A 112,908-nucleotide genomic window follows, 5' to 3' on the forward strand; every position below is an offset into this window, starting at 1 on the left:
GGCACTTGGAAGCAGCTGCCTTCCTCCATCCTCTTTCCCTGCATTGCTGGGTACAGCAGGACCTTCGCCTGGCAGTTGCTTGGTGAAGATGCATCCTGAGGTCTCCAAGCCTGGGCTGCCCCTACCAGCATCCTGCTCATGCCCTGGCCAGAGAGCAGCCTCAGCTCCCGATCTGCCCTCTCCCTGCATGACCTGAATTCAGTCAGGAGGTGTTTAAACTGGGCACGGCTTCCCATAGCACAGGGCCTGCCCCAGCACGCTCAGCACATCACCTGCAGACACAAGTAGTACTCACTGCAGAAGGATGGCAAGTGATGCTGTGGATCCTGCTTGGTTTGCAGGGTGAAGCAGGATACCCCTGCTGCCTATGGCTGCAGTGATGTGAGGGGCTGCTTGGCAGCTCTGCCTGCCCTGCTCACCTGAATGAGCCATGAAGACTCACACCTCATCCTCATCTTCATCCTGGTCCTCCATGTTATCAGTTCACACCAGATAAAGTAAGGCAGAGACGGGCAGTGATTTGATCTGACAATGTTAGCTCTGAGTGGCTGTGCTCTGTCTCAGCAGCATCCCTTCACTTGGCAGTGAGGAGCAGGCAGTAAGAGGTTAACTCAGCCTCAGTCCCTGCTCCTGTGTGTGCACAGAATAATGAATGCAGAGGAGAGCATTTGGGAGATGCAATGCGAGGCAGCATCGCCCCAGTGCTGGCTTCTCGCAGCTTGGCACCAAGGGGATGAAATACCTCCTGCCCATCCTATGTGTGGGCACTAAGAATCTGATTTTCACATAGAAGAAGAAGTCTTTTAAGTGCTGATAGTTTCAATCTCTTACCCCCGCTTTGTTTTCCCCCTTTGCCCATGCTAATGACAACAGCAGCAGCTGCATTAACTGTTCTGGATAAAACTCAACACAAAAGCCTCCATCTCCCTAAGAGTCTGCCCCAATCAATCCTGCCTTTAACTATGGAATGGGTTTAGGGGAATGTGGAAACACAAGCTGTGAGGGCTTGTTCCCTCCCTGCCAGCCTGTGGGCATCCCAGCCCTGTAGCATCGCTGGGTACCACGCAGACCCTTTGTCACAGTGCAGTGAAGAGGAGCTGGGCAGCATCTCCAGCAGCTTTGCAGGGGTTGCCAAGGGCCTGCTAAGCAAGTGCTAAAACCTTGGCTCCTCAAAAAAGAGGGGTAAAGGAAAAAGCCAGATCCCTGCATGCCCTGAATCTTAATCTGTTCTCTTTCAGCTCGAGCCCTGCTTCCCAGCACCAGCAATGTTTCCCATTAAAGCTGACTGTCTTTGTGGTGTCTGCCAGCTCCAGTGCTGGGGATGCTGGCTGGAGACTGCAGGACGGCTGCTGCTGCAGCCCTCAGCACTGAGGGTTATCCTCCTGCACCCAGGAGCAGCATCATGCACAGGCCAAGGGATGTGATCCATAGGAACTGGGACTGCGCAGTGGGAGCACTGGGATTCTTATTGTTTTAAAGAGCTTCTTGCAGGAGGAAAATGGGATATTTCTCTTGGACAAGTGAAAGCACAGAGCTGGGTTATTAGTGTTGTGCATTGTGTGTGATCCTTGCAATCAGGGTTGAGCCAAGTTTGATATGAAGAGAGCTCTGATCTCAAAGACAGGAACACCCTTTGAGTTGCCTTGGTGTAGGGTGGTTATGTGTAGGAAACCAGGTCTTGCTAGCTAGGAAATCTAAACTGAAATAGCTGTCCCAGAACCTAAGGACACACTGGGGGAATCCATGGAAGCTGTGGTAGGAAGTGGGCCAGATGAGAGCACTGAACGGGTATGTCCACTTTCAGCTGGGTAAGAACTGCAGCATCCCTTCTGTATGAGCATGTGTGGAGTAGAACCTGGTCTTTAAAGCCCGAAAAGCTCTTTGTGTTTCACTTGGACTCTTCACCAGTGACTTTAGTGATAGGACAAGGGGTGATGAATTCAAACTGAAACAGGGGAAGCTCAGGTTGGAGATAAGGAAGAAATGAGGGTGCTGAGGCACTGGAATGGGTTGCCCAGGGAGGTTGTGAATGCTCCATCCCTGGCAGTGTTCAAGGCCAGGTTGGACAGAGCCTTGGGTGCCATGGTTTAGTGTGGGGTGTCCCTGCCCATGGCAGCGATTGGAACTGGATGAGCTTCAGGTCCTTACCAACCCAAACCATTCCATGATTCTGTTATCCTTCAGCCCCTCACTGCTGTATCTGTGGCCCCCAGGTCAAAGCCTGCCCCATAGCTCCTACAAAGCACCATGCTGATGCTGTGGGGTAACCAGCATCCACGGGACCGGGCGCTGCCTCTTCATCCCCACCTGAGCATTGGCAAGCTGAAGTCTCTGCTTTATGATAATGCTAAAGAAATGCTTTGGTTGCACTTTCTCGCCAGCTAATCCAATTTGTCTCCTTACTGCTTCCAAATGCCTTTTAAAGATCCCTAGCAATGTATTAGAGAAATCCATTTGGTGAGCTACAGCAGAGAGGGGCACTTTTCTTTCCCAGTTATTAGCGAGTGACAAGGGAAGGAACTTGGGAAGATTGATCACCCAACGAAGCATTTTTACTTTCCCAATTAATCCTGGCATGATTGTAATAAATCCAGGAGTGGGAGTAATTAGATGTGAATGGACCTCACTTCCTTCTGCTGCTGCGTGTCAGGGGTAATGGAGAGAGACATCTTTCTCTTGGAAGTGGCCTAAGGAGATGGTTGGTTAGATGGGATTTCTGGATGGAAAGATAGATGTCAGGGGCCAGCGCTGGCTTTTCTCTCAATGGAGAGCAGATTTATGCTATCAATCCACATTAAGAAGACTTCGTGGCTACATAGAAATCCAGCCAGAGTAATTCAATTAGCCCCGTGCACTTTTGAAGATGGGGTTTGATAATGGAGGGTCATTTGCCCTCAAGTTCACGCTGAATTTTCTTTCTCTTTTCCTCCTTTTTTCCCCTTTTTTGATTAAAAGAGTCATTGTGGTTCACTGGATGCTTTTGCCTCCAAGCTGAGGGGTTGCTAGGTTAAATTGGAAACCATGCTGGAGGTTCATGGCCATTGAAAACACAGTGAGATGGCACCTGTATGTGCACGAGTGCTCTGTGCTGATGCCTGGTCCCTCTTCAAGTGCTAAGCTGAGCTTGAAGGCTGCCCCTTGTACTGAGCACATACAGGGGCTGACAAGGGGGGCTTTGGACAAGGGCCTGTAGGGACAGGACATGGGGTATGGCTTTAACCCTTCAACCCAACTGCTCTGTGAGTGTCTTGTGTCCCCCATTACTACAGGGACAGCATCTCTGTGATTGCCCTTGTGATGCTGCAGTGCCCATTGAGGCCAATGGGGCACGAAGCCCCTCTCCTGTGTGTCCATTGACAGGGAGCTGCTCCCCAGCCCTGCTCCCACTGAGATCTCATTAATAGATTTACCTATTTGAAAGCCATTATAGAGGCAGACAGGCTCATAGATGCAGCATCCCAGGGGCAACTTGTTAGCAGCTGCTCTGCAGCTACATCAAGAGGTTCTCTGACAGTACACAAAAGCCATTTGACAATGTCAGGAACCACTGAAAGGGATTAACTTAAAGGAGGAAAGGAAGGGGGGGGGGAATAACCCACATTAAGACATGATCTCGGAGCTCATCAGAGAGCCTTGGGGCAGAGAACATCAGGCAATGGGGTGGAGAGAGAACCAAGCCCAAGCAATGGGGATGCTGTTTCTCCCCCCTGGTTAATACTGGGGCTGTTCTGGTTTTCACCCACGTCTTTTATTTGCTTTGAAGGCTTGGCCTAAAATCTTGTTTCCTGCTATGACGTGGGTGCCACAGCAATGGGAAGGGCTCTGCCCTCAGCCCCCCGCTGTGCCCAGGGTGAGGATTTACTGATCCTGTGGCTGCTTTCCCATCCCAGACATCACACACCTTAAAGGATGTGCTCGGAGCAAGCACTGAGCCTGTGGCACCAGAGCCCCACCAGGCTGGAGAATGAAGGTCTGACCCTTGCGATAGCCTCAGCTAAGAGCTCTGATAATGAATATCTTGAACGGGAAGTGCTTTGGGGTCAAGCAACAGAGAGATGCTGGCACCGAAGTGCTGAGTGCTGCAGGAGTGCCTGTACAGTCACGCTGAGGAGCAATAACACGCAATAAATGAGAGACCTTTGCAGGGCTGCTCAGCTCAGCCTAAAAGAGGCTCATCTCCCTGTGTCATGAGCTGTTAACATTGGGAAAGGAGTCTTCAAAGGACATGGGAAGAGCTATGGTCCTGTCCAAAACACCACAGCAGCTACTGCCGGAGGGAAGAGACTGCATAGGGCAAAGCTTACCCAGGCACTCGGCTTCAGATGCGGAAGGGATGGCACGGATATGGGTGAAGGCTGAGAGTTAAATGGGTGCCTGAAGGTCAGCTCAGCCATGCAGCAATGGTAGCACATCACCGGGGACTCAGCAGGCCCATGGCACAGTGACAGCCTCATTGGGAATAACACAGTTCTCTCCTTTTCTCTTCTCTTTTCCCTTTTCTCTTCCCTTTTCTCTTCCCTTTTCTCTTTTCCCTTTTCTCTTCCCTTTTCTCTTCCCTCTTCCCTCTCCTCTCCTCTCCTTTCCTCCTCAACACTTCAGGCCCCTCCATCAAGCCCATCCCAGGAATGCCATCCGAAGGTGTGCAGTGTCAGGAAGCAACCACCCAATCAGTCCTTGTCACGTTTCCAAGACCTCTTGATTTCTCTGAACCTGACTGAGCTGCTTCATTGTCAGCTTCGGCCCAGGTTTACAATAGCTGTCTTGTGGAGAGCCTGGACCAGTCCCAGGGACTGATGTGTGTGGGGCAGTTAACACCGCTTATTTATCATCTGCACTGGTTTGCCAAATAGTTTGTTTCACTTTTCCCACCATCAGTTTCTTGGCTGCTTTTTCCTCTTGTCAGCGTGAGGCTTTAGCATGGAGCAGAGTGGGAATGTGCTGCTCCGTGATGCTTCCCAATGCATCTTGTCCCTAAAAGGGTGCTTGGGGTGACTGTGCTCCTTCTTTGGGTGCTGTCCTTTGGAGAAGCCATGTGCATGATGGAGTTCAACAGGGCTCTGCGTGTGGGACCAAGCGCAGGTACAGGCTGGGCAGAAAATGGATGGAGCAGTTGGTGTTGGTCAGTGAGGAGCTCCCCATGACCCAGCTCCAGCCTGCGCTCGAGCACAACACCCCTGTGCTGAGACCCCCCTGCATCCTGCATCCAGCTCTGGGGCAGCAGCACCAGAGGGATGTGGAGCTGATGGAGCGAGGCCAGAGGAGGCCATGGGGATGTTGTGAGGGCTGGAGCAGCTCTGCTCTGGAGAGAGCTGGGCTGGGGCAGCCTGGACAAGAGAAGGCTCCTGAAGGGGAGACCTGAGAGCAGCTCCAGTGCCTAAAGGGGCTGCAGGAAACCTGGAGAGGGGCTTGGGACAAGGGGTGTAGGGACAGGCCAAGGGGAATGGCTTGAACCTGCCCGAGGGGAGACTGAGCTGAGCTCTGAGGCACAAGCTCTTCCCTGTGAGGGTGCTGAGGCACTGGGGCTTGGAGCAGCTGCTCCAGTGGATGGTGTCCCTGCCCATGGGATGGGAACTGGGTGAGCTTTAAGGCCCCTTCATCCCAAACCATTCCATGACTCTATGATTCTTTATTAACTTTATTATGGTCTTTATGAAAGCTGCACATGGAGAGCAGGACCCCGGGGTTTGTGCAGGCTTTCAGCCTACAAGGCCAAATAAATTCACATGAAGAGCTGCCCAAACAGGGGCAAAGCCATCAGACAAGCCTGTGAAACCCATTTTCTCTCTTCACAGCTTTGAAAGCAGATGGTGGGGTGGGGCCAGGAGGAGAGAACTAACAGATAATACAGCCCCAGCATCAATCATTCCTCCCCTCTCCTCTCTGCAGCAGTGTTGGGAGCACAATGTCACAGCTGGCTCCTTCCACCTTGAGCCCAGGCTGTTTCTGAGGTTTGCAATGGAGCAGGGCTCGAGGATGACAATAAGAATTAATGGAAATAGCAAAAGCAACGTGCCAGGCACTGCAATATTTTTAGCTGGTTGCTGGAGTTTCTAATAGCAGCAGTGAAATAATGGAGCCCTTTGTGCTAAACCTCCTCTGTGTAACAGCGATGACTTCAGAGCCTGGACTCTGCTGTGCTCGTGGCTTGGGATGGAGTCTTCCCACTGCCCCTCAAGCAGAAAACACATGTGTCAGTGATGGGGTTGGGTTAGCACAGGGAAACCTGGCATTGCCTGTCCTTTGGCCTGTGGCACCATCTCAGCATCCCTGCATCCCTCCCTGGGGTTTTCATGTCAGTGGTCCAGAGCAGGGTTTGAAGAGTTAAGCCCCATCAGATGGATGCAGGTTTCCTGTGTATGCTGTGGGCCACTTCCTGCTGAAAACCTTATCTTTGAAGGTCTCACAGAGGTGATTAAATACCCCATGCTTTTGAATAACAGCCTTCCTTTGGGATTGAAGTGGGAACTGAGTTTTATGGGATAGAAGTGGAAGGGGACCTATGAGACGATGCTGGGTTACACAAACAGCCCCAGTGTTGAGACCAGAGTCTCTGTGGAGGTGCCAAGCACATGGTATAAGACAGTGTCTGTACAATCTGCCTTCCCTCTAAAACCCATGGCAATTGTGCTGTCTCCAGGCAGATTTAGGCCATGTGAAGAGGATGAGATCCCAGAGATGGGCAGCATTTTGAACACTCGGTAAGATTCATTTATTCCTATTCTGGCACTTAATTCCTGTTTATGTTCCAGTGGGGGGAGAGAAGTGATTGACACACACATTATCACAGGGGCAAACAGCCCAAACAGCTCAAAACTCCAGGGATGGACAGGGTGGATGGGCATCTGCTGAGCCTTATGGTGCAGGATGCTGCTGTGCATGGAAGCAGAGCAGGAGATGGGGGCACGTCAACGGGGTGGTTAAACTTCACCTTGGGTCACAAACACGAATGTTTGAGGCCATCAAGTAAAACAGGCTTGTAAAATGCCTCTGGGAGGGGGGTTAATTTATGGAGGGCAGAAACACTATCCCTCCCCTGGTGCCACTTAACTTGGAGCTTTATATCTGCAGTAATTGCACGTGACATCTGGAAACAGTGTGGTCCAGCCCCTGTGGGAAGCCAGGGCAGGAGGTCACAGTGCTCCAGGGGCAGGCAGTGGTGCTGCTGTGGATCAGGGAGCCCTGGGTGCCTCCTCACCCTATGGCAACTGAGGACACGGTGATGGGCGTGGGGGTGACCTGGTCTGTCTGGGGATGTGGAAGGGGTGCTTGGGGTGGCAGGGAGGGAGGGAGGGGGTCATAGATGATGGGGTCACACATGATGGGGGTTACACATGACTAGGGTCAAACATGATGGGAACACATATGATGGGGTGACACATGATGGTGTTACACATGATGGGGTCTCATACGGTGAGGGTCACACATGATGGGATCACATATGCTGGGCTGACACGTAAAGGGGGTCACACATGGTGGGGTCACATATGATGGATCACACATGATGGGATCACACATAATGGGGATCACACATGATGGGATCACACATGATGGGTTCACACATGATGGGGATCACACATGATGGGGATCACACATGACAGGATCACACATAATGGGGATCACACATGATGGGGATCACACATGACGGGATCACACATAATGGGGATCACACATGGTGGGGTCACACATGATGGGGTCACACCCCCTCCCCCCCCCACTGGGTGCGGTGCCCAAGGGATGCTGGTGCCCGTGCTGCGGGACCCCTGTGCAGAGCCCACACGGGCTGGATCCGCAGCGGGTGCAGGAGCCGCTCCTACACCTTTAAAAGTCTCCTCACGTTGCGGCGCTGATTATCCATTAACCTGATGCGAGCTCCCTTTCCTGGGGGTGGCGTCCGCGGCAGCGCCGCCCGAGGAGCCGGCAGCAGGGCCGGCTGCTTCCCTCCCTCCATTCCCCCCCTTCTAACCCGCTCCTTCCTTATCAGCAATTCAGATTGCATGCAAATCTCCGCGCTTTCTTACAGGGGCAAAGCGGAGGACCCAGCGCTTGGCCGCGGCTTCAGGGGAGAGAGATATCTCCTCCTCCTCTTCCTCCTCCTCCTCCTCCTCCTCTTGGGATTTTCTTCCTTCTCCCCTCCCCTGCTCTCCCCTCCCCTCCTTCCCTCCCTCTCTTTCTTTCCTCCTTTTCACCTCCCCGAACAAAAGTAGCCCTTCTCTGGGCTCCAGCCCTGCTTGCGAGCGGCTTCGCTTTGTCTCCCCGCTCCGTCGGGGGGCCGGGGGCCGGGAGCGGGGCCCGCTGGCCATGGCGGGGCGGGCAGCGGCGGCTTCCCAGCTGCTCCCGGTATTCCCGGTGCTCCTGGTGCTGCTGGCTGCCGGCGGATGGGCGACGTGCCCCGAACGGGAGCTGGAGCGGAGAGAGGAGGAAGCCAACGTGGTGTTGACGGGGACGGTGGAGGAGATCATGAACGTGGATCCCGTTCATCACACCTATTCCTGCAAGGTAACCGGTTGGGAATGGGAATGCGGGGGGGGGCTGCAGGGAAACTTTCGGCCCCGGGCAGGCGCTCGCTCGGGCGGCCGCATGTGGTTCTTATTGTACGCTTTGGTGTGTAATTAGGTATTTTTAGCCTGCGGAGGCTCTTCCCCGCCGGGGCTCCAGCCGCTGTGCCCAAGGGAATCTCTCAAGGTTGCTTTTTATGGGCATTTCTCCCCTCCGTGCCCGGGATGAGGAGCGGGATCCCAACTTTTCTCCCCCGGCAGGGCGGTGGGAGCCGCTCCTGGCTCTATCCCTGTTGACTTTAGCAGCATCTTGAGTTCCTCCAGCTCAAGCTATTGTTTAACTACGAATCTGGCCTCTGGCGATGTTTTTTCTCCCCTCTCCCCCCTCCTTCTCTAAGCCGAAAGACTCTTAAAGTACTGAGCAACCTGAAATACCATCCGCCTGGTTGTCAGAAAACGTGCTCTATGGCTTAACCCTTCCCGGGGCAGGAATCTCACTTGTGAGGACTTGCTGCTCCATTGCCTTTCCCTCTTCTTCCCTCCCAATCCCCTTTTTCTGCTCATCTCTAAAAAGTGCTGCGGTTCCTGCCTGTGGTTAGTGCTGAGCAGGGCCTGGGGGTGATGCACAGCAGTGGTGCAGGGGTGGATTAACTTTACACCATGGCTTTACCCTCTTGCTCTGGAGCATCTCGCCTTGCTAAAGTAGTTGAAGAGCTTCTGCCTGTCCAGCTGGTGCCCGCTGCTTCACGCTTTGCTCCCATTGCTCTTCCTGTCGTGATACAACACGGTACAATCTGTCCCCTTGTCAATGAGATCCCAGACCCTCCAGGCTAGAGCAGGGACCGTATGTTTGCAAAGTGTCTGGCACATCCTGGGTGCTAGGTGGAAAACTAATAAGCTGCTGCGAGCAGCCGGTGTCCTGCAGCAGCTTGGGGCACATATGGTTGCATGGATGCAGGCCACCTGATGCCAGGGCAGGGGTTGCCGTGTAGGAGGTGGTCCAGTGAGGTTAGTGATGGGTTAGAAATGCTTAGCTAAGAAATAGGGCTCTTTCCTCCCTCTGTGGACAAGCAGCGTGGTGCCTGGCTTCAGCTTGCTGCATCAGAGCAAGGCTTTAGGTCAGGAAAAGCAGTTTCCTGGTGATGGAGAACCTGCTTGCTCAGCAGCTCTGCGTTTGGAAGGGCGCAATCAAGTCTAAGAGCAATGGGGAAGAGCCTGGCTTTATTTGAAGCACAGTTTGCATTGCCCAGGTTGGGAACAGAGTCTTTTGCCCACTGTTCCCTGAGCCATCCCAGGGAATGCAGTGGAGAAGATTCATGCTACTCACTTAAAGAATCATGGAATGGTTTGGGTTGGAAAGGACCTTGAAAGCATCCAGTCCTAACCCACTGCCATGGGCAGGGACACAAAGAGGCACGATACAACAGACACAGGACTCCAGAGTTGGTGACTGCTGTCACAGCAGCACCTGAAGGCCAGAACATGCTCCCAAGGTACCTTGGTAGTCCTATGAAAGAAAGGGAAGGGAGGAAAAGCTTCCACCTTGGTTGGAAGTGCCTGTCCCATCTCACTATGGCAGTGCTGCTGCTCTCCTGCTCCTGCTGTGACACTCAACAGCTTCTTAGCACAGCAGATTTTCAGTGCTTCGCCTCCACATCCAGTCCTCTCTGTGTAGCTCTTAATGGTACATTCCTAGTGTTTATTCCCTATATTCCTAGGGAAAAGGCTTTGAAATGGGGCTTGGGGGTGTTTTAAGGACCTGGGAGCAGATAAATCTCTCCTGGCTGTGATTTAGTGCGTAAGTCACAGTGCCAATGGCTTGTTTCATCCTAAGATCTCACCTTTGAAGGTCCCCTTCTAACCCCAACTATTCTATGATTGTATGTTTCTGCCTCAAAGTATTGATACTGCTGTGATTCTGCTGGTGCAGGGATGGACATGCCTGCGTTCTGGGTTGGTTTGGGTGTGTTTTACCAAACCCCTCCATCCCAAAAGGGCAGTTTGGGCATTAAACCTGACCCCTGGCTCCTGGTGCTCTGTGGAGCTGGATTAAACCCAGGTGCAGAAAGGATATTGCTGGTGGGAAGACACAGGTCCACTTCCTCGCTGTTGTAACTGTGCTTAGCCCCTGGGGTTGCCTCCAAATACCACAGTTATCTCTTGTCAGCTCTTTATCTGAAGGGCAAAGGCAAGGGCCAAGTGTGTGGTGGGAGTTCCCTAGAGCCCACACCCAAAACAGTGTTATTGGGAGGTCTGGGAGGGAGCACTGGTGTCTTCTTGGCCCCAGTTAAACCCTAAGCCCTCGGAGCTGAAGCCTTTGATAGGTGAAGATAAGCACATTGCAGCTGAGAAGCAAAGTGAAGTTCATGTTAGATGAATGCCTGTAAAGAGCCATCAGCCATTCCTTTGCTGTTAGAGGAGATGGATAGTAAGGAAGAAGAGGCTCTTCCCATTGAAACTGGTTTATGTCCCACTGAGGGATGTGACATGGGGACCTGGGCTCTGTGCTGGCTCCTGGCTTGATCTTCCCAAGCTTTTGGTTCTGCTGTTCATCCCATTTGCAGCCTATGTGCTAGCATTGCCCTGCTTTGAGCCCTCTGAGGGGCCTTATTCTGCTCTGACCTGGTATTTATGAAGGGAGCTCCTATTTATAGGACAAATACAGGTTCTATAGGAAGTGTTGCCAAGGATGTGGATCCTGTTCCAAACAATAGAGCCTGTATTTTGGGGGGTAACAGCGGCTGTCTCCAGCCAGGGTTGGATGTGGAAGTTGCTGGGGGAGGTGGGTTTGATTCCCCTTGCTCCTAAGGGAAGAGCTGCTGCCTTCTGACAGGGAAAGGCACAGAGGGACAAGCAAGGGGAGAGGGATGACAAGGGGAGGGTTTGACAGAGCTGAGTGTGAAGCTGTAAGTGATGCTGGTACTAATGAACTGATGCTAATAGCAGTGGTGACCCTACATCTGCTCAGAGTGACAGCTCTCTTTCTATGAGGCTATGCTCCAACTCCTCACCTTTCTTTACAAGCGTCTTCCTGGCAGGAATGCTTTAGCACTACACATGCCTGTACAGGTGGTCCCATTCCCTCCTGTGGAATGGGACCCACATCCCATTGGGAAACCCTTTGACTTCGCACTTGAAATACACCCTTGCAAGGCTCTGCTTAAATAAAGTTCTCACTCTGCCTCCCTGTTGCTGCCAGGAGCCTTGTAAACCAGCCCTAATGCAGTGTTTTATGTGCTCGCTGGCAAGGAGTGAGTTAGTCTGCTCTAGGGAAGGCACCTCTTGGAACTAGGTTCCAGCCCAATTCTTTCTCTCTGCCTCTTCTTCCCCCATCCTTGATGTAGCCGGTGAGTCACCCCTGACAGAGCCTTAATTGCCTGTGATGATGAATGGGATGCCCTACAGGTAATTGCTCGGTCTTTGGTGCCTTCCCATCCATTCATTATAAGGGGAATAAGGGTGGGGAGAAAGCTGGTGGACTCTGCTGTTGCTTGCGAGCGCTGTGGCCTGGCTCTGAGCTGCATGACTACTACAGCCATGCCAATTAAACCCCATCACCATCTGCTCCAGAGCAAGGGGCAGGCATTCCCCTTCCGTAGACCTACCTGTGAAATGCCCCACTGCTGTCTGCCATCAGGAGCCCCAGGCTGTGCTCTCTGCCTGCTCCCTATGTGCATTCCCCCCTTCTCCCTTTTGTCTCCTTTGTGTTGCTGGGTTCTTGCCCTGGTTGCTTTGTGCACCTCACTGCTCGCAGCCAGCGCCTGCCCTGCGGCTGCTGCTGCTGCTGGAGGAAGAGGAGGTGGAGCAGGAAGGTGTCTGGGCTTGACTGTGGGCAGAGCACGACCGCAGGGAGCTGCGCTGCTGATGGGGAGGCAGGAGGATGGTGCTTGAACACCATTGGAGGTGCTGTGCTTGCTGGTGGCCACAGCCTGGCCCTTTGAAGGGGGCTGCCTCCCGTGGCATCGCCTGCATGTGGTGGAGCAGATGTCTGTGTGGATGCTGGGATTCCATGGATGATCGGAGGGGAGGGAAGCTGCCTGTCACAGCTCCCCTGCCTTGCCATCTGAAGCTCCCTCTGCTTGCTGGTTCATTGCCATCTCTCTCAAGCGGAGAGCTCACGCTGACAGGGCTGGGTACCACCGAGCAGCTCTTCAATGGGGCTTCTGGGGCTGAAAGAAGCTGTACAAATGGCTTTGAATTCATGGCTTCAGATCCCCTTTTCTCCCCTGCCCAACAGCTTGGGAGGGCTGGTACCCTGCATGTAAGTTACTGCTTGCCCTCTGGTTGCTGGGGCATTGCTTAGCCCTGGCCCCCAGGGTGCTGCCCCCATGCTGGAGGGCAAATGAATGTGGAAGCACATGGGTATGGTGTCTCCAGATGACCTGGAGCAGCTATGGCATGTACAGCTTCCACACAGGAGCTGTCACAGAGGTGTTGATGCCTGGGATGGGTTTTGCTCTCTGGTATGCAGGAGAACAAGGCTCACACCATTGATACACACAGGACCTGCTGGGCTGGGTGGGAACTGAGATCCATCAAGCCCAGATTCCTTTTGCAAGGTGAGCAAATATCACACCTTAAGGAGAAGGTGACAGAAGCAGGAGGACAGGAGAATAAATCACACTCCTAAGCTTTGTCTTACCTTCAGATGCACCCAGAGAGCACAAGCAACACTCAATTTGATCCCTTTCTATGCTTGACAGGAGGATCTTGTGCTGAGCAGGAGGCTCTCACCCCAGCCTGCTTGCTCCTATGGGAATGGTCCTGTTTGCTTGCCCCAGCATCCCAGCTGCCTGCTCCTTGTTGTGGCAGGGACAATGTGTTGGAGTCAGGCTCAAGAGCATTGTGGACCTTGAAGCAGTTGATCTTGAACATCAGGACTGAGCTTGCACCCCTGAAGTTCTGGATTTAGGGCTTCAAACAAGGGCAAGATCGATTAAAGGCCATGAGAGCTGCATGGTTTTAGCTTCTTACTTGAACTTTGCACATCAGGTCACTGTGTGTGTCTTGTGTAGTCACTGAGTAATGGGATGGAAGTGGTTGGTACGGAGTAAGAGGCTGTCTAAACAGCCTCAAGCCAACACAATGCATTTGAAGGGCTGTGCAGGGCAGCTGACAGTGATTTGCACTTAAAATGAGCCATGTTTATAGTTACATGTGAGTGGGATAATGTCTGCTCTATGCTCTCCTCTCAGCTATGTAACAATCCCCTCACCTAAACCCCAATGCCAAGCATAGAAGTCATCCTATCCCTCCCTGCCCCTGTCAAAGGCCCTTCTCCAGGCTTCTTGTCAGCCCCTTTAGACACTGGGAGCTGCTCTGATGTCTCCCTGGAGCCTTCTCCATGCTGAACAAGCCCAGCTCTCAGCCTCAACACATGAGCATCCTTTCTCTGCCCCTTGCATTCCCCTTGGAGCTGAACTCAAGTACATGCGTGCGTGCCTGCTTCAGAGAGGGGATCAAGAGCCCCTTGTCTCTGAGCTGCCACCTCCTTGGCTGCCTCGGTGCTTGGCACAGAGTGCTCCAGTGCTCTTTGGGCTGTGTAGACAGCCAGAGAATGCAGGTGAATGGGCTCTTGAGCTGTCCTAGGAGGGGAGAAGCAGGCAGGGAGTGTGATAAGCAGGGCCAGGGATGCCTGTGGTCACAGTAATGCCCATGCACTGCAGCAGCCACCCTTGCTCCAAGCTGAACCCTCAGGCTGCTCTCTGATGAGATGCTATTACACGCAACTCACCGACTCAGCCTTGTGTTGTCCCTGCTATAGAACTGCAGTAGGAGGGTTTCTGCCCTCTCTGGTGTCCCACACGCACTAAAGATCCATTTTAGTTTGCCATAGGGAAGCTGCTTTGCTGTCGTGTCCAGATCTTGCTGTTTTGGGCAGGGGGATGAGCCAGTGAGGAAGTCCAAGGAGACTGTTCTAGAGCTGCTGGCAGCTCCAGTGGCCAGGACTTATTTTAGCTCCTGAAGTTTGGATGAGTGAAGAGAACAGGCTCCTCCTGCCAAACCCTCTGTGTTTTAGCAAATCCAGCTTGCTAAGGCAAAGGTTTGCTTTCCTTGTTCAGAAGTTGAACAAATAAAGGAACTTGAGCATAAGTTGCTTTTGACATTTCTACATGGCATGTTATCTGCTCTGCCTTTTGTCTCCCTTCTCAGAGCCAGAAGACCCCTCCTTTCATTCACCCAACCCATCTGCCTCCTCCTACCCCTGTTTTAAGGCTCCAAGCCTCCCCCAGGGATGCTCTGTAGCATTCCCTGGTTGGGAGCTTCCAGTCATTGAATGTTCCCATCAAAGCTGTTTTCTTGTTCAGGAGTGTGTTATTCTCCCTTGATATATTTCACCACTGAGACTTTGGTGTGGATCAGGGTGAACTGTACAGGCTGGAGACAGTCACCTCCAATGATGCTGCTGACACCAGCATCCTGCCCTTGGTAGGGCTTGAACCATGTCCCTGTGCTCTGTGAATGATGGATCACAGCATCTTTACATGGAAAGGGTCAGGGTAGGTGTGTTGGATCTAACTTCTAATCCAAGAGTGGATCTCTTGCTATCCATTTGGATTCTTTCTTAGTAATAGGCACAGCTTTGGCAGAAAAGCTTTAGCCTTTGCTGTCCATGTTTGTGCCTTTAGAGGGATGTTCCATGAAATCAGCTCTGTTGGAAGCCCAGAACACACCTGTGACAGTGGGATAGGAATTATCCAGGGCCAGCGAGTGCTACCTGTGTGTGCAATGGCCTCACGTGCTCCTTCTCTCTCTCATTCCAGGTGCGAGTGTGGCGCTACCTGAAAGGCAAAGACATCGTCACTCACGAGATCCTCTTGGATGGTGGGAACAAGGTGGTGATCGGTGGCTTTGGGGACCCTCTGATCTGCGACAACCAGGTCTCAACGGGGGACACCAGGATATTCTTCGTCAACCCTGCCCCGCAGTACATGTGGCCGGCGCACCGCAATGAGCTGATGCTCAACTCCAGCCTCATGCGCATCACCCTGCGCAACCTGGAGGAGGTGGAGCACTGTGTGGAAGGTGAGGCTGGGATGTGGCTGCAGTGGTTCCATTGGGAATCGTGTGCTCTTGGCTGGTAAATGGTTGATTTCCCTGCCTGTGCCAGGGGTTAGAATTGGGTGATCATAAGCTCCTTTCCAACTCAAACCACTGTCATTGGCAAGTGGTCTCGCTGGGCATGAAGTGGAGCAGTTCTATGTGTGACCAGGGTCGTGCTGCTCTATGTATTTTGCTGTCACAGGCATTGACCTTGTTGTTAGAGGCAGTGCTTGCAACCAAGGTACAGCCAAACAAGGCTGCTTTATGTTGTTTTTACCCCAGATCTGATGTAGGCTCTCTCTGCCATGACCCCGATGTGGCTGGGAGCATCCCCACTGCAAGTCCTAACACAAGTGTGTTGCAGGCACTTAGAAGGGAATTTGGGTTCCTCACACCTGAGTTAGATTTTCCTATAGGTTTAGAGATAAAAAGTCAATGGGTTAATCGTGTGGTGAAGGCCTGGTAGTTACTCCTTGCTTTCCAAGTCAGCCCTGTGGACTCCTGCAGGGATCCAAGAAGCCAACTAAGTTCTGCTTATGGGTAAAGCTTGCCTCTCCAAGGTGTAACTGAGAACCAAGCCAAGCAGCTAAGTGATTGGGGTGGGTATGAGGTGTGCTTCTGTATGTGGTGAAGCCCTTTATCCCTTGCATGTTAATCACTGGCTCCTTTGCTCCCAAAAGCTCTCTGATGAGGCAGGTTGGAATGCTGTGTGCTGCTCATGGGGTACATGAGCATCATGTTGACGTGAGGGTGGCTGAGTTACTGGTGCTGCTGTGGGTGTAACAACATAGCTGAGGGGGAGAGAGCCCATATGTGCTCTTTAATAGTGTCTTAGACATTCAGGTGTGGAGATGTGCCTCTACGGAGAGCAGATCTGCATGCCCCACCACCTTAACCGTCCTCCTGTAATAACCCATTCTCTGGCTTCTCTCTTCCCCCTTATGTGTCCCAGCAAGAGCTCCAAGCTCATGGGGAAATGTGGTGCCCCCAAAGCCCTTTGCTAGGGTCTGAGCATGTCCTGAAAGCAGATAAGTAAATAAGGGAAGGAATGCAGGAATTCTGCACAGACAACAAATAAACATGCAGATTGGCTCCCTCCTCCCCTTGGATGTGCAAAGGAGAGGCCATAACCTCTTTTTCCAACTGGGAATGTTGACAGAGGTAAATGACCGAGCTCATGGCCTGGGAGGCTGGGAAAGGGCTGGTTCAGCAAAGCGGCTCTCAAGAGGCACTGTCTTGAGTGGTGTTTGCAAGTGGGAGGGATACTATATGCATATATATATGTTTATCTTTCTATATATATGTATATCTCTCCCTATATATGTATATCTATCTATATATATGTTTCTCCCATGTATTGAAAGGTATCAGTTCTGCTCCATCCTTGCACCTACTAGAGAGGGATGGAGGGGAAAGAAGAGTGTGTGGATTTGTTAACCCTGAGCAAGCACTTGGAAGAATTCTGCCTTCACTGCTTTGCTGTGTTCTTTGTTATCCTCCTTTTGCACTCACTGGATGTGAGCTGGAGTGGCTGAACCAGTTGGGTCCTGTTTGTGGTGAAGGACATTGTCCCTAAAGGCCCCTGGAATATAAGAGGGGTATAGTTTTCCTCCTCATGCAATAGATTCCATGTAGAATGCTATGGACAGGGACATCTTCCACTGGAGCAGTTGCTCCAAGCCCCATCCAACCTGGCCTTGAACACTGCCAGGGATGGGGCAGCCACAGCTGCTCTGGGCCCCATCCTGGCCATATGCTATCCATGTGCTAACAGGTTTGCTATAGGGCACAGAGCAAACTGACCACCAAAACCATGGTTTCCCTCAAGCCCTACTCAAGGCTCAGGCCTCTCCTTAGGTCTGTAGAAGTCCCTTTCAGCTCACCCATGCAAACCATGGAAACCCGTGCAGAACTGGGCATGATAACCTGCTCCTGCCATGCTGGGAACCATTTCTGAGCTCCTGAGTGTGAGAATTCAGCTCCAGGACTTGTTTCCCATCAGCTCCTCAAAGCAAAGCTGCCCAGAGCATTGCTCCGTGCTGTGCTTTGGGCTGGAGAACAAACTGTGGAGTGCTTCTGCAGAAAGAATGGGAAGAATGGTGCAGCTGAGTGCAGAAACATGGATGTTTGGAGTGTCTTCACCTCCTGTCCTTGGAAACATCCCAACCCATCACAATCTTGCCTAAGAGGAGAGTTCAAACAAGGGCATCTCTGTGAAACAGCTCAGGTTAGAGTGGAACCGGTGCCTTTGGGTTACACTTGGTTGTGGTCATAATGCTTTGAGCAGCTGTAGTCCAAATGCTTCAGCTGAGCTCCACAACTGCCTTTAGCACTGAGGGTGCCTGGAGGGAAGGTTTGGTGCTGAGCAACACTGGGATGGGTGTGGGATGCTGGGACACGGGCTTGGACTGGGTCCATGGATGAAGGAGGATGTTCTGGTGCCTCTGTGTGGGAATGCATGGAAAAGGGGATGGCTCCCAGCAGCACTCAGTGCTGTGTAGCATCAGGAGTGGATTTCCTCTTGTTCAGGATATCTGGATGAGGCGTCCAGGGAAAGAAAGAGGGGAAGGTCAGGTTGGATGTAAGGAGGCAGTTCTTTACTGTGAGTGTGATGAGGCACTGGAACAGGGTGCTCAAAGCAGTGGTGAATCTCTGGCAGGGATCAAGGCCAGGTTGGATGGGACATGGAGCAAGCTGCTCTAATGGAAGGTGTCCCTGTCCATAGCAAGGGGTTGGAACTGGATGAGCTTCAGGTCCTTTCCAACCCAAACCGTTCTGTGATCCTATGATAAGTGCAGGGCTTGCTCTGTTTGTGCCTTGAATGGTGGCTCCTGCATTAGGTGCAGGTCTAAGGCGCAGCAGGAGCAGGTTCCATGGTAGGAGCATCGCTGTCCTCGCCTTGCTCTGCCCTGACAGAGCCATCAAGCACGGTCCTGTGGAGCCCAACAGGTGACTAATCCCTGCGAGATCCTTCCCTGCATGTGTGTGGCTCACATTTCCCTTTCATCCCAACTGCACTTGAGGAAAACAGGGGCTTTTTGTGTGTGGTGTGGGAGCAGTGGCGTTGGCTTCACGCTGAGCTGGCTGGGAGGAAGGAAGTGCCCATTGAACCTGTGTTAGAGCCTTGGTTAATGAGAACCCAGGGCTCCTCTTCAGGAGCACCTCACTTGTGCCATGGTTTACATGAGCACTGGGGCGATTGCCCTGGTTGAAGCTGCCTTGGTGGCTTTGGAGATGTGTTTGGTGTCTGATGTTTGTGCTCCTATGGCATTCAATGGCTTCTTGGCCACCTCCTCCAGCTTCGGGGCTGCTCCCTCTGTGTGGGCAGCAAAGTGGGTGCATGTTGTGTTGGAGTGGTCACCTTTGGGTGCTGCGTCACCCAGCCTAGGATATAGAGGGGACAGAAGGGTGTCTTGGAGTGCTGCTGTGTGGATAGAGCCCTTGGAACTCATTCCCATATCAATGTCCATGATAAAGCGAGCTGCTCTGGCTGGTGTTCAGCATGCAGCGCGCTGCAGATGCTCCATATGTTCAAAATGTCACTTGGCTCCTATTGGGATTCTTATTCAGCCAGTCCAGAACTCTCCTCTGACTCTTCATCTTTGTGGCACTTGGGAAGAGCTGCATCCTGTCCTACAGCCTCAGTTCTCCTTGTGACTACTTGAGAGCAGGGCTGCTTTGCAAGCATCTCCCTTTAAGTTACACTGTCCATCCTGCTTTGTCTATTCTCTGCTCACTTCCATTCTGTCCTCTCTTTCTCTTTTAGGTCTGTGCCTCCATAGAACTGAGACGTTTTGTTCTTGTAAACCAGCCCATGCAAAATCATCTTTTCAGGCTCCTTACACAGGCACTAAGGCACGCACAGTAGGCTCCTCTCAGCAGGGAAATGGCTGGCATGGGGCTGTGTTAGGTGATGTGGGCTGTGGTCACTTCCCATGCTCTGGTCTCTTTGCAGCCCTTCTCCACCCCTGCAACTGTTCCCTTTGAATCCATCATTGTGCTTCGGAAGAGGCGAGGGAGGGGGCTGGAAGAGGGTTAGTGTGTGGGTTTCTTCTTAAAGGAGGTTTTTTCTTCCCTTCCCTCCTCTTCTTGGCTCTGTTTTGCATTGGAGATAATGAGAACAGCATCAACACCTCGGGAGGGTGGCTGAGTTAGCCAGCAGCTGTAAAATGTAGTGAGAGGAGAGAATCCAGCACTGAACACTCCTGGGGCCCTTCCTGCTTCCCCATCCGCAGCTTGGGATGCGGTGGTGGCTGGACCAGGGCTCCTCTGCTGCTGTATCCCAGTGGCACTGGGGAGAGCAGGGACTGCTTGTGGATGGATGGAGCCAGATCCCATCCCTAAACCTAACTAGATCCCATCCCATCCTATTCTGATGCTGCAGAAGCCTGCCCCATTCACAGCCCTGGCCCTGTGCACCCAAGGGATGTTCTTGCTGTTATCATGGGAGGCTCTGTACATGCTCCTAGCTGAAGGGTCTGTTTCCTTCCCTCCGTTGCATGGTAGTAACACAAAACATCCCACGGGTTTATGGCAGTAGCTGAGAGTCCATTTGTTTAGCAAATTCCTATGGAATTTTAATCTGGTGTGGGAGGCTACTGGTCTGGGAAGGCTCCTTTGGCCTCGCTTCCCACTCTGGCACATCCTGCTGCATTCTGTGTGGGATCAGCTCCGTGCTCCACAGCACAGGCTCTGTATCTCTTGGCCCTGCAGCCCTGACAAGTGCTGGGCCCTGGCCATGTGCTCTTGGGTCTGTTTTCCCTCTGTTTGCTCCCATAATAAGCTGGGACACACACGGTGCTACAGGGGCTCTGTGCATCCTTCTGTCATGTGTGTGATGCTATTGAGCTGCCGGGTGTTGGCTGGGGCTCGTACATCACATCCTGATGGGGGGAATGCGCAAGGAAGCGGCATCATCCCTTTTCCATCCTTTTTGTAAAGACATGGAATAGAACGGATGTGGAGGGGAAAAGGTTCTGTGAGTTCCCATAGGTGACCTGTCTATAGCATTCCCACTTCCCACCCGTAATCCCTGCAGCCTCCTTTTGCTGCTTCCTACTGCAGGAAGCTTGCACAGCATCAGCCTTGCTCAGGGGACTTGTCAAGAGACAGGGAGCTCCTCCATGGGCACGTGAAGCCTTTGGTGGTGGCTTTGTGTAGGAGAAGAAATCCCTCTGCGGGGGTGGCTGATCCCATGGGATGGCCAGGAACGGGTGCAGGGGGAGGAACGCTTCCAACTGGCAGCATTGCAAGGCTGGCTCTGAATCTCTGCCTCTGAGCATCCCCCAAGCTGCCTGCCTGTGTATTTGGGACCCTGGCATCACCTTCATCCTCTCTGCACCCCCTGCTTTGCAGAACTGCTTTTTGGGCTCCTTGGTAACCAGGCAGGGCTCAGGGGCAGCTCTTCTTATGTCATTGCCTCTCCCTGACACCTTGTCCCCATCCTGCAGCCACCATGTGAAACAGGGAGCTGCATCCCTCCCTTCTCCAGCAGGATGAGACCCACGCTGCTTTAGCGCATGTGCTAGGGGTCAGCCCTACCGATGCTGTGCAGACAGCCTCTGTGTGTGAGCATTTAACACACGGGTTTATGGTCATGGTGTCATAATATGTAACTTTAAAGGTGTTGCCATGCTCTAACTGCTTCTATCCAAATCTGCCTGCTCCCTACCTGCTTTGCACAGCATCAAACAGGGGTGGGAGCAGTCAGCGCTGTCACACCGGATCTACCACAGGTGTAAATGAAGTGTGCAGGCATGGCTGCTTGCAGAATGCACCAGACACTCACGTGCATGGATCTAAATGCTGCAACCCACTTGCAGCTACGGATAGCATCCTTCTGGCATGGGGAGAAGTCAGCTCTGTTTCTGCTGCAAATGGCTGGCTCCTGGTGTTTGAGGTGGGCAGAGCTGTCCCTTTGGTGGCCAAGAGCTGGGGTACAGGATGCATGGCTCATCCCAGGTATCCATAGAAGCTGTGCTTGCAGAAAGGATGTGAGGTAAATGTCTCATCTGGTTTCCAAATGAAGCCTGGGAGCTGGGCTCTGCTGATGGAGAGGACAGAGCTGACCTGTCCCAGCCTTCAGGCTGCCCATGGTGGGGCAATGAGCAGCTCCAGTCCAGCCTTTATCCATCGGGAGTTGCTCAGGCTTGCTCCATGCTAATTCTTACCCAGCAGTGGGACCTGGGTCTGTTTATCTTATGAAACACTTTGCAAAGAGCCTGCATTCCTTTGGGATGACTTCCAGGAGCAGGAAGAGAGTGCTTTGATGTGCTGTGTGGCCAGGGGGAGGACAGATCTCCTCCCCTGTGATGGGCTGTGGGTTGGAGGAGGTGAATGATGCTCTGCAAGCTGCCCCCTCCTTACAAAAGCCATTCTAGCTGTGCCTTGTTCTTTCTTTCCTTGCAAAGCTGCTGCTCTTCCTGCATTTCTCAGCTCCCTGGAATCCTTTGATTAGCAAAGGAAATGGGACTCTAGTGCCTTCAATAATTCATACCCAATTTGGCTAATTCCAGTCTGGCTGCAGCACAGACTACAAAGCGAATGAGAATGTGTGAGCTTTCAAACTGCTCTCGCTTGTTTGCTTCCCATGTTGACTCCCCCAGCTCTCCCTGTGTCCACATCAGCCCCTGTTCATCCTCCTCCCAAACCATGGCAAGCTGAGCACTGTGAATTGTTGGCCTTGGCCACTTTCTTTTGTTGCTTGGTTGCTTTATGAACCATCTCCATCACTGCTGCATCCAAGCCTTGAGCTGATCCTTGTCCCTGTGTAAGTGCTTGAGGACTGGCACCACCGACTGCTTCTTATCCTCTTTCTTTCCCTGCATAGTAGTGGCTGTTGGGAAAGAGCTGCAGGCTCCCAGAGGATGTTGTGTCATCCTGATGGGCTGTAAGTGCATCTTCTGTCTAATATTAGACCACTGTGCGCTCTCTGTCTTGCAGGGATGCCAAGTAGCTTAAGTGAGCTGGAGGACCGGCTCTGCCTTCAGATACACAGGAGTGCTTTGGGGTTGGAATTGGTCTCATCCAAACTGGGAAGAGAGGGAAGTGCAGACCCTCAGAACTGGTTGGAGAACAGTGTGAAGCAGTTCTCATTCCTTTAAGGGCTTTAAAGCCATTTGGCTGCATTAACAAGCCATCTGATTCCCCTGGGTATGGTAAGTAAAACAGCAGTATGATCCCAGTTTGCAGAGCGAGTCTGTAATGAAGCAGGGAATGGGACCCAGGAGTCCTAGCTCTGTAAGCTGTTCATGGTGTTAGAAGGAAAAAGCTTGGGATAATGGTGATCTTGACTCTGAATGGATGGGGACCAGCATCACTTGATGCTGCAGGCAGAGTACCAGTGCAGAATACCCCATGGAGGGGGTTGGAACTGGATGAGCCTTAAGGTCCCTTCCAACCCAACCCATTCCATGATTTGTGGGCTCCTTGGGACTCCCCTGGATGCACTGGCAATGTCCATGTATTATGGGTTTCTTCCTGCCAGCTTTTCCTTAGGGCCTTATCAGCCTGTTCCTGAGCCCATCTACAGCAACAGGGAGCACAGGGATGCTCAGGGTTTATGTGCATCCCTTGCCACTGCTGTGTGTTGAGCTAAAGCCCTCATCAGAGGCTACATTCATGTTCTCCAAACTCGTCTTTAACCTTCTCCCCAGCCTCTTGTGCTGTGTCAGTGCCTGTTGCAGGAGCAGGGCTCTAACCAAAGCCTTTAGGCTGGTTGGGTGCATGTTATCTCCTATCGAAACAGAAACTGCTGCCTGCTCAGCTTTGGTAACCAAAGGGTTGAGCAAGTTGTGGCACTTGCAGTGCTTCTGAACCCCAAACTGCAGGAGAGAAGTCACTTGAGGGTGGTGGTGATGGAATCAACCAATACCTCGCTTGCCAACCCTAATTCAGCTGCCAAACTGTGATTGTCTTGGCTCTGAAGCTGTTCTCCTTGTCCAAGAAGAGCCCTATCTCTGATTCGGGGGAAAGAAAACAACGCTCCAGGGCTTGAGGTTGGTTCAGGCCTTCAAGTGCTGTAAAATCAAGGAACACAAGGAAGTATCAGCCTCAAAGAAGTGATGGGGAGGTGCTGAAGTGGTCTGAATGAATCCTCTGATTGAGGAATGCTGGATCCTGGCTTCCCACCTCAGACAGAATAACCACGGCTTTCCTGGTTTGCCTGGTATGGGAAGCAGATGGCAGTGATGGGCATGGACATGGAAAACCGAATGGGCCGGTTGGAGATGTGTGCTCCGTTTTCATGTGATGGGATTCCCGGTTCTTGTGCAAGGCAGAAATCAGTGGAACTTGGGAAGAAAGGCATGGAAAAGAGGTTAGAGCATCTTCTGGGTGCTGTGCCTGGTACCTGGAGCTCCCTTTATCAGCACTGAGGGTTCCTCTGGTGCCTTTGCAGCAGTGCCAAGACCTCCAGGGCCCTGCCTGGGGTCTGCAGCAGCCTCCTTAGGATAAGGGCAGGATGGGGCTCACCTTGGTGTCATCCCATGGGTAATGTGACCCTTGGGCAACGTTTCCCATGGATCCCATCAGAAACTGAATGGGAAACCACTTGGGAGTGAGCAAAGTGCCTGTGTATGGTGTGAGGTGTGTGTCACACCCCTGATAGCAGGGGTGGGTGGTATGGGGACCCCTTCCTTGGGTTTCTCTATGCTGGAGGCCATTCCCTGTGTGTCCATGCAGTGATCCCTGGAGACAGGAGCTTCCTTGTGCTGGGCTGGGCAATGCCTCAATGCAATACAGGGCCCTCCGCCTCGCACCTCTCTGCTGATAAACCCTAATCCCCTCCTGTGCTAACGGGCAGCCCCGGGCGGGCAGCCAAGGGCAGCATTCCAGTCATAGCTCAGCCAGGTAGGCTGGCAGGAGAGGCTCAGCTCCATGGATCCATGGAGCGAGGTGTGGGAGGCACAGCCCAAAGGAAAGGAGTGCTGTGGGGTGCAGGGTGTGATGGGCCATAGCAGTGTGGCACTGAGCACACCGGGTGGCATCCTGCTGGTGGCTGTATCCTCTCTGTGTCCCTGCTCCTGCGACTCTACATGGACCAGTTGTGTTTCCCTTGGCTGTTATAGGAGCATGGAATGGTTTGGGTTGAAGGCACCTTAAGGATAATCCCATTCCAACCCAGTTCCATGGGCAGAGACCCCTTCCACTGGAGCAGCTCCTGTGTCCAACCTGGCCTTGAGCACTGCCAGGGATGGGGCAGCCACAGCTTCTCTGGGCACCCTGTGCCAGTGCCTCAGCACCCTCACAGGGAACAGCTTCTGCCTCAGAGCTCAGCTCAGTCTCCCCTCAGGCAGGTTTAAGCCATTCCCCTTGGCCTGTCCCTACAGGCCCTTTTGGCTGGGCTGCAGGAGCCATCCGTGTGCCTTGGGATTGGCAGGAGCTTGGCTTGGGCTAGGCTGTAGCTTCATTTGCCATAGTTGTGCTCATGGGGAGCCAGCCTTGGAGTATACAGGTTCTTTGTCAGCTTTATTTGTCCATGCCCTGCTTACAGCCAGTTTCCCTCTCAGCTTTCCTGGTTCCAGTGGGCTGCCTGTTTATGCAGTGAGCAAATCCCTGAGCAAATTGCTTTAACTGATGCTGTTTATCTAAGAGATAAACCGGGATCAGTGGAAACTCCTGGCAGAGCATGGGGAAACACTGTCACGAGGAGCCATCTGAGCTCTGTTAGGGGAGCCCTTCTTTCAGCACAGTTGTTGTCTTTAACTTGTCCCACATGAAGCACAGGCACCAAAACTTGATGAAATCCCCTATTTCTCACTGCTTTTGTCTTGTGGTTGGAATATGAGTGCAGCAGAGGCGCGCTGATGGATGCTGATGGATGCATGGGGGCCTGGGGGTGCAGTGGCTGTGTCTCAAATGGTCTGTGCCCCTGGAGCTTCCTTTCCCCTTTCCCTACCCCTGCTTCTCTGCAGGGAACAACCTGCTCTTCAGTTTTAATGGATTAGGAAAGCCTGGGAGCTGCTTTCCTTAGCAGGAAGCCATAAAGCTCAGGTAGTTCTTACAGAGCATCTCTGCAGGAAGCAGAGCATCAGTGTGGTCTTTGGATGTCTGTAACCGAGTGGATTGGATACAAGGTGGGTTAAGGCATGGGGAGCTTCAGGCCCTGGCTGTGTGCAGATGTGGCTCCTGCATCAGTGCATGCTCTGCATGGGCACCTGGAGCAGCTGTTGTGGTGTTCCCAGGTCCCTTGTGGCTCTGTTGATTGGATGTGCCCAGGAGGGAGCCCTGGTGTGCAGGGAGCATTTCCCACCCCCTGTCTCCCTGCCCCCATGGCTGCTGCATTCCTGGGCAGTGAGGTTGCCTCCAAACAATGGTGCTGGGATGCAATTCCCTGTGTGTGACTGATGACTAACCCTGGAGAGGGATGGACCCTTCTCTATGGGCTGCCCTTTGCCTTTGCAGTTAAATCCCCATCTTCCTGCATCCCCACAAGCTTGGGAGAGGGGTTTTGGAGCAAGCTGCTCCAGTGGAAGGTGTCCCTGCCCATGGCAGGAGATTGGAGCTGTATGAGATTTAAGCTCCCTTCCAACCCATTCCATGGCTCTATGGAGCAGCAGTGAGGCAGCGTGTCCCATCTGCAGGCACAGGGAAGGGGATGCAAAGCCAGGCTCTCCTATGGGAGCTGCCAAGGCTTCAGTCCCACAGTGGTCCCTCCTGGGTGCCCCAGCCTGTGTGTGCATGTTTGGGTGCTCTGTTTGCAGGGCGGGCGTGTGGCTTCCTTGGGCAGGTCCTTGTGCTGCAGGGACTTGCCTAGGAAACTGCCTCCTTCTCCAGTCCCCTCCTGGCCTGTTTCCCTCTGGATCTGCCGGTCCCCTTGTGTCAGTGGTCCAGAAGGGTGCGGATTTGGGGGTGCATGGTTGCCCCATGGGCAGCGCTCCATCCTCTGTACCTTCCCTTGGGAGGAAGGAAGGGGATGCAGCAGTGGGATGCTGCTCTTAGAGCTTAGATCTAGAGCTCTCGGAGCTGTTCCTCTCCCTCCATGGAACATGTGGGATGGGGAGCTGGGGCTGCTGAGTGCCTGTGGAGCTCCAGCTGGGAAAAGCAGGGCAGTCCCACTGGGGAAGAGATGGGCTCTGCTCTGCAAGGGCTTTGAGCTCATGCTCAAAGGGCAGGAGCGTGATGTCTTGTGTGCATATGCATTTGACCGTGTGTCCTGGCCTGCAATGTGGCAATGTTGGCAGAGCAGCCTGCTCCATTGCTGCCCATGGGGCAATTGGCAGGGCAATGAGACTGGGTTGGATCTCTTCTTCATCCCTCTGTTGTGCACAGAAAGGACAGACCTGTTTCGTCCTGGCTTACCAAGGGTGATGAGCTGGAATGGGCAGTGTGCTCTGCTGGAAGGGTTTGGCTTGAGGACCCTTAAATGTAGGGAAGATACTGCTCCTTCTCCACTCTTTTCCCCCTTTCCCTGCCCACAGCTGCTCTCCTTTAGCATGTGTGTGCTCTGTTTGCATAACCTGTTCTGGCATGTGCCCTGGTCAGGTGGATTATGTGTGGAAAAGCTCTGCCAGCCTGGAATGCCAGCTATGCATCCCCTGAGCGCCCCTGGATGCAGAGGCAGGCATCCCTTCCAACGCTTCCAATAGCTTTCCTATAGGATGGGTGCCTCTTGGAGAGCAATGCCAGAGCTTGTCCAAGGATGCAATGGGAATGCTGGGGAGGCAGCACCTCTGCCTGGCTGGGGAATGCGCCCGACTGGTGCAAAGCTGGGTCTGGTGATTGGAAAAGCACTTGGATCCCTGCCTTGCTTGGGGGCTTCTTGTATGAACTTGCCCAGTGCTGGGAGCTATTCCAGCTCTCAGAGCTATTCCTCTCCCTGCATGGAACATGTGGGATGGGGAGCTGGGGCTGCAGAGTGCCTGTGGAGCTCCAGCTGGGAAAAATCAGGGCAGTCCCACTGGAGAAGAGTTGGGCTCTGCTTTGCGGGAGCTTAGCAGCTCATGCTTAAAGAGTAGGACCGTGATGTCCTGTGTGCACATGCATCCCATGCATCCCCCTTCCCTCCCTCAGCACTTGTTGCTCATGTGAAAAAGGGATTTAATCTCTTTATAGCAAGAACTGGTTATTTTCCACTGCCACCCAGGCGGGACCACACCAGGCACAGCTCTGCTCTGTTCCTGCAGGAAGCTGAGCCTGGAGCTTCTAATCCCATAGGAAACAAGAGCAGTTTTCCATGTGAGGCAATGCAGAGCTGGTCTGCAAGTCCTGTGTCCTGCCCCAGAGCTGTGCGTTCCTGGCTCCTGTGGGGTACCATGGGTGCTGCGGGAAGGAGGGAGCTCATTCCCGTGATGCTCTCCTAGGCAGTGCAGTTATTCTGGGTAAATCCCATGTTGTTATCAGGGTTCCTGCATTGCCTGGATTTGTCAGGAAGCCCGAGGGACTCAGGCATATATTTAGCTCTTGGAATAGTATCATAGAATCATGGAATGGGTTGGGTTGGAAGGGACCTTAAAGCTCATTTAGTTCCACACTAGGACCCCTTCCACTGGAGCAGGTTACTGAATTCTGTCCTGCTTGGTGATGTCTGCTCACTGGCTGGGGCTGAGCTCCACTGCTTGGACCGGATCCTTTGGGTTAGGTGGTTCCAATGGAGATCCTGCTCCTCCTTCTGCTAGTAGGGAGAGAACGTAAGAACCCCTTCCTTGTGCTGAGCAGGCGCTGCAATGCTGATACATGGTGCATCTACCATGATGCCATGCCATGGGACATGGTACTCCTTGGACCAGGGCTGTGTAATGCAGGCATCCACGTTGTGTGCAGCCTTCTCTGTACAGGTGACCTAGAGCAGTGACTAGCACACACATGGGATGGAGGGATCCTGCTTCATGGGCAAGCAGCCCTGATGCTCATAGTGATGTGCTGTGGTCCCTCTCTTGTTTCAGCCCACCATGGCAAGGCCCAAAGCTCCTCCAGGGAACCTCCCCATATGACAGCTCCTCATTCAGCTTGGTAAAAACCTCCTTTTCTGCCAGTTTTAGGTGTTTATTACACAGATGTGGTGGTGAAGAGCTCTGCTTTCAGCTTAGATAATGGAGGTGGCTCTGCCAGGCTGCAAATGAGCCTTGTTGCTCATGATTCCATTCTCCTGCTGCCTTAAGCTGGGCTTTGCAGCAGCAAAGCCCCATGTGCTGGGCTCATCTGTGTCACTGTTGAGCTCTGGGGCTCTTTCCAGGGGGCAGAGGATGGGGAGAGGAAGCAAGAGAGGGTGGCTGGGGGCCTAATGGAGCTTTGTGAGGCTGCTCCATCAACCCAGAAAGAGCCCAGCTGGAGCATGGAGTTGATGCAGGCACCTTCCCCTTTGCTGGGCTGCTTGGGGGGTGCCATGGACTGGGCTGCTGGGAGATGGAGCCAAACCTGTGATGTTTTTTAATGGCTATAAAGAGCATTAAAGGTGGGGAAATGGCTACAGGAATAGGATGGGAGCTTCTGTTCTGGAATGGTCTGAGTCAATGGTAGCATCAATGCTCTTGTACAGAGCACCTCAACCCTGATGCAGGGACCAGTCTGCTCCCTTCGTTGCTTAGCTGCTTATGGACTGCAAGCGGTTGCTCACCTCTCAGGAGGCAGCCACAATCTCTCGCTTGGTTTGTGCTATTCTGGCTTCCAGGACCAAAATCCATAGCAATGGACTGGTTCTGTTATTCACATGGTGTTTCCATCCTGCTTGCTTGTGTCGGGTGGCCATGGGAATGATAAACTGGGGAACATTCGGTTGCAGGTACCTGGGAAAGGCTTTTGCTCCCTGTGCAGGCTGAGATAAGGCTGTGGGAAGCTGCTGCCTTGGCCAGAACTACCTGCTGAGCATGCATGCAGGGGGTGTTTCTGTTGGGATAGCTTTTCCTATGCTCCAACGTGGGTTTGGAGCATTCCCTACCACCCAGTGCTCTGCTGGTGTGATGCTGTGATTCCATGATGCCTGTAGCAAGCAGCGTGTGCTGGGAGTGGAAAACAGGACCGCATGCTGCCTGCCTTCCATGGAGATGGAATTCTTTCCCACTTTATCTGCCGGATGTATCCTGGTGTGCAGTTTGTTTGGTGTGCTTTATCTCCCATAGTCCATCTTTGTTTTGGAGCCGTGCTAGGGAACATCAAAGGCTGGGTTTTCCCACCCAGCTTCTTGGGGAAGTACATGGCTGGCTGAGCCCAGGGGCAGCTGCTTGGTGGTAGAACCATAGATAGGATCAATGGGGTTGGAAAAGCCCTTTAAGCTCATCAAGTGCACTATTTACCCTGGATTAACCATCCTCTGGAGAAAGGCAAGGTCTGGGAAGAGCCAAGAAGCAAGAATCATGGAGTGGTTTGTGTTGGAAGGGACCTTAAAGCTCCTCCAGCTCCAACCCCTGCATGGGCAGGGACCCCTTCCACTGGAGCAGCTGCTCCAAGCCCCATCCAACCTGGCCTTAGGAGGCAGCTTGGTTCCCAGGGGCTGTCCTGCATCAGGAGTGGGCAGCAAACCACGAGGCTTTCCAGCTGATACTGCACTGGTTAGGAGCCTTCACCTCCAGTTAAAGCCCAGCTGCTGCCGGCTTGCTCGCAGGATGCTCTATAGGAGCTGTCTGATGTGGTGTATGTATTACCCAACATTGGGTTTCTTTCCAGATGAACTTTGGTTTTCTTTCTCTCCCCAAGTACGCCTGGTTCTCATCCCATGGGAAAGCACTTGCTTCCTCCTCCTTCCCTGCAGCATCCTGCCTCAAGTTCTGCTCTCACTGGGGCTTTCACAGCTCTCTGGTTTGCAGTGTGCTGCTCTCCTTTGGCAGGGCAGTTCCAGCCTTTCTTTGCTGCAAGAGGGGTCTCTGAGCTGCCCCGATGGGAGGAAGGGAATCACTGCACATCTTGAGCTGTTGCTTCAAAGCTCCCGTTCCTTTTGCCAGTGTCATTGCCACTCAGTGTGCTGCAGACAGGCCCAGGTACCTGCTCTACCTCCCCAAGGTAACACCTTGTTTGCTAAGGGGAGAGAAACAGCAGCTTCCTCGGGGCTTGGTTGTGCTGCTGTGCTCACAACAGAGGATGCGCAGACCTCGAGTGCTCTTTGGAGTAAAGCATGAGGAGCCTGCGTGTTGCCAGCAGGGTTTCATAGCAGCATCAGCAAACTGGTTTGGACACAACATGACCCTTCCCTTTGCGGGTGAAAGTGAAGCTGATGATGGTTGGAAATAGCTGTGGGGTGTGTTAGTGGGAGAAACTTTGGTTGCCTGGGAGAAATGTCTGCTTTGGATCCAAGCTTGGGGCAGGGGGGAGCTCCTAACCCTGCCTCCAGCCCAGGCTTCCTACTGCCACCAGCTGATTCCCTTCATGCTCCCCTGGCTCATGAGAACCCTTCCCTCTGAGCTCAGAGCCGCTGGCTGGGACCCAGTTCCCAGGCACCGAAGCAGGAGGGAATCTATGGAAACCCAGCCTGGAATTGTTTTGCTAGGGTGGTAATTCCTCCCAGACAGCTCAGTTCCAGCTGCACTTGCACTTTCTTTGCCCAAGGGAGTCTTCCCTTGACTCCCTGTGGAAGTGCAGCCTGCCTCCGTTAGGGCTGCGAGTGATGCTCTGCTTGGGGCATCTGGGTTTAAATGCCATGGAGCCAGAAGGGACTGGGGGAAGAAGCTGGCTGTGTATGGATGGTGATGGACAGCCTTCCAAAAGCTGGGAGCATCCTCTGCTCGGGGATACAGTTCTGGGAACAGCCTTGCCAGTGGTACTGTGGGGTGTGCACTGTTGCCTTTGCATTAAGTGTGGCTCTGAACTCAACTTTGTGTGCATCCTTGTGCTACTGTCATGCACAGTCTAATGCAGGGGCTACAGCTCCGTCTGGATTTAGCCTCTCTTCTTATACTTGTTTTCCATGGAGCGTTGCCTTGGTGCTTCAGGCTGGGCTTTTACAACTCTTTTAAAACAGGAGAGCGACCAGAAGAGTGAAGGAAATGAAAGAGATGCTTTAAGATAGCAACTGGATCACTGTCTATATCCCCATCCTGCCTGCCTGTTTATGGCTGTGCTGCTTATCCTCCCACCCAGAGGTGCAATGGCCATGGTGGATGTCACCTTGATGCTCTCTCACTCCTGGTCCTGCCCTCTGGGAGCATCACACTTGGTAAGGAGCAGCACTGGGAGCACTGGGCTGCCTGCAGGCACTGTGTGTGCTGGACACTATCTCCTCTGCAGGAAGAGGAGTGTGATAAGTGCCTTCTGCTTCCCCAGAGGAGGATGCTGGACATCCAACCGAAGCGTGGGAACCCTTTGGTGAAGCCCTGCCCCGGATGTCAGCCCCTTGGAGCTGGTTGGTGTCTTTCTTGTGCAGGGAGAAGGGAAGCAGCAGTGTGGGTTGGAGCCCCTGTGAACCCAGCCAGTGAGCCCCTAGGGACCCTGTGGTCATTGCATCTCTCATGATAACAGCACAGTGCTCCAGGCCTTGTGTTTGCTGAAGTCCAGTGGCTGGCTGGCTCCTCCACACATATTCCATGCCTTTGGTCTGCTTTCCATCAGGGACTCTTCCTCCCCACCACAGAGGTCTGTGCCCTGACCCTTGTGCATGCAGCTCTGTAAGGGCTTGGATGCAGAGCTCTGCTTCCCATTACTTTTCCTGTGCTCCAAGAGTGTGGATCTGGCCACCTTTGCCTGGTGAGGCAGTGGCAAATGTCACAGGGATGGAGGGCATTGGGAGCTTGCTGCTGGGAGAAGAGGAAGGATGCTGCAGCAGCAATAGGAGGGCACTGGGATGCACAGAACATTGATGGGACCTGTGTTGTTTCTGCCTGAACAGGAGGGGTGCATGAGGACACCCTGCAAAAGGGCCTTGGATGCTCCCCAGCATGGTCAGGACTCTGCATAGGGAATGCTGGCTTGTCAGGCATTTCTCTTCCTCCCTCTGGCTGCCCTGCCCTGTGGCTTCTGTGCCATGTTCCATGGGGCATAATGGGATTCATAATTGGGCTGGGTCAGCCTGGACAAGAGAAGGCTCCTGGAGGGGAGACCTGAGAGCAGCTCCAGTGCCTAAAGGGGCTGCAGGAAACCTGGAGAGGGGCTTGGGACAAGGGATGTAGGGACAGGCCAAGGGGAATGGCTAGAACCTGCCCGAGGGGATGAGCTCTTAGCATATGCATTTGTACCCTTCTGGCTCCAGCCTGATGCTCAGCAGCCCCACAGCAGTTAGTGGGGTTCAGATCTATGCTACCGTGTCCCATCAGCACTGCCCTTGCTGCTGAGGGACAGCTGCTCTTCCACCAGCATGGCCATGTCTATGTGAGAGCAGGGTTGAAAGGAGCTGGCGCTTGCTTGGAGCCTGCCTCAGATTAAAGGCTTTGCTTTCACAGCAGATCTTGCATGGCTTACATCTGAATGGGTTGTGTTCTCTGCCCTGGAGCAGGGCTGGAAACCAGCCACCGGAACACTGACCTGGTACAGGAATCACAACGTGGGAGATCTGCGTGTCCTGCTGGATGCTGCTCCCAAGCCATTGGCTTCGCTATGTGGGTGTCTTGGTCGGTGCAATGGGCCAAATCCCAGCTTGGACTGTGGGGTCTGCGCTTAATACCCATAGAGGACAGAGAACTGGCTCTGCTGATCGATTTTAACTGCATCTGATGTTGTTATGTGTGTTTGGAGGGGTTGGTGGTTGTTTCCAGCTAAGCCGAGTGGCATCTGCAGCTGAGCACCAGCTAACAGCCTCCCTGTTCAGACAGATGGTCTTGGCTGCGCTATGGGGGTGTCAAAATACAGGAATAATTGTTTACAGGCGGAAAACTGCCTACGTGGGAATCAACACCCAGAATGGGGTGGAATTTGTTCAGGAGGAGTGCATGGCCTCGGTCAAGACAGGGTTTGTGCAGCTACTGGAGACGGGAGAGTCATAGGATCATGGGATGGGTTGGGTTGGAAGGGACCTTGAAGCTCACTTAGATCCACAGGCAGCTCCTCTGGGCACCCTGTGCCAGCACCGTGGCACCCACCTAGGAAGAGCTTCATCCTTCTATCCACCCTAAATCTCCCCATGTCAGTTTAAAGCCCTTCTCCCTTGTCTATCATGTGCTATGGGGCAAGCAGGGTGCCCTATGGCTGCTCCTTCTGCCCTGCAGCATCTCCCTGCCCTGCTGCACAGCATGGGCCTTGCTCCTGCCTGTGCTGGGGATGGTCCCATGCTGGGCACTGCAGGCTCGGAGAGCAGCGGGCGCATTCCTCTGCCCTGACTTCAAAGGTTGTTGCTGCATACACAGAGCCCAGCAGCCTTGGCAACCCTCACTGCTAGAGCCTTGGCAGCAGCTGTTTGCTGCTGCTGCTCCTGCCCTGCCGGGCGCTCAGTGCCCTTTTGGCATTCCTGCTTTGGGAGAGATGCCCACTCCCTTGCTGCGGAGCCAGGGTATGCACCGTGGGTATGCACCGTGGGTATGCACCGTGGGTATGCACCATGGGTATGCACCATGGGTATGTGGCTGCTCCCAAACCCCTTCATGTCGGTGCTGTTTGTGCCTGCTCTCTGTACTGCCCACCATGTGGATCTGAAAGGAGTTTTGGAGCACCCCTAACTTGTGTTTGTATTAGCTGAGACAATGACACCATCAGCTTAGAACCTTATGATAACATAAATCAACCCACAAGTGTGCTAGGATGGGATTCTGCTCCTCGTCTAGAGCATCCTCATGCCACGCCATGGCCCAGAGAGACTGGCTGGGCGATGTACGGCTGGGATGGTACCCAAGGGCACGTAAGGGAGCTTCTACTGGTGTCTTGTGCTCAAGACCAGGTTGGACGGGGCTTGGAGCAAGCTGCTCTAGTGGAAGGTGTCCCTGCCTATGGCAGGGGTTGGAGCTGGATGAGGTTTAAGGTCCCTTCTAATCCAAACCATTCCATGATTCTTGCTTCTTGGCTATTCCCAGCTCTTGCCTTTCTCCAGAGGATGGTTAATTCAGTCTGTCCTGCTCCTGGATGGGGGGAGGATGAGCTTCCTGGAAGCAGGCTAGCAAGGGGACTTATCGGGGCTCATAACTGTGTTATCAGGGCTGGGGCAGGATCAGTAGGCACAGCTCCTCCTCCATTGTCACTCCTCTGCATGCACACAAGAGCTGGGTTTGTTCCTGTTGCTTTGTGGGGCAGCACTGGGTGGGGAGGGGGAATTGTTGGGGTGTCCTGATAAGATAAGAGGGAGCAGCTTTAAACTGAGAGAGGGTGCACTGAGATTAGGTATCAGGCAGCTCTTCCCTGTGAGGGTGCTGAGGCACAGGGTGCCCAGAGAAGCTGTGGCTGCCCCATCCCTGGCAGTGCTCAAGGCCAGGTTGGACACAGGGGCTTGGAGCAGCTGCTCCAGTGGAAGGGGTCCCTGTTCATGGCAATGGGTTGGAGCTGGAGGAGCTTCAGGTCCTTTCCAACCCAAACCATTCCATGGTCCAGAGGCTGCTCTCTTCACGCAGGAGGAATCCTTTCTCATGCCTCCCATGAATCATGCCTCCCAGTTTCTCCATGGGTTTCAGCAGAGCAATACCTCTCTATCTGCAGGGGAGGTTGGGGTGTCCGCAGTGCTGCTGGACGTGCTGGGGCTTTTCCAGCCCTGGCTTTTGGCCCAGCTTTGGTGATTTCAGCTTCCTAACCCAGCCCCTGTGCTGGGAGCATCACTGCAGCTCAATTAGCAGATGAAAACCTGCTGCTAGGAGATGATGCAGCTTCTCCAGCTGGAAGTGGTTCACTGGCTCCCTCAGCTCTCCTGAGGTTTGTCCTTCTGATGCCATGTTAAGGGAGGGGACTGCAGAATAGGAGTTATGAGTTGTGTGTTCTCCCCATGGAGCATTCCAGGTATATCCTTTGTGCCAGAGGGGGCTGTGTTGTATAGAACAGACACTGCAGGGATGCTGTACTGGAAGAGGTGATAACGGAATTGCCAGCAGCAGCCTTTTGGAGGTGCTGCTAACCTTTGCCTTTGCTGTATGAGCTCTGTGTCTGTGGTGGCACAAGCCAGATGGACCTGGGTTTTAGTGGGCATCTTTCTCCTTGTCTGGGTGGCTCCAGCACTGCTCGGGCATCTCCCCTTTGTGGGGAAAGGCAAGTGCTGTTCTGCCATCCAATGTGATGCTTTCCTCTGTATTGGGTTGGGTTTTGCTGTAGCACACAGAAGAGATGTGGGCAACCCCAGGACTGAGGATGCTGCCTGAGGCAGCAGGGTCAGACCCATTCCCTAAACTACTTGTCAACAGCATGACAGGAACCAGGGACTCCACTGTCCCCTGTGCCACTGATAAGGCTTATCTGCCTTCTGCTGGAGCCCCTTGCTTTGGTTTCTCCCTTGCTTTGATCCAGGCTGCTCTTCCTGGGGCTTTGATCCACACTATTTCAAGGGCTTGGAGTCGGGATGGGTGCGGGATGATGCTCTGCATATCCATTGGGGTGACCAAGAGGGATGGGGAACCCCTTGTGTAGGGAGTGAGGAACCAGATCCAAGGTGGCTGAGCACTGTAAAGCATCCCTTGCCCCTGCTCCAGCAAGCTCTTCCCTATGGACAGCAGAAGCAGCCTGTGCTGCCCATGGAGGAGTGAACAGAGCTGCATGGCAAGTCTGATGTTACTGTGGTCTAACCAAGTGGTTTTGCTCTGTTTTCTTCGCATGTGCTGTCCTCTCTCCCCCGTGGCTTCTGGATTATTCATCACTAGGTAAGAACAGCATTTATCTGCTCTCTCGGCTGGAAAGTGGGACAGGGGGAGGCTGGGATGTATTTGGAACTGACACACAAGGATACCTCATGTGATGGGAACTTAGCATCTTCCAGGGAGCAGAGTGTGTGTGTGTGAGAGACTGATTGCTTGGATAGAAGTCCCATGTTGCAGCAGTGGGATGGGCTGTGCCTGAGCATCAGTTGCTTCATCAGTGAGCATCACATGCTTGATCAATGCATCAGTGGCTGGGGAGGGATCACAAGGATGGAGATAAGGATACCTGGAATGCTTTAAACTGGGGCTGTCTTTCTGCTGTGTCTCTGCCACCAACCAGAGTTGATAGTGATGCTTTCCATCCCAGGAAAGGTGATGGAGTTGGCTTCTCTTGATGCTCCCACTGCATGACCAGGACCCGCACCAGTCATCCTCATAGATGAATTGAATCTTCTCTATTTGGTTTTAAATCTGCCATTATAAATGAAAGTGTCAATCCTGGCTTTCCCAGCCTCCATTAACTCTGTGCTATCACAGACAACCCCCCAGCTTGTCTTCTTGGCCCTCCTGCAGGCACAAATGGTGCAGAGCCTTTCCACTTCAGAAGAGCATCTATGGGGCAGGCAGGAGGAAAGGCCAAGAGATGCAGGACTCAGCAGCAGAAGGAAGCTGATGCAGTTGGATGCTGTCAGGCATCTGCTTTGTACCACCAGCGATGCTGGCTGAGAGAAGCAGTGCAGGAGGCAGTTCTGAATGAGGTTTATCTTGGTTTACCCCTATGGCTCTGGAGCAGGCAGCAACAAATCCTTTAGGGACCTTACTGCCAGCTTTGCTGGTCCAAGACTGGTGTGCTTGGAGTGAATGGCTGCTGCCTCTCCAATGCTGCTTTACCTGGCTGTGGGCTTTAGTGCCATGCTGTATCCCAGCCCGTTTCCTTTTGAGCTCTTGACCTTGTGTAATTGCCCTGTTGGCTTGCAGTGTTTTGCTCTGCATCCTGGCATCTCTCTTTTGGACGGTACATGATGTACCTGGAGAGGGCTATAAATCTCTCATGCCTTGCCACCCCTGGTCCAGAGGACTTTGTGGTAGTGAGATATCCTGCTGGTGTTCTCCTCTCAGCTGCTTGTGTGCTGGACCTGACCTGTATCCGTGGATCAGGGAGGGAATGCTGCATCCTATCAGAGAGCCACAGCCTGGTTTGGGTTGAAGGGACCTTAAAGCTCCTCCAGTTCCAACCCCTGCCACGGGCAGGGACCCCTTCCACTGGAGCAGCTGCTCCAAGCCCTGTGTCCAACCTGGCCTTGAGCACTGCCAGGGATGGGGCAGCCACAGCTTCCCTGGGCACCCTGTGTCTCCTCACCCTCGCAATGTCTTTGCCTTGTGTTCTGCCTCTTGCCTGGTTCCTGATGCTGTGTCCTCGGTTCTAGCTGCTGGGCACAATGGCTGTAATCTGTTCCTTGTTACATCCCCTTGGAAGAGGGAATGCTCCAGCCCTGGGAGCAAAGGCAGCCCTGCCTCTTTGCAGCTGGGGAGGCACCGACATTCCCTGTAAGGCTTATACAAGTATAAGGACGTGGAGAGAGGAACCCTCTGTGTTCATGTTGCTACTGGGACCTTAGTGGGTGTCTGTCTGTCCCCAGGTACCAGCTCACTCCTTTACCAAGAGCAGAGAGGGGTCAGTGTCTATTGACAAGCAAAGGGAGGTTAATGGTTAAAGACCTATAGAATTTATAGAGGCTCTCCAGGGTCACTTGGTCAAGTGGGGCAAATTGGGAGAGCTTTGCCAAAGGTTGTAACACTTAATTGGGAACAGTGCCCCGAGTGTGGTGCTGTGATTTAAGGGGGAACCTGATGCTCTCTGTGGTATTAGAGCAGGGGCCTGGGAGCTGCAGCTGCTGGGGGTGCTGGTAAACAGAATAAGCCCATTAGGGCTGGATACCTCAGCATCATTTGAAGAGCACTAACATGAGCTCTGTTTTGCATGGTCTCTGCTGTTTTCCTTGTGTGCATCGGATAATGTGATGGCCCAAACATTGCAGATGCTCCAGGGAAGCACATTTTGGCCTTTTAGAGACAACTTGGGAGTGCTGCAACTTAAAAACATGGATTTCTATCAAAACCAGTGCCATTTGTCTCAGGTTTCCTGGTCTAGGGCTGCCTTCTTCATGAGAAACTGAACTGGATTGCTAGGAAGGAGATGGTGTTAGCAGCCTTTCCCTGCTCTGGGAATGGGCTGCTTGTGGGTACAGAAACCCCTTTGTAATGCCCCACAAATCCCTTTCTCCCCTCACTGCTGCTCTGGAACTGGCTTTGCTCCTGTATTCCCACCGGAGCCATGGCTTGGAGCACAATGCATTGGAAAGGACCATGGATGGCCACCAGCATCCTGAAGAGACCATGCTGGTGGTGCATGGAGCTTAAATGGGTTGAAGGAGGTAGGGTAAAAGCAGGAATCAGGTGTGAGTGGGATTAGGCTGGTGATGGGGAGCAGTGAAGGGTGTTATTCCAGGGTCTCTATTAAACAATTAAAAGGGAATGTTGTTTAGGCAGAGAGAATGGAGTTGGATGCTGGGATCGGAGGCAGCTGCTTGTGCTGGCTGCCATACACAGGTTCTGGCAATGACAATTCTCCAAAGGGAAAGAGAATGAATTTTAATGAAATCTTGAAAGTCTTTAAATTTTCATGTTAACGTCAATTATTCAGGGCAGTCAAAAATCAGCTTTAAAGCTCTGCAGAAAGAAAGGGGAAGAAGGGGCCAGTTTGATCTGATTTGATTTCATTAGAGTAATTGATTTGCATTTTGTTCCACTGCAGGAGGGCTCAGATCTCAAAGGATGGCACAGGGATGCCCAGAGAAGCTGTGGCTGCCCCATCCCTGGCAGTGCTCAAGGCCAGGTTGGACACAGGGGCTTGGAGCAGCTGCTCCAGTGGAAGGGGGTCCTAAATGAGCTTTAAGGTCCCTTCCAACCCAAACCATTCTATGATGTGATGCTGCACTTGCTGCTTAACCCCCTGCCTCAATAGGGAGCCAAGGGTACCTCTGTTATCCATCCGATGCTGCAGGCATTCATTCAGTGCTGTGATGTGGAGGAGCTGATCCCTTGGGCCCATGTGCTCAGGCTTGGCAGTGGTGAGTGTGAAGAAAGGGCTGGCAAGAGCCAGGGCCCCGAGCCCGCTCTGCTGCAGTGGGGATCCCTATGGCTCCTGCATAGACAGACACTGCTGACATGCAGCTTGGTCATGGTGGGGCTGCAGTCCCATACATCACTGTAAGGGAGACACTGAGGGGCTGCAGCGGTGCCAGAGAAGGGAATGGAGCTGGTGCATGGCCTGGGGCACAAGAGATGGGGAAGGGCTGAGGGACCTGGGGGGTTCAGATGGAGAAGAGAAGGCTCAGGAGGGACCTGATGACTCCCTGAGGGGAGGATGGAGCCAGGAGGGGCTGGGCTCTGCTCCCAAGGGATGGGACAAGAGGAACCAGCCTCAAGCTGCACCAGGGCAGGTTTAGATGGAGCTGAGGAACCATTCCTGACCCACAGGCTGCTCAGGCATTGGAACAGGCTGCAGTTACCAGCCCTGACGAGGCCTCAGTGCCATGGGGCAGTGCTGGGGTAAGGGTTGGACTGGGTGAGCTTGAAGGTCTTTTCCACCTTCATTGATTCTATGACTGTGACCATGCCACTGTTTGAAGTGATTCCAGTGCCCAGAGCATCCTCAATTCCCACCATCCTGATGCACTGCAGCCTTGGCTGAGAGCTCTCTCAGACAGGGGATGCTGTGTGTCTGCCTGTGCCCAAGAGCCTGGCCTGCTGCTGCTTGCCTCAATGAACAAGGCACTTGCTTCTTCTCAGTCCTGTGGCCTTTCTCAGTCCCCTCTCACCGAGCCCAGGGCATCTGTCTGCGTCTCTGTTCCGCATCCCCAGCAGGCTGATGCCTTGCCTCCCTTTGAGGGTGCCCCACTGATGCAGAGGGGCTCCGTAGCACAAACACAGCCTTTATTCCCTGCTGCTGAGAGCTGCCAGCCCTGGCTCCCTTCCCAGAAAGCAGAGCTGGTTTAGAACATAAGCATCTATTGTCTTAGCCCTGGAGACTGTGATCTGAGCTCCGCTGGTGCTGAGGAGGGGGGGACAGAAGGGGATGCCGTGTGCTAAAGGGACTTGAGAAGGGAGCCCAAGGAAGAGGGTGGATTTGCAGCCTCTCCATTGTGCTTGTCTCACCAAAAGCAATGCGGGTGCTCACTCCTCCTTTGAGACTCGAATCGCTCTTCCACCCTGTCCCTGGGGTGGCTCTTACAGTGGTTTGTGTCTAGCAAAAGACTGGGGCTTTTGTCTTGTGGGGATGGAGAAGGAAGTGAGGGGAGAGTGGTCCTGCAGGAAGGGTGGCTTATAGGACTGTATCCCAGTGGGATGCGCTACCCTGGTTGTAGTGACTGGCACCTAGGACAGGGAGATTGCTTAAGGGATGGATGCCCAACTGTAGCAGGGTGACAAAGGAACTGGTGAGCATCTCGTTGTGTGTGGCACAACGTTCTCCCATTCAGCTTTATCGCTATGGCTTGTTCCAATCAGTTAGGGATGCAGGGTGAGGGCTTAGAGCACAGGGTGCTGCTTACCTTGGATAATAAACCACAATTGGGGTGCAATCATGGCCTGTGGTGTGTGGCAGACCTGTGATGATAACGTACTCTGAATTGGAGATTCTGCCTGTGTTTTTACTTGAAGAAGTTGAAATTCAGCACAAGAACAAAGGGATGAGTTGGTAAAATGAACGGGTGGGAAGCTGTTATCATATGTGGGAAACGTGCATGGCATGGACAATACAGTGGCTCCATAGGGGCACAAAGGGTCTCATCCAGTCCTGAGGTGCCTCGTGGCTCTCCTGCCTTGTTTTAGGTCTCCCTTTTCAGGGCAACAAGGACAGCTCTGCAGTTCCTTGCTGGGACCTGCTTGACTTGTTCTTGTTTGTGTCTTTGGCTTTGATTTGGTCTGGGTTCAGCCCTGTCATCCAAAGGGAAATCACTGCACAGGTAGAATGACAGGCGGGGATGGCTGGGGAAGGAAGCCTGGACTCCCTGCCAGCTCCTCTGCTCAGCCTGGAGCTGTGGGGAAGGAGCTCCTGGAGTGTCCTGTGCCTGTTTTCCCTTTGGGAAAGCAAGGATGCTGCTCCTGGGGCTGTATCCCAACTCACTTGGCCCTGATGAGCCACACTCAAGGCAGAGGGGTCGGGATGCTGTTTTCTGCTGATGCCTGCATCCAGCCTGCTCTGAACCCAGGCACCTTGGCTTCCATCAAAGCCTCACTGTAACAGCAGCTCAGCCCTGTGGGTTTCTTCCTCCCCTCCACCAGCGCATCCTGGTACCCAACCCACAGCAGCAGCTTAACGGGGTGTTTGGTGGTGGCACAGAGGGGAAACCTCAAATCCTCGCAAAGCAATTACAGCTAATGGGACACTTCCTACACATCTGGTTCCAATCGGGGCTGTGTTTCGGGCACTGCTGCAGAGCTCGGGAGGGGAGGAAGGTGAGAAAACCTCTTCAGCATCACCCTCCTCCCGAGGTGCCACTTGGGCTGCTCCTGAGCTCCCGTCTCCTGCCAAGCCTAAACAATTAACACATGGAATCACACCTCTCCAGGGAGGTGGAATTGCAGCAGCAGCAATTATTGGATGCTGATGGCACGCCGATTGATACGGGGTTGAGAGGAGTGTAATGCGTTTAATGAGTGTGTGATTTACAAGGGGAGGGATGTGTGGATGCCCCAGTCTGCAGCAAATCTCTGAATCAAATGCCAACAGCAAGGAAAATAGAGAGATTTTCTTTGTTTAGTGTGTGTTTGGGTTGCACATCTTTCTGTATGGATTCAGTATAAAATTGATGGAATCTGGCTATCCAGACCTTCTCCTGCCCCTCTTCTTAGTCACTTTGGGGACTGCATCCCACTGTGGATGGGAAGCGGGTACCTGGATACCTCTGACTTTCAATAGCACCTTGGTACCCAGGCTGTGAGCGCTTCCAGACACCACACACTGCATTAGGTATGAGCCACAGGGTTCATCTCCAGTTTGGGACCATTGAGACGAGGTCTTTGTTTGAATGTGGGTTTGTGTGGATCCTGGGCCCCTCTGGCTGCTGGTTTTGGCAGCAAGTGCCTTGTTATCTCAGTACAGAGGGTGGCCTTGGAGCAGGATGCAGGGAACAGTAGGGAGGGTCATGGAGAGAGGGATTTCAGGAAGTCTGTGTTGCCTTTGTGCACCGAGCAGTGGGAAGGTGGCGTGGGAACCCTTGGCTTGTTTCCTTGGGAATGAGGCAGCACAACCTGGATCTCGCTCACTGTCAGGCTTATCAGGGGCATTGGAGTGAAGGCAAAGGAAACACGGTGGTCCTGGGATCCATCAGGATGTGGCTTCATCCCTTGGTGCATGAGCTCTGACTGGGGGGTGCAGGTGAGCAATACCCACTCCTTGTCCCTTCACTGGCATGAATCCCTGCAAGCCAATCCTGATTGGGACTCCATGCTTCCCTTATCCAGCCACATCCCTGCTTCTAATTACACCCATGGAGTGATTTTTCCTTGCATTAAAGGGCTGATTCCAGGACAAAAGTCTTTGGAGGAAGACTTGCAGAGGAACCCCCCAGCCCTGCCTGGAACCCAAGGGTAGAGCCTGTGCTTGGTCCTTCTGCAAAGCCAACTTCCAGGGTCTCCTCTTCCGATTGGGATCTCCAAGCAGGGTTTTCCCAGAGGATAACTTGCCTTGAAGAGCTCTTCTGACCCCAGGGGCAAGGAAATGCTCTGGGAAAGAGGGGAGGTTTAGGTTGGATATAAGGAAGATGCTCTTCCCTGTGAGGGTGCTGAGGCGCTGGCACAGGGTGCCCAGAGAAGCTGTGGCTGCCCCATCCCTGGCAGTGCTCAAGGCCAGGTTGGACACAGGGGCTTGGAGCAGCTGCTCCAGTGGGAAGGGGTCCCTGTTCATGGTTGGGGTTGGAGCTGGATGAGCCTTAAGGTCCCTTCCAACCCAAACCATTCCATGCTCCATGTTGGTCACGCATCTCCTGTTGGGCATGAGCTCATTCTGGCCTGGGGTCACTTATCCAAGCCCCACGTGGTTTCCCAGAAGCTCCACTATTCCTGACACAGACAAAGCAGCCAAAGGCACATCCTGGGTGCTCCAATGGGTCTGTGTGTTGTGTCCCAACCATGGCTCCTGTGCTCCCCACGCATCGCATGAGCTCCGGCTTCCTGCTCTGCTTTGCATCTCTGCAGAGCTCGGGTGTATTCCCTTGCTCCGAGTAGGTTTCTATCCAGGGAAACGTTCCATAGTCAAGTGCCTGACCTTGGAACAGAGCCTCCCGCTCGCCTTTCTCTGCTGTTGTATTTAATTTAGAGCAAAATAAACCGCTTTTCCCGTCCTCGCTGTTAGCAGCTGCTGCAGTTACACCACAGCACGAGGAAGGGAAAATCAAAGCCTGCTGGGGTTGAAAGGCAGGTCAGGCTCTGGGGTTACTCATCTCAACTGCACTTTTGTTCTCAAAGTGAGGAGGAGAACATGTGCATCCCGACAAACATCGGGAACAAGGAGCAGGAGCTGTGGGGTGGGAAGGTGATGGACCAGGACCCCGTCCAGCATTGATGCGGGGTGGCTGTTGCTAAGCAGAAGAGTGGTCCAGGCTGCTTTTGGCTCTGTGATGCCCATGAGTCACAGATGACTTCTGGCTCCACAGAGTCAAGTGTTGAGTCTTGCTGTGGCTACCGCAGCCTGAGTGGGTGTCTGGAGTCCTTTAACCCTTCTGTGATTCTCTTCTTCATCCAGAAACTGAAGCCAGCAGCACTCACAGGGAGCACAGACCCTGCTCTCCATCCAGCCCTCATCCCTATTGCTCTGCATCCCTGTCTTACATCCAGCCTTTATCTCTATTGCTCTGAATCCCTATTCTCCATCCAGCCCTCATCCCTATTGCTCTGCATTCCTGTTCTCCATCCAGCCCTCAACCCTACTGCTCTGCATCCCTCTTCTCCATCCAGCCCTCATCCCTATTGCTCTGCATCCCTGTTCTCCATCCAGCCCTCATCCCTATTGCTCTGCATCCCTGTTCTCCATCCAGCCCTCATCCCTATTGCTCTGCATCCCTGTTCCCCATCCAGCCCTCATCCCTATTGCTCTGCATCCCTGTTCTCCATCCAGCCCTCATCCCTATTGCTCTGCATCCCTGTTCTCCATCCAGCCCTCATCCCTATTGCTCTGCATCCCTGTCCTATATCCAGCCCTCATCCCTATTGCTCTGCATCCCTGTTCTCCATCCAGCCCTCATGCCTATTGCTCTGCATCCCTGTTCTCCATCCAGCCCTCATCCCAATCGCTCTGCATCCCAGGTGGTATTTTGGAGCAGCACTCAGGTCTCATCCTGGTGCAGTAATTCCCACTCTTGGGGGCTGCAGCACTGATGATAGCAGCTTTGGGGGGTTCTTGGCAACTTCATCTTCTCTCTGTTGCCATCTCCTGGTTTTCCCTGGCTGTTACAGACCCAATGGACACCAGGTTTTGCTGTATGCACACGGAAGCCCTGCTTGATGTGAGCAGGCTGTGGAGACCTGAGGGTCCTCATTGGACACCCCTGTGAGGGTCCTTGAAGATGCTGCTTTGGGAATGCACATGGGGAATGAGCTCTTTATCCCTTTGCTGTGTGTGCTGGTGCCTCTGCTGCAGTTTGTCCCTCAGGGGCAGTGGGCACATCACTTGTCCCATGTGTGTTAGGTGATGGTGGCTGCTCCCAGGGCCATGCCAGTGCCTGAGGGATGCATTGGCCTGGGGGTGCAGTGCATGGTGTGTGAGCTGCTGGGTGCACACACTGCAGAGGGGGACATGAGGCTTCCTCTGCTCAATGGGGATGTCCCCCACAACACACAACACCCAATGGCTGTTCCCTGCAATGACTGCAGGTCTCTGTGCTGGCGTTCACATCCTTTCACTTGGCAAGGGATAGGGATCCAGGTGGAGCCCTGAAAGAGCAGTGGCCAACAGGTTTGTAGAAACCCCAACCAAGTCTATTGGTCCCCAGGGCTGCACACTGCCTCTATACTGTTCTATTGATACAGTATGGATGCTGATCTTGATCTCCTGATCTCAGCTGTGTCACAGCATCCCAGACTGGTTTGGGTTGGAATGGACCTCAAAGCTCATTCAGCTCCAACCCCTGCCACAGGCAGGGACCCCTTCCACTGGAGCAGCTGCTCCAAGCCCCTGTGTCCAACCTGGCCTTGAGCACTGCCAGGGATGGGGCAGCCACAGGTTGTATCTAATCTAAATCTCCCCTGTTTAAGTTTAAAGCCATCCTCCTTTGTCCTATCAAGTCCATTCTGCTGCTTCAAATGTGTTGCTGCTGCCCTTTAGCCTTCCTTTCACCTTGACAAGAGGCTCTTCAGAGGTGCTGCCTTGGCATGAAGGGGCTCTCCTGCTGCTCCCTAGCAGTAGCAGAGGAAGAGGAGGGGAGGAAGAGCCATCTCTTCTGCCAGCTGCCCAAAAGATGTGATGGAGATGGCACAATCAGCATCACTTGAATTTGGATGCATCAGAGCAAAAGGAAGGAGTGCTGCAGTCCTGCAGCCAGACACTAATACATCATCTGCACCAAAGCTGTCCATGGGGTCTTGGCTTTCATTTCTGGCTTTTTTCCTCTTTTTATAAACTAAAACCCCAAAATAACCCTGCTGCTCTGGGATATTTTCAAGCTGTTGTCATCCCATCTCCCTTTCTTCCCTCCCTTTCCCAACAGGTTATAGCTGAGAGGGGCTCCCGTTGCCAACAGAGAAGGCTGCACGTCACTTCCTTGGCATGGGGCCGTCTCCAGCCCTCAATGCTCACTTTGTTTTGTATCCCTCAGTCTCGGGGAGCTGTCAGGGCTCTTCACAGTGTCACATTCCCCATGTCCCATTGTGGGAGCTGCTGCTGATGTGGCATGCAGAGCACAGGGGAGGCCTCAGCATCCCTCAGCCTGGGTACCGATGAGTGCGCAGTGCTCTGTTCCAGCTGCATCCTTGCCTTCCTGCTGCTGTTTCCTCTGCTCTTTGGCCCAGCATGATCCCTTTCCTTGGGAACTCACCCACCTCCATCCTTTGCATCCCACTAGGCTTCCCTTGGGGCTCCATGTCCCGATCGAAGCATGAGGAAAGCACATGAGCATCACCACGTACTCCAAGCTCCATCCTGCTCCCAACTATGTGGTAGCAATTGTGTGGCTCTGTGAGGAGGCAAAGCAGCCTGGGTGGAACAGAACAGGTTGAGTTGCATTTCACCCTTGTCCTGGTGATGTGTGACAAGTACCTGAGCTCCTATTTCCATAGGCATCCAGAATGAGTACTCTGGTGGCTACAGGACTTCTGTACTGCCATAGATGACTTGGGGATGAATAAGCTGTGCTGAAGAACAGCTATTAAGATGCTGTGCACCTCCTCTTTCAGCAGGGGTGCTGGGTTGTTTCATCTTGTGCTCTGGTTTCCTAGGCTTCAAAAGTAGCTCCGGCCAAGGTGATGCATTTGGGTAGGAGGTATCAAGCTGGATAGCAAAGGATGGGTTCCTTTGGGTTGAATGGGAACCATATGATCCTTGGGAGCCTGCATTGGGAAGCTGGCGTGGCTGTGGATAGCTCCAGGCTATTACAGATAGTGAGTCTGGTTTCAGAAAGTCACCTATTGACTAGGCAAGGTTTAGCAGTTAATACACATTGGCTTCTGAGCCTTTGGCTGCACTTATTATGCTCTCCAGGACCTCCTTTAGCTCTCCTTGTAAGGAAAGAGTGCATGCTTCTCCATAGATCAAATCACTGCGGTATCTGCTCCCGCGTGCTTGTGTTGTGTGGCTGATAGCAGCCACTGCTGGGATGTTCTGGATGGGGTTTATGTTGTTATTTGGATGTATTTCTGATCCTGGGGCTCTCTGTTTATCCCTTGTGCTGCTGTTCAGGGTTTAGGCTGTTGCACTGCATCAGGATCCTGCTGTTTTCTGCCTATCTATAGATTCAGGAGCCTGTTGTGTCATGAAAACATGTTTAAATCAATGGGCATGGAAACAAACCCAAAGGGGACAAGTGATGCTCTGAAATGAGGGTAAATGCTGGGGGTACCAATAGCATGTGGCTGTGTTGCAAGTGAAGGTGCCAGTTGTGCTGTGTCCCCTATGTCCAGCCCAGGACCACATGTGGGTGTTCAGAGGCACAGCTTGATGCCACACATGAGCTGCTGCTCTCCAGCCTCCTCAGGGTGAGATGTAGGATTGCTGGACCAAGGCTAAGGAACACTGGCACCCAACCATCACCTCCTGGGGTGATCTGGGAGCTGGTGCCCAATGGAAAGGGCTGGAAGAGATGAATGGAAGCTGCCCCATGTGGTGCATTGGAGAGGGGGGCTTGGGAGGGTAGGAAAGCTTTGGGTTAGCTGCCTGTTTCCTTGTTTCTAACTGTTTTGTTCTCTCCTTTTTCTCCTCCCCTGCTTTCTAAAGAACATAGGAAGCTTCTTGCTGGTAAGTGGTGGTGTGTCATGCAAAGAAATACCATTTATTCCATCCACCATCAGGTTCGTTGGGTAGTCCCTGTCATTCTTCCATCTAGGATGCGCTGGAGCAATAGAAACCTTCTGGAGGTGGCTACAGGCACATCCATCCCCATGGCTGCAGAGTGTGCCTTCACCTCAAAGGGAGCTATTGCTCTTAGATCACAGTTTAAAGACCTGCTTTCCCCTCTGCCTCCACCCTGCCCAGCCTGCCTTTGGTACCTGGGCTCCATTGGATTGCTCCCGACCTTGCACAAAGTGAGTGCTGGTGCTGCAGCACCAGGGCTCTGGAGTGCTGTGGGCATGAAACTGTGATCTAAGGACACTTCTCACCTAGTGCTTGTCTCATCTCCAACTCCATCCTTAGCCTCTCACCTTCACCAGTTTCCTGGGATGGGGGTTGGGGGGGGGAATAGCATCTTCCAGCTCATAATGGAGCTAAAAGTGATGGGTTAAACCTGGCCGGAGGGGTTGCAGCATGTGTTGTACCTGATGTAGTCCATGAAGGAGGCAGAACCAGGCTGGAGCAAGCTGCTCCAGTGGAAGGGGTCCCTGCCTGTGGCTTTAGGCTCCCTTCAACCCAGCCCAGTCTGGGATTGTATCAAACAGTGGATCCCAGTCATCAAAGCAAGCCATGTGCGTGCTGTGCCCGATGAGAGCAGCCCAGTGTTAGGGTCTCGGCATCCCCAGAGCCTCATGGCCAGCTCCTTTGTTTGGTGGCTGCAGATACAGGGCACGTGTAGGGAAGGTGCTGGGCATGTGCTTGGGCTGGATGCTCATCTCACACCCTTCCCCTGCATGCACAAACTGTTGTGCACATCCACTCGGGATGGATAACAGGGCAGCACAGAGCCACTGGAGCAGCTGCTCCAAGCCCCTGTGTCCAACCTGGCCTTGAGCACTGCCAGGGATGGGGCAGCCACAGCTTCTCTGGGCACCCTGTGCCAGCGCCTCAGCACCCTCACAGGGAAGAGCTTGTGCCTCAGAGCTCAGCTCAGTCTCCCCTCGGGCAGGTTCAAGCCATTCCCCTTGGCCTGTCCATACATCCCTTGTCCCAAGCCCCTCTCCAGGTTTCCTGCAGCCCCTTTAGGCACTGGAGCTGCTCTCAGGTCTCCCCTTCAGGAGCCTTCTCTTGTCCAGGCTGCCCCAGCCCAGCTCTCTCCAGAGCAGAGCTGCTCCAGCCCTCACAGCATCCCCATGGCCTCCTCTGGCCTTGCTCCATCAGCTCCACATCCCTCTGGTGCCCCTTATATATAAAGTGTTGCCTCCAACCCAAGGGCACACTATATCCATACACATCTATAGAGATGGATCCGCAGCTGGCTCTTTGGTGTGACACGGGGTGGGATGGAGCTGTGGCAGCTCAGCTGGCCTTAGTCTGTGCACGTCCACCAACACTGGTGGTGGACAGCTATTGCTGCTGTGTTTCCTGCCTGGTCTGTGCCCTTATGTATGATATAGAGACTGTGCTGTGCAGAACGGGAGGGGTAGGCTAAGGGTCTGCTTGGAAATGTGCCCTTGCTGGAGAGGGAACATAGAGACAGACAAGTTTATGGACCGAGCGCAGGAGGAGGATGGAGAGAAGCTGTCCAAGCCGACAGCATCCTCTGCTGGCTGAATATCCCTGTGCATCAGCCCTGAGATGCATAAACTGAGTCCCTTGTATTCCCAAGCAGGAGAGCATCCTGCTCTGCTCCTGGGGCTGTTTGCTGGCACAAAGTGGGTTACTCTGAGCTGTGTGGTTGGTAGCATGGTGGCTGGTTCCTGCCTGCTTCTTGCCTCCTTCCTTTGCTATCCAACATGCAAGCCCCTCTGCTGTGCCTATGAGGAACCTCCAAGCAGGACCATAGCTGGTTATAGGGGATGTCCCTGCCCTTCTGCTCCTTCCCATAGGCTCTTGTGGCTCTCACTGCCTTCCCAATCCAATTGGAGCGGCTGCATCCTCCCCTGGGGGTACGTTACTGGGTGTGCTTCCTTTGTCCTTTCTAGGGATGTGCTGGAGCTCTCACCTCCCTCTGTAGCTGAGGGGGGTTTGCTATCCCTATGGATGCAGCCTGGGATTGAGCACCACCACTGTGGGACTGGGTGATGGGCAATAGGCTGTGTCCTGCCACAGGAGAGGGCAATGCTGCCAGCTCTCATCCTGCTGCTCAGCCTGGCTCTGTGCATTCCCAGGAGCCCAAACTTGCATCACTCTGTGGCTCCTGTGGTTTGTTTGCTCTATGGGAAGCAGTTAACAAAGCTCTGCTGCACCAGAGAGCTTGGACCACAGCGTGGAGCTGATGCTTTGTCTATGGTGGGTGCTGGACATTGCCACAACCAAGGGAGCTTGGTGCCAGGAGATGGTGGCAGATACAGAGCAGCATCACTTGAGGGTGCAGATCCCTGCCCATGGCAGGAGGTTGGAACTGGATGATACAAGGCCCTTTCCAACCCAAACCATTCTGTGATTCCATCATTCTGGGCTCTCTTATGGCTGTCCTGAGTGGGGCAACCAGGGGCAAACCCATTCCTCTTGTGCAGAGCCCTGGCTGGGGTGAGATGGCAGAGGGCTATGGGGCTGCCCCATGCACCCCAGAGCAGCTCTGGCTGAAGGTGGCCAGGCCTTTCTGCATACTGCAGCCAGTGCTCCCTGTGCCTGCAGCCCTTTGTACAGCTCCTGTGGCAGGTGATGCTTCTGTTGGGATGTGGCACCTCTGCTCCTGGGATGTGCTGACCACCCCTGCATCCCCCTCTGCTGCTGCTCAGCTCCCGGAGGGCTGATGGATAGGAATTGTCATGGAATCATGGAATGCTTTGGGCTGGAAGGGAGATAAAGCTCATCCCTGACACAGGCAGGGACACCTTCCACTAGAGCAGGGTGCTCCAGGCCCCATCCAACCTGGCCTTGAACGCTGCCAGGGATGGGGCAGGACAGCTCAGGGCAGACTGGCCTATGAAGTTTTTGACAGCTCCACTGTCCCCCAGCAAGGAGCATCTTCCCATCCTCACCATCCTCCTGTTGCTGCACCAGGCACAGGGATGCTGAGCTCTGGGATGGAGCAGCAGAGGGCAGTGTGAGCCTGCCAGAGAGGAGCCAGGGCTGCCGAGCCGCAGGGCTGGGGCTGTGAAGTGCGTGTATCCCGCTCCCGATACCCTCGGAACACTGGGAGAAGGCAGCGGGACAGGCCCTCGGTGCCACGGGTTAGTGGTGGCCTTGGCAGGGCTGGGAATGGTTGGATTTGATGAGCTTAAAGGGCTTTCCCAACCCAACTGATCCCATGAAGCCTGAACATCGTGCCTGCATCGGGCACCATGGTTCTCCTGGGAATCCTTGTGAGGACAGAGGGTGACAAAGGAGTGCTTGTCTGGAGCACTGAGATGCATCATCCCCCTCCCTTGGGCTGCTTTCGCTTTGCTCTGTGCCTGCTTTTGATCTGTGCTGTATCTGGGGAGCTCTTCAGACGTGGACCCCACGTTCTGTGTGCACACATTGGTTTATCTTTCCCTGTTTAAATCGGGGGGCAGAGACATCACGGATGCACTCACTGTTGGGTGGAATTGGTATGGGCTTTGTGCTGCGAGTGTGAGGAGCATCTGGGGCTGTCTGGCACTTCCAATGCAGCACAGGCTGCGATGTGCAGACAGTGATGCATGAGAGAGGGTGACCTGTATCCCCTGTGGCACATGCGCCTGGACCACTCCATCCTACAGCACATCTGGAAAACAGCTGCATGGTCCCAAACCACATGGTAAGAAGGGTTTGGGTCAGAACCAGAGGGAAATGAAGAGGCACCTCTTGTCCAGCACTGCCTGGCATAGCTGTTTGTTGGGAATGGTGCGGATGGAACCCCTTTTCCACTCCCCACACACCCGCATCCCTGTCTCCCGTTGATAGGGAATCAAAGCTCTTCATTCCCAAGCGCTGCTCAGCAGGAGTCAAGCTGGGTCCTGCCAAGTGTTAAATGAAATAATTAAAGCCCCCACTTTCTCCCCCTCCTGTTCCCTTCTCTGCAATGTTGGTAATGAGCCTATGGAGCTGCAGGAGGGGATGGGGAAGGGAAGGATGTGCAAACGCCTTCTGCAGGCTCCCTCCTCCTCTTCACCTCCCTGGAGGAAGCACAAAATGGCTCTCCAGGCATTGGGTGCTGACAGATAAATCCCAATTAGCTCCCTGCCAAACAGGATTAGGGAGAAGGGAGCCAGGTGGGGAATCAGCTTGGAAACAGCAGGAGCTGGGGGCTCCTGTGAGGTCTGTAGCTCAATGAGGTGGGAGAGACTGACAGCTACCAGCAACTAAAGCAGCACTGGGGTTTGATGCTGCAGGCTGGTACCTGGAAGAGGCGAAGGAAATGAACCTGGTGTTATCGCTTCCCAAGTAAATGGGCCCCAATGTGTGTCTGTGCTTCCGAAGCAGGAGGATAACCCCAGCATCCCACTGCACTGCCTGTGCTGCTGCTCTGACCTCCTTGCTGTGAAAGGCCACAGATAACCCCATTAACGGCACCAGGCTTTAAGCTGGCCAGGGACCATATGGAGGCCTTAATGCATAGGAAACTGGCCTGGGGAGTATGGGTGAGCTCAATGATTATGTTTTCCTACTGTAGCAGAGGAATAGCTGTGTCTGAGGGTGTTATATTGGGAGCTGCCCCTGTCCCTTTCTCTTCTTCCCTGGCAGATAGGGTGTCCTTCTGCCCCTTGCCCTTTGCTGAGGCTGGTCCTCATCTGAAAACCTGCAGCTATAGCCAGGATGCTTCCATTCATTTCCAAGGAGGAGGAGAGGGAGGAATGCTGCAGGGATGATGAGCAGTGGATGCATGGAGCCTGCCTGGTGGGACTGGGATGTCTCACTGCAATGGAGCCAAATGTAAAGGTATCAGAGTGGTCCAACTTGTCCTGATGTCTCAGGTGCCACTGCAGGGCTCACTGGCCACCTCCTGCATCTTCCAGGCTGCTCACTTCTGAGCCAAAGGTGGCTTTTATGTGCTCCTTCACCTTGCTGGGGTCTTGCTGTGCTTTCTTACCTGGTCCTTCGTGTGTTGATGTAGTATAAAGGGATGAGTGTGGTGGGCATGGTTGGCAAAGGGATTGTATGGGAAACTGGCTGTCCCTGTGTGCTGTAGCTGGTGCAGAAGGATGCAGGCATGAGATGTAGCTGTGCAACATCCAGCTTTGGGGAGGTGATAACAGCCACAACCCACATGCATGGACCAGGCAGTGTCTCCCCAGTGCATGTGGCTCTTCTGACTATCAAGTCTCATCCGAGAGACTCAATGAGGCCAATGTACATGTCTGACCTGCCCGTGCTGCATGGGAACCTGCCTCCTCCGGGACACAGAGTTCACACATGAGGCTGTCCTGCCCCTAAAAGCGGCCCCTAAAGGGCTGGAGGGGACAGACCTGGGAAGAAAGGGAGGACTGTGCAGCGGTGATTTGCATGTGAAAACACGCAGGCAGGAGGATGCTAATGGCCTGGATTCCCTCTGGGATTTGTTCCTTTCTTTATTGGAAGCCTTTGGCCTTAGCTTGCATGTGCTGGGATTGCTGGGGAAGCATCTGAGCATAGCCCAGGGAGAGGTGTGTGGAGTGCAGGAGGGATGAGGGATGCTGCATGGGGAAGGCACTGGGCAGTATCCCAGGGAAGGATGCAGGACCATGCGGTGCCCAAGCAGAGAGGACCAGGGCACTCTGCTTTATGGGAAGGTCCTGGCTTCTTGTGTGATGCTCCAGAAATTCCTAGGGCTGCAGTCACTGGGAAGGGCTCTATAAATGCAGCAGGGACCTGAGCTTAACCCTGGGGGGGGGGGGGGGAGACACTTGGGGGCTCTGTGTGTGGTGAGATTTGGAGTCTCCATCCAGTTGCTGTGTGCTTCGACTTGCTCAGTGAGTGCTCGTTCCTCATCCCTGGTGATGGAGGGGTCTTGTGCCATGTCCCGTGGCCTCTGGGGATGGATGAGGAGCTCTTTCCCATCTGGCAAAGGGGTTTGTGAGGGGGATCCTGAGATGGATTCTTAGGAGGGGTCTGCTTGGGAGAGGTGGATTCACAAAGCACTTGGGCTCTCTGAGGCTCTATGGGGTGCACATCAGTCCTGCCTGCGGGATGTGACATGGGTTTGTGGTGGGGGAAGCTTGGACTGGATGATCTTAAAGGTCTTTTCCAATCCAGTTGATTCCATGCTCAGACACCCTGCTCGTGTGGGCTCTCCTGTTAGGATGCAGCCCATGCCTCACAGCAGGCTGGGATCGTGTTCTGCGAGTCCCCAGGGAGAGATGCAGGTTTAAAGAGGAGCAATACCTGGGACGTGACTTGGAATTCTTTCCTCCTTTCCCTGTTTTCCTCCTTCCCTGTTTTCCTCCTTCCCTGCGCTTGGCACATTGTACCCACAGCGCTGGGACACCCAGGATGCTCCCAGCCCACATCCCCATCAGCTTTGTGCTGTACCTTCTGCCAACCCCATCCCAAGCAGATCCCACAGCCTGCTGGCTCCCGGTGCCTGCAGTGCCCTAAGGGACCACCCAGCCTCCTCCACACCACCGGAGGGGAGAGGAGGTGGATTCAGCCCCAGTGTTTGTGTCCCTCAGGCTCCAGGCTAACAGCCAAGGTGAGGGAGGAGCGAGGCTGGGATTGGGAGGGATACATGCTGCTGGCAGGGCTGTTCTCCCACCTCAGCTTGGTGCTGTCTGTTGAGGAGTGGGGATTTCCATGCAGTGAGCATCTCCCCAGGCTGTGCTTCCCGTCCTGGCTGCCTGGTGGGTGCCAAGCATGGGGAGATGGGAGGAACTTGGAACAGCTTCCCTACAGTGAGTTTCCCAGCTTGACCACAGCGGGGTTCCCCACTACCACATCCCCACTTGCTCATCTTGCCCTGGGAGAATAGGATGGGGCTTTGAGGATGTGGTACAGCAAGGGCAGCCCCTCTACAGCCCTTGTGTCCCATGGCTTGGGTGAGGAAGCAGCCTCTGAAGCCACAGGGCTGTGTGTACTCAGGTGCCTCTGTGACCACAGAACCCTCCTCTTGCAGGGTTTTGTTGCGAGCCTCCAGAGCTGCTTTGTTCCTCTGTGGTGAGAAAGAGACCAGCCTGTTCTGAGACCTTCACTCCAGGAATCTGTCCTCTGTTCCCCCATCCAGCTGTGGTGCTGCTGGTGCACGGACCCGAGAGCACCACTCTGGGCCTGCTCCCTCTGGGTCTTAGTGTGGGGTGGTGTGGGCTGGAAAAGCCCTTCAAGCTCAGCCAGTCCAACCATTCCCAGCACTGCTGAGGCCACCACTGCCCCATGGCACTGAGGCCTCATCAGGGCTGGTGCCTGCAGCCTGTTCCAATGCCTGAGCACCCTGTGGGGCAGGAATGGTTCCTCAGCTCCATCTAAACCTGCCCTGGTGCAGCTTGAGGCCGGTTCCTCGTGTCCCATCCCTTGGGAGCAGAGCCCAGCCCCTCCCGGCTCCATCCCTCCCTTTACCCCCAGCACCCACACAATGGTCCCGGTGGGGCCGCTCCTTGCAGGGCTCCGCTGCCCCCGGGCTCCGGTCCCTGACGCTGGGGAGGCTCCGATGCTGCCCCCCCCGCTCCGCTCCCCGCTCTTTGTCTGCGCCGCGCCCGCTCCTTTGTTGTCTATGGGGGGGTCTCGACCCTCGGCGGGCGGGGATGGAGGGAGGAGAACGGGGATGGGAGGAAGGGGGGGACCCGAAGCACGGGGGGCAGCGGAGCGGGCGGGGAAACTTGAGGGCGTGGGGCGGGCGGGGGCTCCGTTGTCTGATGCTGCGCGGCCCTTCCCGGTGTGAATCCCGGGATTCGGGGCTCCGGCTGCGCCGCTATCCCGTCCGTGCCGCTTCCCGATGCCGGGCTCTGTGCGCAGCCGGGACCGCTCCGGGAAGGGCTGGAATGTCCTGGCTTGAGGGAGCGCTGCGCCTCTGCTCCCGTTGCTCTCCGCCGGCGAGGAGTGCGGGGCGGCTGCGAGCCCGACGGGAGCACCGGGGCGGCGGAACCGGAGGCTGAGAGGCTGCGGGGTGGAGGAGCCGTGGATGGGAGAGGAGCTGCTGCAGCGTCCTCCGGTATTCCTGGAGGTGGGAGCGTGGGATACCTGCTCCGGAGCATCCGCGGCTGAAGGAGGCACGGCGGAGGGAGCTCGGTGTTCCTGGAGCCAGAGGCTGCTGCGCACCGCAGGGCTGCTGAGGTTCACCTCCCATCCCCACCAAGAGGATACGGAGGGAATACGGATGTTTCCGAGGCTGTAAGCACAAGAGGGGTCCCATGCTGGCACCCCTCGCATCGTCTCTGTCCCAGCCCTGCTCTTGGGAGGCAGCGTGCGTCGGGGCTGTGGCAGCCTCCATCATTCCCACACCAGTAGCAGCTTGTCCCCATCCCGGTGGTCTTGGCTGCAGAACTTGAGCTCTCAGCACTTTTGCCTGGGGTTGTTTAGTTTGCGAGGTGTGGATTGACACGGATTCTGTTATTCCATGACACCTGCCGGGCTGGAAGAGGGATTGCTGAGCACAGGACTGTGTGTGTCCTTCCCGAGCGGGCTCGGACCTGCCCCTTAGGCATAACCCTGCTTTGAGATGGGGACAAACTCGTGCTCCTGAAGGTGCCACCTTGCCCTGCTGCGAGCAGAGAATGGGAACCTCTGGGAAAACTTAGGTCCTGTTGCTGCTGAAGACAGCCAGGGAAGGGGAAAAGAGGGATTCATGTGAGCTTTGTGGCTGCTGTGCCTTGGATGGGTCCTCGGTGGGTTGAGCTTTGGCCTGCAGCATGACAGCCTGCCAGTACCCCATGGCGCCGGGGGCTTTGGAGAGGGACCGGCTGTACCAGCACAAGGTCTCCTTGGTGGTGCGGTACTTCATGATCCCGTGCAACATCTGCCTCATCCTCCTGGCCACCTCCACGCTGGGATTTGCCGTTCTGCTCTTCCTCAACAACTGTAGGTGTCTCTGGGCATGTGGGAAGAGCAGGGGAGGGAAAAGCAGGGGTCAGGTCAGTGTGGGAGCAGCATCCCAATGCTGCCATCGCTTGTCTGCTGCTGTCTGGGGAGGTGACAGCTCGCTATGTAGCTCTACCCTCCTTTTCCCTTAGATGATGCTGTGGATGTGGGTGTGTGTGAGCCAGCTCCAGCTCCCCACTGCGTGCTCATGCTTTTGGCTGCAGCAGCATCCTCTGTGTCCCGTGTCCCCAGAACACTCCTCTGTGTCCTGATCTGCTGCTTGAGTGTGGGTGATGCTCTGGGGGGATGCATTGGTCTGTTTGTGAGGTGGGGATCTCAGCAGGGCTGTGTGGGAGGTGAGGGGCAAATGATGTGAGTCCTGCCCTGGCCAAGGGCTTTTGCTGCTCCCTTATGGTAAGGAAACTGGACCTGTGACTGTATGTGATGGATGTGAGACAACTCCTGGGATGCTCTCTGCTCTCTGTACATTCACAATCAGAGGTCGGAGACAGAGTTCTCCTTGCGGTCAGGCTGGGACTGAGCAGATCACACAGTTGGTTCCCAGCGGATGTGGGTACATCCATGAATTGCCGGCTCCTGTAGGCACTGTGCTCTGGTCACACACCCTTGCACGGGTGCTCACCACCCCAAAGCCTGTGAGGAAGACTCCATCATGAGAGGTGTCTTTTATCTCCTTGATGCTGGAGAGTGCCCAATGCCTGCTGTGAGGAAAGCCTTTAGAGGGCAGGCAAAGCCTTCAGCCTGGCTTTGTGCTCACCTCCTTGGATAATCAGAGATACCCAGAGGTAAGGGCTGGCAGTGGCAAGGCAAGGTCCCACTTCGCTCTGGGATCTGTGGTCCTGTCTATGGAAGCTTTCACCTTCCACTGCCCCAGGTTACCCCATTCTCCCACCTTTGGTTGGAGGTGCAGCATCCCTACTGCTGCCCTGCTCAACCCAGATGACTTGATGAATTGGTACCCAGGTACACGTGTGAGAGGTGATGCACAGCGTGATTTACATCACAGCCCTGGTGAGATGCACATGATCCTGCCAGGCTGCCAGACCCCAACCCAGAGATGCTCCATGGATGCAAAAGGGAGAACTGGAGCTCCTGATCCCACTGTTCCCTTCTTGCTCCCATGCATTCCCTGGGGGTCAGTGCCTGCTTGTGTGCTGAAGGAAGGAAATGCTGTCCCAGCAGCTGCTGGGGAGCTGTGGGCAGAGGTGGGGGGGGGCACAGGAGAACGGGTACCAAAGGGAAGTGCTGACATCCCCTTGTTTTGTGCTTCTTTGCAGACAAACCCAATAGTTACTTTACTCAGACACCGCCAACACCACGAGATGGTAAGTACCCACCTGAGCCTCTCGTGCTCCTCCTGACCCAGTGATCTATTTCCCTGTGCTGCATGTCCTTGTCCCTGCCCTGGTGATGCAGGAGTTGGATGCTGGGCAGAGCAACTGCTTCTCCTGGCTCCCTTTCCCTGCAGGTTTTCCTGGGTGGAAGCAGGAAAGGGCTGGAAAGGGAGATGGGATCATCCAGTGGTTTGCAGAGCTTTATTGGTTCATGGGGCTGTGCAATAAAGTATAAGGGATCTTATACTTAAAAGCAGCAGTGTTGGATCCCATGGCTATTCTATGTTTATTCCCTGTGGGTCTTCCTGGATGTTGGCAAAAGGAAGGGGGAAGCAGAAGGAGCTTGCTGCTCTGCAAGCACAGGGCAAAAACAAGGTTAAAGAAGCCAAAGGTGTCTATGGCCATGGTATGTGATGGGAGGGAAAGGCTGTGAGAAGGTGATGGACTGTTGTTAGCATGATGAAATAGCCAGAAACAGTGTTGTGCCTCCCTTGGTTCCTCTGTGGTTTTGATGTGGTGTCAGAGGGGAGCACAGGGAGTGGTGTGGATGCAGCATCTCCTGTTATAGCAGGTCTTGGTCTCGCTGGCAAAGGCCTGGAGCTGGTTGTGCTGGTCCATGGCAGGAGGTTAAATGGGCATGAGGGAAGCAGGAATCTCTGCAGCCCAAGTGTGTGGGATGTGGGATAAGAGGGGTTTGAGGCTACAGAGGTTGCGGAGATGCTGTTGCCTGTTCATTAAATCACTCCTGCTGCACAGCCAAAGTTGAATCATCCCATCCCAGCCCATCCAGCCTTGGATCCGTCAGCTCCTAACACTGCCTAACTGCTCCCACAAAATCTGTTGGGCTCCTGTTCCAGCTGGCAAAAGGTTTCAGCTCTACCAGCACCAAGAGCCAAATGGAAGCTGGTGTTCAGCTTGGGTTGCTTAGGTCCCACAGGCTTCTGCTTGTGGGCTCTCTTGGCACTTCCTTCTCCATCTCCCATCATCTGTGTGTCCTTCACAGGCAAGGACAGGGCCTTTGTTTCCTATGGACTCGCATTATCCCTGGACCACTTATGGATTGTGTTTCACCTGCGGCTTCCCTAGTGCCTGACGAGCACCTCACACCTTTCCTCTGAGCTTCTAAAGCCTGTTGGTCTCTCAGATCTGCAGGAACTTTGCTGTTTGAGGCCATGCTCTTACCATTCACCGCTTTAAAAGCTGTTGGATACAGGCAGACACACGCTCAGATAATGTCATTGTAGGAGCTTTGTTTTCACTGAGCATCATCCGAACACCCTGCCTTTTGCTGGCAGGTTCTCCAATGCCCTTCCCCATGTCCCACCCGCACAGGGAAGGAGCCAGGAGAAAACAGCAGTCAATTAATAGCACGTTTGTTTCTTTCCTTCTTGCCTTCCCCTCTGGAGGTGGGAAAGGAGGCGGGGGAGAAACGGATGCTCCATAAAATGTGATTAGTCTATAATTGGACCAGAGGAGACATCTAAGGCAAAAATAAAAGCAGACGTAGGTGTAGCTCCTTAGCTTAGGGCTCCAAAATATTAGCAGCCCAGCCCATCCAGATGCCATACTCCAAAGGATCTCTGGTCCCCACAAGAGATGGAAAACTCCTACCCATGGGGGTGGGTTGCCAAATGAGGCCCCTCCTTTGGCAAGTTTAATAGATGCAAGCTGCTCTAGTGGAAGGGGTCCCTGTCCATGGACCTGGAGGAGCTTTAAGGTCCCTTCCAACCCAAACCAGGCTGGGGCTGTGTGCTTTAGGCAGGGCTATGCTTGTACATGCAACTGTGGGGGCTGTGTCCAACAGTGGGGTAGTGGCAGCATTAAGGGCCCCTCGGTTGCTGCTTCTGCATCTGAGCTCCTCGAGGTTCATCACCTCTGCATCTCCTGGGGCAGATCCTGCCCTTCTCCAAGCGCTATGGTGAGCAGTGGGTTACCACCCGCTGGCAACTTGTGCTGTGAGCCAATGGATCTCAGCCCATTGGTACCCACTGAGAATGTGCACCTTGGGATCTCCATGGGGGACCCTGCTGCTGGGAGCTTTACAGTGGTCCTTTCCCCTTCCAAAGCTGGGCAGGAATCATTGTCTGCCCAGCCAATGTCAGACCTTAATTTTCCTTATGAAGGAAGTGGCTTCCTGCACCTTGGGCATCATCTCTTCTGCAATGACCCTGTCTTGCACACATAAAAGGTGCTGTGGCCACAACTGCTCCCTGGTGCTTGGTGATGCTGGAGGTGAAAGACACTGCAGGGAGGTGTCTGTAATTAACACTCGTGTGTTATTTATCTCTTCCTTTTCTTCCTCATACCCATTTCTACCCTAGAAAACCCTCCAGCCACACACTGATTTATAGAGTGGTCTCTGTTTCATCCCAAATCAAGGCTGTTAATGCTGTTAACTCACTGCTTTCTCCCAAATCTCCCACAGTGCTGGCATTCCCGCAGCTGGGAAGGGGATTGTTAAGCTTTATAGAGTCTTAAGGCCTGGTTGCCTTAAATGAGGTGCTCTGTGGAGGCTGTTGCCTGCTCTCCAACTGAAGGACTGGCCTGGGGCATCCAAGTGGGTTAATTCTCCTCCTCAGTAGGGAAGCATCTGCATAGGGAGCTGGGTTGAGGGTGGATGTTGGCTCAGGTGCACCCCCTTAGGGCAGGATTGCAGGTGTGGTGCAGGGTGGGCTGTGCCTTCCTGCATCCCCTGGGGTGCAATAAATGGTGGGAGGACACCTCCTCCCCTCTCCTTGCTCTTGCAGCATCTGTGAGGAGAGGCTTGATTCCTGTTTGTTCTCAGCATCCCTTGGTGGAGTTGTGTGCGGGAGGTAAGATTGCTTCTGCTGTTTGCTCTATGGAGGGCAGGGAGAACAATGAGCCCTCTCAGAGCCCTGAGGCCAGGCTGGTTGGGTGAATCAATAGGATAAAGCACTGTTTCCTCAGCATTAGCTCCCCATCATCCCTCTTTCCCTTCCCCCTTCCTCCCTTGGTGCTCTGCAGGGGCACCCTCTCAAGCCAGCATCCCTGATGGATGCTCACCAGGGTGGTGGGAGCCACCCCTTTCACTGGCATCCACCTTTGCAGATGTGTTCATGGCACCAACCGGTCTCTGCTGGGTTTGGAACCATCCGAGGAGACTGAGGGGGCTGGACACCCATTTCCATTTGGCGAGCATGGATGGAATGATGCTGGCCTGACCCGTTGCCCCAGGCTGAGGGAGCAGCACTAAGCACCTATTTATGGATGCAGAAAAGCAGCAGTGCCATGTGGGATGAGGACATCTGAGAAATTAAGCATTGGGAAAGTGCTTTCTTGTGCCTGGCAGCCCCATAAATACAGGGTTTACAGCACTGGGGTTAGGCAGAGAAATAGCTGGTGCAGGTGGCTCTTGAAGTGTGCATAGGAAATCAGTCAGTGGATTAATCCTACAGTGCTCTCAGTCCTGGGTGTTGTGTTTCTCCTGGTTATTGGATGCTCTCTTTGGCACCCTCCTATGGCTTTGCTCTGCCAGATCCAGCTCCGTTTCTCCTCCAGTGGCTCCCAATCCATCTGGTGTCCATGAAGAAGGGGACAGCCACCTGCAGCAGTGTGAGCACTGGTTGCTCCTGTCCCTGCTTGTGGCTGTCTCTGCCTTCATGGGGTTTAAATGGTGCTGTGTGTTATGGAGCATAGGCTCTGTGCCATGGGGGTGTTAGGGAATGCTCCCCATGTGTGTATGATGAGGTTAGTGAGGCTGGTCCTCCTCCTTTCTGATACTGTGAGCAAGCTGCCCTATGGAAGGTATCCCTGCCCATGGCAGGGGTTGGAACTGCATGAACTTTAAGGTCCCTTCAACACAAACCATTCCATGATGCTTCACCAGGAAAAGATGTTCCTGTCTTTTACTTGGTCACTTCTAGTTAACATCCCCCAGTTCTGATGAGCTTTGGTCAGTAACCCATTGCCTTGGGGCTAGAAGTCATGCATGGTGCTTGCCTCCCCTTGCCTGCTCTGCACAGTGGCTCTGGGCAGCTCTGTGCTTGCCCAAGGGGATATTTGGCTGCCCTGGAAAGAGAGCCATGAAAATAGAGCTTAACCCACATGCTCTTCAGTGTCATTGCCTCTGTGTGGTACCGAACACCCTGCTGGCTTTGGCTGCTCATCCCAGCCTGCTTCTCTTTTGACAAAAGCCAATTTAAGACTTGGATGCTTCAAACGGAATTCATTCTGCAGGCTTCGTGATGGTGTTTGTCTCAGGAAGGTGCTGCAGAGATGGGTGGTTTTGTCTGCCCACAGATGCATTGGGCAGCCCCTGGTCTTTCCTGACCATCCCACTCCTTTCACACCCATTTGTTTCCCAGCCCCATCCTTCCCTATGCATGTGGTTTGATGTGGAGCTGAGCTGTAGCAGCAGGAGTGGAGAAAGTGCATCTCTGTAGGAGTAACCCATCTCTTTACAGCCTTGGGGCCATGGTGTCCACATGTGCCAGCTCCCCACCTGCCAAACTCAGGCATCAGCAGGGATGATGTTCAGCCTTGAGGATGCTCTTCACAGACCCACAGTCAGATGCTGTGACCTCTGTGTCAAGAAGGGATGCTCCATGGCTTTCCCCCCTGGGTCCCAGTGGCTCAAATGGAGATGCTCTCCTGCTTGCTTATGCTGTCAGTATTCCCCTCACAAGCTCTGTTACAGTGAGGAATGATTCCTTTCCTGCAGGGAGAGCTTTGCACCCCCTGAATGCCTCATCCCTGCTTCATTGCACTGGGGTACCCTCAGACAGTGTGAGCAGTGCTGGTGTTCCTGCACTGTTCCAGCCCCCGAGGAGGGACTTGGAGCATCGGAGCGTGGTGGGAAGTCTTGTCACACATCATGGAACAGGAGAACAATCTCTCTCTGTGCCAGGTGAATTCCTGCACCCGGCTGATGAGCTCAGTTTTAATTACACACTGCCTACTCCTCCTCCTAAGAGTTTGCTGCAGCACACACTGAGGTACTGACATGGTGTGATGCTCCCTGCCTCAGGTAGAGGCTGCCCTGGGATGCTCTTCTCTTTACCCCAGCATCCTGGGTGATTCATGCCTTCAGGGTGAAGCCATCCCCCTCCTCACTGCCCATGGGGGTCCCCAGACCACCCTGGTTAGATCAGTGTCTTCTCCATCCTTTTTTACTGCTGTGGCAATGAGGCAACATCCCAGGAGCCACTGCTGGGGTCTACCTGTGGATCCTCACCCCCTACCCCAGCCTGGCTTATCCTGCCTATTGCTGCAGCAGGAGGGATGGTGTCTCTGCCTGCGTTTTGCACCCTGAGCAGCAGCAAAATGTGTTTCAGCTCAACCAGCTCAGGGCTGCTCTGGAGAGAGGAGAGATGCTAAACATAGCTCTTCAGAAGTCGAGCAGTAGATAAGGTAGTAGCAGTTATTAGGCACCACTTTTGATCTCTTGAGAGCATTTTCTTCTCCATTTACAGTGAGGTTTGAGCCTTCTCTTGGGGATCAGTTTATGCACTTTCATGATACGTGGCTTAAGTGTCAGAGGAGGAGTGGATGGGGAGAACTGCCAAGGGTGTTCCTGATTTTCCCTGTATCCTTGCTAAGGTTGTGGATTCCCAGGCTTGCCTCGCTCAATGGCTTTTAGTCTCAGAGTGTTGTGACAAGGAGGCAGTATTTGTCTTGCCTTGGCTTCTTCCCCTGTCCATGCCATGCTGGAGTCAGTGTGTGGTACCTAGAGCATCACCACCAGCTCTAGTATTAGCCTGGTGCAAGCACAGCCTGGTGCTGTGCTGGGACAGAGGATGTCTTGCCAAGTGGCCTTTGGTTCTGTAGGAGCATGCCCGAGGTCACAGGGACACAAGGCTCAGTGATGGGTGTTTGAGACAACAGGAGTGGCTGGAGTTATGTGGTTCAGTGGCTGAGGGATGCGGTTGCTGTTTAATGCTTCATGTGAAGTATGGATGGAGAGGAAAGGACAGCAGGAGGGGTGAAGCTGGCTGAGACCTGCAGGGATGAGGAGGCTCCTTGCAAAGAGCATGAGCAGCAGGAACACAAAGAGCTGGTAGTGTGCCCAAGGGCCTGAGAAGGTTGGCAAAGGGCAGTGTGCTGGCTTTGGCAGGACTGGCATCCAGAGGATGCTCAGCCTCCTTCCCTTGAGCATCCCTGGTTTGAAAGCTGGTTTGCTTCCCTCTGTGGAAGCAGGTTAAAACCATCCCTTGTGTACAGGCTGCCATCCACCTGGGTGCACTGTGTGTGCACTGAGCTCCTGGCTCACATCCCTGCTGGATCCCAACCTTCCATTTGATGGAGGCTGAGGAATTCTCCCCATGGAGAGGAGCTGGGACAGAGCCACTGGCTCAGGGGCTTGTGGCAGATTAATGACAGTCATTTACAGTGGTTGATTTGTAAGAGGGATGTTTGTTTGGGACCTAAGAACGTGATGCTTTCAACTGCACCCTGCCCTGCCTGCCTCTGGCATCGCCTTCATCTTGCTCGCTACCATCCTCTGCCTCCAGCACTGGAGTTTGCTTTTAGATCCAACTTTTTCCCTTGCTGCCCACCCCTCCTGACCCACAGTTATAGGCTCTGTGGTCATGTTCTCATCCTGCTCCTCTGTCTGCTGTGGCTCATGCTGCTGGCATCACCACTGCCAGCCCTGTGATGGGCTGAGCTGCCCTTTCCCAAGTGGGGACAGGCTTTTAGTAGTGAAGGGATAAGTGACTTTATCACCATATTCCAGTACTTAAAGGGTGGCTATGAAAGAGATGGATACTCCCTTTCTACAGGAGTGGTGTCTTTATGAGGGATGATGGGCACAAGTTACTCCCGGGGAGATACAACTTGCCACAAGAAGATATATCCTGATGAGAACAGCCATTGGAATCATGTCTGCAGGGAATGGTGACTCCCCAGTGTTGGACACTGTTAAGATTGGGCTGGGCAGGGTGCTGGGACATTGAGTCTAGGTCATGCTTTGCCAGAAAGGTTGGATCAGATGATCCTTGAGCTCCCTTCCAGTGTGATATTCCATGAACTGACAGCTCTGTGCTGGTGTCGGCACAGCCTGGGATGTGCTGTGGGGCTGACACCTCCTTGTCTCTCAGGACCCAGTAAGTCCTGCTTGATGTAATTAATATTGATGGTGGGAGGCAGGTCCCTGGGAAAGGAGTAGATGTACACAGAGGAGCAGGGATGCACAGAGGAGATGGGGCTGGAGCAGCCTCCCTGGTCTCCATGGCAACGGGTACCTCATGCAGAATTAATGCTGGCCTTGGCTGGCCTGACCTGGCTCCATCCCTGGGGTCTTGCGATTCCCTTTACCCTTTAGGGAGCAGGGAACCCCTGCAGCAGCTCAGACCTGCTCTTTGCTGGTGTCCTTTGCTTGTGGCACAGGGTGCCCAGAGAAGCTGTGGCTGCTCCATCCCTGGCAGTGCTCAAGGCCAGGTTGGACACAGGGGCTTGGAGCAGCTGCTCTGGTGGAAGGGGTCCCTGTTCATGGCAATGGGTTGGAGCTGGAAGAGCTTTAAGCTCCCTTTCAACACAAACAGTTCCATGATTATATATCTATATGTGCATACACCCTGTGTGGCCTATATCCTATATATATCCTATACATATCCCAGTGTGTTCCATGACTGATGTCCCCATCCTTGGGATACCCCTTGCTGCAGGGATTGGGGGCTATGGTTGCCATGTGTTGTTAGCCTTTCCTCTCTCCCACCCCTTCCCCACCACGGGTCCATCCCACCCTCCCTTCTCACCCATGAGCTGTAATCAAGTCTCATGCTGTGCTTCTCTGATTGCTTTTCTCAGCCCGTTCGGATAAAGGATGCTCTCCCCTGGGATCTGGAGCAGGTCCAGGCTGGCAAACACAAGCTCTGCCTTCAGCAGGCAGGTCTGGCTGGGAGCAGGGAGCTGCCAGGAATTACCTGTGCATGTCCACATTGAAAACCCTCCTCCCTTGGCATGATTCCTATTGGAGGTAAAGCTTTGGTCCAGACGGAAAGAACCCACCAGAGCCCCCTTAAGCCAGGCTCTTGGGCCAGGGATGCAGGCAGGATGCAATAAGCAGTCAGCAAGCTGCTCCTGTAGCACTTTCTTCTTTCCAGAGCAGTGGAAAAGAGCAATTTTGACATTACATTCATGATTATTGTTATTAAGCCAGAGAAACATTTTAATGTGAATGCTCGGGGCTTATTAGACAGAGCTCTTCACCTCAAGATCGCAAAGCACTTGATGAAGGCAGCTGGTTATTAATCCCTACTAGTTCGATTGAGCTCCTTACCTGCTGACACTGGGGGGTTGGTGATTATTGTTATTTGCATGTTTTGTAAATGGGAGAGCCAAGGTGCAGAAATGGATGGGGAGAAGCTGGAAGCAGAAGCTGCTCTGCATCCATCCTCCCTACCTGCATCCAGCTGCCATCTCCTTGCTCTGGTCCAGGAGGCTTGGAATAAACGGCCTCAAGCTGCACCAGGGCAGGTTCAGATGGAGCTGAGGAACAATTCCTGCCCCAGCGGGTGCTGAGGCATTGGAACAGGCTGCCCAGGGCAGGGAATGGTTGGACAGGCTGAGCTTGAAGCTCTTTCCCAACCTCACTGATTCCATGGTTCATTTTGCCCCTGTCTCCTGTCCCAGCTCAGTCTCCCTTTCACCATCCTCCATCGTGCTTGCAGGAAGCAAGCATCCTTCTCCCTGCTGTCCGCAGGCTCCATGTGTGGCTTGCAGCCATTCCTGCCATGGATCTGTCCATGCCAGAGCTGTCCTGTTCTCCACTGTCCTTCCAGCCGCTTTGGGCATCTGCAGGCACTGTTGGACACGAGGAGGTGGAGCTGGTGCCATCTGTGCCCTTGCAACCTGCTCTGGGGGATGCGGACTAAACCTTGGCATGGGCATCCCATCCTGCTCCATCCCTGCTGCTCACCAGGGGCTGCTCGAGGAAGTGTCATGGATGGGGTGGGATGCTCAGAGCTGAACTGGTGTCATGGCTGCTGGTGGTTTGTGTGCAGGAGCAGCTTGGCTCGGATCAATGCCAGCAGCTCTCGGCATGGACCACAGTAAGGAGCACTCTGCTACCCTGACTCTCACTCTTCACACCCCAGTCTGAGCTGTTGGCATAGACAGGATCCCAAAGGCTCCTCTCTTCCTTTCCCCTTTTCTTTGCTCATGGTTTTCAATGCAGGCATCCCACCCTGTGTCAGTGCAGGCTGGGAAAGGCATCTCTGTAGGTGGCTTCCATCCCTTGGTTGCTGTCCTTGTCTGACGTCTCTGCCTTTCGGAGTATCCAGCTCCTCTCTCAGTGTTTCCTATGACCACCCCACACTGCAGCCCCCCAGGCCAGGCAGGGTCTGCCCTGCAGATGGCTGTGTGGTAAATGGATACCACGGTCCATTCCCCATTACCATAACCCCAAGTTCCCTCCCCATCTGCTCATCCCTGGCTGGCAGCAGGGACACAGCTGTGGCTCCAGCTGTTGTGGGGTGGATGCTGCCCCGCATGTTCTCTCTGCCTGTTGGAGAATGGCCTATGCTCCACTGTGGACTGCTGGGAGCAGAGGTCAGAGCCCTGTTGTGTGCCACTCGCCTTCCCAATTAGCCAGAGGGCAAGGAACCCTGCTTAGCATCCCTCTGTGCTCTCTGCCCTGACCTGGAGTCACTGCAGGCCACACGGCAGAGCCTCAGAGCACAGCTTCCATGAGCTGGAGCCAAGGCTCTGAGCACAGCCAGGCCTTTCCCTAGCCTTGGTCTCTTCTAAAAGCCTTGCTTGCATCAAGACCAGGTTGGATGAAGCCTTGGGTGATATGGTTTAGTGTGAGGTGTCCCTGCCCATGGCAGGGGGGTTGGAACTATATGATCTTAAGGTCCTTTCCAACCCTAACTATTCTATGATTCTGCAGGCTGAGCCTGGGGCTGCTGTGTCCCCCCAGTGCTGACTCAGGTGGGGAGCATTGGGAGCAACTTCTCCATTGAGCACTTCTGCATTGTTATTACTGCTGTTGTTGTTATTTATTAGCCTGTTTCTGCTCCAGTGCTGCTAAGAGACACGGTGAGGCTTGGCTGCTATTCAGCCTGCTTACAATAAGCCCGAGCCCTCCCTTTTGTTCTATGCAGCTTGCTGAGTGTTGTATAAATACCTCACTTGAGCTGTTTCTCTGCCTCCTCTTTGGCAGCTCAGGAGGTTTGGGAAAGGTCAGCTCCTTGCTGTACCTTTTTGCTGCTCTCACTGTGTCCCCAGTGCCTCCCTGTGCCTTATCTGTGTGGCTCTGGGATGGCTCAGCCAGAGCCCTGCTCCTCTTCAGACCCAGCCTGCTCCCTGACCTCCCTGCACAGCAGTGCCCTGTGCTTTGTAGGCAGTTTAGACACAGCCTTGAGCAAGCACTGAGAGATCCCTTCTGCATCCCGGAACAGGCACAATAGGCTGTGACCTCCAGCATCCCAAGCAGGGGCTCTGTTGCAAGCTCACTCTGCCTTCCAGAGTGTGTCCATCATAGCTGCAGTGTTGCTGTGGGCTTGGTTTCAACCAGTGCATGTCTATGGGGTGATGTAGGAGGCACGCTGGTAGGGAAATGTATGGTCCCTCTCCTGGTGATGCTGTACACGTGTCCCTAGAGGGGCAGCAGGCAGAGCCCTGGTCCCTCTGTGCATCCCTGGTTTGCTGGTGCTTGTTCAGTTGGGTAGGCACACATGTGGTTTCCTTGTGGGGTGTTTTGGACAGCAGGGTCTTCACCAGCTCTGTTGGGAGTCAAACTTAAGAGATCTTTGTGCTTCTGCACACTTCTATTGCCTGGGGTTTATTCAGGCTGCCCCATACAAGCATCAGGACAAGAGCACTTTGTGCCTCACTGCTGCTTCTGCCCACACCCAGCAAAGCGCTTCTGTCTGGTGGCTCTGAAAGGGAATGGGATGTGAAGGCTTGGTTGGTGCTGAGTACACTGGAACTGGGCTGAAGCCCTCACCTTGGATATGGGAGACTCCTTTCCCATTCTCTATGAGGCAAAAGACAAGAGCACAAGAGCTCAGGAAAGGAGACATCCTTGTCTGACACCCTGGGTATACCTCCCACCTTGGTTTCCCTATCTCTGAGCCTGGGCTGGTGTGTCCTGAAGACAAGTGCCTTCAGACATGCACCATTTCCCCCTCCAAGCTGGATCTGCATCCAGCATCTCCTGTGCTTACCAGTTCCCTTCCCATCGCTGGGTCTGATCTGACAGCTCCATCCTGCCTCCCCTACAACTGGCAGCGGATAATGCACTGCACAGATCCACTGATGCTCCACACGCCTGTGCCTCAGGGGATGAATCCCTGCTTGTCCTGCATGGCACATTCCTCCCTTGCACACCTCCCCTCTAATATCAGAGCTCAACGTGTTCATCTGCATGAAGGGGGAGAGAAAAGAGAAGGAGCAGCAATGGGAAGAGCAGGAAAGACTATCCAAGCGCTTCATAAAGATGATGAATTGCCTTTAGATATTGGGTAGGAGAGGGAGAGAGTTCTTTCATTTGATGATATTAGTCTCTTAGTGGCGCGTTGTTGCTGTTCATATGAGCTCAAAATCTTCAGGCAGTCAAAGGCAAACGCCTGGGAATTGAAGTGTAAATGAGCCTCTGTCGAGCGGTTTATTCTGCCTGTTATGAGCTCTTGTTCGCTCCTTATGTGGGTCAGTCTGCAGGGGTGGAGGAGCTGCTGCTGCCTGGGGGTGCAGCAGGGGCTGGGACTGCGCTTGGTGTAGTGGGTGGGCAGGCAGGGTGATGTGCCTACAGGGTGATGCACAGGCAGGGTGATGTATATGCAGGGTGATGTGCAGGCAGGGTGATGTGCAGGCAGGGTGATGCAGGGGGTGATGTATATGCAGGGTGATGTGCCTGTAGGGTGATGTGCAGGCAGGGTGATGCAGGGGGTGATGTGTCTATAGGGTGATGCGTAGGCAGGGTGATGCAAGGTGATGTATATGCAGGGTGATGCAGGGGGTGATGTATATGTAGTGGGTGATGTGTCTATAGGGTGATGCAGGGGGTGATGTATATGTAGTGGGTGATGTGTCTATAGGGTGATGCAGGGGGTGATGTATATGTAGTGGGTAATGTGTCTATAGGGTGATGCAGGGTGATGTATATGCAGGGGGTGATGTATATGTAGTGGATAATGTGTCTATAGGGTGATGCAGGGTGATGTATATGCAGTGGGTGATGTGTCTATAGGGTGATGCAGGGGGTGATGTATATGTAGTGGGTTATGTGTCTATAGGGTGGTGCAGGGTGATGTACATGCAGGGGGTGATGTGTCTATAGGGTGATGCAGGGTGATGTATATGCAGGGGGTGATGTGTCTATAGGGTGATGTGCAGGCAGGGTGATGCAGAGGGTGATGTATATGCAGGGTGATGATGTGCATGCAGGGGGTGATGTGCATGCAGTGTGGTACAGCAGGTATGCAGTGCCTGGTGCATATGCATGTGTGTGTTGGGAGTGCAGGGCTGTGCCTATGGCAGTAACCACCAGGTAGAAACCATTCTGCTGTCTCTTGCCCTCACTGTGCCTGGAGACCCCTGTCCTCTCCCTTCCTCCTCCCAGCTGAAGAATGCTCTTTCCCCCCACATTAGCAATTCAGATGCTGAACTGGTCCATGCCGGCTGCTCTGATTAGTGCATGTGATAAGAAGATGCTGAGCATCTCCTTCAGAGAGACACCAGCCACGTGGTTTGGCTGCTTTGCATGAACAGTGATGCATAAAGCAGTGGGGGACACACACAGATCTGTCCCACACTGGGATAGGTGAGGAGGTTTTCTCCATTCCTTGACTTCCCTTTCTGTTCCTGGCTAGCAGAAAGCACATTGTGTCTGGGAGCACTCACAGAGGCTTGAGCATTGGGGCTGTAGGGAGAGCAAGTGCTTTCTGGAGCCCTAGGGATGCTAATCGGTTTATGGAGAGGTTTGGAGGCATCTCCCTGCTCTCAAGCTGGTTCTTGACCTCCTTGCTATGGTGCAGAACTGATGACAGACCTTCTTTCTCCAGTTCACACTGGCAAGGAGTAGAACAGGGAGCATGGAGTGATAAGGGGCACTGAAGAGGCAAGACCATGGGTTTGGTAGCTCATTTTGGACCGTGTACCCCAGCCTTTTCCCTTCTTGTCCTCGCATGGGGTGAGGGTGCTTAGCGCACATCCTGCCTTACCTGGCCACTCTCAAAGGGCAGCAAGGCCCAGTCACTCAGGAGGAGCTGTGATGGAGCCAATGCGGTTGTGTGGTGCCTGAAGGCAAAGGGGGTGCTGATTCCAGGACAACCTCCCTTCAGAGGCAGCTTTGTCTGTGTCCCTGCCTTTACCAACCCCACTGTCCACACTGCCCTTCCCATGCTGTCTGCTCTGCATGGTACCAGCACAATGGAGCAGGTCACCTCTGTTTAGTGTCCATGCTCCAGGTACAGGCAAGAGGTGGAGCCTTAGGGTGCATCAGCCCTGGCAGGGCACATCCTTGTCCTCAGGCATGGGATGAGGAGCTCAAACACATCCTTGCTGTCCCTGAAGGACAAAGCTTAACCTTCATGTGGTTCCTGGGATGCCGACATCCCTGCCCTTAGCCAGGAAAGGACCTTGCTGTGCCTTGAGCATCCTCCTGCTGGCACAGTCCTTGCAGTCCTGGATGCATGGTCCTGTTGAGAGGCTCATCCATGTGTGTGTGTGTGCCCGCAGCCTGCCGAGGGATGCTGTGCGGGTTCGGGGCCGTGTGTGAGAGGAGCCCCACTGACCCCTCTCAAGCCTCCTGTGTGTGCAAGAAGACTGCTTGTCCCGTGGTGGTAGCTCCTGTCTGCGGCTCCGACTATTCCACCTACAGCAACGAGTGTGAACTGGAGAAGGCCCAATGCAACCAACAGAGGCGGATCAAAGTCATCAGCAAGGGACCGTGTGGTGAGTGTGGGCTCTCCGGAGGTGACTGTGATGCCCTGAGCTCAGGGCACCACTGGGATGTACTGGTGGATGGGGATGCGTCTGGTCTAGTGCGAGGCATCCCTGCCCATGGCAGGGGGTTGGAACTGGATCATCTTAAGGTCCTTTCCCACCCAAACCATTCTATGAGGGAATCACCATCAACTCCTTGTTGATCATCAGAGTGTACCAGGAAGCACAATGATGGCCAAAGCCATTCAAGAGGTGTAGAGCAACCCAGTGACCACAGTACCTGCCCAGTATGGGTCACATCTATCGCAGCTGGTAGCTGGATAGAGCAGCACACCAGCAGGCTGAGGGGGCTGATGAAAGGCAGGCTGTGTGCCCCAGCTGTGAGCAAGGAGCTGTGGAAATGAGACCCTGGTCTCCTCATCCCAGAGTAAATTAACTTGACCTTTCTCTCCTGCGGCGCTCTGCCTTGCAGTGACTGCACCCAGCGCTCCCAATGAGCTCCTGTCGGGAGTCATTCCAAAGCGGAATCAGGAAGAAGGGACAAAAACAGAGGGGAAAAGGCCAGGAAAAGAACTGGCAAATACATTTGGGCCCTTCCCTGTCGGTGAGGGAATTGTTCCTGAGCTCTGCCTCTAACGATGGGTTGCAGGAGGTGCTGTAATGCCCCTTGCTGCTCATCTGATGGAGCAGGATGCTCCTGGAGAGCGGGTGCAGGGAAGGGAGCTTGCAGGGAGGCTGAGGGGGTTGGAAAGGAAGGGTTGTGCCTGGAGAGAGTAGTGAGCTCCGTTCCCTGTGTGCTGTGGGTTTGGGGCTGATCCCACAGCCCCATGGTCCTGCCTGCCTCTGTGGACATCCTGGGTGCTCAGGACCACGTAGAACCATGGGATCAATGAGGGTGGAAAAGAGCTTTAGGATGACCAAATCCAAGCATTCCCAGCACTGCCTCATGGTGCTAAGTGCCTGCAGCCCTGCCCTGGGCAGCCTGTTCCAATGCCTGAGCACCCTCTGGGGCAGGAATTGTTCCTCAGCTCCATCTAAACCTGCCCTGGGGCAGCTTGAGGCCAGTTCCTCTTGTCCTAAGGTACATGGGTCCAGCATCCACTGAAGCTGATGGAAGGACATCCCTTGTCTTCATGTATGATTCAGGGCACTCAGGCACTTGGGATCAGAGAATCATGGAATGGTTTGGGTTGGAAAGGACCTGAAGCTCCTCCAGCTCCAACCCCTACCACGGGCAGGGACCCCTTCCACTGGAGCAGCTGCTCCAAGCCCCTGTGTCCAACCTGGCCTTGAGCACTGCCAGGGATGGGGCAGCCACAGCTTCTCTGGGTACCCTGTGTGCACCTCAATGTAAATTAGAGCTTCTTCCTCACCCCCCTCCTGCCCTTCCTTCCCCCGTTTCAATCCGAGCCATGTACAGGCAACAGTCCCTGCGTGCCATGCTCCTTGATCCCATGCCCGTCCCATGCTCCTCGATCCCATGCCCTGCTCCCCTTTCCCCCAGGCTCCAAGGACCCATGCTCAGCAGTGACCTGCAGCTTCGGCAGCACCTGTGTGCGCTCAGCCGACGGGCAGGCAGCCCGGTGTGTGTGCCCAGCATCCTGCAGTGCCGTGCCCGAGAGCCCCGTGTGCGGCAGTGATGGCCGTGACTACCGCAGCGAGTGCCAGCTCAACAAACACGCCTGTGACAAGCAGGAGAACGTCTTCAAGAGGTTCGATGGTGCCTGCGGTGAGTCCTGTCCTGGCCTGGAGAGCCTTTGCCTTGGATTGGGAGAGGTGGGGAATGGCAATGTCATGGAATGGGGTGGGTTGGGAGGGAGGTTAAAGCTCATCTGGTTGCAGCTCATTCACCTTCCACTGGAGCTGCTCCAAACCCATCCAACCTGGCAGGGATGGAGCATTCACCATTTCTTTGGGCAGTGTGTTCCACTCCTCAGCACCCTCACAGGGAAGAACTTCCTTATCTCCAACCTGAACTTCCCCTGTTTCAGTGTGAACCCATCACCCCTTGTCCTATCACTGCAGTCCCTGATGCAGAGTCCCTCTCCAGCATCCTTGTAGCCCCCTTCAGGTACTGGAGGATGCTCTGAGGTCTTCACACAGCCCCTCTCTGTGTATGTCTTCATGAGCTCAGCACCAAGCTGGGCAGAAGAAGGTCACTTTGTGGGTGATGGCTTCTGAAACTCAGCCCAAACCAGCACTTCCCCTGCAGCATTTGGCTGTGGTTGTTTCTCCTTGGGACCCACTGACCTACAAAGCAGTGGGAACATCTGTGCTCCCTCCTTTTCCTTCTGCTGTTTCCCTGGGCTGGCATCCCCTGGCTGCTGCCTTTGGCAAGAAGCCCTTTGCTTGGTGACATCCTAGGGCTCCTGGGCAAGCAGCTCCCTCTAATGAAAGGAGCCCAACAGGCTCAGTTCCTAGAGCACAACCACTGTGAGGATGGCTCCTTCCACAGCTGTGGATCCTGGCAATTAAAAGCCATTGGGTTCATTAGGGAAACCATGGGATCAGGGAGGACATGTGCCAGATCAGTGTTTGTGCCCAGGGGAAGGAGTGTGGGAGTGTGTTTGGGAAGGCTGCAAACCCTGAGGACCTTCAATGATGTTTTCCCTGCTTGGTCCCAAGTAGGGTGAGATGGGAAGTGCAGAAGAGATGCTGTCACACCAGGTTTCTAGGGCAGAGAACAGGCTTCTGAGCCTCACTGCTCCTTTGAGGTCCTCCTGGTTTAGTTGGGCATCAGCAGGGACTCAGGCAGGTGGGTTATAGAACCTGGGAATAGCTGAAGGTCTTTGCACTCTGTAAGGCTTGAGGCTGCACTGCAAGGCAGAGGAGGGAGCAGGGATGGACAGGCACACAGACAGGCAGACAGGCGCACAGACAGGCACACACGCAGCCACACAGACAGGCGCACAGACAGGCACACAGGCACACAGGCACACAGACAGTCCCCATCATACAGTCCCTGAGATAAATCTCTGCATCCGCCTCATCCCCAACCCCTCTAATGTGATCAGTCCCCACCTCCTCATCTGTTCCGCATCCCTCCCCACCACAGCAGCCTCATTTCCCCACAGCCCCTTGAGTCCACACAAGATGTTCTTTGCTCTATTGGGGTTGTTGGAAGCCTCCAAGGGGGTAACACCTCCCCGGCTGTCTGCTGGTGGGGCAGCAGTGAGCACAGGCAGCTCTTGCCAGAGGGGGAATCAGAGATGGATTGGGCAGGTCCTGTGGGAGCTCCTCCGTCTGCTTCATTTCCATGATCACTGCATAAGTTAAGCTGTGACCCTGTCCTAGGCCAGCCTTCTCCAAGGGATGCAGAGTAGGTGGGAAGTCCCTTTCCAGCTTGGGGGAATGGGTTATTGTGTTGTTTCCCCCTTGTCAGCCTGGGACTGGTGGATGCAGGGATTTCAGACAAGTAGGGTTAAAGGGGGGAGAGATTCGATCGTGGTTCTGCAATTGCAGACAATGAATCAGCACTCTGCAGGTTCCCTGCACGGCAAGGAATGGGAAAACCTGGAGTAGGGATTAGTGAGCAGTCAGCACCTCGTTTTACCCCTGTCTTTGGTATGCTAATGCAAGCTCAGCTTAGAGCAGTGGGGCAAGGCAGTGTGTGGCCCTGGCTGTTTGCCATGCTTTTCCAGCACTTTGGAAAGACAGGGAGGGAGAGTGGGATGGGAGTACCACGCATCTTGTAATGCACTTCGGACTTGGGATCAGGGTGTCCTTAGAGAGGGATGGATGAATGCAGCTCAGGATGGGAAAAGAGGCAGAGCTTGTCCCATGCAGCCATTGCTTTGGAATGGGGGAGTGTGTGCAGAGTCCTCGTGTGCGGATGTGAGCAGGAGGACTGAGTACCCCTGGGGAGGGATTGGAGCCTCTTGCTGCCAGCCAAAGGGAAGGAGGGCAGAGGATCCAGCACCGCTGTGGTCAGGATGTGACCATGCCTGTCTCTGTGCACAGACCCATGTAAAGGCATCCTCAACGACATGAACCGTGTGTGCCGGGTGAACCCCCGTACCCGGCGTGTGGAGCTGCTCTCCCGCCCCGAGACCTGTCCCCCGAAGAAGGAGCCCGTGTGCGGTGACGATGGGGTGACCTACGACAACGAGTGTGTGATGGTGCGTTCGGGGGCCCTCCGGGGACTGGAGATCCAGAAGGTGCGTTCAGGGCAGTGCCAGCATCAGGGTAAGTACATCCCTGCCTCCTTGGGAGTGATGGGAGCGTTCGGATGCCTGCTCCTCGGGGTGGGATCGAGCGGTGCTGTCCCTTCTCCCTGCAGACAAATGCAAGGATGAGTGTAAGTTCAATGCTGTGTGCTTGAACCGCCGTGGCACCGCTCGCTGCTCCTGCGACCGCATCACCTGCGATGGTACCTACCGGCCTGTGTGTGCCCGTGACAGCCGCACCTACAGCAATGACTGCGAGCGCCGCAAGGCAGAGTGCCACCAGAAGGCTGCCATCCCAGTAAAGCACAGTGGACCCTGTGGTAAGCACTGGTGCCACCAGGCTGGTCACCCGCAGGAGCACTGGTATCCCCACATCACTTCCCAGCCCCAGCAGCCACTTTAAGCCCAGCCTGTGTCAGTCCCTGCCATGCGGGTGATGCTGGGAAGCGGCAGGTAAGTTGTGAGTGGGTGCTCATCCTAAGCAAGACACAGGTTTTCTTCAGTGTTGCAGCCAGCAAGCCCTGAATATCCATTGCTCCCTGTTGGTTTTCCTCTCACTGTGTGTGTGTATGTTCCTCCTTGGTCTTGTCTCTGATGTGCTCAATGGGAAGAGTCATTTGTGTTCAGGCAGCACCAAGGGTCTGTGATGTCCAGCTGGATTCTCATTCACCATCATGCAGCTCCTATGCAGCCCATGCCATTCATTTCTCCTCCCAGGGTAGTGCCAGTCCCAAGCTCCTTCCATGCTTCCCCCTCCATGCCTGCCTGCTTCTCTCAGCTCCAGGTATCTCCATAAGGAACTCTAAAGACTCTTTGGATGTCTCACCGTGTCTTTGTCTCGTCTCTGGGAGCAGCTTTTGACCTTTTCCAATGGATGCTTTATCAGGAGGATGTGATAGGATGGGACTTGGTGTCCTTAGGGTGTCGGGAATGTCCAATTTTAACATCATTGCACAGAGAATGAAGGAAGTTGAACACAGCCACTGGGTTGATTTGTATGAGTTGGACTGTTTCATTTCAGCTCAGATTGGGTTTTGCTACAACTGGAACTATGTCCTACTATTTTAAGCTGCTGTTTCACAAGGTATCAGCTGTATCAAACCTTATGAAGCACTCAGAATTTAGGGCCCCATGGTGTGGACCTGTTTTGTTGGCTTTGTGCTCCTGCAGTGGGCTTTTAATGCTGCCAGCCCCAGCTGCTTGAAACCCCTTTCATCAGGCTCCCAATACAATCACAAACTGAGCTTTAATCATCCCTTCCACTGTGTTTCTGATGGGTGGATGATGAGGAGTCACTTCCCCACGTTCTTCCTATAGGGATATCAACACAGGCACCTTCCAGGCCTCTCTGCTGCAGGGAGCTTGGGGCTGGATGGCAACAGGAGCCTTGGCAAAGCCTGGTACTCATCTTCCTGCCCTGTTGTGCCACTGTGGAGGTGGGAATGGCCACTGGGGCTGGCATGGGGCTGCTCATGGCAAGTGGGTGCAGAGGATGAAGCAAGGTGCCTACAGCTCCTGGGATGCACTGGGGCCAGATGATGTTTGCAGCTGGAGCTTTGGGTGCTGGTGCCTTGGGCTCTCTGTAAACCCTTCCTGTATCTCCTTTAGCATCAGGACCTTGCTGAGGCTTCCCAAATTCCCAGGGTAAGCAAAGGGCTTGGGTCAGACACGTAATTCCCAGCCTATTCAGTGCAGTGAGGGCAGTAGGGTCTGGTCCTTACACATCTGCTGTTCCTCTCTCTCATTTTAGCCTCTCTTCCCGCAGGTGAGGACAGCAGATGTGCACATCTGCTTTCTGGAGCTGCATCCTTATGGGGTGGGAGCAAACAGAGCCTGTAATCCAGGGAAGCAGATCAAAGCTGAGGCTTTCACATCCAGACAACAGCTCCAGGCAGCCCTGTAGCAAACCACCACGAGGTGTGGGCAAGCCTTCAGTCTCCCCATCAGCTTAGGAAAGCATGTTCTGTCTGAGCCTGTTGGAAAGAGCACATCCTCCTCTGTGGCACCAGTTCTCAATGTGATGAAGTGCTCAATGTGAGATGGGAAAAGGGTTTAGAAATGGAGATTGGGGTGGTGATGCTGCTTTCCAGCTGGTGTGATAACACAGATTGCTGGTGGTGGTACCAGCTGCTCTCCTGCTTGGATGCTTCTGCTGGATGCAGGGTGCAGTCCTCATGGGACACTCAGAGTGGGTGAGACCAGGGGATGAGGGAGCCACAGGCTCTGTTTGCATCCAGCACCCATAGTGGGGAGCATGGGGAGTTCATCCATGTGCTGTGAGGATGCAGGAGATGCATGGAGCTGGGGAAGGAAAGAGAAAAGGAAAAAGACAGTGAAAAGGGAAAAGGAAAGGAAAGGGAAAATGAAAGGGAAAGGAAAGATGGGCCATTATTATGGTCACATAATCTCTCACATATACCTGTCTAAGGAACTCTAAGCTCTGCTGCTCTTTTCCTGCAGCAAGGCAAAGGATGCAAAGCCAAACAAAACAGCCCAGGCCTTGTTTTAATCCTTCTCTCCTTTGACACTGTGCTGGTGCAGCTGAGGAAGAAGGGATGGGATGAGCCCGATGCGGACAGGAGGTGGAAGGAAGGTGTCTGTAGTTGCATCTGTCTTCTCCCTGCCTCTCTCTGCTCTTCCTTCCCTGTCTTTCTCCCTCTGCTTTCTCTCTCTTTCCTTTCTCGTCTGTGTCTTGTGTTTTACAGTGTTGCCTGTTTGGAGGAAGGAATTGTGTCCTCGCAGCACCCTCCTGCTCCCTACACGGACATCTCTGCTAGGAGGTCGGCTCTCTCCCCTTCTCCATAGCCAGGGACAGTCCTGGCCTCTCCTCACTGCTCCCCACCTCTCTAGTTTCGCCCCTGGGATGGAGACATTGCCCTGGGTTTGCTCCCATCCCTCATCCCAAACCCTTCCTGCTGGAATGGAAATGCCTCCCAGTGCAGTGGGGTCTTGTCCGGTGCTTGCTGTGGCTTGACCCTCCGAGGCACCTGAGAGTGGGAGCAGAGGTGGGTGCTGTGAGCTCCCTGCTCCTTAGCAAGCCCCTCTTTGGCTGGTACCTCACTCTGGACTGCTCCTGGTTGATCCTACCTCTCCTTGTGCCCCCAACTAACCCCCCTTTCCTCCCCACCTCCTCCTTCCTGCCTGGGTCCGTGCTGCTTGTCCCTCTGCGCTCCATAGTGTGTGTCACGCTTGTCTGTGCAAGTCCAGTGGGAAGGGGATCCACAGGGATTGCAGATTCCCCAGTACCCAGCAGAGCACCATGTGCCTTTAGGAAGCACTGAGGATCTGTGCTTCAGATGTGGTTCTTCCCTAGGAATACTCCCTGTGGAGCTGGTGATGGAGCCCGCTGGGTGTCATGGGCACAGATTGATGGGGTCTGATGGGTTACAAAGCAGCTTCAGAGCCTCTTCTCCATAGCCACCATCAAGAAGGGCTTGTAGGAGAGCTCGGTGTTCCCAGGGCTTGCTTGGGCCTTGGCAAAGCTTGGTGGCAGGTGGGGATGGTGCCTTTGAACCCATCAGGGTGCATGATGAGCAAACAAGGATGCTTGCTCTTTGCCTCAGTTTCCCTGCCTACAGAAGGGCCAGGAATGAAAGCAGCTCTTCCTTATAGCACAGCTTAAGGTCCTTGCTCAGTAGGTCCTCGTTATACCCACTCACATCAAAACTGGTGCCAGAACCTCCATTGACATCTGCTGGTACCCAAGGCTGTGTGATAATTGACAGGCTGAGATTCAGGCTGTGAAGCAGCTTCATGTGCCCCATCTCTGCAGGTTTGCTTGCTCCATAGGAACAAGGGATGTCAGGGCAGTGCTCTCCATCAGGCCTGACACCTCCCTGCACTCTTACTCTTGCTCCCTTGCTCCCCAGCAGAGTGAATTTGGACTTCAAATGAGTTTGCTTCATGCTTAGCTTGTTGCATCCTTACTGCCTGTGCCCAGCAGAGGAGCTTCCCTGTGTGTCTCTGTTTGAGGGGCATCATTATGGTATAGATGTTGCTTTAGAAAGGAGAAACACAAGCAGGAGATGGGAGCAGCATCACAAGGCTCAGCACGGCAGGGAGCTGGTCCTTGGGAACTGCTCATGGGCAATTCCGCTGCAGGGAAGTTGGGATGCAGTTGAAAAGGCTGGGATGAAGTAGTGCCCATGTGCATGAGCTGTCCCCCTATTCCCTGTTCCTATGCACACCTTTGGCTCTAAGTTTTGACTTGGTAGGTGCTTCCCTAAGAGCCAGATCCCACTGGCTGTGCCCAGGGGCCATTCCTCACTGGTTGAGAGCATGCAGCCAGGCTCCTGAGGGCTCGAGCCCTGCTCCTGGTCCTAACATGGGAGGAAAACAGACCTGATGCCCTGTGCCATCAGGCTCTGGAGGGCTTTGCCTTTCCCACCACACTCTGTGCCCACCTCACTCTTTGCTGTTGGTGGGGCTGTGTCTGCCTGTTCCATCCATCTCGTCTGGGCTGCATTGTCTGTTCCCCACATGTGTTTTGTCCTGTGTCCTTGTCACTGTTCCACACGGATTAAATCTGTGTCCTTTCCTTGCCCTGCATCCTCAGGGCTCTTGTCTTGAGGCACAAGAAAGGGTTGTTGGCAGTGCTGGGTCTGGATGGGGAACCATAGGTAGAGGTCCATAGGGAGCTGGATGCAGCCTTTTCTCTTTGCTATCACCATCACTGGCGATGGGCATCCTGAAGGGAAGGTGCCATGAGCTTGGTTGACTTTGATAAAGCAGCTCCAGTCTGTGAGCAGAGGGGACTGCTGCTGCCTCTCAGCCTGCAATACATGCTGTGGGGCATTACCCATCCCTGGGCTGAAGCAAGGACACCAGGTCTCTTCCTCCTGCTGCCCAGCAGCTCCTTGGCCTTGCCAGCACCAGCTTCCAAGAGGAGGGGATGGGAACTGACATGAGGAGAGGAGAAACAGGCCTTGTGGTGAATTCCAATGTCCTCTCCAGCCAGGTCTTCCTGGGGATTGCCACAGAGGGTATTAAATGAGCTGTTCAGGAGGATGTGGACCTCAGTGAAGGGGATGATCCCTCTGTGAGCTTTGTGGCTCCTGGTGCCAGGTACAGTGTGATGGTGCATTGAGGCTCCTGGAGCACCAAGAACCACACTGGGAAGGGCTTTCTGCTGCCTCTTGCCCTGCTCTGTGCTATGGAGCTGGTCATTCAGATCTGACTTTACAGGGTTGTGGCACCACTGCTGCTGCCAAAGCACCAGCATTGAGGAGCATCAGTTGGTGCTGCCCTCCCTCAGCACATGATGTGAGCTGCTGGGGCCACCCAGACAATGGGGTTTGGTGCAGAAGCCTATGGGGATGATCCTACTTTTATCCCCCCCTTTGAGGCAGAGCGCAGCAGTGATGGGAATGGGAATGGGATGGAGCAGACGAGTCAGGAACCCCCTTCACAGCGTGCAGGGAGAAGACCTTGTGCCTGCTTCCCATCCCTAACCAATGCCACGCATGGGGACGATGCTGAGGGTGGCATGGAGGGTGCAGGATGCCACGGCCAGGACCCAGTGTGCATTGCCATGGCTTGGGGGAGGCAGGGGCTGCTGGCATGCCTTGCTGCGCACAGCGCCATGGGATGCTCTGGGAAGCAATGGGCTCAAACCAGTGCCTCTCTCCCTGTGTCCCTATGCAGACCTGGGCACACCGAGCCCCTGCCTGAGTGTGGAGTGCACCTTTGGGGCCACGTGTGTGGTGAAGAACCGTGAGGCCGTGTGTGAGTGCCAACAAGTGTGCCAGGGCCGCTATGACCCCGTATGCGGCACCGACAACCGCACCTATGGCAACCCCTGCGAGCTGGACTCCACTGCCTGTGTCCTCCAGAGGGAGATCAAAGTGAAGCACAAAGGGCCCTGCGGTAAGAGCCGATCCCTTTGGAACCCATTGCCATGAACGGGGACCCCTTCCACTGGAGCAGCTGCTCCAAGCCCCTGTGTCCAACCTGGCCTTGAGCACTGCCAGGGATGGGGCAGCCACAGCTTCTCTGGGCACCCTGTGCCAGCCCCTCAGCACCCTCATAGGGAACAGCTTGTGCCTAAGAGCTCAGCTCAGTCTCCCCTCTGCAGGTTAAAGCCATTCCCTTTGTCCTGTCCCTACATCCCTTGTCCCAAGCCCCTCTCCAGGTTTCCTGCAGCCCCTTTAGGCACTGGCAGGCTGCCTTAAGCAGCTCCATTCCCAGCCTGCATGACTGCAGGCTTTGTGCTGTAGATAGAAACCTGTCCAACAGTCTGCACAGACCAAGCCGGGGGCTGTAGCATCTTCCCTCCCCCGTGCAAAGGCAGCAGATGCTGTGTGAAAGAGAAATAAGAAACCCCATCTTGGAGCCAAGTTCCTTGTGCACTGAATGGCAGGGAGGGAAGAGTGTGTTTGAAGGGGAAAATGAAGCAGTGAATCACTAAATACCCAGGAGTCAGGGGATGCGCTGGCTGGAGTCTGGTCCCTCCTGCAATGAGTGATGGCTCATTGAGTTATTAGGAAGATAAACATCTTCCCTGGCCCAGACTGCTTGTGATGTGTGTGTTTGCAGCAGGCATGTGAGGGTCCCTCTATGGGATGCATCAGTGATGTGAATGCTGCTGTGTTATCCATGTGCCCAGCACCTTGATGAACCAATGCAAAACGATACCCACCTTCCCACCTGACTTCATCCCACCCTGATGTGTGAATCCCGCTGCCCCTCTCCCCTTGGACACAGGTTGCTGGGATGCTGCTCCCTCCTCCCAGGGCTGGGACTGATTTATCACTCCCCATAATTCCCCTCAGCTCCATGCTCTCTCCCACCTCCTATTTAGCTGCATCAGCACCAGTGACACTTCATCACCGTTAGTCCTGGTCTTGATGGCTTTTATGAGCCTTGGAGCCTGACTCTTCCTCCTCCTGCAGCCCTCACTTCTGCTCCTTCCCTTGCACTGCTTCCAACAAGGCTGCTGGCATCTGCAGGATGAGGAGGAGGAGGTTGCAGTGGGGCTTTAAATGGAATGGGTTGGGTTGAAGGGAGCTTAAAGCTCCTCCAGCTCCAACCCATTGCCATGAACAGGGACCCCTTCCACTGGAGCAGCTGCTCCAAGCCCCTGTGTCCAACCTGGCCTTGAGCACTGCCAGGGATGGGGCAGCCACAGCTTCTCAGCACCCTCAGTGTGAAGTATTTCACACCTAACTCCTCCTTGGTCAGTTTAAAGCCATTCCCCCTTGCTCCATCACTACATACCCACCTCAACAGCTCCTCCCCATTGCACACCGATGCCATTCCTGCCTCCCTGACCTGCTATTGTCCCTCATGTACACAGAGCGCTGTGGCAAGTGCCAGTTTGGAGCCATCTGCGAGGCAGAGACAGGGCGCTGCGTGTGCCCCACCGAGTGTGTGCCCTCCTCACAGCCTGTCTGCGGCACTGATGGCAACACCTATGGCAGCGAGTGTGAGCTCCATGTGCGTGCCTGCACCCGGCAGACCAACATCCTGGTGGCAGCGCAGGGAGACTGCAGTGAGTCCGGCTCCATCCCCTCCTTCCCTGCTCTCGGGCCAGTGGGGTGGCAGAGAGGATGCTCTGCCCCGTTGGGCACTGGGGTCCTGCTGAGATGCTTGGATGAGCCCATCCGAGGCTGCCCTTATTCCCTCATCCCATTCCCATGTCATGTTAGAAAGGATGCTCTGCTCCATTGGCCACCCAGGTCCTGTTGACATGCTTGGATGAGCCCATCCAAGGCTTCCTTTATTCCCTCATCCCATTCCCATGTCATGTTTAGAGAGGATGCTCTGCTCCATTGGCAACCCAGGTCCTGGTGAGATGCTTGGATGAGCCCGTCCAAGGCTCACCCTGTAGCCCATGGGTTTGCCTACCCCTAACCTTAACCCCAGGGTTGGGATGTGGAGAGGATCTCCCTAGTGCTCCTCCTGATGCCTTTAATGGTTGTTTGGAGGACTTCCCAGCAGGATCAGCTCCAGGATAACAGGAAGTCCTGGTTTAGACCCAGCTGAAGCAGGGATACAGGGATGCCCAAGGGCCTGGCCCTGAGCTGGCCACTTGGATACCCTCCCTGAGGCGTTTCACCTTGTCTGGTGTGATTTTTCCCTTTTGGCTTCACAAGAATTGGGCATTTTGAGTCTTTCCAGCAGTTTCTCCTTTTTAACCCCAGTGGTTATGCTTTTCCCATCATAGGTGGTATCTGCCTTCTGAGCCAAGCAAAGAAACTGGGTTAATAGCCATTGAGCCAAACAAATTGGGTTAGAGCCGTGTTAAAAGCTACCATCAGGACTGAGAGCATCGGGGTCTGTTTGATCACACAGTCCATCTCAGTAGCTTTCCCTTCCCTCCATCCCCTGGGCTTAATTCCTCTTTGCTCATGTGCTTCCTCCCCACTCCCCAGCACAGGGAACTGTCTGGGCTGATTTCTTAATGAATTAAAAGCCCTGCCTAGGTTCTTCATTAGGGTAAATGCTGCTTTGGTTAAAGCAATGCCCTGAGCCTCATGAAACCTGTGCAGCTGGGGAGGGACTGTGCATGGAGATGCGCTATACATTTGGGAGAGAACAACTGAGCGCGACAGATAGCTCTTGGTGCTGTGAGCAAGAAGAGGCTGAAACCAGTATACACCATGAGAGGAAATGGGATTTATTACTGGTGCTCTAGAAACGGTGTTGGACACAACACCTGTGGGTGTTGATGGGAATCAGGAATGCTCAGGGCTGACACAAGGAGGATGGATAAAGGAAGGGGCTGGTCCCTTCTCCAAAGGGACAGAAGAGGAAAGAGCCTCAGGGGAGGTTTAGATGGAGCTGAGGAAAAGTTCCTTCCCCAAAGGGTGTTCAGGCATTGGAACAGGCTGCCCAGGGCAGTGCTAGTAACCATCCATGGAAGCATTCACATACCCTATAGACAAAGCCCTTAGTGCCATGGGTTTGTTGTGGCCTCAGCAGTGCTGAGGAACGGTTGGACTGGATGAGCTTAAAGCTCTTTTCTGATCCCATTTATTCCACAATTCCCTAACACCTTTCCATTGCAGCCTCCTTTCATGCTTCAACCAACCAACACCATCCTGCTCCGGCGAAGGAGAACTTCCTGCTTTTGAGGGCACATTATCCTGGTCCCCATCCCTCTAACATGGGGCCCTTACCCACAGCCACCCTCAGTGCATGACCACAGTTCCTCCCTCTGTCCCAGAGTCCTGCGGCAGCTCCGTGTGCTCCTTCGGCAGCCGCTGTGTTGGAGGACAGTGTGTGTGCCCCCGCTGCGAGAGGCAGCCCCCAGCCCCTGTGTGCGGCACCGATGGCATCACCTACCCCAACCAGTGTGAGCTGCGTGTGGCCTCCTGCCAGCACAAGAAGAGCATCGAGGTTGCCCGGCTGGGGCCCTGCGAGGAGGGTAGGTTGATGCTGTCCCTCCAGCCCTGTGGGTGGCAATGGGGAGGGAGAGGGTGAGGATGGACACAGTGTGTTCCCCTGTGACACCCCGACATCCCCATTGGGTCACGGTGATCCTCTCCTTCCTTCCCTCCCGTCCCCCTGTGTGCTGCATCCCTTTCCCCTTTGTCTTCCTGTATCCAGCAGCAATGAGAGGTGACACCAGCTAATGAGCGGGGCAAGGAGCTGATCACTGCTTGAACTGCACACTTGAGCAGGTCACAGGGAACAGAGGTGTTCCTGGAATAGGGAGCCTGGCTGCTGCTTTGCTTCCCTCTGCCCCAGAGCTGCTCCCATGGCCAGGACTGCCTCGGCTCTGAGCACCAAGGTCCTGGGGTTGGCTGTACCATGCTTGGTCAGGCTAAGAGCTAAGAACCTGCTGTTTTCCACTGCAGGGGAATAGTTCTGGGTTAACAATGGCTGGATCCAAGTTACAGGGTGCTGACCTGTTGAGCTGATATTCTCCGGCTCATTGCACACGTAGTCTTAGTTGGAAAGGAGTTCAGTGCCATGGCAGAGCTCAGGCAGAGGGGAAGACATAACATGGTGTTTGATCACAGCCCTCCTTAGGGAATTTCAGGCTGATGTTCCTCTGGGAAAAGATCTTAAATAATTCCCTGTGTAATGCCAGATCCCAGCCTTTGATCACTCAATAAAGAGAGCCAGGTTTTCCTTTCTGCCCCCCTCTTCCCCTTTAAGAAACCTTTGAATTCAGGAGCACCTCTCTCTTGCTGCTGGAGCTCTGAGCATCTAATGGAGAGGTAGCCAGGCTAGGGACAAGGGTTATATATTATGGATATCTGCATAACTGAGCTTCACATTAACCCCATCCCCATCTGCTTCCCATGTCTGTATTATCAGCAGCAATCTCCGTGCTGCACTATGTATTTGGGAGGGCAGAATGCGAAGGAATCAGATCAAAGCATGGAGTTAAGCTGTCACTAAGTCAAATGACATCCCTTCCTCCTGTGTGTGGCTATTAGATACCTGATCTCCAGGTAGCCTACAGGGTGCTGGTAGCTGCAGTATCCTTGCTTTAGGTGCTGCAGTGATGCTGTGGAGAGGAAGGTCTCAGGCCCAGTGCTAAGGAATCACTTTGCAGTTTTCATCACGTAGGTTTAGCACTGTTGTGACAGCAATGGGTGAATCTGTGCTCTCCAAGGGATAACACAAATTGAGGAGCACAGATTTGAGGTCCAGCATAAGCATCCTAATATATATGGGCCAGGATTCTGAGCTGCAGAGGTTCCATCTGCTGTGATTTGGATGGGTCTGTGGACTGCAAGGGCTTGGATCCCATCCCCTCTGCTCTCCCCTTTCTCACCATCATCCTCCTTCACCGCAGAGTGTGGCTCGGGGGGCTCGGGCTCCGGCGATGGGTCTGAGTGTGACCAGGACCGGTGCCGGCAGTATGGGGGCTGGTGGGACGAGGATGCAGAGGATGACCGCTGTGTGTGTGACTTCACCTGCCTGGCAGTGCCACGCAACCCGGTAAGCACGCTCAGCACCTCCGGGCTGCACGCTGCTCCCCTCCTCTCTTCTCCCTGGTGCCTTTCCCGCATGCTTCCTGCGCAGGAGAGAGCATCCCATGGATAAGGAACCTGCCTTCCTGTGCCAGGGCTGCCCTGAGCAGCTTCCATCCATGTCCTGGCAGGTTTGTGGCTCTGATGGTGTGACCTACACCAACGAGTGTGAGCTGAAGAAGACACGGTGCGAGAAGCGCCAGGATCTCTATGTCAGTAGCCAAGGAGCCTGTCGTGGTGAGTGCCCAAAGGCAGCCAGCCTGGTGTCCTACAGGGACATGGCCCCTGTCCCTGGGGCCAAGCAAGGAAGTGCTCACTAAGGACACAGCAATGTCTGTGTTGGTTTAGCTGATCCCTGCTGCATCATTCCTGTTTCATGCCCTTTGCTTTCCCTTACCAAGGGTAGGACCTCATCTCATCGCTTGTTCCCAGCATCTCTGCAAGGACCGTGTGGTTTTGCGGGATGGTTCATTGGGAATACTGCCCTGTGCCAAGGATAACCTCTGCCCCTCTGCCTTCCTCTGCAGCCATTGCCACAACCCCACCACCTCTCCTGGTTGTGCACTGCAGCCAGACCATCTACGGATGCTGCCCAGACAATATGACCTTGGCACTTGGAGTGGGTGCTGCTGGATGCCCAAGTGAGTGAATATTGTGTTCCTATCGTGGTGGGCATGAAGGACCTTCAGGGATGGCTGGAAGGCAGGAGAGGGTGGGTGCAGCAGGGATTTGGGGTCTCATCCCATGGGAAACATCCCGTTCTTCTGCTAACTGGTGACTCCCAGGCTCCATTTACCCCCATCTCCAGGCTCCCAGCATGCACACATGGAGATATGCACACATGCTTCACCTTCTGTATGTACTAGTGATGCTCTTGTCCTTGCAACAGCCCCAAGTCAACCTCCAGGTCTAAGCCCTTCTCCAGTGCAGGAGGACAGGATGGTGGCAATGCTCAAGGCCAGGCTGGATCGGGCTTTGATCAACCTGCTCTAGTGGAAGGTGTCCCTGTTCATGGCAATGAGCTTTAAGGTCTCTTCTGACCCAAGCCATCCTATGATTCAGCTGCATCCATGCTGGATGCTCCAGAAGGTGCCTTAGGGCCAGAATGTGCCTTTAACCCACTGCTAGAGGCTGAGGGCTTTTCACTGGTCTGAGTGACACAAGTATTGCTGATCCTTGCAGTGCAGGCTGAGGTGGAACAGAGCCTTCATGTCCACCTTCTGCAGGCCACCCATGGTTGGTGACTGCAGTGTGCAGGAAGCTGAGCTGCCAAATGCTCCATTAATATGTATTAAATGATTATCAGAGCCAGCACTTAAGCAGGAGCAGCACTTTGAAAGGCATTAGCAAGTCTTACCCAGCTGAGGCTGTGACCACCCGTTACCCTGGGGAGACACGGTTCACACCATGCTTGGGCCTGGCTAATGCTCTCCTGATGAGGCTGTAGTGCTCTTTAATGCTCAAGATCATTTAACAAGCAGTATTCAGAGAGGGTCCAGGGATGTCCTGGCAGGAGGTGCATGGAATGGGCTGGATGGGTGCTGGAAGAGCAGAGCCATGAGGATATGGTCAGGGTGATGTAAGGGAGGACACAAGTATTTTGCTTCCAGCATCACCCTGCCAATGGTACCAATATTCCTGTGTCTCTGGTGGAACTCCTGTCCCCCACCCTCCAATCCATGGGCACAGCTTCCCAACCGACTGGGATTCATTATCCCACCAGTTTGTGTCCCACCTACGCTGGCAGCAACCATACCTCAGTGCGATGACAGATGACATGGAATCCTCTCATGAGGTGAAGAGAAGACCCTTTATTGAGATACAGCTCAAGTTTTATAGCCCCAGCCCCACAAGGTGCTACCCTGCAATTTTCAGTTGCCTTATTTCTATAGAGAGTATTAATCACAAGATTATGACATTATTCCTTTGCACAGGCTTATCTCATGTTCATCTTGAGATCATACTATTGCTAACACAGCATCTTCTAATCACATTATTGCACACGCAGCATCTACACATTCCATTCTTGTCCAGAGCCAGTTCCTTGCTCTTTCTCCTGGTTCCTTTTCTCTTTGTTTTTATCTCTCCAATGCCTGCATCCAACCATCTGTATGAAATCCCAACCGCTGCACCCATCCTCCACACATCAGGATGTAATTACCACTTAGCTGATTTACCCCTTGCTGCCTGTTCTGGACATGCCATTTCCCTGCCTCTGGAAGGATGGGGATATGCACATACACCCAACTTGCTGCTCCTGCCTTCTCCCTCTCTCCATCTCTGCCCCACGTCCCCTTCCCGCTGCTCCTTGGGGATTAAGGCAGCGTCTCTCTGTCTATCTTTGGATCACTTCCTTCCATCAAGTTCATAATTAATGAATTAATAATAAACTTCTAATAGCTTCCTTCCCCTTTGATGTTAATGAGAGAGGAGTTCTTGATGGCAGCAAAGCAGGCAGGTTCATCCCTGGAGGTTTAGCTGCCCCTTGTAGATGGAGCAGAGGAGAAGTGTTGAGAGCAGATGGTAAAACCTCCTTTTGCCCACAATGGTCCAGCCCTGGCTGAGCATCTCAGTGGTCCCTCCACCAGGATGCAGATGCCATGGCAGGGGTTGGATCTAGATGATCCTAAGGTCCTTTCCAACACAAACCATTCCATGACTCTATGTTTGCTCACAGGTACCTGCCAATGCAACCCCTATGGCTCCTATGGAGGAGCCTGTGACCCCACCACGGGGCAGTGCTCCTGCAAGCCCGGTGTGGGGGGACTCAAGTGCGACCGCTGCGAGCCTGGCTTCTGGAACTTCCGTGGCATTGTCACCGACAGCAAGAGCGGCTGCACCCGTGAGTGTGGCCATCACCCCGTCCCATAGGGATGATCAGAGCATCCCTCTGATGAGGAGAGGTTGCGGGAGTGTGTTCTGTCTAAAGAGAATGGGATCTCATTGAGGGACTCTTCATCAGGGACTGTAGCGATGGGACAAGGGGTGATGGGTTCAAATGGAAACGGGAAATTCAGGTTGGATGTAAGGAAATTCCTCCCTGTGAGGGTGCTGAGGTGCTGGCACAGGGTGCTCAGAGAAGCTGTGGCTGCCCCATCCCTGGCAGTGCTCAAGGCCAGGTTGGAGTAACCTGGTCTAGTGTGGGCCCATAGCAGCGGGTTGGAGCTGGGTGATCTTTAGGTCCTTGGATCTGCTGTTGGCTCCACAAACCACCAGCAAAACAGTGTCTTCTTTCCCCTTTCTTGCCCAGCCTGTAACTGCGACCCAGTGGGTTCAGTGCGTGATGACTGCGAGCAGATGACTGGCCTGTGCTCCTGCAAGACTGGTATCACTGGCATGAAGTGCAATCAGTGTCCCAATGGCAGCAAGCTGGGCATGACTGGCTGTGAGAAAGGTGAGGTGCCAGAGGGATTGTGTGGGGCACCAAGAGTGGGTGCTTGGATAATGCTGATCCTGGAAGAAAAGCATCCCTCCCACCCTGGATGCTTGCACTTTGGGATGAAGGGGCCTCCATTCCTGGCTGGGTTCCTGTTATCTGTGCATAAGGGACTCTGTCTTTTTGGGGAGAGACTGTCTTGTCCATCAGTCTGAACTGGAAGAGCTAAGACCTACTGGGAGGAGAGAGGGATTTCATTATATAGCCTGTTTCTTCATGCTTGGTATGTGCTTTGTTGATCATCTCTTCCCCCTTCTCTCCCTATCCCAGACCCATCAGCCCCGAAATCCTGTGAGGAGATGAACTGTGAGTTTGGGGCCTCCTGTGTGGAAGTCAATGGCTTTGCCCACTGTGAGTGCCCATCCCCGCTCTGCTTGGAGGCCAACATGACCAAGGTTTGTGGGCCTGAGCAGTGTGCTGGGGATGGGTGGCCCATCGGGATGGTGTGGGCAGCATGACTGTGATGGCTCTTTTCCACCCCAAGAAGCAGGAGGGGACGCTGGGTCACACTTTGAAAGGTGACATGAGTTGTAGATGTCCCACAGCAGAGCTGGATGCTCTGAGCATCATTGCTCCTGGGCTTCTGCTATGGTCCCTCTGTGCAATGGTCCCTCTGTGCACACCTCTTTGCCTATAAAAGACCCTGCAAAGCTTCCAGCACTTAGAGATGGGTTCACTTTGCCCAGTGCTTGGAGGAGGCCAGAGGCACAACTCACATTTCCCCTCTGCATCCCAGGTGTGTGGCTCTGATGGTGTCACCTATGGGGACCAGTGCCAGCTGAAGACCATTGCCTGCCGGCAGGGACAAGTCATCACAGTGAAACACATGGGGCAGTGCCATGGTGAGTGTCTGCTGCTCTCAGTGCTGTGCCCCACACTGGCTATGGGCCTGGCTGTGGTTCCTTGCTGTGCCTTGACTCTCCATGGCAGGGGAGATGCCTCCTTCCTACCCCATCCTTCTTCTCCTTTCAGAGTCCATCACTCACACCAGCCACATCCCATCACCAACACCACTGCCAACAGTGCCCTTGGACAAGCTGATGCTCCCTCCACCACTGTGGCTCACCACACAGGCTGCAGAGCCCACTGTGCTGCCCACCAGCTCCCTGCTGTTGGAAGCCAAGCCTACTGAAAGAGGTCACCCTACAACGAGGCGCATCACCACTGCCAGACCAGCCACCACCCCATGGATGACCCATGGGGTGTATAAGACCACTGTCCGCCCTCTTCCCACTGCACCAGTGGTCCTGGCCACCACGCAGCCTGCCTATGTTGAATCAGGCAGTGCAGAAGGCAGTGGAGACCAGGAGATGGGTATCAGTGGAGACCAGGAATCGAGTGGGGCAGGCTCTGCCGGTGAGTGTGCGCTGCTTAGGCTTGGTTGTGGGCTACACCATACCCTGTGCCACTGACAACATGAAGCTCTGACACAGAGGTGAGCTCTTACCTCCTGCTGGTGAATGCTCCTCTTGATGCCCTGCAGGGGAAGAGGAGGTGGAGGAAAGCCAAGTAACTTCCACCCCAGCCATAGAGAGGGCCACATGCTACAACACCCCACTGGGATGCTGCTCGGATGGCAAGACTGCGGCTGCGGATGCTGAAGGCAGCAACTGTCCGGGTGAGTTTGCCTCTGGGGTCCCTTTCAGTGATCAGGGGTCAGACTGAGCTCTTGTAGGGCGCAGGAAGGGATTGATGCAAGAGGATGCTCATGAGGAGATGCTGAGCCATGGATGTTGTGCCCATAGCAGCCAGCAGCCACCCTGCTGCTGACTTGAGAGCCTGTGGACTCTGTTTCTTCCCTTAGGTGACCACTTTCTTCCTTAACAACTTGCCCAGTGCTCTACCCAGGCTTCTGCAGAGCTCCTGACTGGCACTAGGGAGGATGAGGGAGTTCCTTGCATTCCCATTATCTATGTTGGTATCTTCAAAGGGAGCTGGGCTGACCAGGACCAGTTTAGTCCCATGGGAGAGCAGCTGAGCCTCAGTGTCTGTGCTGGGCATACTGGGAAGCTTCTTGACTCCTGATTCCCAGGGGTGCTCCTGGCCTAGGTGGGATCTGCCTTGTCCTTTCAGACTGTTCACATTGAGGAAGCACAGAGCTACCCATGCTCAGTCACAGTATAGGTTGTCCTGAATGTGCATCCTTGTTACCCTAAAACTTGTTGCTCTGAGGCCATCTCTCAGATGCCTCCTCACTGTGGTCCTTCCCAACTGTCCCTCTTCCAGCAGAACATCCCTTCTTCCTATGGACACCACATTTTAACCCACAAAAGCACAACTTTTGGGAACCTCCTGTGTGGTTCCCCACGGCAGGGATCTTCTATAGGTGCCTCCGCACTCCCACAGCACCAATGGGAAGGGAACCATCCTTTGGGTTCCTCTTGCACTTTCAAGCCGGTTTCCAAGGCTGACTACAGCCTATTAGCTCCTTACTTCCCTCTCCTCGTGCAGAGCCCACTTTTGGCCCTCCTCTCTGCCCTGTTTGCATGCACGTGTGTGATCCTGCCCTGTTGACTATGTACTGCTCTGGCTAACGTCTTTCTCTTGTTACTCAGCCGGTGCAGGGGGGCTGCTACCCGGGCCGGAGCTCAGAGGAACCCGTATGGTAAAAGCTGCCATCTCCAGCCTGGTCTTTGCCATCTGCTCCAGCACCCCTTGATACTAATCCTCCATGGTGCAGACCCATCCCGACTAACCCCAACACTGGCACTACCCGCACACTGCCATCACCCTTTCCCCCCAGGGACTCCAATGCTGTCAGCCAGATGCCTGTCCCCTTGCCCACAAGCTGACTAAAGGTGTTTGTTTGTGTGCTCTTCCATTCCTTAGCTACCAAAGTCTTCCAAGGAGTCCTCATCTTGGAAGAGGTGGAAGGCCAGGAGCTGTTCTACACACCGGAGATGGCTGATCCCAAATCAGAGCTCTTTGGGGAGACAGCGAGGAGCATTGAGAGTGCGGTGAGTCCTTGATCATGGGGAGGATAGGGCTTTGGCATGGATCATGGATGGATAGGGCTTTGGCAGAAGACCCTGCCCACCTCCATCTGCATTATGGTGGTCAGACAACTAAACTGTGGGTCTCCTGCTTTGCCTTCCTCCTTGTTTGTGATGGCTTCTGGAGAGGTCTCTCATTGCTGCCTGTCAATAGGAGCACAGAGACCTCGCTGCAAAATGTGTTGAGCATCTTGAAGGAGCATTGCTCTCTGCTGTTGGTTTTGGGGTTTATTTGAGATGGAAGGTGGGGTGGACACAACTTATCACTAAGTGTTGTGGGCACTTAGGGGTGTAAAGCGACGATGGGGCAGTTCCAAGAGATACCCTGTTTGAATTGTGTGATCTCTTTGTAGTGTGTTATTAGATCTAACACTTCCTGTGCCAGTTGGGTCCATCCTTTGCTACCTGATGCATCAAAGCCCAGCCTTTTTCAGCTTGATTTTGGTGGTGGGGCTGTTCTAGGAGCAGTGGACTTTGCATGGCACTGTGTACATATAGGATTGGGAGCAACATTATAGTGTGACATAGCAAACACAAAGCATCTTTGCAAGGAGATTAATGTATTTAGAGCTGGTTCCAAGCTGCACTTAGAAGTTGGCAAGCCCTCAGTACAGTCATATAAGCAGATGAGTGCCTGGCATATGGACCATATGGTTCCTGCAGTTCTGTATCACAATAGCAGTTTCCCAATACAACAGCGGCTTCCATCTGAGGATGCAAATAGGCACACAAAAGCTTCATTCATGGGTCATCCGTTCTCCCCTCCATGAAGGCTGTTTTCCCAGGCTGGGGGATATGAAGGCATGGCACAGGACCTCTGTCAGTGTTCCTGCCATGGCCCAGAGCCTGCTGTCCCTGTGCAAGTCGCATTCAAACACCCATGGATGTGATGCGCTCCTTTATCCCTCTGAGATCACTGTTCCCAGATATAACACTATTCCATAGGACCATTAACCAGTTATTACTTTCTTCTGTGTTTTCCCTGAGGGAAGGACATGGTGGCCTCTGGCTGTGATGACTTCTGCACATAGTAGAGGGTTCCATGGGGCTGGACAGATAGTCTGCAGGGGTGTTAAAGCCTTGGACTCTCACTGTCTCCTTCCCATGACTTCAGACAAACCCTGCAGTGTCTGAGAGCCAAGTATTAAAAGGCAATCAGGTACTTAAAGATGCAGAATGGTCCCTTATGGGATTTTCCCAAGGTTTACACAGCTTTAGGAGAGATCAGAAAGACTTAGATGCTACACAATAGAAAATGCCTGTATGAACTGCAAGGTGTCTCTGGTCTGCCTCTGTTCTGCTCTTGTTCACCATGGGGATAGCTCACCTCCCTGCTCTGTTTCTGGAGCCTGTTCTTACCTCTGACGCAGGCCGTAAAGAATAGGGAACAGATGAAGTTCTCATCATAGGCAACAGAGCTTGTTCTCTGCTTGTGTCACTTGGATGCTCGCAAAGGTTTGGATGCTGGGATTCAAGCTCTCCTACTGAAAGGACCCATCTCCTTGGCTCTCCCCATTAATCAGTTGGTTTCTCTTCTCTCCTTCACTTCTGCCCCAAAGCTGGATGAGCTTTTCCGCAATTCCGATGTCAAGAAGGACTTCAAGAGCATCCGTGTCCGAGACCTGGGGCAGAGCAGCGCTGTCCGTGTCATTGTGGAGGCCCACTTTGACCCAGGTAAGTGCTGATTCATTGTGGAATGCAGGCAGGAGCATTCCTTAGGGATAGGAATGATTCAGATCCATTGTGAGAGGTCATGAGAGGAAAGCTATCAGGTAGACACACATCTTCACTCTTCCCTTTCTCCTCCTGGTTATGGTCAGCCACTTCCTACACGGCAGCGGATGTCCAAGGGGCCTTGCTGAAGCAGATCAAAGCTTCCAAGAAGACAACCATCCTGGTGAAGAAACCCCAACAGGAACATATCAAATTCATGGATTTTGGTGAGCTCCCTCTATCTGTGGCTACTTCATGGCAGGGTGGGAGGAAGAGAAGGGCTCAGTGCAGGCTACTTCTGCACTCATAAGCTGGGACGTGCAGTGGGATGCATGACCTTAAGGCCCATTCCAGCCCAAACCATCCTGTGACTCTATGCAAAGGGTTCCAAAGCACCAGCATCAATCTGCATTATCCCGTTTCAGACTGGATCCCCCGGCTCTTCACCACCACCGTCACCACCACCACGGCCACCACCATGGCACCCGCCACCACCCGCAGATACACCACAGCCGCCGCTGCCACCACAGCCCGTGTCCTGCACCAGGACACCATGGGCAAACCCAGCACCAAGATGGGAGCTATGAGCACCAGGAGACCCACATCCACCCTCCCGGCCACCACGCGTCGGAAGCCTACACGCCAACCACCTACCACAAGGAAACCCTCCCGTCCCTGTGACTCTCATCCCTGTTTGCATGGTGGCACATGTGAGGATGATGGGAAGGAGTTCACCTGTAGCTGCCCGGCTGGCAAAGGGGGAGCTGTGTGTGAGAAACGTACGTGCTTCTGACCTGTGTTGGTCCATACATCAGTGGACTTGATGGTGGTGATGGAGAGATGCTGGGAACAGACCCAGCCCCATAACATCACCAGGCAGGGATCCATTCAGCTGGTGCTGGTAACTCAGCCACAGGCAGGTTGTACACACACTGTGCGTGTTAAAAGACAAGCACAGCAAGGCTGCAGGGTAAGAATGGGTTGCCCAAGGAAGCTGTGACTGCTCCATCCCTGGCAGTGTTCAAGGCTGGGTTGGATGGAATCCTGGGGGACATGATTTAGTGTGAGGTGTCCCTGCCTGTGACAGGGGGTTGGAACTGGATGATCTTAAGGTCCATTCCAATCCTGACCATTCCATGATGCTAAGAAGGTGTCTGGAGCAATTTCTTCCTGGCTTCACTTGTGCTACGTGAATGCCTCAAAGAATTGGAGATTGAGCTTTTCTCCTTTTAATCTCAGCTCATGGCATTGTTGCTTTCCTGAAGTTACTGACTGGTTGTGAATGTGACAGAGGCAGGTAGTAACTGTCCTGTCATACACTAAGTATGTGCTGATAGCAGCTGCTAAGCAAACAGCTCCATCCTGACAGCACATTTAACCAGAGCTGCTGTTAGTGACTGAGCTCCCACAGTCACACCAGGGGCTTCTCAGTGCTCATTCCTGACCAGCTTTGTCCCTAAAGCCCTAAGCTGGAGCCTTCAGAGCTGCTGCTGGATGTGGGTATCCAGCCCTGCTCATTTTAATAGGGCTTGGTCTTCCAGATCCCTTGTAAAATCTCAGCTGCACTAAATAGAAGCCTGGAGTGATGAATGTCAATCTGTCATGTGGGATTCTGGGGTATTTATCCCAGGGGTTTTATCTCCTGATAAAATCTCTCCCAGGAGCAGGGAAGCTGAGTTATGAGGAGCTAACTGTGTGCAGCAGGGGATGTGATAGCTGAGCATGGAGAGGACCGGGAGCACTGGTCCTTAACTGGGAGGAGGTGGTTGGGGCATCACTGAAGCTAAGGGCTAAGGGAGCAGCACCACAGATCTCTAGAGCCTGGGAACAATACTTAGGGTCATGCCATCATGGGATGAGCTGGTTCATAACCAGTATGAGTGTCTGGGAGGGGATAATGGCATTAGAAGCACGGGTCCAGAGGAGAGTGTGAGCTTCTTTGTGCCATTTCATAAGAGCTCTCTCTGTGCAGGTAGGGAAGTGTTCACAGGCACATGTAAAGCATTTACCTCCTCTCCATCCTTCTGTCCCTTCCTCTGCTTCATCCCCCCTTCCTTTCCCTTCCCACTTGCAGCTATCAGGTACTTCATCCCCAGCTTCGGTGGCAAGTCCTACCTGGCCTTCAAGATGATGAAGGCATACCACACAGTGCGCATCGCCATGGAGTTCAGGACCCTGGAGCTCAGCGGGCTCCTGCTCTACAATGGCCAGAACCGTGGCAAGGACTTCATCTCCCTGGCATTGGTTGGCGGCTTCGTGGAGCTCAGGTGGGTGCCCTCAGCTTGTGTGGTGAGGAGGAAGCAGAGAAGCTGTGAATGGTCCTTGAAGAGCATCAGGAGGATGCTGGGGTTGAATGTGGAGGCTAAGATACAGTGGTATCAATGGGCAAGAAGAGTGGTTTTCCCAGTGTGACAGGAATGCAAAGGGGACTCAATTCCCTTATTTGAGTTTGGAGTTTGGAAAGCTGTGGGAGGTTGTTCTTTGAGCAAGGAAAGGTCTTTTTTGGTGCTGTTTTTGTACTGGAAAAAGAAATGCAGGGGAAGAAAGAAAGGAAGAAAGGCCCCGGAACTGTGAGCCTGAAGTTACTTTTCCCATCCTAAAAGCCAAAGGTGCAGACTCTACCTTTGGCGGAGAAGAGAAGGCTCCTGAAGGGGAGACCTGAGAGCAGCTCCAGTGCCTAAAGGGGCTGCAGGAAACCTGGAGAGGGGCTTGGGACAAGGGATGTAGGGACAGGCCAAGGGGAATGGCTTGAACCTGCCCGAGGGGAGACTGAGCTGAGCTCTTAGGCAGAAGCTGTTCCCTGTGAGGGTGCTGAGGCGCTGGCACAGGGTGCCCAGAGGAGCTGTGGCTGCCCCATCCCTGGCAGTGCTCAAGGCCAGGTTGGACACAGGGGCTTGGAGCAGCTGCTCCAGTGGAAGGGGTCCCTGCCCGTGGAACTGGAGGAGCTTTAAGGTCCCTTCCAACCCAAAGCAGCCTGTGGAAGGGGAACACAGCAGCCCCCATACCATGGCACAGATGTCCCTTGTCTGCAGGGTGGCACAGCCCCAGGCCTCCTCCTCTTCTGCTCCAGGTTTAACACTGGCTCCGGCACTGGCATCATCACCAGCAAGGTCCGTGTGGAGCCCGGCAAGTGGCACCAGTTGGTGGTGAACCGGAACCGGCGCAGTGGGATGCTGTCAGTGGATGGGGAGCCCCACGTCAGTGGTGAGAGCCCCACAGGCACCGATGGGCTCAACCTCGACACGGACCTCTTCATTGGAGGAGCACCTGAGGACCAGATGGCTGTGTGAGTGAGGGGTGCTGGATCACTGCCCTGGGCATCACCCCATCCCTGGCAGTGCTCAAGGCCAGGTTGGACACAGGGGCTTGGAGCAGCTGCTCCAGTGGAAGGGGTCCCTGCCCATGGCAATGGGTTGGAGCTGGATGAGCTTTAATCTCCTTTCCAACCCAAACCATCCCCTGCTGCTGTGGGCAGAGCATCCCTAGGGGCTGAGCCCTCTGTACCCAGGCTCCAGGTGGTGGCTGGAGGGTGTCTGTGCAATGGAGCATCACTGGGTACCACAGCCTGACCCCTTGGGGACAAACCCCACTGACTCTATCCTCTGTACCCCCAGCGTGGCAGATCGGACCACGGCCACCACCGGCCTCAAGGGCTGCATCCGCCTCCTGGATGTGAACAACCAGATGTATGACCTGCGGGAGAAGGGCAGTGATGTGCTGTACGGCAGCGGGGTGGGCGAGTGTGGCAACGACCCCTGCCACCCCAACCCCTGCCACCACAGCGGCATCTGCCATGTCAAGGAGGCTGAGATGTTCCACTGCGAGTGTCTGCACACCTACACTGGTACGTGCAGATTGTACGGGGTCCTCATCCCACTGCCTGCTCCTGAGGGATCCCAGGGGCCAGGGGATAAAGGAGGTGATGGGTTGGGATGGGGGTCACATTGGTTATAGCACTAAAAAGGGGGGGGGGTTAAGCCAAAAGCTCTGAGACCTTGTCCCTGGAAGGCTGGATGTGGCTATGGGCAACGTGATCTAGCTGAGGTATCCCTGCTCATTGCAGGGGGTTGGACTGGATGAGCTTTAAGGTCCCTTCCAACCCAAACTGCTTTAGGATGTTATGGGCTACAGCAGAAGGGGATGTGGTGATGGAGCATCAGCAGTGGATTAGAGGGAGAAGAGTGGGATGACACCACATCCATTGAAGTCAGTAAATGTAGAATTCTATTGATATTCACATAATACCCTCTGCCCTTGGCTGGAGGTTGGAACTGGATGATCTCCAGGTCCTTTCCAAGCCTAACTATTGTAGGATAACACAAGGGCCTGGATCTGTTTGTTCTCATGAACAAAAAAAGTTTCCTCTTGCATTTTAGGTGTGTAATTCTGCACAGGTACCATTTGTGGGGCTCACTGTGGGGTGCTTCTGCATCATGGGAGCCCAGTCTGAGATGGGATTAAGAGGCCGGCAGTGCATCAGGAGGCATCAGAGACGGGTCCATCCCTGTTGGTTTGGGATGCTGATGTGACAAAGCTTCCCCTTGTGCTGCAGGTCCAACGTGTGCCGACGAGAGGAACCCCTGTGACCCTTCCCCCTGCCACATCTCTGCCACCTGCCTGGTGCTGCCGGAGGGAGGTGCTCTGTGTGCCTGCCCCATGGGCCGGGAAGGAGACTTCTGCGAGCGAGGTGGGATGGGAGTGGGATTGGGAATGGGGTGGAACTGAAGGTGCTCATTGACCCAGCCTGGGGGGGGCAGGGGGTGACCAGGAGGCTGTGGGGCAGCAGCTGGAGCTGCTTTGCCTCCTCTTCCTCACCATTCCCATGTCTGTTCCCAGTGACAGAGCAGGACCACACCATGCCTTTCCTGCCGGAGTTCAATGGCTTCTCCTACCTGGAGCTGAATGGGCTGCAGAGCTTCGTTCCTGACCTGCAGTAAGTGCCCAGGAATGAGAGAGGGGCAGTGGAGTGCAGTGATCTGCGGACAGAGCTTGTGCCTGCTTTTCCCCTTTACCTGCTGCAGGTTTAGTCCAGAGGGAATGGTTGGGTTTGATCTTAAAGGTACTGCAAGGGTTTGGGATGTTGGATTGGAGGGTATCCGTTATACTTCTCTCCTCAGGGACAAAATGTCCATGGAAGTTGTGTTCCTGGCCAAGAACCCCAGCGGTATGATCTTCTACAACGGCCAGAAGACTGATGGCAAAGGGGACTTTGTGTCTCTGGCTCTACACAATGGTTACCTGGAGTACAGATACGACCTGGGCAAAGGGGCAGCTGTGCTCAGGTAGGGCTTAGGACCCATGAGGGACACGGTGGCTTTGGCATCCAGCACTGGCTCGGAGCCCCTCTTCCATGAAAACCATAAGGAATAGGGGAAAGCAGGCTTCATGCTTGGTTGGATGTCCCTTTGGGGGACAAGGCAGAGCTGGTTGGTCCCTCTTCCCTACCTAACCCTGGGCTCTGTGTGTCACTGCAAGCTTTACACCCATGGGTCTTCTCCTCCCTTCTCACCACCAGGAGCAAAAAGCCCATTCCCCTCAACACCTGGATGAGTGTCTTGTTGGAGAGGAATGGGCGCAAAGGGGTCATGAGGATCAACAACGGCGAGAGGGTGATGGGAGAGTCCCCGGTAAGTGATGGGAGCACTTCCAGCCTTGTTCCTCCCATGTATGGGATGAGCCGAGAAGTCCCTGGTGCTTCCACACAGCTTTAGGGGTGAAGGAAGAGTTGGGAGGCAAAGGATGCTGTGGGGCAGAGCTTACCTGCCTCATAGCTACCCTGCAGCCTGGCCCTGGTGCTGTGGGACCAGCTCTTCCTTTCTGCTTGTCCCCATCACACAGAGCCTGATCTGGGGCTTTGGTTGCAGGGCTGTGTTGGACTGAGCCCCCTACCCACATGGACACCCCTGCCCTTTGTTGCAGGTCCTTGCTTGTCCCTTTGGACCCATTTTGGTCCAGGCTGTGCCCGTGATGCTGGGCTCAGGAAAAGCCCATTGCAGTGCTGCTGCTGAATCCATTAGTGCCTTCTCTCCTCTGTTCCCAAGCTGGCAGCTTACCTCTGACTTCTTGTTCCCTGTCCACTTTGTCTGCACAAAGAGCAGTTCCTGGGGTCCCATAGCAGGGCTCTTTGCCTTTCTTTCACCTGTTTTTTCAATGGGGAAGCTGGTAATGCAGGGAAAACCCCAGCTGCTGCTGAGCTCATCCCTAACATCCTCCTATAAGTGCAGCATCAAGGTTAAGCAGCATTCCTGCAGAAGAAGGGCTCTTTTCCTCCCCTAACTCATCTCTCCAAGCTTCAAGCTTACCCTGGTTGTCAGCCACCCATCCTGTTGCCTTCTGCAGCATCCCTTGTCCTTCCCTGGCTCCCCTGGGCACCGGTCCTCTTGCAGCCCTGCATGGTACAATGTTACCCACTGATGTCCCTTTTCTCTCTTTCTCTCCCTTTGATTTTCATTGTATTTTTCCCTTCCCCTGCTGTCTGGATCCCAGAAATCCCGTAAGGTAAAGATAAGTATGACCCACTGCAACCTCCATCCCATCTGCCATCGGCACGTGCTCCTTGTTTTCCATCCAGATCTCAGTGTTCCATCTGACCAAGCAGCTTTAGGATCTCTGTAGATTTAGAGACACTCCTTTCCTTTGCCATCATTAGTTTTCCAGCCAGTCCTTGCATTTTGTTTCGGAAGCATTTCAATCCATCCGGTCATGTTAACTCCACAAGGCATTAGCTAGTGACTCATCCAACTGCATCCCTGCCTCACTGCTCTGCCTCTGGGTCCATCCCAGGAGCTCAAGAGGGGATGTTGCTCCTGTATGTGCCCAGTGATCCATGGGGCTGAAGACTCACCTAGTTTGGGCTGCAGGGTGACAGCAAGGAGTCTTTCTCCTCCAAACACATGTGAGATGCAGGAGAACCTCCTCTAGCTATTTGCTATAGGGGATCCAAGCTGAATATGGAATGCTTTGGGACGTAGGGGGCCCAAGCTGGATATGGAATGCTTTGGGACGTAGCGGACCCAAGCTGAATATGGAATGCTTTTGGGTGTAGGGGACCCAAGCTGAATATGGAATGCTTTTGGGTTTAAACATTACCCCAGGGGAGGCTGGAGCAGTATTTATGTGTGGTACCCAAAACCAGAGGCTTCCGCAGCTGAGAGCATCAGAACAGCATCTGTCCCAACTTTCCCATGGGGAATCTTCTCCTTGCGTGCCTGCTGCAGGCAAGACTTTGCAGCTTGGCATAAGGGGGTTCACTGGGCACCCATAAGGAAGGAAGGCAGGGAATGGGGATGAGCAGAGGACAACCGGTTGTGGTTGTGCTGCACTGCCCTGCTCCCAGCCTCATGACATCTCCATCTCATCTTCTCCCATCTCCATCCCAGGTCCCTCACACCTTCCTGAACCTGAAGGAGCCGTTTTATGTGGGGGGAGCCCCTGATTTCAGCAAGCTCGCTCGAGCAGCCGCCATCTCCACCAGCTTTGATGGAGCAGTGCAGAAGGTAAGGCCATAATGGGCAGCATTGGGCAGGAGTCTTGTTGGGAGAGGTGCCATCAGCACTGGTATCACTGGAGGAGAGCAAGGATTGGCCTGGGAGCAGGCTGTCCATGGGATATGGATCCATGTGTGTTGGGGGGACACGAGTGGTTGAAAAGTGGCAGCACTTGGGGTACATCACAGGACAACACAGGCTTGGGGTGATGCTCAACTTCCCCATGAGGATACTGGTCTCTGTGCCTCCACCAGCCCCATAGAGAGATGGGTTGGGGGAAGGCTGACTTGTGCTTCCTCTCGCTTCTACCTGCCAGATCACCGTCAAGGGGGTTCCTGTGCTGAAGGAGGAGAACATCCGCAGTGCCATGGAGATCTCCCCCTTCCGAGGCCACCCCTGCACCCAAAAACCCAACCCATGCCAGAACGGGGGCACCTGCAGCCCTCGCATGGAGACCTATGAATGCTCCTGCCAGAGGGGCTTCTCTGGGGCTCACTGTGAGAGAGGTGAGGATCGGGATGGGCATGGACCTTCGTTAGCCACACACGGCAATGGAGCTGCTTCCATGGCTAGCTGGTGGCAGCAGGACAGGGAATGGCTTTGTCCATGGGATGCCTTCATCCTGCTGTGGATGCTCAGTGTAAGGGGAGATATTCCATGTCTCCAAGGGTGGACAGGCCATGCTCCATTGCCTGACAACTCTTCTTTTTCCCACCTCCAGTGATCATTGAGAAGGCTGCTGGAGATGCAGAGGCCATTGCTTTTGATGGTAGGACATACATGGAGTACCACAATGCTGTGACAAAGAGGTAACTTGAATCAAAGTCAAAACAAGGGCTTTAGGGCTGTTAGCAGGAAGAAGAGGTTGGGTTGGAGAAGGCCAAGGCAAATAGGAGCTGTGAGCAGTCACTCCAAGCCTGAGCCATTAAAGCTGCCTTGTTAGCTTTCCCCCCATGGCCAGGGATATGTGTTTGGAGCCTGTGGTCTCTGCAGCTTCTGTATTAAAGCAGAGCCCAATACACAGCTACTGAAGTCCTCTGGGCTGGGTATTTTGCCTGCAGGAGACTCCTGATCCATCATGGTCTGGCTCAGCATCCTTCCTCAGCACTGTGCTCCTATAGGCCCTGTGATTAATTCCCAGCTCCACAGCACTGGGACAGGATATTGGATTAGGCTCCATCCATCTGCCTCTATATCCTCAGTGTGTCTGTGTTAAGCTGTTGTTTGTCTGTCTCTGTCTCTTCTCAATGTCCTTGTTTCTTTGTTTTCAAGCCACCTCACCAATGAGATCCCTGCGTAAGTACTGTCCTCCCTGCAGCCATCTGCCCTCCATGTATCCCATTGCCACCATGAGCACCCATAAGGGAGCACAGGGCAGGTTGGGAAGAGGAGCACTGAGCTTAGTTTAAGCCTCAGCACCCTCACAGGGAAGAACTTCTGCTTAAGAGCTCATTGCAAAAGCCCCTCTCCAGGTTTCCTGTAGCCCCTTGAGGCACTGGGAGCTGCTCCAAGGTCTCCCTTCTCTTCTCCTGCTGTTGTTTGCTGTCTGTCTTGCTGATCATCAGCAATAGGAGAGCAGCACTGATTCACGCAGCTTCATTCCCCACTCTGTGTGGGGGAGTTAAAGCCATCCTTGCCTGTCACATCCCCATCTCACAGCATCCTCCACAGTCTGGGGTCAGGCAGAGGCTTGGCAGGCTGAGCTGCTGCATGCATGCCAATACCAGGAGCCACAGAGCCCATCGCCTGCATGTTCCCATTGAGAGATGCTCTGGTGGTTCGGAAAGGGTTTACTTAGGAGCCAAGCATCCTCCTAAGCCAGGCAGTGCCCTACAGCAGCGAGGGGCATGTAGTGACCTGCACGGCAGCTCTGCCACGTGGCACTGCCCAGCTGTCCCCTTGCAGAGACACGGACACATCCCTGCAATGAACCCACTACCTTTGCGTCCTGCCTCTCCCAGTGTTCCCAAAGGGAAGGTCATCATTCCCAACCTCCCTGCCTCACCCAGCCAATTCTGGCTGTGCATGCCCCATCCTGCAAGGGAGCTTAGCGCTTCTCCTCGCACCCCTTAGCTGCGGTTTGGCCGCAGCACCCGTGAGCCTTGCCAGGGCTGAAGGACCCATTGGGATGCCCATAAAAAGAAGTTGATGTGTCCCTTGGATAGGATGGGGACTCCAGTTGCTCCTCTGGGATCTGCTGGCCATGACATGCCCATGCTTCTGTTTTGATCGTGCATTTTAATAGGTTTTTATAGGGACAAATTCCACTGGAGCAGGTTGCTCCAAGCCCCTGTGTCCAACCTGGCCTTGAACACTGCCATTAATGGGGCAGCCCCAGCTTCTCTGGACTTCTCTTTCTATAGTCCCTGTTTTCCTCATCTCCATGTGTGTCCTGCTGCCCAAGTGTGCCCCAGGGCTGATTTAGAGTCCTCAGGTGACAGTTCAGCTATCTGGCTTCATGGAATCCCATTCTGCGTCCCAGAGGACCAGCCTGAGACCTGCCTGCAGGTCTGCCTAGGAAAGGGTCCTCCTGATGCAGGTCCAAGCTCCCTTCCCCAGCAGTGCTGCTCTCTGTCCTATCCTGGGATCCACATCCCAGCAGGACAGCAAAGGGAACTGGTAATTCCATGAGCACCAACACTGTTATGCCCCAGAAGAGTCCCAACATAACTGGGTATTCACTTGTTGGCATTCTTTGCTCACCCTGGCTAAGCAACTGCTCACAGACTTGGCTTCCTGGATTGAGGAAGCTCATCCCAAAGGACAGTGGCTTGTTCTGGATGGTTTCTCAGCTTGGGCACTGTGTAGGGTGCAGAGCTGATGCTGTGCTCCCTGTTGGAGCAGGGGTGGGAGGGAAGGGTCTCCTGCTGTCCTGCGCTTATGGCATGCTCCCCTTTCTTCCTGCGTCTAAGTCCCGAAGCACTGGACTACCCCATGGAGCCCAGGTGAGTCTGTGCCAGGCTTTCAGCTCTCGTGTCTCGTGCTCTGCTGTTGCTGCCCCAGCATGCCTCTGTCTGTGTCCTGGGTGTCTGTGTCCTTGGCTTTTTATTTGTAAGGGATACAGCTCTGCTGGTGATGAGGTTAAACACGAAGGAAACCCTGTCCCTTCAGCATAGGAACAGCAGCTCCAGCTCTGGCCCTTTGCTCCTGGGGACCTACATAGGTAATAGCAACCAGTGAGGGGAGAGGCTGAGTTACCTTGAGAGGACAGCCGGCTTCATGCAGAGCCCTTGTCCCTTTGGATGCAGTGTCCCTTCAGAATAAAAAGCTGTCTATGTTGTGCTGATGTTGTCTGGTCTATGTGTGCACATGTGTCTGTGTGTCTCGGAGCATCCCAGGAGTGGATGGTGACTCCATATGGTGCCTTGGCTTTCACCAAGAGCCTTTTGCCTGTTCCAAAAGGGACTGAGCAAAGATGGGGATGCCAATGTGGGGGAAATCCTGCCCTTCCTTCATTCCTCCATTGGGAAAAGACAGTGCATCTAGGGGAAGGAAGGTTTTACTGCCTCTGTGGGCAGTCTCCATCCCCTTCATGGTGCTCACGTCTTCTAGCATTGGGTTCCCACTGGGAATCAAAGGCAGCTCTGATAGGAAAACCCTTCTGCTGTTCACCACCCCACCTAAGAGACCCCTTCCTTCAGTGCCTGCAAATGAGGAGACAACACCAAGGCTTGTTGCAAGGATGGATGTGTCTGAACTTGGTGCCATGGGCCAGGTGAAGGTTATCCTTGGCTGGGAGCAGAGAAGGTTGCTCCGAGGAGCTGGCTGCTCCCTGCTGCTTCTGCAGCCATGGTTTTCACTGTTGTCTCTCTTCCCTCCTGCTCCCATCTCCCCGTGCAGCGAGAAGGCCTTGCAGTCAAACCACTTTGAACTCAGCATCAAGACAGAAGCCACCCAGGGGCTGATCCTGTGGAGTGGGAAGGGGCTGGAGCGATCAGACTACATTGCCCTCGCCATAGTGGATGGCTTCGTACAAATGGCCTACGACCTGGGCTCCAAACCGGTCATCCTACGGTCCACAGTCCCGGTCAACACCAACCAGTGGATCCATATCAAGGCATACAGGTGTGAAGGCAGCAGGCTGGGATATTGCTGTCTATGGGCAATAAGAACTGGAGGAGCCTGAGTCATGGCCATGGCTTCATGCCCTATGGATCACTCCTGTTCTTGGGGGATAATAATAGAGGAGAGGCATGCGGGCAGTGCTGCGCTGGAGGGGCGCGTGTTGCGACACGCCTGGAAATGTGACAGGGACAAGGAGGGATGGATGGAAGGCTCTTCGTGCCTTCACCCATAGCCGGCTGAGGGGTTGGCATTCTGCTCGTGTTGGGCCTGAGATGCCCCTTTTATTTTTACTGGTGGTGGGAGTGGTGAGCGGATCATGCGCCTGGAATGAAGGGGATTTCTGCTCCTGGCTATGGAGGGCATGGGGAAGCTGCCCATGGGATGCTGGAGGGAAGCGCTTGGTGCTGGTTTCCAATGGGGGCGTTGCACCAAGGACCGCTCTGTGCTGTACGGCTTGAGGGAGAGCTCCGCTCCTCTCTGGATTGATATAGGCTGATGGTGCCCAGTGTACAGCAGCGAGCGGCTCCTTGTTTTATCTCTAATCCGCTTCTCTTCCTTCTCCCTTCCCTTGGGGAGCAGGGTACAGAGGGAAGGCTCCCTTCAAGTCGGCAACGAAGCCCCCATTGCTGGCTCTTCTCCGCTTGGTGCAACACAGCTGGACACAGATGGGGCCCTGTGGCTGGGTGAGTCTTCCACCTAAGAGCTCAGCTCAGTCTCCCCTTTGACAGGTTAAAGTCATTCCCCTTGTCCTGTCCCTACAAAGCCTTGTCTAAAGTCCTCCTCCAGGTTTCTTGTAGGCAAGAAGCTCCTCTGTGCCCCTTTTGAGGAGCTCAGAGTTGGGACATTGATGCTTCCATTGTGCAATGCAACACTGGTGCCTCCCAGATAGCTTGTCCTATAAAGTCCCCTACTTGTTCTCTGCCTGGTGACAGCTGAGTGACAAAGGGTTGGTTTTACCAAATGCCAGTCCTTTCGATGTCACCATGTCCCCTGACAAGAGCCATTCACTGGCCTATGGCTCTGGATGCCCTGGTGCCAATGGCATGGAGCCCTCCTCCCTCTTCACACCCTGAGTGCTTCACCTTCATCCCCCTTGTCCTCCTCACAACCTTCTCCCTGTCTCTTGCAGGGGGAATGGAGAAGCTGAGCCTGGCTCACAGGCTGCCCAAGGCCTACAGCACCGGCTTCATCGGCTGCATAAGGGACGTGCTTGTGGACCGCCAAGAACTGCATCTGGTGGAGGACGCTTTAAACAACCCCAGGATATTACACTGCTCAGCCAAATAGCCCCCAAGGACCTCCCCTTCTCCTTCCCTCCCTCCTGCCTATTGCTGTAATTATTTTCTATTTTTGTAAACTTATTGCTTTTTATATTTTGGGGGGAGGGGGGAAAGGGAGGGGAGGAAACCCCTTTTCTGTTGGGTTACCCGTTCGGTTGCAGTCTATCCAGGTCAGTCAGACACGAACCAGAACAGCAGCAACAAAGAACAAACCTTGAACCAAGTCCCCCAAGAAGTGACAGAAGAACTTCCCCATCGCATTGGAAATCTTCTTCATACTTGAAGCTTCTTTTCGGGTGGTTTTTTCCCCCCTCCCCTCCTCACTTGTGTTCTTGGGGTGTCGTTCATGCCTATGGGGGAAAGGATGCTGGTGCTGGCCCCCGTGGGTTCACTGCCTTCCACCTCGGTGCTGGCTGAGCGGGGATGCTGCCATTGGAGAAGCAGGACTTGCCACCCTGCTTTGGTGCCTGGCCCTGTGCTCATCCTATCTCCCTCCTCCCTCCCTTCCTCTCACTATAATTTATGTGTGTAAGAATCTCAAGTGCTTTTCTCCTTTATGCTCTGTTAAAATCAGGGATGCCATGCACTGGAAGAGAGACCAAGGTCTGCTCTGAGCAGGCAGAAAAGCATTGCTCTTTGGTTGTCTTTATGACTGTTTGCTGGACTGCGAGGGGCTGTGGGGGAAACGTGGATTCCTCTTGTTGGCTCTCCTCCTCCTCCTCCTCTTGGACATGTGCAGAAGCAGCTGTGAAACCTCATTTCCACGCTTTGTGTTTATCCAGACATGTCCCAACCACCCGCTTGCCCTGGCTGCTCTTCCCAAGGGCTTCTATGTACCAAGCCTTGCCCTCCGTGCACCACTGAGAACCTGCAGCATCTTCAAGAGCTGGAAGTACTCTCTGTCTTCCAGCCATGTCAAACAGGCTGCGAGGGCACCACATCCCTTTCCACTTGTTGGATGTGTCCTTCCATCACCCATGTCCATTTTCCAGCCTCCGGGCATGACTTGCCCTGTGTGTACCCTGAGGATGCTTCCAGCTGGCCAGCATGTGAATGTGTAGAGCTGGTATTTAAGAGCCTCTCCCATGAAGAGCAACTGGAGTTGTACCTTTGACTTCAAGTCTTTGCAATGCAGGGTCTTCCATGCCATGATCAAAGCTCCTCGGGATGCTGCCAGCCCAGCAGCAATAGCCTCAATGGAAACGGGAATGGGGCACGAGTCGGCTGTTGTGTTTGGGAGGAGGGTTTTAAAGGGTTTTCTTCCTCTCTAAAGACCTTAAAAGCAAATACTGTGGTGCCAGTTACAAAGCCAGTATGTGTGTGTCTGAATGAATGTGTGTGTGAGTGTCTGTCAGCCAGCACATCGGAATCTCCTGGAAGCAGGAGAAGAACAAACACATTGAAATGATCCCATTCCATTCAGGTTCCTTCTCCATGGGAAGAATTTACTGATGCTGTGTAGCATCTATGGCCCTTTCCACCACTGGGTCACAAAACTGTGTCCCCTTCCCACCCTGAGATGGGTGAAACCAGCTTTAGGGAGCCTATGGAATTCAGCGGAAGGATCCCACCAGGCATCAAGGGTTTATTAGCATCATTTTGCAGTTTCACCTTAAATGTTAGCACACCTTTTGTGCACCTTTACAACACTGCAGCCTTTAAAAGCGGTGTTTCTTAGCATTGGATTTTGAGCCATGAGAAGTCAAATTCCTTTCCTCAGGGTGAGCTCCGAACACAGATGTAACAAAGGGGAAGAACACAGTGAAAACCCACTTTTTCCTTCTATTTTAGCATGAAAGGACATCTCCCACCACCCCAATGCCTGCCTAATCCATTGGCATTCCTCTCAACAGCCAGTGATTAAGCATTTCACAGGGGGCTGTGCCCTCTGTGGGATGGAGACCCCACTCTCTGTGTGCTTGTGTGCTTGTGTGCGTGGCAATACCACATTTTAAGTGGATTCTGTATATAACTTGTGGTTCCTGGTGGGAAGTATTGTGACTGTGTCGTGAAAGGGATGGGCTGCTTTACTTTGATCACGAGGGGTAGCTAGATGGGGGCTAACTATGCAGGGTGGGATGGGAGGGAAGTGTGAGACCCTATTGAGGACACAGGTTCTAGCTGGGCAATGCCTTAGCTGAGATCTGAGGGCTGGGTGCTCCAGCTCCAAAGGGAGAGAGGCATGCACAGGGGAAGCTGCTCATTTTCTGGAATGCCACTGCCATGAAGCCAGGGTCACTGCAAGAACAAATACCCCCAACCCCAACAACCAAACAAAATCTCTGTCTGCTTTTGCTGGGGCTTGGAAATGCCTTAAAACAGGACCTTGCGTCCTCGTTGTCAAGCATCTTGACCCAAGGTCCGATTCTGCAGTGCTCCCTAGGGGCTGTGCACTTAACTTCAGCTTTATTTTTAATAGCATTTATACCATGTATGTACAAAACCCAACGGACATTGAGGTTTGGTTTCGGTTTCCTTGGGGTGTTTGGGGTTTTTTTGCCTTTTTTTCAAGACCAGACGTCCACGTGGCTTCATTTCTAGGGTAACGCAATGACCGTTGTGAACTGCTGTATGAATTCGGAAGGGCAATGCACAGTAGAGGAGCAGCATGATATAACCATTACTAACTTGTGTCTTTCGTCAATCACCATGAAATAAAGTTTGAGAACTATTCAATATGTTTGGAAGGGACCTGGTTCATTCCTTCTGTGTGCCCTGTTTGCTTGTATAATGACCTCCTGGGCAGGCACGGTGTGAAGTCAAACCAGCATCTCCCTCTGTTTCCCTTAGACAGGGGTTCAGGCAGGTACCTTGCTGGATCTTCTAAAGGGAGCCTCTAGGAATGCCAGCCTCGATCCTACCCACCCAGTGTTTGCAGGAGGAAGGCTCCTGTGTGTCTTCCTCTTGTCTGTGGCCATCTGAATGGTTTCACCTTCTTTGCCATACCCGCTTTTATCACCTCTTCTTAGGCAGCATGTTCAAAAGCGGCTCTGTATCCCATTGACACCATGTCAATGGGGCTGAAGTGATGCTTCCGTGGCCTCCTGCTCACTGATGTCAGCAGCTTCCCCCTGGGTTTTACCCTCTGTAAGCTGAGGAGCCATGAAAAGTCAGTCACAAGCATGCAGGCAGGATGTGGTTTGAGATGTGCCAGCGTCTAAGCTCCTGCTTTAAATAGCTCTTCCTAATGGGGCCTTTCCATCTGGCCAGAGCCCTATCTCTGATCTCCGCAGCTTCATCTCTGCAAGAAAAAGGTGGGAGGTGGAGAATGTTGTTCACTCTTCATCCAAGTGATGTGAAGCAAGAGACGAACGTGGGTTTGGGAAGCAGCTCCTTCCGCACACGGAGTCATTCTGATACCCAGCAATGATGCGCAGCCAATTGGTGTCTGCATCAGCTCAGCGGGAACCAGCTTTTCCATGGACACCGAGACGCCCGAGACTCACAATGGGAAACAATGGGGCCAGTGTCTGCACAGCCACAGGGGTTGCACAGCTCACAACCAGGGCCATGTTTTGCTCCAGATCAGCCTCCTGGTGCAGCGTCTTCTTGACAATGACCGTATTATGCCACAACAGGCATGGACTTGCAAAGCCAGTGCCTCTTGCCAGCAGGGAGAAAAAGCCATCGCTGCCTTGGCAGCTGCATGGGGACTTCACTGCAGGCTCAAACAGCCATTGTGAAAGGGAAGAGGAAGGAAAGGAGCACAGGAGCCACACGCTCAGGCAGGCAGCAAGTGTGACTCAGAACAGCCTGGCCATGCTGTCAGCGGCCCCTCTGCTGCTCAGCACCATCAGGGATGAGCATGTGTGCACTGAGCGTGATGGTCCCATCTGTGCCTGCTGGGAGCAAGGAGAGGAGGTGTCTTCAAGGAGAAGGCTGTTGGGGTTGGGTGGTCTTGCCCATCCTCAGCTTGCTCTGGTATCCCTTGTCATTGGGAACAGTGAACCCCAACTGCATGCCAAGGAGCTTCAGTGGGGGGCTAAGATCCATTCTGAAACCACTCTGCTGAGCTGAGCCTTCAGCAGGATCATAGGATCAGGGAATGGGTTGTGTCTGAAGGGACCTTAAAGCTCATCCAGCTCCAACCCCTGCCACGGGCAGGGACCCCTTCCACTGGAGCAGCTGCTCCAAGCCCCTATGTCCAACCTGGCCTTGAGCACTGTCAGGGATGGGGCAGCCACAGCTCCTCTGGGCAACCCCATCCCCTGTGGAACTAAATGACCTTTAAAGTCCCTTCCAACCCAACCCATTCCATGACCATTTTCACCCATTGCACAGCCTAGAAACCAGTAACTTACAAGAAGTGGGGAGATCTATTCAAAGGGTTTCCTTTTGACCTGTCTATAACCATGAGGCTGAACAGCATCCACTGCCCTGAGAAAGGGTCTTGTTCCCCCCAGCCACATGAGACAAACACACAGAGAAACCCCAGTCTGGGCTCTCACAATGCAGTCTCAGTGCGGAAGGACACTGGGAGCCTCAGTGGTGGGGGTAAAGAGGAAGGAGAGGACAGGGGTCATTGTTATCACAGTTGCTATTTGGCCTCTGTGGTCCTCGTTGCCCTGTGAGCAATCCGGTGGCAGGCAGGACAGCAATGCAGAGATCTGAGCTGGCTCCTGCCACCCGCTCGCTGGGTATTCCCCGAATAGACATGGAATTTGCTGAGTCTTATTATAGTTATATATATGCTATTTTTGCCACTGTGGGTAGACTGGGGCGGGGGGGTCGCTGGCTGCATCCTGCTTCTCTCTGTCCCTTGGACAGCTGGCTTGGTTTTCTCACCCAGCATTCATGAAAGGTGCCAGATTCAGGGCATTTCTTTGGGTTCATTTCTGGCTTTTCTGGGAAGCAGCGTGGATTTGACATGGGTTTGTTGGAGGCCTCTGAATTTACACCTCACGGGGGCAGGTGTGCTCTAGGTGTATTAAGGGTGTAGCATTGCCTACAGCACACCTGATCCCTGTCTCGCCATAGACATTGGGATGAGAGCGATGGCCTGGGGACATGGTTCCTTCCCGACCCCATCGTGTGCCCTGAGCT

The 112,908-nt window shown here is 53.9% G+C and overlaps 1 protein-coding gene across 3 annotated transcripts; it reads left to right on the plus strand.

Moving 5' to 3' along the window:
- Window positions 1-8,133: 8,133 nt before the first annotated feature.
- Window positions 8,134-110,543, plus strand: AGRN (agrin). 3 transcript variants are annotated; one of them, XM_034068656.1, is made up of 37 exons: window positions 8,134-8,496; window positions 15,260-15,521; window positions 47,649-47,669; window positions 57,893-57,940; window positions 71,591-71,806; window positions 73,302-73,526; window positions 75,758-75,982; window positions 76,077-76,283; window positions 81,607-81,828; window positions 83,258-83,452; window positions 85,130-85,330; window positions 86,714-86,859; window positions 87,023-87,128; window positions 87,419-87,532; window positions 89,569-89,733; window positions 90,142-90,285; window positions 90,598-90,722; window positions 91,064-91,169; window positions 91,300-91,683; window positions 91,811-91,945; window positions 93,157-93,284; window positions 94,880-94,994; window positions 95,141-95,260; window positions 95,459-95,812; window positions 97,108-97,300; window positions 98,104-98,319; window positions 98,648-98,877; window positions 99,586-99,720; window positions 99,870-99,966; window positions 100,151-100,315; window positions 100,549-100,660; window positions 102,413-102,529; window positions 102,837-103,026; window positions 103,242-103,329; window positions 106,361-106,585; window positions 107,165-107,268; window positions 107,715-110,543. In XM_034068656.1, exons 1-37 carry the CDS (start codon window positions 8,299-8,301, stop codon window positions 107,870-107,872), a joined length of 6,192 nt encoding a protein of 2,063 aa, XP_033924547.1. In that variant the 5' UTR covers window positions 8,134-8,298; the 3' UTR covers window positions 107,873-110,543. The 3 variants fall into 3 exon arrangements, with proteins under 3 accessions (XP_033924547.1, XP_033924548.1, XP_033924549.1); XM_034068657.1 differs by lacking the exon at window positions 47,649-47,669; XM_034068658.1 differs by lacking the exons at window positions 8,134-8,496; window positions 15,260-15,521; window positions 47,649-47,669 and adding an exon at window positions 56,258-56,594.
- Window positions 110,544-112,908: the final 2,365 nt, after the last annotated feature.

This window comes from Melopsittacus undulatus, chromosome 12 (genome assembly GCF_012275295.1).
Source record: "Melopsittacus undulatus isolate bMelUnd1 chromosome 12, bMelUnd1.mat.Z, whole genome shotgun sequence".
NCBI classification, from domain to species: Eukaryota; Metazoa; Chordata; class Aves; order Psittaciformes; family Psittaculidae; genus Melopsittacus; species Melopsittacus undulatus.

Excerpts from the sequence above, each read along its gene's own strand:
- AGRN (XM_034068656.1), top strand. The coding sequence starts at position 8,299 with ATGGCGGGGCGGGCAGCGGCGGCTTCCCAGCTGCTCCCGGTATTCCCG. Across the intron at positions 75,983-76,076 it reads AGGGCAGTGCCAGCATCAGG|ACAAATGCAAGGATGAGTGT; the intron begins GTAAGTACATCC and ends TTCTCCCTGCAG. Across the intron at positions 103,330-106,360 it reads CACAATGCTGTGACAAAGAG|CGAGAAGGCCTTGCAGTCAA; the intron begins GTAACTTGAATC and ends CTCCCCGTGCAG.